This window comes from Paramormyrops kingsleyae, chromosome 8 (assembly GCF_048594095.1).
Source record: "Paramormyrops kingsleyae isolate MSU_618 chromosome 8, PKINGS_0.4, whole genome shotgun sequence".
Taxonomy (NCBI): Eukaryota; Metazoa; Chordata; class Actinopteri; order Osteoglossiformes; family Mormyridae; genus Paramormyrops; species Paramormyrops kingsleyae.
In genome coordinates, this window is record NC_132804.1 from 21,364,485 (window position 1) to 21,501,124 (window position 136,640).

General features: G+C 40.5%; 3 protein-coding genes and 1 long non-coding RNA gene across 5 annotated transcripts; 3 read left to right on the top strand and 1 right to left on the bottom strand.

The window, feature by feature from the left end:
• Positions 1-8,954: 8,954 nt before the first annotated feature.
• LOC111835218 (uncharacterized) lies at positions 8,955-22,853 on the top strand. The gene is made up of 4 exons (XR_002836190.2): positions 8,955-9,011; positions 16,834-16,922; positions 22,492-22,652; positions 22,733-22,853. It is a non-coding gene; the product is annotated as an uncharacterized lncRNA (long non-coding RNA).
• A 1,570-nt stretch (positions 22,854-24,423) lies between these two features.
• Positions 24,424-87,005, top strand: raly (RALY heterogeneous nuclear ribonucleoprotein). Of its 2 annotated transcripts, XM_072715459.1 has the most exons (10): positions 24,424-24,528; positions 35,738-35,821; positions 76,319-76,603; positions 80,137-80,206; positions 80,356-80,403; positions 81,601-81,758; positions 82,018-82,134; positions 83,094-83,236; positions 83,379-83,427; positions 85,775-87,005. In XM_072715459.1, the coding sequence occupies exons 3-9, from the start codon at positions 76,348-76,350 to the stop codon at positions 83,418-83,420; spliced, it is 834 nt and encodes a 277-aa protein (XP_072571560.1). In that variant the 5' UTR covers positions 24,424-24,528; positions 35,738-35,821; positions 76,319-76,347; the 3' UTR covers positions 83,421-83,427; positions 85,775-87,005. The 2 variants fall into 2 exon arrangements, with proteins under 2 accessions (XP_072571560.1, XP_023651273.1); XM_023795505.2 differs by lacking the exon at positions 83,379-83,427 and having other exon boundaries at positions 85,771-87,005.
• Positions 87,006-97,057: 10,052 nt separating this feature from the next.
• Positions 97,058-108,066, bottom strand: eif2s2 (eukaryotic translation initiation factor 2, subunit 2 beta). The gene is made up of 9 exons (XM_023795491.2): positions 107,924-108,066; positions 102,212-102,392; positions 101,925-102,019; positions 101,559-101,694; positions 99,187-99,287; positions 98,874-99,022; positions 98,723-98,779; positions 98,436-98,521; positions 97,058-98,126 (listed from the first exon to the last, which is right to left on the bottom strand). The coding sequence occupies exons 1-9, from the start codon at positions 107,936-107,938 to the stop codon at positions 97,951-97,953; spliced, it is 996 nt and encodes a 331-aa protein (XP_023651259.1). The 5' UTR covers positions 107,939-108,066; the 3' UTR covers positions 97,058-97,950.
• An 8,425-nt stretch (positions 108,067-116,491) lies between these two features.
• asip1 (agouti signaling protein 1) lies at positions 116,492-125,093 on the top strand. Its single transcript, XM_023795291.2, has 5 exons — positions 116,492-116,745; positions 116,893-117,043; positions 120,116-120,308; positions 121,547-121,593; positions 123,123-125,093. Exons 3-5 carry the CDS (start codon positions 120,146-120,148, stop codon positions 123,288-123,290), a joined length of 378 nt encoding a protein of 125 aa, XP_023651059.1. The 5' UTR covers positions 116,492-116,745; positions 116,893-117,043; positions 120,116-120,145; the 3' UTR covers positions 123,291-125,093.
• Positions 125,094-136,640: the final 11,547 nt, after the last annotated feature.

Below are 136,640 nucleotides of genomic sequence, written 5' to 3' on the forward strand. Positions count from 1 at the left end.
TGTCGCTGCGTTGCAAAATATAGCTTTCCTGTGAGATCGGTGACAGTTTGTTGTCAGGAAACACAAAATGAGCATTTTTAAATGCCATGGGAAAATATGCTTTGTGTTTCATATTCTGTTTCTCCAAATTCCCCTCCCACGTGTCACATCGGAACGTACACGTCTCCTTCCCGCATGCCTCACTCTCATCCCTCCCTCCACATCTCCATCTGTTTCTCTTTCCTCCAAGAAAACCTTTTGCCCTCATCCATGTGTTTATTTATTTAAAGACAATCGATTTGCCGTGTCAACAATGGCAATAATGATACATTTCTCATTATCGACCCCGATAGCCTCAGCTGCAGTAACCTTGCACGCCACATAAGAAATTACAATATATTTTTATATGTGCGAAAGGCATATATACGTTTTATTTTTCTTTTCATATTGTCGGTGTGAAGCAGGGTGATAACTGTATCCCCGGTTCTCATGAAAGGCCGACATCCTTCAGCTTTTCTGTAAATTGGACCAGGATGTCATTTCAGTTTAATAATATGAAGGCAAGAGAGCTTTCATGTGATTTCAGTCGCATTTTTATTTATGATATTCTGATTCACTCAGGTTGCATTTCACGTATTACTATATGGGTAATGATGCAGTTAGTAGTGGTGTTAAAAAAAAGGTCTTCAATCTTCATTAATGAGAGTGGCACGCCTTATCTTTAATGAATGAATAAGACCTAATGAATACATTCATATTATTCTTTTATTGCACCAGAGGATTGTGTTCTACGCACTGTCCTGATCCCGGTAAAATCCTGTAATCCTCATCTTCCTCTCTCCGACCATCACAGGGGAGACTTCCCCGCTAATGAAGATGAAGGAGAAATCAAACTCGCCAACACAGATTCCTCCATCAGAATTTAGTTCACGGTGTTTGCTGTGCACCAGAGAGACTCCACGGAATAATTTTTTGGGAAGCGATCTGGCTGTCCAGGGTAGCGTTCTGGTTATGCACACATTTAGATTCAAGCTGGGCAGTATCATAAGGACCTTGGCAGGAGAACCGGGTCAACTGTTCCACTGCAGTCCTGCTCGGTTTTATTCTGAGCCAGGGCTGTGTTCTCCAGCAATGTGCAGCGATGCCGCGACACATGTTAGCGCGGCCATAATTGTCCCAGTCTGGCACCTCAAGTAGCTGAAGAAGCTGGCGTCAGAATTCGCAGCCTAAGCAGGAGGCCAGTGCTGGATCCGAGAACAGACCCCCGGTGCATTGTGGGTAATACAAATATTTTCCTCTATTTCACAGAGTCAGTAGCCTGCTGAGACAGGACCTCAAGTGTAGCCAATAATATTCTTGTGCCACTTTCAAGGAGTCAGTGTACATACAAATTATAAATCAAATTAAAAAGAACCCTGTGTATAAATAACTGTTCCAATTTTTCCAAAACTACACATTTTACTGATGTTGTACTATGTTTTATTTTCTTCAACAGAAACTTCTTTATATGCACTATTTGACCAAAAGCATGTGGACAGGGATTGACATAACCGGTACGCATGTACGCATTCACTTTTAAAAGCGATACGTGCGGCAAACGATTGTTGTAACAGCGTGAATGCGTACGTATTATATGTGCATTTGCGCCGATATGACAAGAAATTATCAAACATTTTAACCTTTATATGCTAATTCGTACTTCATTTGCGGTATAAAGGTTAAAATGCACGGTAATTTCCTGTCATACATAAAATGCGTACGTAGTCGCGCTGTTACAACAATCGATTGCTGCACGTATCGCTTTTAAAGGTGAATGCGTACATGCGTACTGGTTATGTCAATCCCTGCATGTGGACACCCTTATTCATGGGCGTATATTTCGGGCTGGATGGGGAGGGTTGTAGCCCACCCCCCCTCCCCAATAAATCAAAACCAGCTAATACAACCCCCCCCTAATAATCATATTTCCCCCATAATGGGTGGAGACCTCAACCCCCTCAATGTTCCAGCCAAAGTTACGTCCTTATTAATTACACAATAGCCAACATTTTGGTTTTTGTTCCCTGCAAAGTACTATGCAACTTCATTGGTTTTTCCTCCCCTTGTTATGGCAGGACATGACAAAGGAGGGAAAAGAGGGATGATCCACAGAGCGGCTAACAACATTATTTATTAACAAAACAGAACATAAAAGGGGGGAACCACAAAATAAACGGTCCATGATAGGTCAAGAACAAAACAGAAAAAATAAGAACTAACTAAAAATAACCACAAAGTAACACAACTAGGGAACAGAACAAAATTGGTAGCAGGGCTGGGAAACAAACACATTTAGTTTGGTTTGCTCTTGATTGTTGAAGTGAGTGGTATCACCACCGTGAGATCGAAATAGAGCTCTCTGAGGCCTTCAGAAAGAAGATTGTAGATGCATATGAGTCTGGGAATGGATATAAAAAGATCTCAAGAAAGTTTGGAATCAGCCATTCCACTGTCCGGAAAATAATGTACAAGTGGAGAACATTTAAAACAATTGCCAACAAAACCAGGTCAGGCCGTCCTAGCAAGTTCACAAGAACAGACTGCAAAATGCTGAGAAGTCTCCAAAAATGCTAAAATGTCATCACGGGACATACAGGAAGCTCTTGAAACAGTTGATATCATGGTACATGCATCTACCATCAGAAGGAGATGTCACACGTTAGGTTTACATGGGAGCTGTACAAGGAGGAAAAAAAAAATCAGGCCAGACTAAAGTTTGCCAGAGACCATCTAGACAAAGACCGGGACTTTTGGAACAATGTGCATTGGACAGATCAATCTAAAATTGAATTATTTGGACACAGTAACAGAGGACAAGTTTGGCGTAAACCAAAGACAAATTTTGAGCAAAAGAACCTCATAACAGCTGTGAAGCTTGGGGGTGGAAATGTCATGGTTTGGGGCTGCTTTGCTGCAGCAGAACCTGGCCGGCTTTCCATCACAGGATCCACCATGAAGGGGAGAAATACTAGCCATTAGGGCACAGGGTGTCCTAACTTTTTCCTCAGTAGGAATTGGCATTTTAGTTAATTTGTTTTGTTAAATAAGTGAATTTGTTTCTTGTTTTTTTGCATAGTTGATGCAGTTGCATCACCTTTATCTACAAATATAATTTGAAACAAGATTTAATATTGATATGTTGATATTTCTTAATAAAGTACAAAATATTTAATGGGTGTTCTAATTTTTTCACACGACTGTATATTTCACATAAATAGAAGTATAGAAAGGTAGGAAAATCGAATCAAGCAAAATAGTTTTTTCAAGCATCTCCTAGCATACATATCCTCAGGCTTGACTTGTTGACCCAAAATACCCAGAACTGCATCCTTAACAGTGGACTGCTGACCACAAAAATATGCTAAAGCATACACATTTCTGTGGGATCGCAGGCAGTTCATTTTTCAGTCAAGCAGAAACGAGCTAATTGGATGTATTTAAAAAGGGCACAGCGCTTTCAAGTTAACAAACGCATCCCACAATACAAAGACAAACAACACATTCAGATCTGCCAAGACAACAAATGCATAGGGTCCTTTTATTTACATAACATCCTCCCTTCCAACATTAGAATTTTTCAAAGCAGCTGCCCTTAGAGATGCCTGAGTTTATTAATGTGAGATCAAAGAAAAGACTAATTAAGGAGATTCAAATGACGTTCAGAAACTGCGCCACTTCAGTTACAGTTATCCAAACCATTAAATGGTGCACACAAATGAATAATTATCCGCAGTAATTAAGCTAAGCAAAGATGGCAGAAGCTTTTAATTGTGTGACTCAAGTGTCTTTAGTGTAAATCTGGCTCTAATGTCTGGGGGAAAATAAATAAATAAATAAAACAAGTGGAAGAAATGGTGTCAACATTGTCCACAGTGTCTGTGTGTTTCGATTATGTTTATATTACATTGTGGGGAACATTTGGTTCCCCACAATGTAATAAAAACCTGTTTTGACGTTGTGGGAATCATTTTTCAGGTCCCCACAAAGATCTTTGAATGCAATCAAAAACCTAGAAATATTATAAGTCTCATGTTTTGCTTGGTTACTTATTGGGCAAGGCTAGGGCTTGGTCATCATGATGGGATGAGAGTTTTCCCCGCAGAAATGAATGGAGAGTCCCCACAAAGATATAATTACAAACCTGTGTGTGTGTGTGTGTGTGTGTGTGTGTGGGGGGGGGGGGGGGGGGGGGTATGCATATATTACTTTGTGGGGACCAAATGTCCCCACAAAAGATTTTTCTGACATCACTGTTGCACTGAGCTGTTATTTTTGCATTTGCGTTACCTTTAATGAGTCTTGCAATTCACCAATGACCTCTGTTGTTAACCAGGTGTGTTTAGTCATATCAGGCCCCTGGCTGGATGTTTTTAATTATTGTACCATTCTCTGTAAAGACGAGGAAGGTGGTTGTTTCTGAGATGTTGGCACCACATCTGGCAAAACCAGAGTGGCTATTCAGGAGAATGAAGAGGGCTGCTGGTGGGGCACCCTGGTTGTGGGGAAATTATTTTATGATTCAACAGGCAGAAATACAAATTTTATTGTCTTCTGGGAAAATTATTGTTGGGAACATTCCCAGGGCTGAGACTCTGAGCCCTAATGTCTGGCACCAACAACCACACATGTTAAAATCACTTAGATCACACGTCACAGCCTGTGACAGACTGTTAAAGTCACCTGTGAAAGGAATTTCACTAAATCATAACCCATTTCTCAAGGTGATTTGCTTTGTTAATACGGCACAAAAAAAGTTTTAAAAATGTGCATTTTGAAGTAAGGCATTGACAGCTTCAAAACCTGCTTTTGTTCCTTTAAAACCTTTGTTGCCATTAATAATTCAAGAGCAAATAAGCCCAAAATGGTGAACGCAGTGTGACCTCATTCAGAGATTTATACATGCAAAGTGTGAAGTGAGTTGCCGGTCCCCCAAACTGTTATGGAAATTTAAATATGTACTAGGAACTTGTCTGAAAGTGCGAATCATGTCTACAGCACCGGTTTCAGAGGTCGCTCACGCATGGCAAATTACTTTTATTTACTGTTTATCCTGACAGCGGACTCGTGCTATTAACACTAAAGAAGGCCTTGATCATGGCTGCATACATAGCGAAGTCTAGCACCCATAAAGCAGAGAGGAGAGCACTTTCACCGTGATTACAGGTAAAGCCCTTTGATTTACACTCTCTTAGTCATTTTACGAGCAGGGCCGCTTCCATCACACGGCACAGTAACAGCTGCGTAATTGCGCCGGATGCATGTCCTGCCACGGCACTGTGCTTAATTATAATCCTGTCCTTGTCACTTTCCTGAGTTTCAAACCGAAACAACCTTGGCGTGGAGGCAGTCTGAAGGATTCTGCACTTATATATTCATTTCTCTTATTATTTTAAATAAGGTTACTGAACATAAAAATACAGGTTCTCATGGAAATGTTCCAAGGCTGAGGTTTTAAATTTTTCTTTACCGATGATGACCTCAGCAGGTTGAAGCAGGGTAGAGGCGAATTTTGTTGTGGGAGAATCCTACAATCTCCCCTGGTGGTGGAGGTAGAGTTTCAGCAGATGTGTGATTGTGTTAGAGAGAGAGAGAGAGAGGGAGAGAGAGAGAGAGAGTGTGTGTGTGCCCTGTAAAAGTCTGGTGTGTCATCCAGGTTGGACCCTGCTTTACATCCCATCCATTACCAGTTAATCCAGCCCCAAATGAATATCTGGTCATTGACTGGTTGATTGGTGGATTGATTGCCTGTTGGAGGCACGTTGGGTTTATAATCAGCCTGGCTGTAATTGCATCGCCATTCTCACCTTTTCAGCATTTCGTCAAACGCATGGGCACCCTGAGCTGAGCACTCTTCTCTCACCAAGGACCTGCTGGCTCGCTCGTAAATGCATCAGCAGTGTGCTAGTGTACTGTCTCCATCTTTCAGCTTCTCTACACATTTAATTTCTCTTTCCTTTCTTTAAGGGATAATTCAAGGTATAGCGTAGCTCGGCAGTTCCTAACAGTAAACAAATCAATAAAAGTAAAACAAGGCTGTGTAGTCATATTAACACATTTATGTAACTTAGTTGGGCAGGTTTGAAGTAGAACTGTGACCACCCCCCTTCCCTCTACAATAATGACATGAAGCCCCATGGGAAAGAAGGCGAGACATTTTTAAAAAAGCATGAAGAAGTTGACGTTTGAAAGTGTCGATGTTGAGACGAAGCCTTGATCCAGGAGGACAGTTAAGGATCCACCTTGCAGAAATGACCTCAGCACAGGACCCTCAGCAGCTGGCAATCAAAGGCTCGCCTTTAAAACAGAAAGCTGATAAAGTTGGTAGGAACATCAAGCATCTGTTCTGCCACAAGGGAGTCCTCAAGGGCTAAAGCCGCTATCAGAACACTGCTTATAAAATTAAATAAATCTTGGGGTTATGGATTCATGGCTGCTGTCAGGGAGCCATTTCACTGATAAAAAGCCAATGGGAAACTTCCTCATTGCTCTGGTTCATTAAAAATCCAAGACGTTTAGATGACGTGAATGAGGGCCTCTTTGTAGACTGGCAGAGAGCATAGTCATGTGTAATGCAAAAAAACAGAAGAATTTTTCAGCCGGGGCAGTAGATGTATAGGTGTCTGCTGGAGGAATCGTTGATCCTTGATCCTCCATCTGGATGTCATTAATAGGAAAACAGGTAGGTCTGGATGCATGATGCTGTTAGCAGCTCATACAAGGTCAAGAAGGTCTGTGAGTCCTTAAAGGCTTTATTAAATTGGTTCTGAGAGCTTTCCATGGACCACTCCGGGAGAATAAAAAAAAATCTCTCGGAATTTTCATTGGTTCTTTTCCAATTGGTTTTCTTTGAGTTTTTCTTTCATCACGTAACAGTTGGCGATGCAAGCAATTGCAAGGAAAGCAGAGACAAAATATTTCACCTATTGACACCTTATCTTAATACAAATTGTTCAATTCGAAAATTAACTCACTTGGTTCCTGGTTTCACTATTGTAATGACCTTTTTTTGCAAAATAATAAATAGATTCACTGCCAGGCAAAGTAGTTCAAGTAAAAAAACCTCTTCTGTTTTCCAGTGACAAAGTCAAGCCTCATCAATGTAGGCCTGATAGATCGATAAAGCTTTGTAAAGAGGAGGAGCACTCACAGTGTCAACTGATGCTCAGACAAGATTGGAACTACATCTTCAGCACACAGACAACAGACAAGCTAATTTTGACTAATTAATAAAACATTAGTATCGACACGTGATTCGTAACCGTTTCCCAATGCATTTGTACTCCCACTTAATTGCCTGCTGACGTGAAAATACAAAGTCACGCCAATCGTTGGCAGAAAAAGACTCTTCAGAGTAGATTGGTAAACCTGGCTGATCCGGGGCAGCCCCTCAGCCGCAATGTCACGCAGACGTGTGCACGTGTGTGTGTGTGTGTGTTTCATTTTTTTTTCTGAAGCTGCAGGTACCAGGTGCAGATGAATCACACACTTTTTTGAAAATGCCGTGAACCTTCAGGGCTGGAGCCGCAAAGCCGCTCATGACATCGGCACAGATGTGCAGTAATGTGACAGCCAGGGACCGTGGAGGTGATATACGACATGACTCGCTGCACACAACCCCCACCCCCCATCCCCAGCAGTTGTGTGAGGATCGTTCTTCATGAACTTGAGGTGAGGGAGACACTCTTGAAGAAAAGGTGAGCACAGCAGGCATCTCCAATTACAGACACCAAGTCTTTTGCATGGAGTAATTTAAAAGCCATAACGATGAGAAATCACCAATTAAACTGAGGTGGGGAGAAGAGGTGGGCACTCTCTCCATCAGCTGCCTCGTTTAAGGGGGGTGCCGCCATCCCCTCCATTGCGCAGGTCCACTACGAAGCTCTTAGCTGTGGTTTGAACACGAGCCGGTCTAATCTGCTCATTACCGGGCCGATGCAAATGCGTTTTGGCAGGAGGCATTCGCCGGCTGCGGGGTGACGTCTCACAGATGCTAATTAAGGGCCACTTAGCGGCTCCTGCTGTCTGTCTGCTTCAATCTGGTTTCGGTTTGTTGTGCGTTTGAGGCCCGGGATGGGAGGGCAGCGGGGGCAAGGGGGGGGGGGGCTGCGTGTCCCGCTGTTACCTGCCGAAATACAAAGCCAAGAGACAAGAAGCACAAGCAAAGAAAAAACAAAAAAAAACATCAAAAAGAGAGATTAAAAACACCTGACGACATCATAATGCATTTGCCAGTATCAGAACAATGGCACAGGCTTATGTTAGATTGACAAGGACTGATGCATTATCCTGGGGTGCGCGGTGGTGATGATAGTCATTTTTTATAATTGCACCATAATGTATTTACAAGCACTACCATACCATCCAGTCTCATGCCCCCCTGCCCCCTGAGACGGACTCCAGATCGCCGGCACCATTATAGGGAATGGCCATCGAAGATGCCGCCGCAAATGCATTTGCAATCTTGTCGCATTTATTATTGTGCTCAACCGAGATTTCGGAAATTGAAGTATGTTCAAAGCTCATCCGGACACAGATTTGTGTAACAGGATTATAATAATCTCTGAAGATACAAACACTACACCGAGGCAGAATGTTTCCTTCAAGAAGTTTGCATGGGAAACATATTTACCCATCATAAAATTAAAGAACCAAATCTTTAAATGCACAAGATTATTATTTTTCAAAAGGCATGCCGGACAGTAGAATAGGCTAATAATTCTTCTTCTCGGAAAATGCAAATGACCCCAAGAGTCTGCGTGAGGTGCTGAGAGGTGGGCTGGACATAGAGCCTTGGGTTTATTGTGATTTTGATGCCTTATCACTAGCAGTCCTGTGTAGCCCTGAGCTGCCACTTAATGACATTCAGCTGGCTCTTGTTAGACTGAGTACTGCAGAGCTCATATAAATAAGCCAGCAGGGCTAATGAAGAGTGAGCAGGGGTGAGCTGCAAGGACGAAGCCTACTGAGCGAGCTGTGTGTTTGCTCTGCTGGAGGCACGTACATCATGTGGTGTGGAAGTACATAATGTGTATAAGCTTTTAAAGATTTCCAGATAGTTATAGATCTTTACCATCTATTTTAAAATACTTATCCGATTTTAATTTGAAGGTAATTTTACCTGTCACAATTTCTGACAGTGAATCCTATTAATGATTTTAAAATGTAGACTTTATAGATGAGAATGTATAGATTAAGTACGTTTGATACCAGTGACCCTTAACTGACATTCAAAAACTATTGGTAATTGCTGTCCCTTTGCAAATTGGTAGTAAATGTTGTTGAAGTGGTCACCAATTAAGTTGTAGATGCGTGTCACTTAGTCACGAATTGCTTGTCATAGATTGGTTCTTAGTATAAAAAAATTCTATTGGCTACTTGTCAGTTTGGTATCTGTTTCAGTTATGGTCGCATGATTTTCTTAAAGAGATTTATGTTTTGTTTACAGTGATTAAACCCTTTCAGTTAAGAGAACCCTTTAAGCTCTAGTACTTCTCCGAAGCCTGTCAAAGTACCTGCTACAGACTTGGTGGAGCTCCGTCCCACAATTTGAGCACATCCTAAAATGTGTTCTGAGCTCTGAGCTGGGAAAACATAAAGTATATCACCAGTCATGATGCACTCATTAATATAATATTCCGTCAACAATCCATTAATTTGCATTTGTTATGATCTGATGGTTCAAGAGTGCCAGCTAACAAAGGAGGGGAACGTGAACCTGGAGCACGATAGGTGACTGTCAAATTGGGGCGATGGCAGCAGAAGTGCTATTCAGAGCACGCAGATATCGTTATTTTACGTTAAATGAAAAGCAAAGTCATTTAGATGACTTTTACGATGCTGTTAGAAGCTCTCCACCTGACAAATTTCAGCTGTCTTCCTAATGAACCCAGTCTTGTTACAAGCAGTACCTGTATCTTGATATTTATGAATTATTTCTAATTGTTTGTTTGATTGGGTAAACATTGTCTTTGAATTGATGACTTGTGTTATTATCTTTTTTTGTAATAGATTGATAGGGTAGATTTTAAGTGGGTGGGGCTTCAGTTTAATAAGTCCCTGTTGCGCCTCAGGGCACAGAGAGTTGAGTTATGGCTGAATTCGCAAGGATGGACTGTAATGCTGAGAGCTGTTTATAGTCATTTGGTATTTTTGTTTGACGGTTTGCTTATTATTGGTTTAATGTGTCTTTCTCCAGATTTTCTCCACCGCTCTAAGAAATCACTACACACTTGGCAAATAGGATCACAGGTCCTTCACTCCCAGTCCCCACTACATCCAAACTCCCATCAGTGTTTGCTGGGGTTTTTTTCCTCACTGGGTTTAATAACAGTAGCTATGGAGATAATAACCTTATTGTACCAACCTTGAAAGTGATTTTTCGCCCCTGCAAGAAATATATTTCTGAATGTACGACAAGCACATCTGCCCAGTTACTTTGTCACGCCAGTGTTTGTTTGATAGCTTGAAATGAGCTTTTTAATGCTTTTAAATGGCTTGCATTCTTCTGTCTGCCCTGAACTGCAAATTATAAAGTGATATATTCTTTATTTGCCTTTTGCACAAGTATATTAGAATGCTTCTCTTTGCCGGCCCCATCTTGCTCTCCATAACTTGGGGTGGGGGGGGGTCATAGCACAGAGTCAGTCAATGTGTGGCACCCCTGAAGCTGGGGGTTAAGGGCCTTGCTCAAAGGCTCACAGTCATGTGAATGTTCTTTCAAGGCCGAGGCTGAAACTGGTAGTCTTCTAAGCATAGGCACAGAGAGTTAGCCCACTGAGCCACTCACCACCTCCAGTTGCTTCTAATGAACTGTTACTGGTCTTTAGTTTTTACTACTGCTGTTATTAGATTGGTTCCTTATTACATGTGAGACGCTGTTATGTAAAGCCGGGGCACAGAGCGAGGGAAGCAGGGACAGGACTCCAAGTGTCGGGCAAATACGGGGTTTAATCAAAGGCAGGACACGATCAGAAGACAACTACACCACAAATAACGTCAATGACCGGACTGGGGAAACATACTCTAACGCGGACTTAAATACACAGGACTAATTATCAACAACGAGAAACAGCTGGTAACAAGGGAATTCCACACAAGGTGGCGAGGGGGCATGGCACACAGGAGGATCAGACGAGCATGGCATGACGGACGCGGGGCCTCCGTCCTCTCGGGAGGGTACCATGCATGAGAGTTTGGTGACTGAAATTGTCAATACTGTTTGCCTTCACCTGTTGCTAGTGGTGTGTTTCACCTTTAGGCCTTGCACTAGATGAAATCCGTTCCATCCCTTCTCTCTGCTTTCTTACCCTCTGAAATGGTACTTTTATTCCCCTTAATTGTAGCTTAATTGCTTAATTGTCAAATGGGTCCCCAGACAAACACGCCGTTAATTGCCACATCCCCTTGACGCTTGGCTCTGTTTGCCAACCGGCCCAAAGACACTAATGTAGTGCTACTCCGTCTAACTGTGTCTTTCGAATGTGATGTATGTTCTCTTAGAATCACATGACTGTGCCTATTGATTCCCTTGTGTGGCGTAATCTGTTGATTGCCTTGGACAGCCTGTTTTTGTCTCTGAATCTGATAGGCCATCGTCCGGCGACTTTCTTTCAGCCGGTATTGGTGAGGCGCCTCAGGGCCGAAGTAGGTTCTGGAAGCTGGTCTTCTGTCATGGAGTTGAGTTCATTAGTTCTTCAGTCAGCCGAGCTTCCACAGAAGACGGGGGCCTGACGGGTCCCTCTGATCATAAAGCAGCCCCCCCCCCCCACTGCACAATGGCAGCTTCTAAGCCTGCCCCAATCCTACCCAGTATGTAGGGCTTTATGCAAGGGCTCTCAGGAAGGCTGCGGCGCGAGAGAGAGAATGAAAAATAACCAGCTTTACGGGGCTTAAGCGCCCACTGCACGACAGCTGGAGAAGCCGGTGCGTCTGCCAGAGCAGTGCAGGGGAGACGCGGTAACACGTATTGCAGTGGTTTCCCACTTTTTTTTTTTATACAAGGGAATTTAATGATTCGCTCGTTGCTCCTTTGTGCCTGCACCGGCCTGGAACTGGCCAGTTCCCCCAATGGAATGAGGAGGAACCGCTGGGTGTGAGCGGGTTGGAACGTAGGCATCACACTGGGCAAAGTAACACGTGCAGATCCCTCAGCTTTGCATCAGATCTCCGCCGCCAGACCGCTGTCAGTGATGAAAGAACATTTAGCACAACGAAGTGGCTCAATGTGATATTTCATCAAAAGCTGTCGCTTACTCACTAGTTTACAATGCAGGTTTACAAACCTGCTAAAAAGCCTTTTCTTTTCATAGCTTAATTTGCTTCAGAGTACAATTCCCATTAAATACAAGTGTGAGTGTATGTGTGTGTGTGTGGAGGAGGGGGGGGGGGCAGCAGGAAACAGATATCAGTTCATATCTTTTAACTCCTGAACTCATGAAAGTGGAGTGAATATCACCAATAGCCATGGTCACCTGATTCTTCCTCCAGTGACACACATGATCCCTTTCCCACAGTTACCAGTAATTAACTTTTTTCTTTATTCTAAAATACAGAAGTTTTGTTATGTCACTATTGTAACAAAATCTGCAAATTCGATAAATCAGCACTATTATTATTACCTGTTATTTTTTCACTCAAGCTGTTGACAATTCAATGGATTTTTCCATCGTAGCTCAGAACTGAGTGGCATTGTTATATATTTATTTTCCCCCTGACTGACTGCATGCTTTGCAAAAATGAAACACGAAGCGTAAAAAAAAAAAACGTTTCCTTGCCTGAGGTTCACCTGCCTATTCCCCTCAAAGTGATCACACGCCGCCTTGCTAATGACACAGAACAGGGCTCAGGTGGATTAACAGGCATGTTGTGTTTTAAACCTGGCGTTTCATTTGATGTACTCAGTTCCCACAAGGCAAAAACAGGGACCGAACTGTAATGAAACCTGTCATTTACTGCATAGAGGAAGTCGCTTAAGTTTCTCAGGCACCCTGCTTTTTGTTCACACTGCAGACCCACTGAGAATTTTACATTTAAATCACATGCTGAGCTTTATTTATCCAGGATGATTTTTTTTTCTACTCTGGGTGCCATTTTTAAAAATTCCAGGGCATTTATCTTTTATAATAATTGAAATGGGCTGTGACTAAGGCTCAGACCTCATTGTGATGAACCATTCTTATGCATCCATACTTCTACCCGCTTATTCAGTACAGGGTCAGAGTGATCCTAGAGTACATGGAGGCACAGGGAAGAACTCCCACACTATGTGCAATTTAGACACACCGAATCACCACAGGAACCAGGAGTACCTGGAGGAAACCCATACAAATATCAGTAGAATAAGCAAATAGAGAATCATGCTTGGGATTTGAGCCCACAACCCCAGATGAACGACGTCGCAATGCTAAATAATGAGCCACAACAACCATCATGAAAGTTATTCAAAACTTATTTATGTAAACTTATTATTATATAAACTTATTAAACTTACTATTCCTTTATCAAATTCCTAAAATTGAGCAAATGAGAAGTGTACGGCTGACAAAAGACGGCCAGTTGGATAAATAATAACAGACAGCAGACTCTCATTTGAAGAATGACAATTTCTCGTTTTTCATGTCTTTCGATAGCTGGTGCACGTAATGTCAGCTTCCTCCTCATTCTTTTTCCCGACAGCAGCTGATAAATTACACCTTTTACAATACGCAATCGACTAGGCAAAGCTGATATTGTCTTCTGCCCTTAGGAATAAAGTACCTTTACAAGCCAGGATCAAACAACCCCTTCATTAAAAAAAAAAATGGATTGGTCCAACTTGAGTGCATTTTAACAAGTTCATATGATCAAGGGTATCTGCACTCAATTGCTCCCACAAGAGCAGCTGTATTTGACCAAACCCACCATTTAATTATCCACAATAGATAAAAGATGGACAGGATCAATCATGAGGGGTGGTCCCAAGGTGAAAGAGAACGCAATCACAGAATCGCAGTAAATAAGCCCGACCTGTCATTCTCAATCACTGTAATTGGCCGACAGAAGTGAGAATGGTGAATTATGGTGGAATTATGAGGAATTAGCAGCTGCAAGTATAACCTTGATTTTAATTTAGAGATAAACAAAATAGCAGAACCTATTCCCTCATCCATCATGAATGATGTAAAACTTTATTGTTTGACATTGTATGGGCCATAGTGGCCTTGGGGTATTCGTACCTTTGATGCCTTTAGCAGAGGCATCTGGGTCTCATATTCAGCTGTTGCCAGAGAGGATGCTTTGCTGACATCACGCGTGGCTGGCAACACTGTAATACAAGGACCTCCAGATGTGGCTTTATCTACAACTCCTGCTATTTCCTATTACGACAATAATGCTCAGATAATCAGAAATAATTTAAAGGAAAGATAGGCTGGGATCATTGCAGTCAATGCATGCAACTCTGGAGGAGACTGTGATTCATCTCCACTTCAGTCACGTACATTAGCATTGCGTTGCGTCAGGTAGTAAGATATTTCCTTGTCTACTTCCACTACTTGTGGTAATGAGCTCGATAACTGGAATCTTGGTTTTAATCTGTTTTTGTGAAGACAGTGATTGCAGACTCCCCCAAAGCCCGTGTTATTAGCTCTTCTAATTTGTAAACACAGCTTGACAATTGACAATTATACCTGCATCTAGATTCTTCAGTTGATATTCATAAGAATGCATAATAGCTTATTAAAGTTTTCATTGTAAAAATTTTGTCTGTGAATTGTAAAATGTAAGTCAAATGGACACCTGATGACTCATGCTTTGTCTTTGAAGTGAAGAGCATTGAGATGGATTACCCATGATGCAATGTGGCGTCACTGCAGATCGTTGTACGGCATATTTCCGATGGTTGCCTCTTGCCTGCTGTGCTTGTTCCTTGCTACATACAACTTGCTGTCTTTTATTTGACAATTAGTGTAGCTTGTGCAGATCAATAGAACACACAACTCTGCAGTGTCTGAGTAATGCCCATAAGTCAACCAGGGGGCTGAGACAATTACACTGTCAGTTTGCCTCAGTAAGCAAGCCTGAATCTGTGAGAGAGGTGAATCTATCCGGCAATATGTTAACTGTGGGGTATTCCTCCGAATTGTGACATTCCAATGAGTTGTTTGGTTTCATTATATTATGAATTGTTTGGTTTTAAGTAAATTATATGATTAGGAGAAGCATGGTGGCTCTGTGGGAAGTACTTAAGCCTCACACATCCAGAGTGTCTGTATTGGAGGAATTACTTCCTATGGCTCTGCCTATGTTTGTATATGTAGGTTTCCACGGCGATTAGGCAAAGTGCAGTCTCTGGATCGCCCACAGTCTGTCTCTGGTATTGGTCTGGCATCCTGTGCAGGGTGTCCCCTGCCTTGTACCTCGTGCTTCCCAGGATAGTCTCTAGACTCCCTGTGACCCTGTAGTGACTGAATAAGCGCGGATGGTGGATGCCTGTGTTCCTGTGTCTTTTCTGGTTGGTTAATCACAGCTGATACAGTTCAAGTGACATATTGTTGCCATCATCCACCCCACTATAAATACCCTTTCTTGACATCAAGGATTTCTGGAGAAATGAGGATTAGAAACTAGGGCCACAAAACAGGGGGGGGGGGGGGGGGGACTTCTGTGCTGTTTGGAAAAAGGTAATCATGTCAACAACAGAATCATGAAACATGCAGTGCGGGGGTTGGTGTCCAGATCAGAAAATTTCATGGAGCACATGAATTAACAAAAACACCAGCTGCCACGGTGTGACATGAGCTCCCTCACATCGTAAGGTTATTTAAAAAGGAAGTTAATCAAATATTCTCATGTAAAAGACAGAACCAGTTAAACTCTCCATATCTTCACTATGTTCTTGCCTGAGTAAGACAAAAACTGTAAGGTACCTATGAAGGCATCTTCAACAGGAACAAACTCACCAAAGCTACCTTGAAATTTTTAGTGGATGTTCAAAAATGTTGCATTGGGAGTATTTTGAGGGGTCAAGGAGGGACAATTGCTTATGACAAATGAAGAGTCTGACACGACGCCTGCTCTCATGATGAGGCCTCACAGAGAGAGCCAGCCTCCGAACCCTGGGCCTGCCTGTGAGCTCACACGTCGACAGGGCAGCAGCAGGAGCGGGGCCATGTTTTATTACATCTCAAAGCTAATTTTAAGCACGGTTACTTGTTTGTTTTCCCCCATATTAAATGACACTGTTTCCCAGCATGTCTCACCCTGGGCAGACAGAACAACCCAGAGCCTTTTCTGGCTTAATTAAATTTTTAACGAGAGTGACATTAACCTGTTGGTCTTTGGCAATACTCCTCTGTCCTCACTTGCCGTGCAGGGTACAAGGTCAGTGGGGGGGGTAGAAGCACCCTGAAAAATAAATGTGGCAAGGAGGCATGCAATAATAATAAACAAAGCTTGGGGGGTGGCACTGGGACAGTGCCAGTGGGAAAAATGCTGACCTGGATGGTAAAACTATTCACAACATTTCAAGCAAAGTGGGGGCCGATTAATGCAGGCAGCACAGCTTCTTGAAGCGATGACGCTTCCCACTGTGGAACATTCTGGAACTCATGCTGCCTGTACTATATGGATTATCATGGTTGAGATTTACATCTGACTGGTGTGGAAGTTATAAGAAATGATGTTTAAACCAGTGAGAGGTTCAGCTTCATTATTAATCGATACTGCAGTTGCTAGGGAGCACTTTCCAGCAAAGTCATCAAGCATCTCCAAAAAAGAGAAGCGTTCTCTGTCTCTTATATGCACTTACAACAAAAGGCTTTTTTCTGCTCTCTCCAGGTGGGTGCATCTCCAGGATCCTCCCTGGTTGTTTTGCCTAGTTTCTATTGGCTAGTTACAAAACACCCGGACACTCCTCCCCTGAGAAGGTAACATTTCGAGTTTCTCATGACCTTGCTGTTGTTTCAGATTAGGCTAAGGCAACTCCTTTACACAAAAACAAGTTAACATAAAATGTACATTTCATATTACAATTCACAGACTACAAGAAACTCATTAGTAGCAGAATACATTTCTTTCAGCCACCTTTGACAGGATTCACACAATGTACACATTTCTGATATCCTTCACTGCTGTTACTTTTAATTAAAGCATATATACATATACATTCTTTACTCCCACAATAGGAGTAATTCTCATAAACCTGAATGTAATGGACCACGAAAAAGGCAAAGTATCTCACAAAGCAAGACCTGGTCTGTGATGCAAAATCGTTATTTGTACGCTGAAGCCAATGGCAATGAATCAACATCCGACTATCATTCCAGGTCTTCTCTCAGTACTCATACGTTTGAACCATAATAGCAAAAAAGCTTTTTAGTTTATTCATCTTCCACTTGGAGGGGCACAGCGTGGTGGTGCAGCGACTGGCACGTTTGCATGTCCTCTCCATGTCGCCCCCAAAGTCCTGGTGTGCGTGTTCTGCGATTGTGGCTGTGATGGGTTATTCCCTGCCTTGTACAGTATCTGTGGTTTCAGGGATAGGCGCAGGAAACCAGCAATCCCACATAGGACAAGTGGGTATAGAGAATGGATGGATGGATGGATGGATGGATGGACCTTCCACCTGCCTAAGGATATGCCTGGAGGCTATTCTGAGCACAGGACAGGGGATACTTTGGACTGAATGCCAGTCCATTGCAATTGGTAACCCTGTAAAATACCAGTTTTTGGACTGTGGCAGTAAACTAGCACAACTTGGGGAAAGTATATATACCCCTTATACAAATGCATTAGTACACACACACACACACATATGCGTGCAGGAAACCGGTCCCCATAAGGGAAAAAAAATGGATATTTATCATGTTATGGGGACATTATGTCCCCATAAGGATAGGTAAACCCGCTCGCACATACACACACACACACACACTCACCTTTTTCTGGGCAGGGGTGTCAGAAGCATTTTGAATGTGGGGGGGGGACACACACATTGACATTAAACTAACATTTTATGTTAAATGTGTGGGGCTCCAAACGAAAAATTATGAAATGTGGCGGGGACATGTCCCCCTCAGATTTAATGGCGGCGATGCCCATGTTTCTGGGGACCGAACATTCATTTCTATGGGCAAAACCCTAATCCCAGCAATGACAACCTTAACCCCCACCCAGCCCTAACCTTAATTAACCATAAGTAACCAAACAAAATGCAAGAGTTTTGGCATTTTTAGTTTTATGATTTGCTGTCATAGATTTTTTATAAAATTGAGTTAAAAAAACAGGTGTTTATCACATTGTGGGGACCAAACGCGCAAACACACACACACACACACACACGATGTATATATTGTAAAATTGCAAAGGAAAGTTTAATTTTCTTGTACTTTTCTCTTGGTTGGTTTAAATTACATCTGATCCAACCTCTTCTTAAAAAACTGTTTAAATGCTTTATTTTACCTTTTTTAGTGACGTATATATATATTTTACGCACCGACATATTTGAGAATTTGATGAGTGTTATTTTGTATGCTTCAGTTATTTTTTTATTTTTTTATTTTTTGCTTTCACTCGTTCCGTTCTTTACAAAAGCCTCCTTTATTTTACGGTTCATCTGTGGGACGAGGCAGACAGTCTGATTGTAATGACACAGCGGAACAACAAGTATGATTTCTTAAATGCCCGAGGAAAATTCGAGGCAAATCTGTATCCGGCTTGCGCACAGAATCAGAAGCGCTTATTGCGGTCATTACGTGCATGACAGCTTTGCTATTCCGCAATGTGTCATTGCTTATTCGTGAAATTACGCATCCATTGACTTTAATTAAATATTACGAAAGAGCCGTCTGCGCTAATTAAAACATTATATGGAGTGTGCAGTTTGAGGAGATAAACACTAATGGAGATCAGTGGCAGGAAGGCAGTCTGCTTTTTACCGTAGCAGTGTAATGTGCAGAGACATGAGAAAACCGCGCACGCTATCGTTACCGATCCTGACGGGTCGAGTGAACATTTAAATATGATCACGGCAAAACTGGATCTATTTATAAGGCCGTTAACACGGGGAACTAGTTTCTCATTAAAGACTCTCTGAGACAATCGGTTATGAGGATAGGACAGTCGTGAGGTACCAGGGTTGCCAACTCTCACGCATCTGGCGTGACGCTCATGCTTTTAGACTCTCGCTCACGCAAAAGATTTTACGGCAAATCTGTATTATTCCATTATAAACCTAAAATTGGCTACATCAGAAGCTGAGGTAGTTTGCAAGCCCTACAGACTATTTCCAAGGTGATAAAACCGTTACATGCATGTAAATGTGTGTGCATGTGTGTAGACTTTTCTCGAATTGAAAATCTCATACCTGCCAGCTGCATGACCAAAGTTGGCAACACTGGATTACCTGTGCAAATCCATATATGTGTATGGTTTTTTCAGTTCTAGTAAAAATTCATGAGGGTGCTAATGCATCGATGGACATCAGAGCCCTGTCTTCATCCACGATTACCGGTGTGAAGGATTATTCCTCACAGCAATGAAGCACTTCTCTAATCGTCTAATTGTGTCGTCAATGTTAGGCTTGTAAGAGGTTCTAACTTTCACGAGACGTTTCCAGCGTCTTGCAGAGGCAGTAGCCTATAATCAGTTGCACTTCTCTTAGATAAATGCAGGTCTCCAGATGAAAGGCTTGACATCTCTCATGTGCTGTCTGTGTACCTGTTTTTAAAGCAAATTATTTTTTTTGTATATAAAGTCAGCAATTTTTATATAAATTTGACAGTTTTAGTTTTGTGTGCTTCATAAGCAGAGAAATTGCACATGGCTTTTAAATATGTCAAGCAAACAAGAAAATGTTTGCCTTGTCCTCTCTTTAGCAAGTACTAATTCCTTTCAGAGAGCTGCCTTTCTAACATATTTTTTCTGTTTGACAATGTTTACTGAAAAAATATCATTTAACAGGCATCACTATGATCATTCCTAAAGTAAAGTAAAAGTATGTTTTAACTGATGGGACGTGGCTGACAGACCAACAGATGCAGGAGCTCTGTGGCTCTTGTGGGACTGTGCAGTGTGAAACAATGACTCGATGTGCATTCATATCGATTGGCTCTCATCAGCCTCGCTGTTTGCCTCCAATTCCACAAACATGCACTTGACTTTTTGATACCCAGCAGAGGGAGGAAAAAAAGAGAGATGAATTGATGAGAAATATAAATATATATCAGCAGGTACATAAGATAAACATGAGACATAACGAGTTGTCCCAGGTGACCCATGTACCCAAAGTGGTATAACAGTGCTCTGTTGGCTTTCTGAGACACATAATATATCCCGTAATATGTCTTCAAACCCATGCCTACTCTCAAAATCGTATCTCACAAGACTAGCGACTCCTCTCCAGCTCCACCCCTGGATTTAACACAAACCGTTTTTCACGGTTGTCAGGGCAGTCTTGATGCACAATAGCACAGGAGTGTGTCTTCGTGTGATAATTTTCCCAGCTCTCAGTTGCTTTGCAGGGTAGTCGTGTTCATTGACTGGGTAGGTGTTGTAGCCTGTAATAAGGTGCTAATTAAATTGTGTTCTGTAGCACCTGGGGAATTCTGCCCCAGCAGGGCGACTGATGCTTTTGAATTCTGTTGCGCTCTTTGCAGAGGATGGGTAATTCAATACCTCTGTTCTGGCTTTTGTTTAATGGCATCAGTCAGAGGTGTGATTGAGGTCTATATTTGGCAAATAAGTCATCTTGCTGCCTGTTCTGGTGCATATGAGATAACGTGACATAACCATTATAGAATACATATTTAAACAAAGTTTACAGCCATCTGTTTTCCAAAAACGCTTATCTGCATACTTTGCAGAAAACCTGGAGTCAATCCCAGGAATCACACATCACAAGACAGGGGACACACTGGACAGGATGCCAGTCCTGTTCAAAAATATGACAGCTCCAAAGTCAAAAGACCCTACTTTAATAATGCAACATGCAGTGGATACTGCATATTGCCGTTCAAGGTCACAGTTTCTGCATTCTCCTTCTCGACTGCGTGTTTAAATGATATCCACATTTGAATGACATCAATCAACAACTGAAGACTAGCTATTTAATGAACAGCTGCATAAAAACAAAACGTGTCACTTAACAGGCCCTGATTGATATTGACAGTGTTAATTTGTTATAGTGTCTACGGTTTGTATATGATTAATGTGAGCAGATGGGTGCTGTTATATTGATTTCACCCTCTGCTTTATTGACCACTTAACAATCATATTGTTTAACGCCAGCAAAATGAGACCGGGGATTGAGTCTTGTAACCTGTGGGGAGAAACTTTGTTCTTTGTGTTTGGGAGAGAGAGACCATTGAAAAAGAAATGAATCTTTCTTGGGGTTCTTCAAACACCTATTGCATGAACCCATACTTTGGTATGATTTTGAAAAGCACCTGTGTTTGTCAGCCAGTGAAGTGCTTTGGTCTCTTTTGTGTTTAAGTCCACTTGTTGAAAACCCAGTAAGCCCAGTTCCACACTGGGCCTTTCTTGGTGGCTTTGCCACCACTTCTTGCTTCTCCAGGCAATGAAGAGGTTTTTTGGTAATTGACTAGCATCTCCTTGGCCTTCATAGAATATCAACTCAAGCACGGTGAAACTACACTTGACACGCTCATCTGGCAAGGATGTCTATAGCCTCGCTGAGTGAGATCTTAGGGTGTGAGATCACTATTATTGAGGATCTACATCTGTCATGTGCTTGAAGGACACGATCTTTCAACTGCATCTTAAATCTACAAACCATGTTTCTAACTCTACTGAGATTCTGATGCATATTTATCTTCTCTTAGATCTTGTCTCACATTACATGCATCTCTGTCTACCACCTTCAAAATGTATTTCCCTTGCAAACTCCTGCTTCCAGACTTGAAATAACTTAACAAATTGAATGATCCCTTCAATTTGAAACCCCAATATGATGTTATCTATCTAATCAAGGAAGCATGTATAACAGTGCTATAACAGTGGTAATGTCTTTATTCATTATATTTTTATAATTAATAATCCATTAATCTTCCAGCCTCTTATCAAGTCAATTTAGTTATATTTCATTATCCATCCATCCATCCAACCATCTTGTAACAGCATATCTTGGTCATGGTTCGGGGGGGGGGGCAGAAGCCTATCTGAGGCAGTATGGGGTACAAACCAAGGGTACGCCACAGACAGGATGTCAATTTATTTAATTATATTTAAAATGAGTACGGGAATACTAAGACAACCTTATGGCTTCTTATTATGTGAAATACTATTTTGTAGTTCTTCTAAATAGTGATTAAGGCCACTTCCAAATGTTCTGTGTACATTTTTTACATAACTTTGTTGTAGGCAATAAGCATATAAATTGAGCATGGCACCCAAACAGAAAAGCACAGTAGATTGTACTTTAAATTGGTTACTTTTTGAGGGCATTCAGTCCACATGTTGTTTTTTTTTTCCCCACAGGCTGGCTGCCATTCGTAAAAAGCAGCACATCAACTCCACCACTAGCCAGTAAATGATCCTTCCTGTTGTTCCAGCGCCAAGGAGACATTCAGTCCTAACAGGCAGTCCACAGGTGGTTGATTAAAATGAAAACTGCACTTTTTGTCTGGTCCCACATTACGGTAAATAAATGTGTGATTGCAGGTCTTGTTTTGAATGAGGATTTCAAGTTGATAGTGGGGGATGTCTTTCTGTACCACAGAGCCGTCATGCCGATGTTTCCCACATGGATTAGAAGCTTCAGATGACAAAGTCCTGCAAACCAACCTCATTTCCTCCATCGTTTTTTGTACCTTTAATTAAATTTCATCTCACTTCTTGAGCTTAATTCCCTATAAAGTAATTCTGACCCTATTTCATTTTCAGATAGTTCCTCTACATAGCAATTTTAAGTGCATAATCTCTTTTCCTTTCCTGCAATTCTGTTTTAATAGGATATCTTTTTTTTAGGTGCTCTGAAATCAGCAGGATTCAGTAATCTGTAAGTCAGTGGGAAGTCTGCATAATGTAACTGACTTTCTTTACTTAAAAGCATTGCAGATTAGTTTAGTGAATCTGGCCTTTGGTTTGAAAACCAAAGTGTGGATACTGTCAGGACACCATCAAACCACAGACATTCTACATTACATTATGCTTGATATCAAACAGTTATGATTGAGTGGACTGTCAACTCTGAACATGTCCTGGTTTAAACCGGAGCTACGTTTTATTTTTACAAATGACAGAGTCCAATAAACAAAAAGTAAAATATATTAAAGCTTTGAAGTCGTATCAAAAAAACCTTTTAATCAACCTCATATAATATTTTGAGCAACTGTAATGCCCAAAACAGATATTTTACTGAAAGTGGTATATTTTGATGTACTGTTTGATAAATATTTACCATTTTATTAGTTTGTAAATGGCAGGCATCGTGAAACTGCTAAAACTGTTAATGACTCATCAAACACCATCCCCTCCCTCAGATGCCTTAATGTTACATTTATATTGCACTTTACAGAACCAATGGGGAGCCGCTGTGTAGCCCCCACCTGGATGGTGCAATGGCAGCCATTCTGCACCCATATGCTCACCACACAGTAGCTAAGGTGGTGAAGGGGCTGGAGAGAATTGACCAATTACATATAGGGGATTATTAGTAGGCTTGATTTGATAGGGCCACAGTGAGCAGTTTTAGCCAGGACATCAGGGTACCCCCCCCCCTTACTCTTTCAAAGGATACCCAGGGATCTTTTATGACCGCAGAGCAGACAGGACCCATTTTACATCTCATCCAAAGGGCAGCATCATTTTTTATAGCACAGTGCACTCACTGCACTGGGATCCACACAGACCACAGGATGGGCTAATATGTTGGCCACACCAACCCAGCTTTCCTAGCTGGTCTCCCATCCAAGAACTGGACAGGCCCAAACATGCTTAGCTTCAGATAGATTATTTAGTTTGAACTGCTGGGGGTAATTTACAGGAAGCTTTGTATTAACGGTAAGATTTCTATACAATACACGTCTAAACACCGAAAAAATATTTTAAAGTGACAATACAAGGAAACTAACGAATGAACTTACAAAGCACACAAAAGATGTAAGGTACTCTTTCACACAATTCACACGTTCACCAGCTTGCATTTCTTTTTCACTCAGGTATTGCAAACATAATTTACCCTAGGCGTGTAATCTCTGATAAAGCCTCTGTTAACCCCACAAAAATGCATATGGGTTATGAATTTTCTTACAGGATTCCGATCAGACAATCACCCCAATTACCAGCCTTCTTATACTACGGGGCCTGAACTTGTTCATCCAGAGAAAAGAGCGTAAATTCCTGAAAGGTTCCCCCCGACTCTTGGTAGAATGGTTTGCTCCACGCTCATAGTGGGCTTGTGCGTATCAGCCGAGTCAGTCTGACTTCTGCATCGCTGGAGCGTCTGTGTTCTGCTCGTTATACTCCTATCTTATTGGTCTTTCAGCATTTTTATTTTCTCTGAAATTTTGCTTGGTGAGTAATTTTCCTCTTCCTATAATTTTCTTCTTTGTCTTTTTCTTCTTTTTGTTTTTATTTTGAATTAGTTTTTGCATTAATTGTCTCACTACTCATACGTAACTACGAACATTTATATTTTTTCTTTTAAGAAAATGACTTTTTGGTTCTTAGCGGCGGTGTTTGTATTTGAGTTACGCCGATGTCCGTTTTTATTTGCTGCTGGGTGTTTGCCAAGACCATCAGGACCCAAAACTATCAGTGTTTTGGGAAGTACAGTAATAAGCTATCGCGTTTTCAATTTATAAGTGATGTTTTTCATATCTTAATTGCATACGTCTGCGGATATATGTCTTTCCATTACCTAACTGTATTTCTTTTTCTCTTGATGGGTGGTATTCATTATGTACCATTATATCGCCAATGACATTATTAATCTCGTCTGCATTTCTTTGGATCAGTGTTATTGAATATTTTAATTTTTTAATTGCTGGGACGAGTTAAACGTGCCTTGAAAACTTGACAGTAAGAGTAAGGCTGATTCGCCGAGGGTTACGCCTGTGTTGCCTTCTCCTTAGGTCTGCAGGACATTTCATCTCAACATTTAAATCAATAAATGGCAGAAAGACAAATAGGTAGCTTGACAGCCCGTACGATGACAGTCAAGTTGGCGTCCTGGATTGCAGACTTGCGCTTCACAAGACTCTGTACTGTGTGCAACGTCAACATCAAAGCTCAACCCGATAGTTTTATTTTATTATTATAGCGTTTATTTACGCAAGTAGTTATTGTTATAGTAACCTTATGCGTTTTTGCTGCTTGGTATATTATTTGTGGGCTGCTAGATAGCTTTGTTTCCTTCTTTTTTATTGTACAAAATAAATTGGACTTCTGGATTGTAAACTTGAGTTTTATTAACCTGTCCAATTTTTATGCTTATTTGTGGTGGGAAGTTAATTTCTTTTATATTCTGTTATTTCTGTGCCTCGGTCCCGTGTCTGAAGTTATATGAGTTGAAAATGACGTGCGGGTAATTAAAAATCCAGTCTTGCGATCTTTTTTTGTGTGCGTGTGTTCAAAATAATTTGGGAGTTTAAATAACGGTACCACGCCCCCTGCACAAACAAGCTAAACACCCCCACACACACACACACACACACACACACACACACACGTACGTCATCATTATTTCTCAGCTGTACTTTCATCCAGCATCAGAAAAATATGATTATTCAAAGAAAGCAACAAACGAAAAAGAAACATTGACCATACGTGTCAGCTGCTATTGCAATTATAATAATTAGTTTGGTCTTTTTACTTTGCAGCTTATTGCTCTCTTGATCATAATAACGTGCATAACTAATGTGTTTGATTGCAAATGGGGCATAAGCCAAAATCCAATCAGTATCTTGGGTGAGTCCAACTAGCGATGGATCATTATCAGAAATGGACCGCCCAGTGAACCATAACATCGGTCGCTGCATCTTCCTGATGCTCCCTAAAACGTGTCATATCTATGAAATGTATGAATTACACGTTTGTACGTCGCTGAGAACTACGCCCCCTACAGGAATACTGCGGTCAGGACGTATACTACCAAAATTAAGTCAGTAAGCCGCACACGCATATTTCAGTGCTAGGAAAACGTGTGCACGTCTGACATAAATGCACTATAAAAACACTGCCGAAGTATCACATAACATAATGATAAGTCAAAAAATAATTGGATTGAATCCTAGCTGTACACATAGCACTGAAAAAATACAGCCAGAAAGATGGCTTACAGTTTAAAGTAAATGACAGTAGATAATTTAATACAATACAAACAGTACTTTGAAAGTCGAAAAAATGTAGACCAATTATAATAATGCCTAAATACAGACCTTTTATTTTTTAAAAATCAAAGCGTAGTGTATCCGATGCAGAGGAGACTCGAATATGCACGCTTATGCAGAAGGGACTCTTGTACATTAAAATGATTTATTCCTCAGTGTAATTTATAACTCGTGTTTTTTTAATACGTGGGAAAGAGCCTGTGAAGTTTAGTTCCATAGTCAGTATCTGTAGCAAAAGGTTAACTAGGCCTATATCGTTTCCTAACGAAACACAAAACAAATTTAATAATTAACGATTAGCGTCATGAGCTGACTATATATGTTTCAGGTCTTTGGGATGGTTCATAAACCATGAAATCGAATGAAAACGGTTGCAGACTGAAAACTTAATATCATTAGTTCGGCTGTATTGTAGCCGCTAGACAACGATTCACAGACCTGAAATGGAAAGACCATTGTCAGAAACGACTGCCTTTCTTCATGGTTGACAACACAAACCATCTACTTCAGTTACGCAATGATGTATGAAAAATGAAGCAACGTGTTTCTATAAAAAGAAGGACATGCAAAACAAACTGAATTTTTACTAGTTGGTAGATTAGACATTGAATGGAAATGCTGTTTCTGTATGTCAATTTTAACCTGAACTAGAATATGAAAACAAGTGACTCAGTAATCATTGATTCTGATTCAGTCTTAGATTCAAGGCAGACTTGACTTTTGCGCTGAAAACTACAATACTTGCATATAGTAATCAAAGCACCAGTAAGTAGTTTGCGAACTATTGAAATGAAAAAGAGCACTTTCAAAATTTGAGTGCCATCAACAAGTCTCAAATAATCAAGTAATCAAATAATTAAAAACAGCAGAAATATTATTTTTTTTTCTAATTAAAGTATTAAAATTAGTTATGTTAAGAAAATAGAAGAGAAGCAAATCATGGAAACACGTACATAACCTCAGAATGTGAGATGTCTTTAAAAGTGGTTGTGATGAAATTATGGACATTTTCATACAGGACCGGAACTGAACTTGCTTCCATTAAAATATTATGGAGGTAGCAATAAAAACAGTCTGAATTCTTTGCATCTGAAAAAGATGACAGCTGCATTAAGAGCTTAAAGCTTGCTAATGGCATTGCTATCCCTTGAGCTTGTCTTTCGGAAACTTCCTTGCCACTAAGAGGAATAGCTCATTAGCGGGTGATGTTTACCCACAGCCACCTCGATGGTCGCCGTCTTGCTCTTGTCTGACTTGCAGCCTCGCTCCCCATGCCGGCGAGCCTTTGCTCGCTAACTGGATGCTTTCTGCTTTCAGGTTTGCTTGGGCGGGGAGATGTGTTGTGCATTTACCCAGATCAGGTTGACAGGTAACATGAATGTGAAGTTGTTAAATGTGGCACCAGCTTTAAGAGAATTTACAATGCGTCAGGAGTCGGAGTAGTACTAAGGGGTGGCTTGTGGCCCTGTGGGTTAGGATTTTGTGCCCATTATCTGAAGGTTGCTGTTTCAAATCCCGTGGCTAGCCGAGTGAAACCGTTGTTGAGCAAAGCCCTGAACCCCAGTGGCTCCAGGGAGGTTCCTGATGCTGTGCTCAATTCCTAAATTATATGTTGCTTTGGACAAAAGCATCTGTTGAAAAAAAATTGTGATATGTAAAACATTTACTGAGCAGAGTCATAAAGTGTGATTGCATAAGCATGTTCTGTGAGTAATTTTCAGCCAAGATATTGCCTCAATACTTAATTGATACATAACTTGATACATAAGGAACTGATACATTGATACATAAGGAACTGGTTTGTCTGCGGCATGTTTGGTTTAAATTAAAAATTCTGTAAATGAGGATCCCAGTCCTAAATAAACATGTTCATAATTCTTGGTACACACACCCAAACGGGACCTGTTAACACTGTGGTAATTCAATATCAGCAGTCCCCTTTTAAGAAAGCTTATGGATTTTTACTCTGTTTCCATTGCTCGTGGGAGTTTTACTTACACAAAAATGTCCTGAGGGCAGAAGGAAAAATTATGGGTTCAGAGAGATAACCAGATTGTCGAGGAGTGGGTATCGAGGAGGCAGGATCAAGACATCTGATTGGATGGTCCTGCCTCCTCTAGTTGCTTGGACCCACCTCCTCTACAGTCTGATTGGCTATGTCTCTGAACCAATCATTTGTCCTTCTGCCCTCAGAACATTTTTGTGCAAGTAAAACTCCCATAAGTGTTTCGATTCCATTTTTTCGTCTTATACAAGGTTAGAGTCTTTGGCTTTTGAATGTGTGCTCCTTTACTTTTGATTCTTCAGAAGTTTTAATCTGTTCTGCATAAAAAGAACAGTCAGTATGGTCTGCAATGAACTGACATCCCATCCAAGGTGTTCTCCTGCTTTGTGCCCTGTGCCCCCGGTGTCACACCCTGCTCATCCAATTCTCCTGTGTGCCACGCCCCCCTCGTTAACCTCGTGTGGATTCTCCGTGTTTACCAGCTGTTTCGAGTTGTTTTCATTAGTTCAGTCTATTTAAGTCAACGTCAGAGTATGTTTCCATAGTCCTGTCATTGTATTGTTGTAATGGTCTTCCCTCGTATCCCTCTCCGTTTGCCTATTAAAGACCCTTATTCCCCGATGCTTCTTCTCCCACTCCTGCTTCCCTGTTCCCCATTCACTTGGACCCTGTGCTGGTATGGAAGATGGAAGAATGGGAAACAGCAACTATTTAATCTGGAAAAAGACAAATAATAGATAAACTTGTTTAATTACCAAAAGAATCCTTGCTTGGTGAATAGAATGGGAGCTGTTTTTAGATATTAACTACCTCTGTAAGTATAAAAAAACAACATGAGCATGCTAGTTAATTAGTTAGCTAGCAGTTGGTATTCATTTGAAAGTCGAAATAAAAGCAATGTAAATAGCATTTTTTGGTTTTTGATTACTTGATGCTTACTTTTTAACAATTTAAGGGTAATAGTGTCCTCAAAACCGTGCACCAATGAAGACACAGTTGTGACACATTTAACTTTGTAGCTGTCTTAGAGATATGCTTGTGTGCAGCTATGCTCTCCTTTCTGGTGGGTTGTGGAAAAGCTGATGCATAGAAATTCAGGAAGAGCTGGACAGTAACACTGGGAAGTTCATCTCACATAAAGTGACAGAAAGCAGACCAAAGCAACTTGGTCCCTCTATCCCTCTAGCTCGGAACTGCGGGGGGTGGAGGTGGTAGTATGGAAATAATACAGAACATAAGCACCTACCCTCGGTTACACGTTGTACAGCTAGCTCCTGACAAATATATATAAAAAATTGTATTGCCTTGCAATTCAAGTTCTTGGAATACAAGTAAATGATGTAAGATTCCTGCGCAAAATTTATTGTGACCTCCAGTTGAAATCAAAAAATGTATAGTGTATACATAGTGTACAGTGTATAACCCCAGTTTGCCCCAAAGAAATTACACATCATAAGAGCAAGGCTTCCTCACCATGTTGTGCTCCTCTGCGGCTTTTACATCACTATCTGTTGTTTTAAACCAAGATTTGGATTTTTAAAAAGAAACATTTTTTGATTTCAACTCTTTGTAGTTTGTAGGTAAATCTGTCCTTGATCAGGATGTTTACATAATCATGCTTAGGCTTTTGCACAGTCTAGTGGCTGCAGGCTAGTGTATTGTGGGGGTGTAATTAGACCCCAGTAAGAAAGAGGTCATATCAGATTCTTGGATCATTAGGTTGTTTCAGATAAATTTTTGTCAATGTCAGCTACTATGTTGTTACTCTTTGAAGTCTAACACATAAAGGACAGCTTTCCTTTTGCTGAGCAGATCTGAGAAAAACTTTTCTTATTACAGAGATGTTTCTTTGCATGTTTTCATGTAGGTATAAAAAGCCCATTCAGGTGGAAATTGTTTACAATGCTTAGAAATGAAATTTCTCAGGTAGCACTTTGGATTTCATTTCCCCTTTGTGGGTGCACAATATATGCAAACTGCATATAAATCATCACCTTCATGGCGTTTCTCTGGTGAAGGTCTCGGTGACAGTGCGCCAAGTAGGTCAGACCAGACCTCTTCTTCCAAGGCCATGGACAGTAGCTCATTCTGGTGGATCCCCAGATTTTCCTAAGTCACTCTATGATGTAGAATACCTCCAGTATGTTCTAGGTCTGCCCTGGGGCCTCCATGCAGTGCAAAGTTCTCAGAAGGGCTTCCATGGAGCCAAACAGGTGGCATCCTTATCATAAAATGCCCATCCACTTCCGATCCTCCTCTCGATCTGAAGGAAGAGTGACTCTGTTTCGAGGTCCCTGCGGATCTCCGAATTCCTCACACTGTCACAGAGACTGAGCCACGCAACCCTACAAAGAAACCTCATTTCAGCTGCATGTACTCGCACCGCATCTAAATGTATTTTTTTATTTTATTTAATTTTTATCATTCTTTTGTTTGGGATGTGATGATTCTACGTGACCCTGATTCACCTGAAGGTGGTGCAGACCCATCAACCGGGCGGTGTATGCAATGCTTGCATTCATCTTGGGCTCTGTCGCATATAATGAACATGCATACTTTTTTGGACGTCGCTTAAGGTTAATTCGAAATGTATTTTATTTTCGCTCAGCAAGGTGATAAAGCCATAGAAAAGAAAATGCAAATGGTACATCTGTTCTAGACGGTGTCTGCTGCTACTCCGGTGCACTGGTCTGAAGGAAAGCAAAAGAATGCTGTTTAGAGCCCTGAAAGGGGTTTTTTTTTTCTAAGCTGAGACAGCAGGTGACATAGTGGTTAAAGTTATGGGTTGGCAGTCTAGATTAGGTCTCTGCACCTGTGATTGGAAGGTCATCATTTCATATCCTATAGCTGGCAGGATGACTGTGTCCCTGTTGGGCCCTTGAGCAAGGCCCCTAACCCTGAAAACACATGCCTCGTACATGTTTCTAATATCTGTCCCTTCTAGGTTTTCCCTCGTGGGTTTTCTCATGTTGTCATTTTGGCTGGTGCAACAGCTTGGATCTGCGTGTGCACATGCAGGTTTAATAAAGATGTCATTGTACCCGCTCAGTATGGCTGTGTATCTGGATCAGCTGGAGCACTTAGTGTTGCTTCTCCAGAGGGAATCGAAAAGCTGAACTGAAATCAATTCCCTGACCCCTTTGAAGAAGGTGATTCAGAGGAAAATGGCATCTATAAAGTACCAGTGATAAATGCAGTTGCAGATAATATGTGAAATAGTACTGTTCATAGACGATGGGGGCGGGAGGGGGGGCAGTAGTCCTTATCAGGTGGTCCAGTTGCTGGAGGAATTGTTCAGTAGGAATAATGACATACATGACATCAGTGTAATGGATCATGGCAAGACACACATATACATGCAAGGAAAGTGTCCTCTTAAGAGATGTTTATATCAGTATTACCATTTTAGAGAAGTAAATGTTGCTTCATGTTGAACTTAAAAAGAAAACAATGCTTTATTTGTATCTCAGTCTTTTTCTGTAAGTTTCTGGTTTGTCTCTGTACAGGGTCAAAGGCTGTCCATGCATGTCTGCTTTGATCGCAGCATGTGTTCATTAGCTAATGATGTTATGCTTTATTCCAGGTAGGCTACCCCCAACTGCTGCATAAATTATCTGTAAAGGTCAGGAAGACAAAAGGCAAAATAAATAATATTTATAACTGAATTTTTGAAATGTAAATGTGGTTTAATGGCACTGGAGTTCAGGATAAAATGACGGGCACTGCTTTTTAGTTTTGACACTTTTCACAGGATTTACACTCGTTCAGGCACTCTGCCTGTGCCTTGCCAGCACATTTATTTGTTTTCTGCTCCGCTGCCTTTGTGACGAGTCGCTCTCCTCTGAAGAAGGTTATCCGTTTCACGCAGTCATTCAAACACTTGGCAAGTCACGCTAATACGCAGTGTAGCACTGCGAATCCCAATGAATAACGCAATCTGAGTAACTGATAACGGAAGCCGGGGGCGCGCGAATCGGCTGCACGTGAGTCAGGTGAATTTGAGAGCTTTCTGGCGGAGGTTGTGATGCTGAGGTAATAATACGGGTTTCTGATTTTTAGGTGAGAGGTGTCAACAAAGTCGAATTGGTTGTACAGTATGTTTAGGCCCATGCTGTTTTTTTAAAAACGTCCTTATTTAGAACTTGTTCTGCTTTGTAGTAGCCTGTTGTCCACTATTTAGGCACCTGAGGTAGTGTGACTCGCGGCAGGATATGTCTCGGACTTCAAGTGAAATTGGATAAAACGCCTCAGCACGCAAGAGCAGTGGGAGAACAAAGAGCCGCCCGGCACTGAAGTCCTAATCCTAGAAAACCGCGACACTCAAACCATGATCTCCGAATCGCCGTGAATGCAGTTTGGAGCTGCCGGTTTTTAAACATTAAAACGATATAATAACGCTTTAATTATATGACGACGGGAGACTGGAGTAAAACGAACATGGGATTTAGATTTGAATTCATAAGTATTTCTGGGAAGCAAGGCATACAGTGATCTTATGAGCAACTGCTGTACTCCATGCCTGCTACAGTAGAAAGTCAATTCATATACAGTAGTTATCATTTTAAATACAAGTATGAAAAGTATGTACGGATCCCTAAAGAATCAGTGTGTTCCACAAGGGGTCTGATAATAATATAAAACTAGGCTATGTTTTGCAGTGAATTTTTCCTACATTGAAATGTTAATTAGAGAAAGATTGCATTCTGATCTTAAATGGTTGAGGCAAAACCTTTTTAGCTCCGGCGGCTCAGCACTCAGCGTGCGATGGTAACGTGGCGTCCCAGCGGTGCGCTTCGCGTGTGACGCGTGAGTGCCATGCAACTGGCTGGCATCGCATCCAGGACTAAAGCCGCTTTCAGGGTCTGGCTTTGTGTCCCCCCAAGTCCAACAGGGTAAACATTTGCGGAAAATGAATGCACGCTAGTTTTTGCAGCTGTGGCCATTCAGTTTTATTTATCCACACGCTTACCATTTCGTTCCTAATTGTGCTAACCCACAATACCCGAGACTAGAGCCAGGAGGCCCTCTCTGCCATGAATCATTTGCATAATTTGACCACCTTTAATTTTTGCTAATTTATGTTTCTCCCTTGATTTCTGACTGGTAAGAGTAAGGCCCCTGGGGGCCACCCAAAGCCCCACCCCCTAGAGGTTTTCTGTCCTGTACTTACATTGCACATCCATGCATGTGTGTGAACCACAGTTAATTGGTTTCCAACCAGCCCATAAATTTTTTGTTAAATTTCGACTAAACACACTGGGATCACTGTATTGGGAATAATATTACGCACAAATACTACTAAACTGAGTAGGAATATGAGTAATTCTTTCTGCAGGTTGCTGTCATCTTTGACGGCCCTTGGGTACACTTCATGTCACAGTGTGTCAGCGATCAGACGTCTCAGCTCGGCAGGTCCCTGGAACCACAGTCTGTCCGTTGGCAGCCTGGCTTTGCGACTGTTTAGCTGATGTTGAGCAGCGGAGACACGGGGGCGACCTCGCGCGGAAGGAATTGGGTGCCCCCCCCCCCACATGCACACCCGTCACACGTCTCACAGAGCTTTCCGGAAAGGGTCTGACGACATGAGCACAGTGTCTGCACACTCTCCTGTCAGTCTGATTGAAAATCAACAGCAGGAGGGTGGGGGGCGACATGAGGCAGTGGGGGGGGGGGGGGGGGGCTCCCTGTCTAACCTTATATTTTGGCACTCAGTCAAGGTGCTTTGATGTTATTCGAAACATGCCTATCGCCCCTGCCAACAGCGTGTTCAAATGCCAGGCAAAATGTCAGCTGTGTTGCACGCGAACACATAGCCACACTATGTAATCAATTGACATTATACTTGGTGTCCTCACTGGCTTTGCGCAGCTGTTTGCCTAACACCAAAAAAAGGACTCGGTGTTCAAACGATTCAAATGAAGCCAGTGTCATTCGCGCAATCATTGTTTTTATTGTGACTTCGTCTGGGAAGGTGTTACCTGTAGCACATAGTGTTGCGTCCTATCAGCCTTGTGGAAGCTAGTGGCTTGCATTGACGTCTGACTGCATACCTTTCACAGCGCTTCTCGGCACCTCTAAACAGCTCCAGGTGCTGACGCTCACTCCCTCACGCTTAGTAGTACTCACTTCTGTAGTCGTAACACTTGCCGCAAGGACGACTTCCTTAAATCTTCCATTGGAAACTGCTGCAAAAATTTACCAGTTTAAGTCAATGTGTATAACGTGCTAATCCAACTCTGCAGTAATCACACAACAGCCTCTGTAAAAATTGGCACATAATACCCTGCTTACATCTTTATTTTACAGTTTGCACTGCATTGGTATTTACAACTGAGATGAATTTTGCAAATAAGCGTGTGATAAATCGATATAAGTATAAAAGTTATAATCTGCATGTGTGTTGTTATGCTGAATGCTAAATCTAGAGAGGATCTTATAGGCATTCTGATTGGATGAAACGCCAGACCATTTTATGTGGCCATCCAGTCTTTTCTTGGGAGCGCAGGGGTGTGAGTGTGATGAATTATTCAGGCCTTTGTGAAGAAGACTGGCCTTTGATCCTTTGATCGTCTGTATTCCCTGGCTGAGACTGACACCAGATCTCTCTCATGTTACCCCTGCACAGCCTCCTCTGGGAGGCAGTATTTTTCAAGTTCCTGTGAGCACTTTGCACCTTTAAGGGGGGTGGGTACACTGATAACACGGGCTGCCTGTCAGATAGGCTCGGACCTCAGAACTGCAGTGGAGTTCTAGGGGGGGTTATCCTGACCTGCTCTATGGGCATGTTTGGATTCTGCTGAGTTACCTGTTCCAGCGCTACACACAGGAATGAACATGTTCTGGAGAAAGAATGTTTGCAGTGGAACTGTATTTAAGCTTTCTGTTACTTTTATTAGAGTAACTACTGTATTGAGGAAAGAAGCCTTGAAACCCATTTTGGGTGGTATTATTGGATGTTATTCAGCCACTGGTTTAGACCAGTTGTGTTTGGGTTTACCAGGCACTGACTGATGGGGTGTGATGACCTCATCCACTGGGTTTTCTCTCATCACTTAAACTAACTGGTCCCTGCCTGTATACTGCACATACATCGCAAGGAACAAAGTCTCTATTCCTAAAGGATTTTATGCTGTGGTGGTGGTTGTATGTTATACTTTAATACTGTATAAACGTACCAAAGATATGCTTTTATTATGAAAGGTGTTTTTTTGACAGTCATGAAAATGAATTGTGAAGTGTGAAATATTGCACTCGCAGAGTCAGCTGAGCACCGTAAATTTGAATTTGTTACGTCTTAGGGAACAATGCAGTTCCGATGATATTCCGGTTTAGAGCCCCAGTCTTTTCAGTGGAAGAGTCAATAAGCTTGTTTTGTTTTGAACTGCAGGATCCTGTTTACGCTCCAGGCTGGGAGCGCTGGGACCAGGAAGCCCTTTACTGTGCACTCTCCCTCCCACGTCACAATAGAAAGGTACGTCTGAAAGCTTCCTCCTGTAGGTGGAATGGAACCACAGGCAAGTCCCTTGGCGCACGTGTGGTGTCTATCTGCCCTCTAGAATAACGTGGACCTACACAGAATGAGAGACACTGATGATCAGTCATGTGATGATTAGTCATGTGACTAAAAATGAGAAAAAAAAAGGATTGATATGAAACTTGTTGGTTTTTCACTTGCCATCACAGAAACAGGTACTGGCCTGGAGAGATAGGCTGAGCCTGGAGGAGTTGTTAGACGATTTACATACAGTGGCATCAATGAGCATCATAAAAATAAAGCTGGTAATTCAGTAAGAAAGTAATTCAGGGGTCTGTTACAAAACTACATTTTGCTTATAGTACTATTACGTTTTTCTAAATGATGGTCTATTTTGGGTACTAGAATGTAAAGAGATACATATTAAGAATATTAGCTATACCACAAATGTGGTGAGATGTACCTTGGCGCATTACCAACCGTATAGCGTTCCGGGAAGGCCAGCGCCGCCTTTGTAGAAAGCCACATTAGCCACAATGTGGCTAATTACCTGGGTCTGCTGACCTTGTTGCCACATACACTAACAATTCACATTATTGACATATTTACAGCCATGTGCTGTATCACACAATCTTATTTTATTCCAATGAGGAGGCAGGTGATGTAACACTTATGGATTCGTAACTTCACTGTTTACGGTTCTGCTTGCATGCTGTTAGATTTGGTCCTTAACCAGAATCTTTCTTGTATACAGATGTATAAATGGGTGTAAAATGCCAGGCAAAAGCATCAACTCAGCAGCTTAATGTACATTAATGGTGTGGATGCGGGACCAGCGTACCATCAGGCTCACAATCAGTAGTAACTTACAGAGCAAGGAGGTGGTATGGGGGGGGGGTGGTCTTACTATCTTGAGGAGGAATTGGAGAGCTGTTAAAATATATCCTTTTCTAAAAGCACCACAGTCGCATTTGTTCGTTTGCGTAATCTCACACGTCTTTGCCCTAAAACACCTATATATTTACAAAGGGATTGCGATTTGTCACAGCGTCTTATTTTATTTTATTAAAGTCCTTCGACTTAAATGCTTAGAAGGGATTCTAGATAATGTGTGCTATCCCCGAAAGTGGCTCTACTAATACGTAAGATTTTATTCTATCACTGTCCTCTTTTCATTCAATCTCTGATCATCAGCTTCTAAAATGAACAACAAATTCAATTAGTGGGCCTAAATATAATGGTTACTTTAGCTGACCTTGTTGACAAGGTAATTCTTATTTTTATTGATGCACTAAGTAAACCGCTTCTCTTGCATAAACATGTATTTTTACTGAAAGTGAAGGGAAGGGATGGTTTTGTTGTCTCCATTTAATACTTTACAGCCATACTTAATAACTCATACCTTGTGCCTTGGGGATTAAATTAGTGTTTTCAGCTCTGACCTCTAAGGAAATGTAATCTTGTAAGCTGGATGTCTGTTTTACCCTCTCTTTTATTGTTATGTAATTAATGTATGTCTGCAGTTAAACATTGATGCACCTTCTGATCAAAACATGCACATCTTAAATATTGAGTCTTTAAAACAGAGAATATGGAAAAAAAATCTCTGTGACATGAAATGATCCTGTCATTGACTAGTGCTGTCAAATCTGTGATGTATTTGAAAATACCTGATTCATCTTTTAGAGTGAAAGAATGATTTTTTTTTTTGGATCTTAGATTAAGGAAACTATGAAGTTCGGTCTCTTTTTTTTGTCTGGAATTGACAAGTGATATATACTTATATGTACTTTGACAAGTCAAGTCATCTTCGGTGAATCTTGCCTACCTGAAGACCTACTGTATCAGAAACGGTCTTTTATCGCAGCTTCTGCCATTCCGTTGTTGCATCCTGTTACTGTCCTGCATGGGCGACAGCTGCTGATGGTGATAGCGGGATTGTTATCGCGCCGATACCTTTCATGTTTTGACGAAAGGTTATGTGCAGTGAGCGAGCCCCACAGCCACTGGCAGACTCCTCGCTAAGAGGCCCACTGCAGGCTTTGACTCTCGCTTTGGCTCTGCCACCCTGCCACGCTGCCACTGGAATATTAACTTCTCCGGGGCTGGGATTGATTTAGGAAGACTATCCTCTATCCGCAGCCATACACTGCTAGCTCAGCGAAAGTGTTTATTTATTGTAACGCGTGGGGAGGAAGTATATCCCCCCTCCAACCAACCTCATGCATTTACAACAGCCAGAACGCAGCATTGCAGCAGGGAGATCCCTTGAATGCTGTGCCCATTCTGCGCACTGCTCCATTACTGACATACTAATTAGAACAGCAATTATTGCTGCTATTTTTATAGCACTGTCTGAACTGGGTGGCTGTTTTCCCCCTTGGCCCGTCCATCGGTTGACAGTGAGACACATCACTTGTGTTGAGCGTGAGACACATCATTACATGGGACTCTATCCAGTTCTCGCACGTGGCGTGAGACTTGCCATCGCAGGCCTTTTCCTGCTCTTCGCACTTGACGTTTTCTCTTTCTTGCCGATTTCCGAATCACGGTTATCAGATTCTTCAGAGCAGTTCGGGTAAAACTATGGACATCAGCAAGACAAGCTGTCCAGTTTTACCCTGACCATCCTGCAGCATCTTGTGCATGTGTTTAATCATCACACAGGAGACTAGGGTGCGTGAATTATGGATGCCCCGAGGTAAAATTTTTATGAAAACATTATTCATGCATTAAAATTTGTCAAACATCTCCGCTACATCAGACAGCAGCTCTCCTGAGTTATTATCCAGATTCTGATTAGAATGGCATGCTTGAGGATTAATTTATTTGACTCAATGAACGTTTGTGTGGGGGATGAAGATGTGTCACGTGCAAGCAAAGCAATTAATCGTTGTTTCGGGAAAATTATTTAAAATTCACCCCTTTGGCAATTTCCCCAGCATTGGCATCCCTTTAATGTTGTGCACGCTGGGATTCTGCAAGCTTTTATTGCATGAAAACGGAAAGGTTCCGTCAAGCCGAAATGCAGCATTTCACCCAGATTGTTTCTTTCTCGATACCTCCTTAATACCCTCAGATTAAGCTACTTTTACCAAAAGGGCATTAAGTATATCTGAGGGGCAATTGCAAAGACAGCGTTTACATAGTAATTCTGGACCATGCTCTGTGTCATTTACCGGAATGTGCCACCCTACTGCAGAGAGTAAGACACGTGGTATTTTGGTGAGCAGGAAGCATAGATGGATAATAGGGCGAGGATGAGAGCTGTGATGTGGTGACACCTAAAGGCAGCTTAACGGTACCAGTGCTCTACGTCTGCGAGAACTTCAACCTCAAACTGCAGCAGTCGTGCTATTTGATTTCTACACGTTGTGAGTGAATACTGAATTCACAAACTGCGGTTTTTAATCAGGCACTGGGCTAATTAGGTTTACACGTGCTTCTTTTTAAATGCATTTCATTAAGGTGTTATATTGGAGATTTAAAGATTTTCAAAAGCCTCTTTTATATACTCAAATTTACTTAAAAGTATAGTTTAGTCATAAATATGCAAGAGACTACAGTATTACGTTAAAAAAAAAACATTCGTCCTATGACCCTGACCAGGATTACTGGATGGATGGATGAATGGATGGATGGATGGACGGATGGTGAGACAGATGAATGGATGGATGGAAAATTAAGCTGCTTAATTAATTTCATACACTGACTGGATGTATTAATGCTTATCCCAATATTTTAATTTTTAGACAACTGCCAGGCCTAGTACCAATAAAACAGTGAAAGTTAATACATACGTCTCATCCATCCATCCATCCATCCATCCATCCATCCAACTTCTCTATAACTTACTGCTGTTAGTCTGCAGTGACGCCTCTGTGAAGACACACAGGGCTCAAGGTAGCCGGTGCCTGGACAGGATGCCACAAGTCGTGGTTTTGGGCTGTGGGAGGGGCCTTATGCTGCAGAGTGACGGCCTGGGGTGGCACCCTAACCAACTGCCACATGATCTCCTTCTATTCTCCCCCCTCTGAAGAAGGAAATCAAGGGTAATGCATGACCTGCTTCTGGTCACCCCCACCTTGTGCTATTCATGGTACAAGGGGTATAACAGCAAGACAATACTGACATTACTTTTAAATCCAGTTTAATGTCAGTACAAGTAATATCTTTAATCATGTTTTTATTTGGATTTCTAGGTTGGAAAATACTTGTCATTTTTAGTCTTAATTGAGTTGCATGAGAAGGAGATTAAAGTGAAAGCTTTCAACAAAGGAGAATGCACTTCTCTTCTGGTCTCATTTTAAGTTTTATTTGCCTTATTTTTACTGTATATTGCAGTTTTTGTATCTCAGGCTCTCTGTTATTAATTTCACCATTAAGGTGGTTTTGAAAATCAAGAGCTTTCCGGAGAAACAAAGAAAGGGTTATTTTATCCTGGATACATGTCACTGTATTTGATGGACAGGAGCTGTGGTAGCCGGTCAGGTTCTGCGTTCTGCCCGATTTGCATGTACTTGCTGTCTGGCTTTAATGTTCCCGCGCTGCGTTTCTTCTCTCAGGCTATGGCTCTGAATTAATGAAGAGTCCACTGCCGATTTAATGTGATCCTCGATAAAAAAGGCGGAAAAAAATCAAGCGCCGCTGCCTTCCGCGAGGGCAGCTTGAAATCCACATTTTCCCGTTCCCTCCCTATCCTGCCTCCTGCCCACTTTCTAATCTCCCGCTGACGCTCCATCCCCTATCCTTCCCGCCCCACTCCATTCCCGATTCTGGGCGCGAGATTAATACGGACGGGATGTCTCGGGGCTGCCCTTTGCCCAGCTTCCTAGCAGCGGTGGGAGCGGATTCGCAAGAAGGAGCCACGGGGTGTTGGGGGGGGGGGGGGGCTCGAGACCCCGTTCGTGTCTGGTTGCAGCCTTTTCGGAACGGCGGGATGTGAAATGGAAACGTCTGAGGAAATGAGGTCTCTCTCTCTCTGACTGGTCTCTCACTGGCACTTCTCTTATCACTGCTAAGTAACTCTATCCTCCCTCACCCCCAAAAAAATGTGTACCCATCCATCTTCTGTAATTTCTTTTCTCCAGTACAGGATCACGGTGAGTCTGGAGCTCGTCCCAGGGAAGGCAGGGTACAAGGCAGGGGACACCCAGGCTGGGAAGGCAGTCTGACACAGGGCACACACACTGTGCCCCCCCCCCCGGCAACAGACACGCACATATGCACACATACCAACACTGTGCAGCCCCCCCCCCCCCCCACACACACACACACACACAGCTCAGTGCAAAAGTGAACCGAAACCCAGGTTATAAACGGCCACAGTGTTATCACGACAAATTTGTGTGTGTGTGTGTGTGTGTGTGTGTGTGTATAATATTCTTTAAAAGCAGAATATTGTGATATTGTGTTGTCTAATTTAGCGCCTGCATGAAAAGCAGAAAGCTGCTCTCACAGTTTCCCAGCTTGTCCCCGCTTTGGCTGTATGGTGCAGCACCTTCTCGTAGCAGAAGCTTCCCTTTGAAGTTTCTGCCAGCTGCCCTTGACCTGCCCGACTGCATCTCGGTTCCGCTGAACGTCGGCATGCCTGTTTCAAGTTGAACAGCCCGTTGCTGCCCATGAATCAAGCAGGAAGTTTTGCTGAATGTGTCCACTGAGCTGCACGTTAATGAAGAACAAAAGGCTAATCTGATCACTGGCTCTCTACATGAAGTATGTCATTGTGATGATTCAGGATTTCCCTCCAAAGTGTATCAGAGACTATATTCAATACAAATACGACAGATCTTCCAATCCCATATCAAAATCATAATTGATTAGCCACTAATTAAGAGGGAGAGAATTAATTGAACTCTAACCCAGTCCAGGATAAGCTTTTGGAAGATAGATGGAAATAATTTGAGTAACTTACTATTCACATTAACACTGAATTAATTAAGTAGTGAGATTTTACAGTTGGCAGAGGTTTCTCAAGGACTGGGGTTAAAACACTGTATTTTAAGGCTTTGTAATGCCTGTGTGAAATAATGCTAAACCAGCATCACAAATTTAATTCGCAAATGTCCTAAAAGCAACAATGTAAACCAATAGCACACATAAGAGTTGATATGATCCAATGTCAATGTCTCACTAGCATGGACAGCCATCTGGTCATCTGTACCAGTGGTAAGCTAGCATAGAAAAGGTAAAGGGTACAGATTAGCCAGTGTAGAAATGTTAATACATACAGATTGGCACAGTAAAGGTACCAAGGATGAATATTCATATAAATATGAGCTAAGGCAGGTGTGTAGGCTGGGGGTGGATGAGGAGCTGCTGTCCGTGGTGCTAATCGCCATCCTGGCAGGATGGATGCAGGACGTCACACGGCTACCTGAAATCATCCTTGTGGGAGTCGTTTGTCTCTTCTGGGTTCAGCTTTCATTTAGAAGTTATTTCTCAGTGGCCTTGCTCTTGATTTTGTTTTTTTTTTTCTTTTTTAATTCATTCTCACTGACAAGGAAGCAACTTCTTCCCCCAGCTGACATGAGTATGGAGTCAGCGAGATTCCAGAAGCCCTTTCAGCTGCCAGAAAAGCCCAAGTGGCATTATGAAAGTGCTGTTTAACACGATCACGCAGGTTTCTATCAGGCTGCTATAACACTTAAAGGTCCAAAGGCTTTGGCTGCTTCCCTCTACAGCCATGCTGTAATTGTTACCCGTTCTCCTTTCTCTCAACAGTCCTTCTTTTCCGGTCTTTCTTATCTGATGTGATTTCTAGCTTTTTAAGATCATTGACAGCTGTGGGCTGTATCTCCACCGTAAGTGGATGCGGGCGGCCGACATGATGGTGTTGCAGTCAGTACAGATTGTAGAGCCTGAAGAGGCAAATCCCAATGTTATAATAAGGTTCCTTTGCTCATAGCCAACCTTTCAGATGCAGGACGTTTATTTGCATTTCACTCATCAGATTTTTATGGTTGTTACTCCACATCGGCTTTCACAAGCATTACTTTGATGGTGACGCTAACATGATTGTATCAAATTAAATGCTTCTTTTAGCTTTCACATTAAACACAGTCACAAGTTTGTCAGGTGTCTGCGAGGGGGGTGAACAGGGCTCAAAGGGAATCTTCTGGCATGTCCAGCCTTTCTGTTCTAGTTCTGGGACCTTTGAATTGGCTCACACTGGACTGTTTTATGGTACAGCTGGTGCTTCCAATCTGATATCTGACCCTTGGAGCTGCCAATCAGAACTGTAGACCCTATTTTTAGTTGAGTTTTTTTATTGTCTTGGATGGCTCCACATACTCTGCTGTTTCTGTGGTTAAGATGGGCTTCAGCATACATGGCTCAGCCTCAGCTTAGTGACACCCCCAGCCACAGCGGTGCACAACATCTGTCATCTCCCTTGCCATGGACAGTCCTTCTACCATATTCATATCTTTGCTTTTATGGTACTGTCAAAATGTCCTGCTTAATTATGGCTGCAGTCAAGGCACCAGGGAGTGATATAACTGCTCACATGACTCACAGTAGGTCGGGTTCATCCTCTGGCAGGTATCAGTAATACATAGTACTGATTATTGCAGTACTTATCCAGTAGAGGGTTGTCAGATTAAGGTTAGGATTATCCTATTCCCTTAAGCAAGCTGTTACTTCCAGTTACCTCTATGTCCCCTATAGCCCATGTGTCTATTCAAGATAAATATCACCTAATGGCCTACCCCTAACCCTTCTCCAGCGTTGTGTTTATGGAGCGTGCATCGACACACTCCTGTTGGATAGATGTTCCTGTGTATACCACCTACATCTATGTACTGGATAAGCCGCTGGAATTGATATATCAGATCAGGTAGATATATCATATATATGAGTGAATGACATGGTTTAGCACAGCCATTATAGCTTATTACAGTATATACAACAATTTCAATTGTCATGGAATATTTTTGATTTGTTTTTTTCTGGTGGTGGGGTTAAGTTGCAGTTGCTTTTCTGGCTCGTTTTCAAGACGGTAATTCAATACTAACAATTGTCACAACTTTTTTTTTTATTATTACAGTGTTAATTACTATCCCTAAACAAACCGACAATGACTTAATTTCTGCTTGCTGCTCTGTTCTGACAAATACTAATGCAAGACATTATCACAAACAAACAAAAAATATATTTTGTGCTGGTCATTTTTTTTTGTTAAAGATTCAAGATGTTTTATTGGGCACGTGCAAGAAATACATCGGAATGTTTTTTCAGTTACACCCAGTTAAAAAAACAAGTAACGGTACACAACGAAATAAATAACATACATGCAACAGTGCACTGAAAACAAATAACAATTAAACATCACAGTTCACATCACCCTTCAACCGGGCACATGTGAAAGGGCCGTTGAACAGAATCATAACGTTAGTGCTTCATAATGGGGTGGTGGGTTCTGTGTTTGAAACTCCTCAATGGCATTGTTAATCTGGGTCAGTGTGGGAGGGGAAAACGATGCGTTAATGTGGTGTATCTGACCGCATACCATCCCTTAGGCTGATGGTAAATTTCAAGGTGGGTCAGTGTTTCCTGTGGAGTAGTGTTTTCCAATCCGGTCCTCGGGAATCCAGTCCACATGACCGGGAGGTGGGAGGGAGCAAAGACAGGGACTGACTGTGGGTCCCCAAGGACCAGATTGGGAAACATTGCTGTGGAGTATAGATTGCTAGTGAGTAATATGAATTACTGATATGTGATGTATGATTCTGCCTTAAGTATAAAACACATGCCCTTCAAACTGTATTCTGCAGCAGTACAAAGTGTTCACCAAAGTACAGATCCTGGGTTATTGGGTTTTTGCCTTTAAGTATGGTCTGGTAAACAACCTTGAAGTAATATTGTGTAATCTTCAGAGAGACATCCTGTGATGGTCAAAAGGCTTTTGTAAGAGTATGTGCATTTATTTATATAGCAAAACATTGATTAAAAGCACACACACACAAAATGAAAATGTAAGACTACTTTCTAAACAAAAGGATCACCAAACAATGTCATTCCAACAATGTCTCAGTCTTTGCAAGCTTAAGTTGCATGGCACTTAACCAGTGAGACAGGCCACTTTGAAAGGAATTCATAATTAGGTAGCAATTGCTGTGTGTTAATGACATATTAATACATATATTTCTATCATTTACTCAGTAAATTAATAATTACAATGAAAAATGAGACCCTAAGGCACAATCAAATAAACAAGTAAAAATATTAAAACCTAATTGGGCACCATTTGCACACAACTGTTCACAAGAGAGAGTTTTATGTGGTGAAGGCCATTATAGAATTCCCAGTAAACGTCTTGGTTTGTATGGCTTGGCATTTTTTGGTGCAGTGTAACATCAGGCTTTCATGTCTATCATTGATGAAACATTCACAGCTCTAACTGAGTACTTTAACAACACATGGCAAGCTGCATGTCCTGTTTTGCATGCCCTGTACACTACAGAGGTACTGTAGCTACCAATCAGTGTAAAGACTTTGGATTTCACAGCACGGTAGATGTAGTTTGGCTCCACTCAAACACTGTCCTTCCGGGGGGGGGGGGGGGGGGGGCAAAAACCCCGCAAAAATGATCTAAGTTGGCTTTTCCTTGAAAGCTTTTTTTCACTTTGAGTTTGATGTTGATTGTGAATGAAAGAGGAGAGAGGCTTTTTCCCTGCTTTGCGATTTACGCTGCAGTCCAGCACTGGATGATGGAAAGTGTGCGTGGCACCAGATTGGACTTTTACAGCTTAACTGTGTGAAATGCCAGCTACAACCCAGTCATGGGAACAGCCTCAAACTAGCATCAGAAGTTTAAAAGTGCAGTTTTTTTGTCCTTTTTGGTAACTCGGAAACTTATTTATAGCAAGTCAGGCTTGTTATTGTTTCAGACTGACCCAAATTTCATTACGATTAAAAAGAGGCCTGTTACTTTGATGTACTTCAGTCTTTAATTCCCCTAACAAAATGTGTTTATTTCAGACAGCAAAGGTTTTTTTTAGACATCTCCCTCTGCAAATGGACAAGTGCATAACCCTTCTTTGTTTAGATAAGCTCCTGCGATCTCTTTCCGACAAGTAACTCAAGAAAACCTCCTACTCCAGTCCATTGAGGACAATAACATTTAATTCCATTTCAGGTCATCCTCAATAGCTATTTGAACAGCTTTGATTCTGGGGACAACAATATTTTCATGCTGCAGTGATTACTGAACACAAGCACAGGAGATATTTGATGCTTTGTAGATAGAAAAATTACCATTAACTTGAACAACCTTCCTAAATAAAAAACATTGCTTTTCTTTTGTTGCAAAAACAAAAGGAATGATGTAACATGAAAGACCCAAACAAAATTTTTATTATTTCTCTTTTATTTTGGCTAAGGATGTCTTCTAGGCAAATGGTAATTGCATTGATCTTAATTTACAAATGATACTAATGAAGGACTTTACAGCAGTATCACTTCAGACTGACTGCTCATTGTGCTCTGATCAGGCTGAAATAACCAGTGGTCAAGTACCCCATAAAAAGAAACAAAATCTGCATCAAGCTTCTATTTTCCCAGGGTTTCTCTAGGGTTGTGAGTTCAAATCCCACCTCCACCCTGTAAGTGTGCGATTTTAATGATCCTTCTGTGTTGTGTAGGGTTCCTCTGAATACTCTGGTGTCCTTCTACTGTCCAAAAAAACGTATCTCTTTCTTGTCCATTGTGTGTGAGAGTCTCCAATGCGACAGCATCCTGTTCATATGTTCCCCTATATTATGCTCTGGGATTCTGGGATTCTGGACTCATTACAACCTTATACAGGACAAGTGGTTATGGAGGATGGATGATGGATGTTAAGGCATCTAGCAGGTCGTGAAACCCCCACCACAGTGACAGGACAGAGCCTGGAAATCCACAGGTCGTAGAGCTGTGGGTGGGGTGTACAATTGGTTGTTCAGTCTTGATTGGCTCCCAGCGTGGATTTTTATTGGTGCTGGTTAAGCCTTCTTTAAACTATTTATCAAGCAGTAGGCTATTGCAAAACTATAAAATGTGCTCTTTTAACTCTTTTCTTCTGGAACTTTTGCTAATTGTTATAGCTCAATCAAGATGAACTCAGTTCATTCTGTATTTATGTGGACAGTCACTTCAGTTCATTTCTCTGGTCTTTTTTCCAGTACTGCTGTATCCAGTCGATTTATGGTTCCCGATTCTTGCCTTAGTCTTGGCATTTAGGTTTTTGTCTTTTCTCACTGTCTCTGGCCTTCCCGGCCTACTGTTTACTGTACCCATCCCTGACCTTGAATTCGGCCAGCCTCACGTTTTTCCGCTTTCTGATCTGCATTCTCAGTTCCTCTCCCTGTGCTCCGTCATCTCAATGTTTTTCTCAGGATGTGAGAGTCTCCATGCTTGGATCCAGCCCTTGCCCCTCTTGTGTGGCTCCATCTCTGTCTTCCATGCCAGTGGGAAAAGATGCTAAAGCAGAGAGGCATCCATTGGAGCCCCCCCCCCCCCCCGAAGGAAAAACAGCTGCTCTTCCTTTTGGCAAAGTGCATTTTCTCAACCCTTCATGGAGACCTTTACATTTTTATTAGTGTTGAAATAGTAAATCTTTTGTTTGGTGTACTGAATTATTAAATAATATATGTATTGTGTGCATTTGTAGGCATGTATGTGTTGTGGTTAAAACTCTTGTGAAAACTTGTGTTTTCAGTTAAAACTTTATTCAGACATCTCGCTTTCACATTTCAATTAACATCTCTGATCAGTGTATTTTCTGTTCATTATACCAACCACTCGACAGCTGCCCTTGTTTACATTTCTTTTATTTAGTCCCGGCTCAGAAATTTTATGGTTTCTGTCTGTGTCCATATGTCTTATTTACCAGGTGCCTGCAGTTTATTTGTGTCTGCGAAATTTATTAGCTCTAAACAACGAGAAGAGACGGTTTTGATCTGAATTCGACATGGCTGCTGGTCAAGTCATGCTTGCGCTCGCTAATAGTTCAATTACGTGCACTACCCTGAGCGTACTCTGTGCAGTCCTTCACTCTTGGCTTAATTATTGTCGCTAATGATATTTCCCCGGGCCTTTGCCAGATGCCTACCGTATCCACTTTGCTGCAGGATATAATTGACATTGCTTAACAAACACATTTAGCACTGGACGTCCAGCCGTCAATCTTAAATGCCATTTCGTCTGACAAATAAATCCTGGGTATGGTATTTTAGGTTTTTAATGGACCTAAATTTGCATGCAGTGGTAATTCATTTTCAATTGCATTCATCCGGAATAAAAACAAATGAATTGTTACTTTACTTGCACAAGTAAACAGGATTTTGTTTATATTTTCAGTCATTGTGTCTTGCTCTCCTTTAAGACGCAGGTGAGGGTAAAGCTTGGGGTGTGAGCACGATGTCAGGCCATTCAGCCAGCAACGCTGGGGAACTTTTCAGGAGTGGCCTTGCTCAAGGGCCTAATGGTGATGTGACGATTCTGCTGATCACAGGTTTAAAACTGGCCAACCGTCCAATCACAGGCACAGAGGCCTAACTCACTGATCCACGCACAGCCTCTTACCGCACTCTCAGAAAGTCTGGACTGGAGGTATGATTAGTCTCTCTCTTTTGCCACATTCTTCATAAATGAACATCTTCTCTCAGGAACCAGCATCATCACCTGATCACCAGTCCTGATATGTGGCTGCGTGGCCTGGTTTCTCTCATCCCAGTGTTTTTTTTTTGTTTTTTCAAAAAAACAATCACCACATTTGACATTATTTCTAGTGCATTTTGGAAGGCCTCTAAATTATAAGATGCCTGAAAGACCATTGGGAAACTGTTTTGGGATGGGAGTTTGTTGACCTACAGTGGAACAAAGTGGAGTTGCACCATACCTCCCACACAAAAAAACATTAATTTTGGCTTTTGCACAGAGCAGAGAGTGGACAGAGCTTCGGCAGAAACAGGTGGGTTTAGAGGACTTCAAAACCACCTTCCTTTCTGCAGCGTGTGTTTGGTTTCTTGGGAGAGGTCACTGTCATTCCCAGCTCCCATAATCCATCGTTTATTCTGAATCACAAAAGGGAGGCAGTATTGAATTTTACACTGGCAGAGCTTCTCTTCAGAGGGAACTGAAGCCACACATTTCAACCTGAAGCTCGCCCACTACAGGCTCCCTTTGATGAATCACGTATAGCACAAGCCGAAACTGGATGTTTTTCTTCCTGAAGTGAAAGATGTGCGTGCAGGGGATTGGAGCAGGAGAGAGTCTGCGATTCAGTGAAGCACCCTCTCAAATGGTCTTGCGTAGACAAGTGTGCATAGAAATAAGGCGCTCAGGGAGTAAAGATGTTGTAGGAGAAGAATCCTGTTTTTTCTCTTGTTGATAGAAGATTCTTCAGTGGGGTAAAGATGCAACTTTGAGGTCAATAGTGGCCAAGTATTTATGTTGTTAAGCTTGTCAGTTTAAAAATGGGGGGTATTGTGGCTTAGCTTGTGGCTTAGCTGCAACCTCTGGCCAGGATTTGTGTGTTTACAGTGTGCATGGTCCTCCTTCGTATATGTGGGTTGGCCCTGGAGACTCTGGCTTCCTCCCACAGTCCTGAAGTGTGCAATCAAGTAAATTGGTGTCTCTAAACTTATCTTGCCTATAGCATGTGATCGTGTTGGTGGTACAGTGGCTTGGTGGGTAGCACTGTTGTCTCAGATGTCCAAGCTTGGGGTGTAAAATTGGACCTCATCCCTGACTCTGTTATATGCATGATCTCCTCATGTTGTGTGAGGTTCTTCCAGGTACCGTAGTTGTCCGCCAAAGTCCTGAGACATGCATTTGGAGCATTTGGTGTTTCTTAATTGCCCATTCATTACGACTGTGTTTGTATGAGTACATGTGTGTGTGTGTGTCCAGTCATGGACTGGCATCCCATGCAGGGTTTGCCCCAGATCCTTGGGATCCAGGCTCGCTGTGATCTCGCATAAGATGTTGCTGTAGATATTTGGCTGGGAGATGCCCATACATGTATGTCATGTTGTTCAGAAGCATCCTCCCCATGAATTAAAGAAAATAAGTAATAAGGAAAGATACGTGTGGCGAAACAAGAGATCTATGAAAAGCAAGGAAATGCTGCACGGCAGTGGGATAAAGGCAGCCGACAGGGTGACAGAGTTGCTGAAAAGAAGCGAGACTTTGCTCTCTCAACCAAGTCCTGCGTCTGACAGGAAAAAACAGTGATGTGGAAAATTGCAGAGATTGCAGGTGTGGATAGAAAGTCCTGCAGAACTGTGTAAGAGTCAGTTAGAATACGTACTTACTTTAATGAAAAACCATCACATAATTGAATCTGTAGCAGCAAGAAGGAAACACTGGAAATAGGGTTATTTTTTAAAGAGTTTAACCCCTTAGGCATGCATGTGTTGCATACAGAATGGCATCATTAAATAGGAATATATCTGCAATTTTTCGCGTCAGACTCTCCTGCTACAGTGATGTTTGTAAAACACATAAATGTGCTATTTTTTGTCTGTATCTGAAAATTTCCTCTGTAGTCAAAACTGAGACAAAGCTGTGAAAGAAGCATTAAAACAAAGATCCTGCGACTCTGGGGGCTTTGCAGTTCCCCATAATCCATACTTAATTCTCCAGTACTTAACAAAAAATATCATGTGAAGGTTCAAGGAGACAGTTAATACTCAGGTCTTTCTAAGGGAGGGATGATTGGTACTTTGATACGGAGGTTGTGGTACTCGAGTCTCAAATCCACATCTGAAGGGACTTGCCATACTTATGCACATTTACTGCGTCTTTACTCGGACTTGAACACTCATGACCCAAAAACCTTCTCGAGTTCATAATATATGTCTGCTGCCTATATGCAGCTGTAGGCCACACCCCCAATTTCTAAAACTGCATTTAATGTTTTTCTCCATTGTATGGGACCCACAAAGTTAACTGGTGTCTGTCAAGTCAGCAGTTATTCGTTTCACATACATAAATCATAAGGTGTTTCTGTGCAAGACATCCAGTAGAAAGAACCACACTGCTGAGTGAAAGTATTGCAAATCATCGATTACTGAGGTGGTTGACAGGACTTTCAATTTCTACCAATTAGAAAGGAAGCATGAAGGCAAGCATGTAATGTGAGTGAATTCAGTTTGTCAAGAGGCAATGACTGGCCAAGCTTCCAGCCAAAATTTGCTTTACGTAGTAAACTAGAGATAGATATCTGGCTAGTAATAATTATTGTTGTATTTTGTTAATCCCCATGTTGCAAATTATCTCTTTTACATTGTCCACCTTCATCTCCAGAGAGACACGGGTGAGAATGAAGTTTGGGATCCGATCACAGGGTCAGTCAGTATTCAGTACTCCTGGAGTAGTCATGTTTAAAGCTCTTACTCAAGGGCCTAATGGTGATTGTGCTTGACATACCAAGAGTGGGGATCAAAGTAGCAATTCTTCTTAAAACCCATCATGCACATTTAAGCCATAAAATGCTCACAGCACTTGTGTTTCTCAAAAACAATACGTCATTGTTGTAGTGTGGAGACTTCCAATCATCATACTGTAGGTATCATGCATAATGTGTTAGATAATAGACCTGCCCGTACCCCGAGCCACGTCGCAAAGAGAGACAAGTTACAGCGCGGTACCGTCTCACTTCGGTTTTCCGCTTCAGAAGGGTCGGCTCGGTAAAGGCATTGCTGGGTTTGGTCAGCAACAGTGATGAGAAACCAGAGAGACGCTTATTTGCTGTTCACATGCCATATGTTATGATTTACTATGTGCAATTATTATTAATATCATTATTATTATTTTATTGTGGTCATTTCTGCTAGCACGTTTGTGAGTATTGCCGTGTTACGTAATGACATGAAATGCTAGTGGAATTGACTTTAGCTCGCATTTACATTATGAATCCATTCCATTCAGCTGTTCTGTGGAACTTTAAGTAGGAGGTTCGTGGTACACAGGGTGAACACACAAACTCCACACACAAAGTGGCGATGTGCAGCGCCAGCGCTACCCACTGTGCCATCCTGATAGGAGTGATGTGCAATGTTAATGTCAACGTGCAGTTATCACCTCACAAAGACCGCGATAGTCTGCTGGGTTCAAACCATCAATGAATTGTGCTAAAAAAAAATTATTCAATCATAAGAAATGAAACTCTGTAAACTTTGAAATTCTTATGATGGTTCTTTTTCAACATTTACATCTACTAAAAGAACTGAAAAGACATTTGTCTTCCTCAGTGCGGAGATGATATTGAGCAAAAGCAAGTAATTTGTCGGTGCTGCTTTGTGTCTGTTGACACAATTCAAGGCTACACCACCAACTTTTTTGACAGACACTGTTGGTAGATAATTTCTATTTGGTTATATAGTAAAATTTCAACTACTAGATATAGCAAAAACTCAATATCGCAAACAAAACTTTTTCAAATATTGCAAGCGACAAGGCTAACCTTCATTTTAGCAGCAATTATTTTGACATACAGGAATTGTAACTAAATTAACCAAAACAATTTAAGTCTGATGACAAAGACAGGCTAGATATGCTACTCTCAGGGGCTAAATGGAATATATCTATGGATAACCTCACATTATTGCGTGAGTCCGTCAAAAGTGGATGTCTTCTTTTAAGATGTATTTGCATTGCAGTGGTGCTGTGGTGATGTTTAAATTCTGCTTTGCAATACTGACATTTCATTCAGTTTTAATGTGAAGTGCTTCCACACAAATAATGCTTTCACTCTTTATTTAAACCTCATTCGCTATGCACTGTCTTCCTTCCTCCATATCGCCAAGTAATCAAGAAGGAAAATTGTGATCAATACTTTTTTATGAATTGAGTGATCGAGTTTAATGAAGTCATTGTGGCCGCTCTCACTTTACCTTTATTTACAATGTTTGCATTTTTAAGAAAATTGTAAAACATTTAATAAAAAGTTTGTTAAATGAAATGAAATGTTGTATTTATGCACATTCTTTGTTTCCAGAACCAATTTTAAATGTGTTCAGCAAAATACAGTCATGTTACAATGAATTTAATTACTTTTACCTCTGTGTTTGACAAATAGTTTATTTCTTTATTGGGGTCAGGGAACAGGCTCCTCCATGCACCTGTAATCGATTATTAATTGTTTAGGGTATAAAGCAGTCTTTTTTTTCTACAAGAATACATCAAGAGGGGCTGGAAGCTATTTCCTTGCTCTTGTCATCGGCTTATTCTTCTTGGTTTGTTCTGTGTCAGAGCCAATATGGCCGTGTATGTTTGCTCTACTTGCCCGGCCTGTTGCAGCCCATCAGTGCTAATGAATTTCCCCCTTCCATCGTCCGGTCCCCATGTCACAGCAGACACAAATCTGACACAGGACCCATTAAAGACTGCCATCATTCTGCCACCGGACATGCGGCAGTAACCTTTCATGGGCTGGGTCCTGTGAGACCTCATGGCCCCAGAGAGGAGTTTAGTTTCCTTGTCCCTGATGCTATAATGAAAATATAAGAGTCTGTGAGAGTCCAGACTGCTGGAGATAGATCTTTTTACATCTGCAGAGAGATGGGGGTTTAAACTTTAATGGCATCATTTTAACTGAGATGGAAGCTGGCCTCTGACCATAAAACTGAAGGATACATAGCATTTAAAATGTATGTGATATTTTGGTGGATCAAGGAGAACTCTTTCTAGACTAGAAACATTTTTTTTTTACTTAGCTAGTCTGTTTCTGCAAACAGATTGTTTATTCAGTCGGACATATTTTTACCAAAGCAGTTCAGGTTAAGTGTTGTGTTCAAGAGTATAACAACCGGACCCCAGGCGATTTGAGCTGGAAAGCTTGACGCTGTTAGCCTGTATCCTTAACAGCTCCGGCAGTTACTCCTTGTCCACCTGCCTCTGAGTCAGGATGCAGTGTCTTTATCCCCTTTCAGGCATTAAATTTCCACTGATCCAGTGCATCCATTAGATAATGATACGATCTTTGTTAGCTGACAAATTCACGGAGGTCCTGCGGCATTCAGGGAGAAAAAATGGCACCAGAGACCAAAAATCAGCAAAGAGAACCCAAAGAATGACGCACAGTGGGTGTCTCATAGCACATTCCACTGCGGTGCCTCTCATCGGTCATGTGATGAGTGCTGACTAGCAAGCGACATGCTATTTATACGCCATCCACACTCAGGCCTTCACCTCAGATCCATCCCTGAGCTGACAGCACGCTGGCGGGGTTTGATGTCACAGGACACAGAGTGAGACTCCGCCGTCTCACAAGCACATCTCACCCATTAGGGCTCTTGGGTTCAGCGTTTCGAGAGAGCAGATGCTGTAAGTGTGATGTGCTTTGTGGTGGACTGCTGACGCTTTGGGTCTTCCCAAGCATAACAGAGTTAGTATTTTCAAACAAGGCACTTCAATCAACGTGTCAGATAGACATTAATTTGTTTTTTTCTCCATTATTATTATTGATTAGTACATTTTCATTGTTAATGTCATTTTTTCCCAATCAGGGACATAAGAGAAGGATGGACTTGGTGAACTGGGGCAGTGTTGTGTGACTGTAATTTGAAAGCCTGTAGACTGGATCTGGCAGGTGGACTGAAGTCAAGCATCCCCCTCTCTGTTTCTGTAGCGTGTGCCAGGCAGGCATTCTGACGTTGGACAGAGTTTGGGCACTGCCTGTTTCTGATGTCATAGACAAAGTTCTATACTGAACGCATCGTCACAGCCTGTTTTCCTTCATCAGTGGTTGTTTGTACAGTAATATTGGTTTATGAGCTTCGGTTTAAGTATGCAGTGACTAAGAAGCTTGATTTGTGCCCGGGGGGCAGTGGGTGGAAACCTGAAAACGCCTGAAATGATCTTAATTAATTCTTCGCCATTGCCGGTTTATCTCTAAAGGGCATCCGTTCCCCATGCAAACTCTGGCCAGCTTCCCCTCGCAAACAGGGCAAGCGCAGGACTCCGGAAAACGAGCGAGTTGTGTGTGGGATCGGGTCCTTTAAGGGCTGCTGGAATAACAGATTGCAGGGCGGAAGAGGGGTGAACTTGACCTTCCAAAGGAGGCTGTAAACAACACCCACCCCCCCCCCCCCCAACCCACTGGTGTTGTGCAGTGGGTGTGAAAATGTGCCGCACATGAGGTGAATATCAGACTAATTGTCGTATATCATATATTTGCTTGCGTCTGTCCGGTGAGTCCACCTGGCTCTCACTCTTACCCCTGTTCAGTCACGCTTTGCCAGTGGAGAACCGGCTATGGGTGGTGTGGTTGGAAGGCATATAGCAAAAGCTCGCCATGCGCATTTTTGGCAGCTGCCAGGACCAGAGTGCTGGTTCCACCCCGATGAGCCGCTAGTCGGAGTACAGCGTTTAGTCTGGAGACGCCACCATAACAGGCGAGGGGCTCGTCTGCTGTCCTGCCCTCTGGGGCCTTTCTCAAGAAGCAGCAGCTGTGTCGACTTTCAGAGAACGGACCTTGAATAGGCGGCCTCCTAACATGCCATTCTACACACACACAAACATAACCTTGCATAAACACTCGCACACAAACATATATATTTCGGAATCTAGTGGCTTCTTTTGGTAAGATGCACAAACACATGCATGTGTATAAATGTTCTCTGAAGGCCTCGGATGTCCCGGTGATGCGGGAGTTTCTGGAGCTTGTCCTCTTGGTGGCCTCAGCTTCTGCCCTGACTGTGACATATGTTTGGGGAAGGGGGGAAGGTGGGGAGAAGGTCAGCAGCATAGAACAAAGCCACCTCCCCCCTTGAGAAACCCTATTGGGTGGGGGGTGCGATGGTAGCTGCTACGTGGTCAGATTCCCTTGTTCTAATTCGTATTTACCCCTGATAATTGAACTGCGTGGAAATTTAAGTGGACAAATGCATCCATTGGCTGTCATTTTTTGAGCCTGTTTGTGCGTTGGGTTTGGCTTTCCCCTTCCTTGTGGTCCACAAAGATTAAAAAATAATTTAGATTGATTACCCACCCACCCACAGGAGCAGGAAGGGGGGCTGGGCGTGAGCCCCCCAGGGCACATCCAGCGACTTCCCCTGAGAATCAATGCAAGGTTGAGTCACTTGTGAATGTAAATTCATTTTGCGCCTAACCAGTTGTCCACCCAACTAAATGTCCTTGTCAAACAGGTTATAAAAAGTGTCAAAAACTTCACACAAAATATAATGTATTTTTAGCAGCCACACAAGGTTAAACTACATTTCAACGCATTATAACAAAACAGCATTAATCCAACAGGCATTCATATTCAACCCCTGTGGTTAAGGGTCATTTCATGACTTTCACTGTAGAAGTTGAATTAACCTTTATCGGAAAAAGGAGAAACTTTCAGGATGCTGAATTTGTGCTATCTTATTAATGTTCTGTAATCAGATTTTCCTTCATTCACATCCAATGTTCATTCGTCCATAATGATATTAAATTGGTTATGAGCCTGAAGGGCTGAAGTGATTGCCCCAGAGGTGACAATTATTAACAATATTTAAATTTTTAATTCGGTCGAAACAAAACGGGCAGTGGAAGAGACGCACTGTGGCAAAGATTAAATATACTTTACGGCAGATAAATTAATTTCAATAAATTTTCTTAATGCTGCAATCTGACATCCCAGTATTAAATCTTTGGCAGTGCTTAATGGAATAAGCACACTGTGTTAGTCTGCTGCTTTCATTCTAAGAAACCCACTTATACAGCTGGAAGCATAATGGTTCAATAGCACAGCTGGAACTGGGAGTTCGGACACTTCAGGCTAACCTCAGGTCCAACATCTTAACCAGAAAGCTACCAATGTCAACTGATATGCCCTATGGACTTGTTTAAAGAGATTTTCTGGTATGTGCATCATTGTAGCTGCATCTTGCATTCCTGGTTTTAGCTGTTACATTTTTTTATAGCATGAAAACCCATTGTATTAATTACACCCCTGATTCACATAGTGCTTCAGAAACTCCGAATTCTATATCTTGTTTTAAAAATAAATGATTAGTGATTTGGGAATTTACATTTCGATTCCAGCTGTCTTGGAGACTGGGTAAACGTATGTAATGGGTAGATAGAATCGCTTGGCTTCCCTGTTTGACAATGCTTAGGATGGACCGTGGCACCTGAATTCTGCACCAAGTTAGCATACAGATGACTAGATTAGACTGAACTACTCTGCAAGTGTCAGTCCACTAAATCATTTTATTCTGCTCTTTCTGTAGGTCTTTCACTGCCTCTTTTGCTTGTCTGCTGTGACCGCTTGCTACCTTATTTTCCTTTTGCATATGTAACCGGTTTACACAGGGAGCTCGTAGATTATACAGAGTTCCGGTCCCTGTGTAGAGTCATAGACCACTTGTGCGGTAATGCTGCTCTGCATGGGAGTTGTATTTCTTCGTTTCATACGATGTTACCTTATTACAGCCCTTTTTTCTGTTTTTCTATAGATATAGTCCCTTGGATTCCAGCCACCCCTAGTTTTTGCATCAACTTCTTAGAATGAAATTTTAACAAATATACTTTCAAAGTCCAATTAAATTATATAACGAGTGTCCTCATTGACAGCTGTCTGTGTGCCATGCACTGACTTTGGAATCTAATTATCCATTCTGTCCATCAGAAAATGCTGACCGTCCAGTAAAACTCAAATTGATAAGGATCCCGCTGATTTACCTTTTCATCTAATTTAATCAGGGCTAATATGTTTATAAGTGACAGGATTGGCTCAAATTTATTGGAAGTGATTGTATTGCAATTTTATTCATGAGAATCACCCACTTATTTGCAAATTATGGCATGTGATGATACACAGAATGGAAACCAACACCACTCGGTTGCAATTTATGCTTTTTGTTTTTCTGTCACCAGCGCATAGGCAAGGCAACATAGTATCATCACTGATTCAGCATCATTGCATGTATGATGACGTTTGCATCTGTGGTTGTTTTCATTGAAATTTAATTAAGGGTCTTTGTCAATCAAATTTGATTTCTTTGGCATCTTTTTAACACGGAAAAAGTCACAAAATGCTTGACTTGAAATTTAATCAACCACAGTTTCTCATGCATAACAGGAAAGACTGTAACTGTAAGAAAACATTAAATTCAATTGATTCTGACATATAAATGTAGAAATTTCTCAAAATCAGTATTGCTATGTATCATCAGTCTTTACAGATAAGAGCTCCCTCCAGTCTTCTCCGTATCCGATCACACCATATGGTACCGTGTAGAACTGCTCCACGTTACCGGGGCAACATTTAACGAGGACGGGGGGTAAAGAGGGCACAGGAGAGCGATAACAGACTGGAATATTCATGTGCCTGATTCTAAGACCTTTAGCAGAAGAGTGTAACTGATTACAGCCCCAGCAGCAGCCGGGGGTCATCGAGCCAGGAGATCAAGAGAGCACGGCCATGTTGAGAAGCAACTCCAAGTTAATTAGGAGCACAGGGCTGTGTCTGTGTTACTAAAAAACCCATAATGTCACATAGCTTTAGTTCACTACCTAATTTATCAGCCAAAGGGCTGTGATAAGTAGGAAACCATTTAATCTGGATGGAAAAGACAAGTTCAGCCTGCTGTCCCCTAATTACAGGGCTTAGAAGCAGGTGGCTTTGCCACTATTTTACTATTAGCAGCACAAGGAGCAATAAGACTTATGACTGGAATGCACCGTGACATGTCCCTCATGCAGCCACAGCCTGGCTGCCCAAGCAGAGGTTCCAACAATGAGTTTCCATCCAGCTTCTGGTTTCTATATGGTTTGCAGGCCCAGGGGATGTTAGACCGCCAGTTAGCCTTGGCCCCCCCAGAGATGTACTATTTATACTGAACCGAGGAGTAGCTTTTTCTCTCCCGCCCTGCTTGTTTTGGCTCTTTCCGCACTGACTTTTAACATTTAATAACATTAACTGCTGTTATCTGTCCACAACGCTGTTCTGGCCAGGGGGAGTCGCTCTTAATTAATTAGTCTTGATTAGCTTTTGGCTGAATGTATTTTCGCATTTTAAGTTAAACCGAACATGGCATGAACTTGGTGTTGTTACGGCAAATTTTTATTAGAACATCTTTGAAAACAAAGAGAAATCACTGAAATCTCAATTTATAGTGAAATAGTCTATATGAATTTGACTTGCTTTGATAGTTTAGGAGCTAATCAAATAATAATAAATCCTCTATTATAAAAAAGAACAGTTTTTTTATCATAAAGAAGGAAAGATATTTACTTTTCTTTGTATCAGTATATGTATCCCTCAACAAACTTTAATTAAAAAACTAACTCTCCCAGTGTTGACTTTAATCACGCAAAGGCTAATTAATTAAAGTCCAAATTAATTAAAGACTAATTAATTAAAAATTCACAGTAAATGAAATGTAGCATACCCTCTGGTCCACTTAGCCTATAATTGTTTATATACAATAGTTGATATCAGTCCCTCCATCTTCAAGCCCCTAATCCTGGTCATGTTCAAAGGGGGTCGGTACCCTATGCAGGGAAAACTGGGGACAAGGCTGGAGTAACACCACAGGGTGCCAGTTTGTTTAATTATAGTCACAATGAATATGGAAATACTAAGAATCCCTGGATGGTTACGCCACTCCATCACAGGTTATATACATATACACATACACAAAACCATACACTATGGGCAATTTATACACAGCAGTTAACCTAACTGCACATCTTTGGAGTGTGGGAGGACACCCACACAACTCAGGGGGAACAAGCAAACTCCAGGATTTTAAGGCCCAGCCCTGGAGATGTGAACCGCTGTGCCGCCCACGACAGCTGATGTGCGGTATAGAATTGGCTCTGTTATGCTTTTACAGAAATGAAAAATTAATTGAATAATGTTCTCAGTCTTGTGCTGTTGTATTTATTTATTAATTTTTTATTTATTTACAGGCCTTGGTTTTAATGTTTTATTTAGAAATAAATTTCTAACCATCATAAATAATGTAATCTGTTATGAAAATGGACGAGGAATTCACCTGTGGCGAGGAGTGTAAAGCAGGCAAATCGGACACATAGTGACCACATGTACTTAGCTGATATGTGGTTTACTCTGCCTGCTGGATAACTGCCTCACTCTTTCTCCATCTATATGTATGTATACACACACAATTACAAGACAGTAGTAACACAATAACAGTACTATTTATAAAGAAATGCTTTAGCTGACATGAAAAAAAAAATTATCTTGGCACAAAATTGCCAGTATTGATCGTGGCATAAAATTGCCAATAAAATCTCTCTCCAGCAGAGAGGCAAGACAGGAAGAGCTGTAAATCCATTTATAAATGATGGACAGTGACGCAATGGGCAGATGTTAACGTCGGGGGGTGGGGGGCAAAGTGTCATTTATTTTGGAGAAAGTGGGAAGAATTGTCTTGAATAATAAATAAGCGAATGGGAAGATGTGACAGTTTCCTTAGCTGTCAGTCTCAGGGTGACAGGACCAGCCACACTTTGACCAGTTTCCACAAAGGCATGCAGTGGAGGACACACCGTCTCTCTTGCCTTGTTCATCTTTTTCTGACGGCATACCGAATTGACCATTGTCTCAGAAGTTCACGCCGAAGTTGACGGAAAACTCCGTTCCCGCAGTCCGTGTCCGTTACCGTTGGCCTTCTCATGGAAGACGGCTTCATTCGAAGGCTGGATCCGGGCCTGACGCCAGCCGACGGGTCACAGAAGTGTCCCGCTGTAGCGTAGCGGCTGCTGAACTGTGACTCATAAAGATGCAGGTTTATCACAAGGAAGTGCATTCTGGGAGGATGAAAGCTGGTGGCCATCTGCATTCAGTCCTGTCATCTGAGTTCAGTTCAGTTTATACTTCCCATTCCAGCCAAATGCCTCCAGGCAGCAACACGACATCTAACAATTACATTCATTGTTCACAGAGTCTGGCTTTGTATGACCCATCCACCTTTTCTTGTTCCATCACAACCCATCCACTTCAAGCATTATATTAACCCAGATCCTATTTACATATCTCATAAAGCATTTTACATATGTAAAGTCAACTTATTTAATTATATATATTACAAAAGAGTTTAGCACCAGGTTCCTGAAGAAAAATTACTTCCTTGATTTGGTTATAATATGGCACGACATATTTAGAAGTATTAATAGGTGTCGTGAACATTAACCTCTATTCTTTTTAAAATACCATTATGTTTTTAACTCTTTTTTTTTTTTGATAATTAGAACATATATTTTATATATTAAAAAGACCTGAAACTTCCAGTCTTAAATTACCCACTGACCATACTGAATACAAATGTTTCAGGCAACTTCTGGGTCATTTTACTTTTTCTTCAAGGACATTTAAAATGAGTCATTGAAATAAAAAATGAAAAAGTTCATACATGCAGAGCTGATAAAAAAAAAAAAGTGAAGACCGTCAAGGCCAAAGCTAGTTTGTCATTTTCTGTTAACTAGAATATGGCTTCAGTCCCTTCTAAGCCAATGGCAAAACAGTCACAAGCCATGTAGTCCCTTTGCAGACTTAATTAATGGATCCTGGGTACATGGAGCAGCAAGGGGAGGTCACAAGATCACAGCGATTCATTGGAGATGGACGTCTGAGCCCCCGGGCTGAAACGAACAGTGCTTCCCTGCAGTAATGCAGCTCTGGCAAGGCCTGGTTTGATCTTTGCTATCAAGTCAAGACGTAATCACCATTGACATTTAGTAGGCAGAGTAAGTGTAAAGAAGACCGTTATCGTTAATTCCTTTTGTTTTTCAGAAATGTGTGCAAGAATAAGTAAACAGCAGGACTCGAGCACTGTGCCATGCCAACCGTAGGCCTCATTAAACGATTCTCTCTGTCTGTTTATGCCAATATAATGAAGTTGTTGCTCACTGGTTTCATTTCAGCTTTTTTTTTTTTTTTTTTAATAACAATGCAAATGACTCTTATGACATGAAAACATTAAATGCCTTCAGTATTTATGGTTCAAAACATAGGTTAGAGTGGAAAAAAAGAAGATTATCTTGAACATAATTCTATGAGGTGAACCATCTTAATAATACACAGAAACAACAGTGTAAAAGTACTCAAGAAATGAACTCCTCTGCTGCAGAGTTACTAATTAATAGTGTTTTCTAAGTGCCAAACAATTCAAGCTGTATTTTTAATTAGGAGTTTGAGAGTCAGCTATGAGTGGCAGCTTTCAGCAGCTCCCAGTGCTATAGTACTCTCACCTGACTTGTTTATACAGTACATTGAGAACATTGTTAAGCATGTACTGTAATGAAAAATGTGTTTACCTTGAGTATCCCACAGCTGTTGTACTTTGAAGTCTTATATGCAGTCGAGGGTAGAAAATGTAATGTGTATAAATGAATGCGCAGTGTGACGACCTGTAGAACTCACGTGTAGAGACAGGGCCGGAGATTCGGGAGCTGACTGTAGTCTAGGTTTGGCGTCTCCCTTTGAATGCAAACTCTGTCGATGCTACTCGTTTGCAGGAACGGATAGACAGCCACACATGGGTGGCAGAACCTGTGAAATTGAATTTAAAGGTCTGATTTGAATTTGAAGCGAGCTGGAATAGGTGAGGCTGATGATGCAAGGCTTAGATTTGATTAGCATCAGATAAATTGCCTGCAAGGCAAAGCAATGTCTTTCAATTAAAATGAAATTAGCACCCAGGCCGTCCCTGCAGTGCGATGATCTCAGATACATTACAGCTGTGGAATGTGTACTTGTGCATATGTCAGCCTTAGAGGATGGACAGGGGATGGTAAAATCTAATTAGCAGCCCACCGGATGAATTCTTTTCATGTAGCCTTTATTTCCTCCGTCTTCTTTTTAAGTCCAGCTTTCTTTCCCTGCTCCAGGACTCAGTAAATAATAATAAAAAAAAGAAGCAACCCTAAGAAGGTTATAGTGTTTAGTTACTTTGTTAATGAATCTTTTAAATTTCAGATCCCTCAAATTATTTCAGTCTGTTACCACGGCAACATAAAGAAGTATGACATCATCCTAATTGTGTTTTGGGGTCAAGGCCGCCATAGGGGGGCTTCTCCTTGGTCCTGTAAATTCAAATGAAATTTACAGCTGATTCTAGTTATGAAATCAAACACATTAGTCAAAGTTCACAGAAACACCTGTCCATAATGTCTGTAAATTCTATAATGCTGGACACCAGATTTCTCTGGTCCTCCTACCTATCTGTAAAATTGATCTTTGGCTTGTTAGAGGACAGTTTTCATATATGTTTTACAGACTTGTGTAGCAGCTGAACTTGTAAAAGTGATGTTAATTTTTGCTGATATTTAGTGGGTGATATGCTAAATTTATAAGAACATTTTTTTTTCCTAAAAAGAGTGCAATTTTGACATTATACCCTTGTAGCATTTGTAAATGTTTTTCATATGGTAATGTAAACTTTAGATTTGCATTGGTCGAGTGACTCTTCATGACTTTGATTGGGATTAGTGTCTTAAAGGTGGACAGGTGACTGTGTCAGTGAGGCTATTGCTTCCAGTTAGTTGTCTTATTAGCTGAGCTATGAAAGCTTTACGTAGACATGTGGCTACATATTAGTTTTTGTGAAATATAAGAATTATACTGTGATATTCAATTATTAGTTTATTTAATGGTGTGAACTCGTCCATGAAATTTAAAATGGTTAAAGCACTTAGATGCTCTAGTGCCAACATCCCTAATGAAATAAATATGGATAATTACCTCTTCTAACACCCTTAAAACACCCATGAAAAGTCTTAAGTGAGATTTTAACTATGAAGACCTAAGTTAATTAAAATTATGTACTGATATAAAATGCAAAACAGATTTTGTGGGCAGCCAGAAGCCCAGGCTGCCGTGAAGTTGACTGTAAACTGGAAACCAGTCTGCTGGTCGGAGGATGCTGGGGCAAGGGAGCCGTCCCTCGATGTCCTTTCTTTATTGTGCGCTGTCTAAAGAGCCACTAACACTGACTGATTGCCTCCAGTGTGTGCAGTTTATGTGGCATGCATTTTCTGTTACAGTAGGCTAATTACTTGTTTATTATGTATTAATTCTAAGTCAATAAACAAAGCACACACACGTAGCATATATGCCCGTGTTAACAAGGTATTCCATCTGCTTATATATCTTAATGGACTGAGAAGGAGAGAAGCCGTTTACAGCTAGGGTTCATTACCTGGTGTGCGCTTCATTGCAGTTCAGCTCAAGCGTGCCCTTTTCATACCCTCCATTATACTTATCATAAGCCCAGTTATTCAGCCCCCCCACCACCACCCTCCCCAAGATAAGCGGTTTGAAGATTGATGGATGGATATACCCTGTTAGCATAATCTGGCTAATGCACACTTGGTAGTGCATGTTATGTTTTCAGCAGTGGTGTAGTGTACACTTTTAATTATGCATGCTCATGTAGTGTACACTTTTAATTATGCATGCTCATGTAGTGTACATTGAGGAGTTTACATCCAACTAAATTTGGGTGGAAATTCTGGACACGTGTCATTTGCTGGTTAATTGCAATTCTTTAATGCCTTAATTCTGCTGGTTTAGTCTTTTCTCATTTGAATAGCAAATTTACGTAACTTGCTCAAGTCCACAGGATACGTGGACAGGATAACTGCATAAGTAAATACCATTTCTGTGGACAGTTTTGGGAATTAAACAAAAGTGTTTTGTTGGAGTACATGAGGACTTAGTGAGTTTTGGTTACTAAAAATGTGGACTGCCTGGAAGGGACCTATGAGGGAGCAAGAAAGTGGAGCGTCTGGGCGGTGGTGGATTAGGGGCCCCTAGGCTGCACTTTCCATAGGCCCCCCTTCTGCCCCCACTCCCCAAAACAATACAGCAATTAACTATAAAACTATTAAATATGAATAACTATAAAATGTTTTCTACATAGTCAAAGAGAATGTGATGCTGTATCTAATGAGAGCAACCACATCAAAAGAACAACAAACTGGCAAGCTTACAGTTTCACATCAGTCATATGCAGCAACCAGAAAGAGTGCAACAGAGAACTCATTGAATAAACAACAGCAGTAACCTTAAAACATTTCACTTTGATCCAGTGCGTATCAACAGCATCTACAATATGCACTCAAGACACATCTTCCAAAGACCATAGATAACTTTACAGAGAGTGGCAAATTCCAAAATCATATAAAACAAGTTCTTACCGTTAGAATGTTTTCCTGGGTACATTTTTAATAAAGACCAACTACATGAAACAGAAGCAGATTACGCGTACAGACTACCCAACAGTATAAAACGAGCGCCAAAAAAGAAACACAATTTAGGATTGGTCTCCACATTGAATTTCAACCAGTCACCAACTTGAAAACAAATAAATGACAAATAAAGAATAATAATAATAATAATAATAATAATAATAATAATAATAAACAATAGCCGAGGCACCTAGGCTGCGGACTAGGCAAGTCTGCCCATTAATCTGTCATTAATCTGCCCCTGTGTCTGGGGGTTGAGAAACACTCGAGTGCAGTGTGATTCAGGATATCAGGAAATCATGCATAAAATAAGTTGATAGTAATTCAAAACTTTGACCAATGATAATAAAATGCCTGTACAAAGGATGGTGCTCAAAGTAGTTATCATAATATGTTGAATTACAACAGGGTTCAAAAATATTGAATGGATGGATGATGGATAGATTAGATTAGATTAGATTAGATTAGATTAGATTAGATTAGATTAGACTTTATTAATCCCACAATGGGGAAATTCTTTGAGAAAACAGCAGCAATAATGAAAAAGACAGTACAAAAAAGGACAGGATCCATAGGATCAGCAAAAAATAACAATACAGATAATAAAAACAATAGAAAACAATTTCTAAAACTGTATAAATATATAAGTAAAAATGTAAGAAAAAAAAAGAAACATATACACAATGCTAGGTATATGGATGAACAGCTGCTGAAATATATATATTTATATATATATATACACACATACATAGATAGATGGATGGATACATTTTCATGTAATATTTTAGTGCACATATGAAATATACTGTCACCAAAAAAGTTAAGCACTGAGAAGTAATGGTGCGATTTGCATGTAATTGGTCCATGTGCAGACCAGCAATGCAATGTTGTGGAGAGACATACCAGTGTTACATCATGGTGTGGGGAGCCATAGGGTATGACATCATGGTGTGGGGAGCCATAGGGTATGACATCATGGTGTGGGGAGCCATAGGGTATGACATCATGGTGTGGGGATCCATAGGGTATGACTTCAGGTCATCTCAGGTAGTGATTCGGGACCCTGACGGCACAGCGCTAAGTCAGTGACATCCTGCATCCGCATGGCTTACCCCTCCTGAGACAGCACCCTGGTGTCTTTCAACAAGACAACGCCGGTCCACACAAAGCACATGTATCTGTGGAATGCCGCCGTCATGCTGAGGTCCTCCTGTGACCAGCCAGGTCCCCCGATCTTTCCCAAATCAAACATGTGTGGGATCAACTTGGACGTCGACTCAGTTCCAGTGCCAATCTGCAGGATCTCGAGGGCCAGTTACAGCAACTGTGGGCCAACTTGCCGCAGGAGAGGATACAACAGCTGTACGACTCCCTTCCGCACCGTATCATCACATGTATCCAGGCCCGGCGGGGGGGGGGGGGGCTGCCACACCCTACTGACATGGGACCAGCACAGTTTTTTTGTCTATTCTTTCTTCAGTTAAGCGATGATCAGCTTTTCCCACACTGCAAGTGACCAAAAAAGCGACTGCATGTGACAGAACAATGACTGTGAATTTACTTTGGTCACTGTAGGTCCACTAACGTTCGGAAGAATGAAAAATGACAGGAAGGTAAACCATCCCCGGCTCCCTTCAGCAGATCTCGTGTGTCAGCCGTGAGAGTTCGAAATCCAGCCAAGGATAATGAACCACTTCTTTTCCGTGCCAAAGAGAGGCAGATGCAGGCGGGCGGTGGGGCTTCGTGGGGGGGGGGTCGCTGGTGCTTGCAAAGCATGCGTGGGCCACGCTGGCTGCCACTTTGCAAGGGTGGGTGGCTGCAGGAGCAAATTGGCCTCCAGAGAGCTCTTCTCTTTAAATTGGAATTGACAGCAGGTGACACTCGCAAGCTCATTAAATTTCCCCTGACAGAAGCGCCTCCCATAGTATCTCGCTCTTTCTTGGGGAGGGATTAAACTCCCCGTCTATCTTTACTCGCCACTGCTCATGTCGGACTCATACCTCAGGACCTTACTGACCGAGCGATCCGCAGCCCGTTCGGCTCCCCCCGTCTTTAGCGCAATCTGCTATTCATTTAACGTCAGTTTATGCTCATTTAATGACACTTTAAACCTGTAAATCACCGAGCTCGTTAGCTCAGTCGTCTCGCGGAAGGGGTCACGGACTCTGCAGAAGTCGGAAGAGTCCCTCACACCTCGCTGACTTTGGGCTTTTATCATGCCGCGCAAATCGCTTCGGGTTGCGAGGCTGTGCATGGGCCAGCCGCAACACAACTCTTTCCCCCACCCTCCTGGGAAAACCTGGCACCTCTGGCACGCGCCTTCCGGTGGGGGTCAGCAGTTTATGAGGGGGGGGGGGGTGCCGGATGGAGAGACCTAATGAACAAAGTATTGATTTCCCATAAAAGAGGTTTAATCAAACTCCCCTGACACATCCAGAGGGACAGAGCCAGGCCGCAGGACCAAATTAGACTTCATACACCATCTATTTTTCAGCTGTGGGGATGAATGGACCTGCCCCCACAGATAGATGAAAGCTTCTGTACCTCATTCATCATTGGAGAACAAGCAAAGGAAGGCGACATGATTGAGGGGGGTGCTGAAATACCGACTCCTAACCAATAGTTGGCATGAGTCAGGATGTGGCCCCTCCTTCCGGTCGCTGGCTGATACATGTTCTCCAAAATGGCGAACGCCAGTAAAACTTGTCATAGAGACAAACTAATCAGAAAACCCCGGGTCACTCTTAGCATTCAGTGCTAATGCAAGCTAGAGGCACATTTTTCCATGTAAGGTAATTAAGAATGCTAGCTATTTAGGCGCTTTTAACTGCTTTTGAGATGTTGTTCTACCACGATGACCTCTGGCTCCCGCGGATGCTGGGAAATCAAGGGTCTTGTTAAGCCATTAGGAGCTGCATGCTGACAACTGGGTTGTAAATGTAATGTAATGAATGTAATGAATTACAATTACAATTACTAGGTGAATGAATTACAATTACTAGCTGCATTATGTCAGCTCCACTGACATAATGCAGCGTTCTGCACCTTCTCCACCGCTGTATGATAAAGCAAATTGCACAATAACATTCGCTGTCAAGCATATTTACGATCATGGTGGTTTCCCATGACAAACATGCAGCAGGCTGTCGGATTTAGCAGTGTTATTTCAGCGCAGCTAATAGGGTTACCAAGAGACTCGTTGGCTCAGAATCTGGCTGCCTCACGATAGGCAGGGCACCATGCTTCACGGTGAAAAGGCGTGTTTATAAGCCTTTGTGTTTTATCACTTGTGTAAGGTCAAGGTCCCGGCTGCTCAGAATAAATAAGTGGGTAAAGCAGCCAAGAATACTTTTACTTTTTCAAGAACACTTCCATGTCATTAGGCCCCGTGATGGACTGGAATCCCATCCTGGGCATCTCATGCATATATTCTGGGATAGGATCAGCTGTGCTCGACGTGGTTTTGGGTGAAAGTGGTTTTAGGTGGATGGATGGACGGATGGGTTTGACAAGCATATCACAAGTCTTTCACCACAGTTTGTCATTCCAGTAAAAGGCTGTGTGTGTGGTTATGGAAACTGCCTGGAAACAGGGTACATGGGGGATTGACCTTTAGCAGAAGAATAGGGGGGGCTATGTTAATCAATCACTTATGGTAAATTTAAATGGATTGCATTTATATAGCGCTTTTCTACTCTTACGAGCACTCAAAGCGCTTTACAGTTTATGTCTCACATTCACCCATCCACACACACATCCACATACAATTTACCTGTGACTTACTGACCTCTGGATTTGTGCCTGGTTAAAAAAAAAAGGACAGCACTTTCTTTTTTCCATCTCTAAGCAAAAATTAAATTCTTTTGTGTTACAATTTAGGAATGAGGATAAACAGAATTTTTGTAAGACAAAATAGTTCATGCATTCCCAAGAGTTATGCAGGCACTGCAGCCTCTGCTATATTTTACTAACTCATCCAGACAAGGAAGGTGTGAGCTAAACTCCCATAATGCCAGGGAGCAAAGCCATGATAATGCAAAGGGTACGACATGGGCAAGAAATACAGGCAACTGCCAGAATTTTAAAAATATGTGAAAGAATGAGTAAGTGAAGTCTATTTCAGGCAGGTACACAAGGGGGGGGGGTGAGAGCTGTTTCATGTTTAGTGGGGGCTTGATTTGGATCGACTTTGGATAGACCCAAATTTGCTGATATAGTTAATAGCTCGAAGGTTGGCTTGGATGTCTGTGGAGAAGGTATCATCAGCTAGGTGCAGGTGTGCATGAAGGCAAATACTCTTCAACTGTAATGTCCATTCATAGAATCAGTCAGGCTGTGAGTAGACAGACTGCTCTACAGTCAGTGCATAAATATTGTCATATTTGTATTAGTAAATAAAATAAAGGGATTTTTTGTAGAGAAATGGCTTCCTTTGCCCTCAGTTGAGTGTCAGACATTTCCAGCAGCCCAGCACATCATTAAGAAGTTGGTATTTTCTAGATTTAGGCGGTCACCTGTTTTTTTGTCTTTCTAACATAATCTTGTAAAATTACTAAACACACTCTAGAAATTAGACATTAGACATTCATTGGGCAGATTTACTATGTCGCTAGGGAATGTTCTGCACCACACTAGGACAAATCATATTGTTACAAACCAGTCACTCGCCCGTCCATCTGTTCTTCCTTTTTGACTTGTCCAGTCAGGGTTGTGGTGATCTGCAGTGTCCTCCTGCCAATAGGGGCCAAAGGGCAGGGCAGTGCACAGATTACACACCAGCATGCATGTTACTTTTCTCCCCAAACATATCTTTAAAATAACCTAGACAGACTCAAGTAATGATCGAGGGCATGCACTATGGTCTGCAGGTGAATAGGACATACCCAAGTCTTCTTTTAAAAAAGGAAACAAAATTGGTGCATTACACACATGCTTTTAAATCTTTGCATGAATGAATGAATGAAGATAACATGTATATATGAGGAGTGGCTGTGCTTGAAGAAGCATGTTTTGCATCGCTAAGGATAATTTTGTGCACCATTGCCTGCACTTTTTTGTAAGCTTGTATTATCCAGCATTAGATTCACAGTCACTTTTCTTGTTAAGGTTAAAAGCATTGTGGCTCCCCGTCATTTTGGGCAATAAAACACTCATTTGCAGCTCACTGCCCCACTGCACTTAGTCATCTGCTAGCATATTTTCCCCAAAAATGCAAAACTATGGATAATGGTCCTGTTTATTATTTTGTTATCGCCATATAATGAGCAGTTTCATTTAATTCCGGGCTCCTTCTCTGGCAAGTTCTATTTTTATATGCGTGAAGCACAAAAAAGGTTCAAAAATAAAGAAGGGCCAAAAAAATCTTTCGGAAATAAAGTGAGCTTCTGTTTTCTGGAAAAAGTAAAGCCATATATCATAAATTAGTGGGTCTATGAACACTTTGAAAGCTTCAAGGAATTCCATTCCAAGAACACCTGCCAGTATTTCGATGCATTTGCACCTCCAGATGGTTTTATATAAGTCATAAAGCTTTATTTATTGACGGCTCATTATTTTGAAATGACAACAGAACACAAGCTGAAGCCCTGATTGAACCAAATTCACTTGTATTATTTGACCCCCAAACCGACAAGGTTTGTGTTTCTCTTCGCATTTTCCCTTTCTGTGCACATGCGCACGCTTACACTCGTGCACGTGTCTGCCAGTCCCATCCTCCTGCCGACTCCCCGCAGATGCCTGACGGTGATGTTCTTCTGCAGATTAAATACAGTGGGCTGGCTGCTGATTGGGGAGATCTGGCACCGTGGAAGCTGGATAAAGACAGATAACCGGAGGAGAGCCTGGAAATGGTTGGAGAGGATAGAACTCAAGCAGACTACCATCCTTTGCACTTCAAATGAACTCTGCCTTCACTGTAGTGAGAGGGGGAGAGAGAGAGAGAGAGAGAGAGCGGCTGGTGCTTAGTGGCCACCTTAATGGGAATTTAAGGAAGCCAGTCTGCTCCTTGAGCGACAATAAACAGCAGCATTTTTGATAAAGTCTTAAAAATCAGTGTGCGTAAGATCAAAATGAAGACTGATGATCCAAAGTTAACTCAATAGTTGATTTTCCTAAAACAACTAATTTTACCTATAGAATTTTACAAATGTATTTTTCACAAATATATAAAAGAGGTCTTAATGCCTATTTCGAATGTCACAAGTCTTTTAGTTGTCGTTCAGGAAAAGTAACAGAATAGACAGAATTGACATGCATACCTGTATTCTTCTAAGTTGAGATGTTCTTAGACATGTATTTTTGGCACGATTCGCTTGTATCCTTTCGTTTGACCTGAGGGATGCCACGTACTGAGGTGCGAGCCGACTCCACATGTGGGACCAGATGTGTGAGGTGCTGCGGTGTAGCAAACCCAGAGGACTCCTGGTGGAGCTCTGAGTCAGCAAAGAGCGAGAGCTAAACAGGCCGTAATTCCCAGGAACAGAGAAGAAAAAAAACAATCTGTGGCTAAGTTCCAAGGCTCTCCATGATGGACAGTGACCTTCAAAGTATTCCTGCTGTCATCACGTCCTGCTGATGTCATCACGTCCTGCTAATGACAGTGCAAATAACACCACAGAGATGACTAATAAGCACCATGCTCACATCTGACAAGGCAGTATGGCGTGCTGCCATTGGTTGTTCAACCTCCCCATTGGGGAGGAATAAAAACGACCTCATCATCACATGGTCAGTCAGCTTACGGCTACCTCAGGGGCCATGTAAACATCCTTTGAACATTTTTAGGGCTTGACTCAGGTGGAAGTCATAGATTAAAGCACACATTTGTCACAAGGTTACAGATCTGCATCCCATACATCTGATATTTAAAAATTCTTGCAAAATACATTCAAATCTTGAGTTGTTAGAGCTAAATGTGTTCCTGTATGCTATACCTACAGTAGCTGTGGCTCTTATGACTGTCCATATATCTGCATGCTGGTATTGATATATCTGTGCTTCTGCACCTCATGTCTGACTCTTTCTATCTGCTTATAACAGTCCTAAACTATCCCTTTCCAGTCCTATGCTGAGAAAGAAGGCACTTCATACAGCCCCATACATGACAGCAACTCATCCATCTGATGACTGACACGGATACAGAGAAACAAGTCAGGTAGAAGTGGAATGGGGAAGCAAATTGAAAAAAAAAAAAAATCAGAATGGAGGAAATTAGGAAGAAATAGTGAGAGAACAATTCGCTCTCCTGCATTTTGCAAGCATCGGAAAATAAAGTCTGGGCAATCAATGGCTTCCCTGTGGCATCCTTGCGATGCATCATCTTCCACACCCCACGCAGTTAGCTAGACCCAATATTTTCTGTGCTTAAATATGGATATAACAGTTATCTAGTGACACAACACAGCTGCCGCAGCTGGGAACATAAGTACTTTATCCATATCTACACACAAAATGGCTTTCTGTAATCCTTCGCCGTCTCTCACCAATTTAAAAAAACAACACAGCAGCAGGCAATGTCAATGAAGTGTGTGTGTGTGTGTGTGTGTGTGGGGGGGGGGGTGTAATTGAGATCTACTTCATTGACATTCGTTTCCAACAGGACGGCTCGTGTAATCCTGTCCTTTGTCTTTCCTCACGCTCTTGTTCCCGTGATTCAATTCTGCTGGCAAACTCAGTAAGCAGCCGGCGTCTGAAGCCATCTACCGTACATCTGTCAACGGCCAGGGCTGACTCGCGTGTTCATCCGTGTGCGTGTGAGCGCATGCGTGTCAGGACAGTGTTAGATATGCAGTTAGGGTGTGCCGGGTCCATGTCACCTATGCTGTTACCTGAAATGGAGTCATTTCACAAAAGGGCTTAGACAGGATTATAATAATAACTTACACTCATACATGAAAGCTGTATTAATGCAGAAATACGGCCTTATGTTTGGTTATAGAGAGATACAGATGTGCAGGTAGATATAAAAATAAGAGACAGAGATGGCAGCCACCTCAAAATCTCAGATGTCTGTACTTATAAAATCATCAGACTTCTATGTTTCTTCGTATTCAGTTAAAAGTTTTCATTTTAGACATAAGAATATGTTTGTGTCACTCCATGATTAATATGTATGGGCTGTGTGCTTTACTGCTTAAATAATTGCATTTCTTTTTGCAATTTAGCATATTATGTGCTGAGATAACCTGTTCTTAGAGTGTGGTGTCCCTTTTGTTTCCATGGATGGTTAAATCACTGACACTCACTGAGAGTGTCATTGTGTATCCAGCTGTCTCTGAAATAGCTGTCATCATTCATGCTGGAATTGTTAAGATACATGTGCTTCACTGTCTGCTGTGGTGGTTTTGGGCAGGTCTGGGGTGGGAGTGTCAGAGGGCGACACCGAGAGATCAGATTCAGCAAATTCAAATGCAGAGGGATGGCTTCTCTTCTCCTGAAGAAGTGGCAGTGTATGGCTCTGCATGCAGGACACTGTGTCAGTGATCGAAAGGCTCACTGTGGTCTCTGACGCTGCTGTTGATGACATGCAGGTCACTGTGCCAGTGATCGGAAGGCTCACTGTGCTCTCTGACGCTGCTGTTGATGACATGCAGGTCACTGTGCCAGTGATCGGAAGGCTCACTGTGCTCTCTGACGCTGCTGGTGATGACATGCAGGACACTGTGCCAGTGATCGGAAGGCTCACTGTGCTCTCTGACGCTGCTGGTGATGACATGCAGGACACTGTGCCAGTGATGGGAAGGCTCACTGTGCTCTCTGAAGCTGCTATTCATGACATGCAGGACACTGTGCCATTGATCGGAAGGCTCACTGTGCTCTCTGACGCTGCTGTTGATGACATGAAAGGAGCAGGGAATAAAAAAACACAGGAAATTATGGCAGATAATGATTGGAGAACCGTGGGGGAGGTTGAGCCGATTTAGACTGAGCCTCCGATTTTATTTAAGGCCCCAGGACTCTGGTTTGGAAATTCCAGCCGACCGTTTGGCTCCTTCTGGCTCATCGCTCGGCTTTTGCTCCAAGCCCAGGCGCTGCCACCTCCAGAAAGGAGGTGAACGGGGTATCAAGGCACTTCAATGTGCGTGAGCATGCAGGACGGGCCGTGAGGGTCATGCATCTGACAATGGTCGTCCTAGTTTTTGGGGTGAGGGTGTGTATTGGGTAGGGGATGGGACTTTGGGGATAACTGCATCCTGACTTATTTTCACAGCATCACAGGCTGTTTTTACACCCAGTCATCTTACTGATTATCAGAAATAAGCTGAAATTACTAATCTGCAGGATAGTAAGGGTCTTATAATTGAAAACGACATTGACATAGTAAATGAGTTCAATGATAGTTTTGCACGGGTATTCACTGTCGAGGACACTAGTAACTTACCAGTTCTTATTACTAATTCAACATCGTCTATAACTAATATATATATAACTGAAGCTGATGTTTTGCAAAGCCTAGCTAAGCTCAAAATAAATAAATCACAGGGCCCTGATGGCATCTTACCTATAGTGTTAAAAGAGATGAGGGATATTATTTGCCGACCCTTAACATTACTGTTTCAAAAATCCTTATCTGAAGGTGTGGTACCTTCTGATTGGAAGCATGCCAACATAACGCCCATTTTCAAAAAAGGGGATAGAAGTAATTTGTCAAACTATAGGCCAATCAGTCTAACTTGTATAACTGGTAAAGTTATGGAGGCTATAATCAAAGAGAAAATGGTAGATTACCTGGACTCAAATAACATTTTGAGGGATAGCCAGCATGGATTTAGGAGAGGTAGATCCTGTTTAACAAATCTGTTGGAGTTTTTTGAGGAAGCTACTCAGGAAGTTGATGATAAGAAGGCCTATGATGTCATCTATTTAGATTTCCAAAAGGCTTTTGATGTTGTTCCCCACAAGAGGCTCTCACTTAAACTCAAAGCGACAGGTATTTTAGGAACTGTAGCGACTTGGATTGATAACTGGTTAACGGATAGGAAGCAGCGAGTAGTTATAAGAGGCTCGATGTCACAGTGGGCCTGCGTTCATAGTGGGGTACCGCAGGGTTCAATTTTAGGACCACTTTTGTTCCTAATTTACATAAATGATATAGACACCAATATATACAGTAAACTGGTGAAATTTGCAGATGACACCAAGGTGGGTGGTGTAGCAGATACTGAACTAGCGGCTCAGCAGCTACAGCGGGATCTTAATTTAATTAGTGACTGGGCTGACACCTGGCAGATGAAATTTAACATAGACAAATGTAAGGTACTCCATGTAGGGAGCAGAAATATAAAGTACAGGTATTTTATGGGACCTACTGAAATAAAGGTAGCTGATTATGAGAAAGACCTTGGTGTGTATGTTGATGCTTCCATGTCTCATTCTCGCCAGTGTGGGGAAGCAATAAAAAAGGCCAATAGGATGTTGGGGTACATCTCCAGGTGTGTGGAGTTTAAGTCAAGGGAGGTAATGCTAAGATTATACAATTCCTTGGTGAGACCTCACCTAGAATATTGTGTACAGGTTTGGTCACCTTATCTTAAAAAGGACATAGCGGCCTTAGAAAAGGTGCAGCGTAGGGCCACAAGAATGATTCCTGGTCTTAGAGGAATGTCATACGAGGAAAGGTTATTTGAGCTAAATCTGTTCAGCCTCAAGCAAAGGAGACTGAGGGGGGACATGATCCAGGTCTATAAGATTCTAACAGGTTTGGATGCTGTTCAACCGAATAGTTACTTCAGCATTAGTTCAAATACAAGAACTCGTGGCCATAGGTGGAAATTAGCGGGAGAACATTTCAAACTGGATTTAAGGAAGCACTTCTTTACACAGCGTGTAGTCAGAGTATGGAATAGTCTTCCTGATAACGTAGTGCAAGCTGAATCCTTGGGTTCCTTTAAATCAGAGCTAGATAAGATTTTAACAACTCTGAGCTATTAGTTAAGTTCTCCCCAAGCGAGCTCGATGGGCCGAATGGCCTCCTCTCGTTTGTATAGTTCTTATGTTCTTATGTTCTTATGACTCGTAGCCAGTTAACTTAATTAGTTGTGAGATACTCAACCAGATGTTTTGCTTTAGGAATACACAACTTTTCCAGTCTCTTGTTACCCCTGTTCCAAATTTTTGAAACGTGTTGCTGGCATCAAATTCAAATCGAGCATATATCTGTCAAAAAAACAATAACATTTCACAGTTTCAGCATTTGATATGTTGTCTTTGTTCTATTTTCAAATAAATACTGGTTTATATGATTTGTAAATTTGTACATTTTACACAGCATCCTAACTTCTCCATCTTCCTTTATAGAGTTTTTTTTTGTTTTAATAAACGAGAAGATGTCCCTAAAAGTCCAGACCAGCAACATCACCAACAAGAATGATCCCAAGTCCATCAACTCGCGTGTCTTCATTGGGAACCTCAACACGGCCGTGGTGAAGAAGTCAGACGTGGAATCCATCTTCTCCAAGTACGGCCGGGTGCTGGGCTGCTCCGTCCACAAGGGCTACGCCTTCGTCCAGTATGCCAGCGAGAGGCACGCCCGGGGTGCTGTGATTGGAGAGAACGGCCGTGTCCTTGCGGGACAAACATTAGGTACAACCTGGCATCTTCTCCCTGTGGCATTTCTACCCAATCTGGAATGTTTCTGTCTATCTTGCTCTCAAAGATAAACATGATTTTTTTTACTAGCCAATTAGTGATGATTTCAATTTTTTAAATCCTAAATTACTTACATAGCCATTTTACATGTATAATAAGCTGAAGAAAAAATTTAAAGACAGCACCAAATTCTACCACACAATCTCTGACTGTGTTGCTGGCATAATGTCACTGAAGTGTAAATCAAGCTTAACATTGTTATTTACAGGGTTACTGTATCATATCCTAAGAGTAGCGAGTGGTGGCAGGAAAATGTATTAATAATAACTGTGTCGGGCAGTTGAAATTAAGTTTTAAAATCTTGAGAAAACGGACAGAGTAATATGCTCAGTTCGCCCTGTGCTTTGAGCTCGTCTTCTCACGTACACTGAAAGAATCCCATTCGCTGCTCATCTCTCGACTTTCTTTCACCGCCCCGTCAGCCAAACCCCCACCCCACTCTTCCGCCATGTGCACCTTTTTCACGTTTTTCAACAGGCTTTCAGGCTAGCTCAATTTTCTCTTTTCTTTGTTGAGAGAGCTGGATCTCACGATTTGCCAGTTTTCAATGCACGCTTAAACTGCATGTTCAAAAGAACCAGGCCACTAATATGACTAAAGTACTAGAAAAATGATAAAGGTCCCATGGTCATACATCCCTTCACCTGCTGCAGGCCACCTGCCGTGAAAGTCAGCTGAAGGAATTGCAATTTCAAATGTATTTATTTTTGTTCAATGGCATTAATATTCAAACCAAAGTGATTAATCAACAATATTACACAGTGTCATTTCTATATGGTATAATAGTAATTGTAAAGAAAATGCACAGGTTTAGTGGCTGAAAGCTGTCTCTCTCTGCGATTAAAAGACGGCTTTGCGGATGCTATGTCCAATCATGGCTGTAATGCTGAAATATGACCGGGGCCCATGGAAGCCGAATGGAATACTGCAAAATTCCTCAAGCCTGAGGAACCTTTTTTTTTCCCTGTAATCTACTTTCGGTCAAATTCACCAGTGTTGAATAAAACCAAGCCATACCTAGTCTGACATTTTGGGTCGTTGGATTTATGTCAAATTTCCACATCTTCACTTTCGGATAATCCGCAAACGATTTGAATAAATTAAGTATGATGAGATGGTTCCGGTTACCGTGAGACTCCTCAATTATCCTTGTGCCCACCTTAAGCCATTTCATCCCAAAGTCCAGTTTTTCCTTTGGTACAGGTAGCAGGCAAAGGCCGAGGGGGTCGATGTGTGATGTACTACAAGGTCGGTGTGACCAGGATCAGAAAAAAATCAGGACAATTCTTCCAAATTGCCTTTACCTGTGCTTTTTGCTCCAGAGTCAACTGGGGCCCACAGGGGAATAGAGCAGGATTAATTGTTTGGGGAAGGTCTAGACTTGACTTCAAAGGGTCCTCTTAAAGAAACAGCAGCACCGTTTTCATACAGTGCTCATATCAGTGCAACACATGGTTGAGTAAACAGAAACTGCTATTGAATGTGTACCAGCTGTCTGTTACTTAATACAATGTAACAAAAGTAATAACAGTTATGCCTGATTTCATATAGTGTTCTTAAATGAACAGCAGCTGTGCCACTTTACACAGTTATAATAACTGAGTAACAGCTATGTGTGATTTTATAGAGTACTCTTAATAGTGTAATACAAGACCGATATATAATGCCTTTAACAGTCGTCAATGACTTTATACAGTGATCTTCAAGGAATAACAGCTGTGCATGATCAAATGCAGCATTCCTCAAAGTGCAGTGTTCAAATGCAGTGTTCCTCAAAGTGCAGTGTTCAAATGCAGTGTTCCTCAAAGGTGTGCTGCTGTGTCACTGTACACAGTTCTTGTTTTCTGCCACAGGTGTCAAACTGAAGACTCAATACTAGTGGTGATAAAGGCTCTAATCCAGAATACAAGAAGATTTTAGAACATGGACACATGCTATACATAGTTTTTTTTTTCAATTTACTAAAGTAGTGTAATATTTGGCACCATTATCAGAGTCACTATGCTAAAAGAAATATGACAGCTTGTCAAGGGGAACTGAGAACTAGCTAAATAAATGAATTGTTGTTGGAACCAAAGAAACTGCAATCTGTTTTTAACTGACACAAAACCTGGCATAAATGCTAATGAAAGAGTCACATCAGCCAAACCATACAAGTTTGATAGCGAGTTTGTGAGGATGTGCTTGCTGAAAGCTGCAGAAATCAGGCGCTCTGAAGAGCACTGGGCTTTGGCAGCATAAATCTGATGAGGAATGTGATTACAGGCAGAATTTCCAGTTTCTCGTGTTTTCCTTTGTTTTCTTCATTCAAGAGCTCTTGGTTAATTATTGTATTGTGGTCAATCTGTTGCAATCAGAAATATTCAATCCCATACAATATTGTTGTTTTATAAAGCTTTCTGGAAGTTTTTATGGCTCAAAGTGGAGTTGAAACATAATTATGCCTTTGGGAACTCTATAATGATCCTTCATTTGCTTCAGCTGTGATGCATATATAAACCCCACCCATGAAGGTATTCAAGGTGAGCTGCAATCAAGGGAAAGACAATGGAACTTCTGCAAAAGGATGGATTCCCAGAAATATCAGGCCATTTCAAGGAGAAATGTGATGCCTTCTGTTGACAAATTGCACCTTGGTGATCACTGGAGTTTCCAGCAAGACAACGATCCCAAGCACACCACCAAATCAACCAAAGCTTAGTTGAGAAAAAGATCCAGGAACATCATGGAGTGGCCTTGTCAGTCGCCAGATATTGTTGGGATTTAAAGAAGGCAGTTGCAGCACGGAGGCCATCAAACACCACTAAGCTAGAGGCTTTTGCGCGTGAAGAATGGGCAAAGATCCCGATTGAGAGGCGTAAGAAGCTTGTCAGCACTTACCGAAAACGTTTGTTAGATGTTATGACGTTATAAAAGCTAAAGGATGTTCCACAAAGTACTGAAGCTGGGGGTTGAATATGGCACATGCACATGTGGTGTTTTTCATCTGATCTTCAAAGTTAAGTCAACCTCTGTCAAATTAACCCAGATATGTATCAGTGTTTTGTTTAATGATTTTTTTTGTCATTTATTGTCATTATCTTTCATCTACATTACTGTCATGTCTTTTGAGGTGAAGGGGTTGAATTTGTCTGATTGCAACTGTATAAACTTTGGGATGGCTTTGATTAGAGGCAAGTGTATATGGGGGGGGGGGGGGGGGGTAAGTGGGATATCCCCATCCCCCCTCCCCCCACTGAAATTATGAAAAAGGTGTTAATCGTTATTAGCCTGCCACTATACATAGAGCCCCACTTTGGGTCCAAAGTGACCCAATAACTGAAGAGTTTGACATGCATTTATATACAATACTGTGCTGTTTAATAATTTCTTAGTGAGCATTGTGCTGGGTGCCCTGTATCTAAGACCCACTTTCATGACAAGTATTACTCTAATGCTGAAAAGTTTCTCTCCATATCTGTCCCCAGACATCAACATGGCAGGAGAGCCCAAACCAAATCGGCCCAAAGGTTTGAAGAGATCTGCTGCCCTCTACAGGTGTTCAGAATCCCTGAATATTTTTTTTCTTTCCTTTGGGCCTTTGGCCCAAAATTTAACGGCAGCATTTTATCCAATTTTCAAGTACTACTTGTATTTCCCACTGTGCTAACTACTGTGTTATTGCATTCTTTTTTCTCCCTTTGCAGTGGCTATGATTTTGACTATGACTACTACAGAGATGACTTTTATGACAGGTGCGTAAAAAACTATAACTTTTTTTTTTTTTTTTTTTAAATAATAATTAGATCCATATTTGTAGAATGTGAATTAACGGCCGTGTATGTAATTTGCTGCATTAACATAATTTTCCATGGGGGGGCACCACAGTACTGTACCTGTTTCTTTGTCCTTGCTCCTTTTGGGGCTTGTTTCTTAATGGCAAGTGGCTCTGTTTACAAGAGCTTGCATGCATGGTCAGAAAACAGCATTTTTTTTGTCAGGTGGCGCCTCCCATTGGGCTCCCAATGCATTGCATTGGCTTGTGTGGGTCCCTGCCCTCTCTCTCTCTCTCTCTCTCTCTCTCGCCCTCTCTCTGCTGGACGCCTGTACTTGCAGATGTTTCGACATCATATCCATATGACTAACACGTGTAAAGCAGTTGGAGATCTGCCTGTGATGTCTGGCCCTCCCAGACTTTCTGCCGCCCCTCCTCCCCCTCTGACACGTATCAATATATTACACGGATGATACCCAATAATTTAAGCCCTGTTTTTGCTTTCAAGTGGTATCAAAGGGTTCCTGAAGAGTAGGCAGCTGGGGAGGGGGCCGGTGCGGCCCCATGAGGGGGTACACGCCAGGGCAGATGGTCTCATCCACCTCATCAGCTCCTGCCCGCCAACCCCTGCCTGTCAACCTCGCCAATCCGCCCGATCAATCAAACCATCAGCACACTCAGAGCTTTGAGCGAGTCGTCGACAGGCACTGTGCCGCGCGTGTTGATCGCAGGGAATTAAAAATCAGGAAAACTGATTCGCCAGACTGGGAGGAAAAAAATAATCATCATTGCTGTTTGAAGAAACAGTGATGGAACTGAATATGAAGTAAAAATGATTTTGTTTAGATGGTGGGAGGTCAAGTTCTTTATATGTTAATTCTTTTAAACTTCACTGTGAGAACCAAGAAAATATTAATGGTTTTTTTTTTTTTTTTTTTTTTTTAAAGAATTAGTAATTTATTTTTATTTCTGTGTTTCTCTCCCACAGGAAGAATTTATAAAACATATACAATACTTAATTTGAAGTTTGTTTAATCTGCTTGGTGGAATTCAGCAATTATCAGAGTAATTAAAAACAAAGTATGTTGATTTCAATAGCTGCGTGGTGCTTTGATCTGAGATGTTGAGACCAGAATACTGGCACTAACATCAGTCTGATGCTTATGAATTCCCAAAGGCTGTTCGACTACCGAGGCAGAGTGTCACCCATCCCCCGCGTGGTGCCAGTGAAGCGCCCCCGTCTGGCCGTGCCTCTGGTGCGCAGGGTGAAGTCGCTGCCCTCTAAACTGCTGACGCGCTCCTCTGTCGTTCCCACCAGCTCCGTCAGGCAGAAGGGTGAGTAAACTGCTTTCCCCTTTCACACATAATCTTTCTCATGCTGGAAATTTTACTGCAACACAAGAAACCAGTTTTCTCCTGTAAACTGGCTTTGAAGCACGTGTGTTTCATTTAAGTGCTATGGTGACTTTTTTTCTAATAAAATAATTCATGCTTTTAGCTTTTCGAGTAATGTTATACCTTATAAAAATTTTCATTCCACCGCACTGAATGAACTTCATTGCCATTCCTTCCTGTCGATGCTGGGCCGTTTTAGCTATGAAATCCAGCGAACTGCAGGCGATCAAATCAGAGCTCACCCAGATAAAGTCCAACATCGATGCCCTCTTGGGCCACCTGGAGCAGATCACCGAAGACAAGCAGGGCACCACAGGTGAGAAGCCCCCCCCACTATAGTCCTTATCCATGCCTGGTCCTCAGTATTTTAAGACATATATCTCTATTTGTTTTCATCCTGGTGATTCAGACGTCAGATTGTTCCTCTGATCCTTTCATCGGCAAAAGGGATTATTTATGTCGGAACACAGAAAAATGACCCACCAGCGGTGGTGCAATAGTGAGGCTGTTCCGGACATTTGCGCCCTGCAGAACCTGCATGTCATGCATGTGTGCAGAATGAGATAGTCCAGCAGGTGGCAGGACCACACAGGCAAACAGTCGTGCTAGCCTGCTTCACCAATCCCCTCATGCCGGCCAAGCAGACGCTGCATAAACAACATCCTGGAAGGTCCTTTGCTGTTTATTTTTCTGTAACGCGAGGTGGACTCAGCTCATCTGATTAACTAGCCTGATCCACAGATTTAGAAATATTATCGGCACGAATATGTCCCACGTCGGCAGTAATAAAAATGGGAGACTCAAGTCAGAAATGTTGTTCCTGCCATCTGAAACCATGTTTTCACCATTCTTACAGCCTGATTGCTAAATCTAAGCTAGGATTTTACTCTCAGAAACATGAACCGCGGAGCAAATATTGACAGTCCGCAAAAGCAGGACAGATGTGTTGTGCATATAAAGGCTTATGCTACATTCGGGCAATTTGTCTTTGCATTCCTGGGTCCTACAGTTTAATATTTTTATGCTTGGGGGGAAAAAAAAAAGTCTGTCTCTCCATCTATCCATCCATCCACCCACTGCTTGACCAAACAATGGGATGCCCTGCCCCAATAAGTATACATAATCCGTGTCAGCAAAGAATGAATTTGAGTGCTAAAATTGTGCTTATTGTTGGGGGAAATAAACATAAACGGTGGCTACTATGGTCATATCACCCCTCCCCCTTAATTTGTGTGACATTAATCTGCTGAGCAGTCCCACCCTCTCTCCACCTAGAGCTCCAGAGGGCTGAAGAGAGCAAGAGCGAGCTGTCGCAGGACGATTCGGGCTCAGACACGGAGGAGCTGACGGAGGAGGCCCACAGGAGCGAGGGGGAGGATGAGGGGGACGGTACACAGGATGAAGAAGAGGAAGACATGGTGAGCTGGAGAATGGGAGCGAGGACCTTGAAGGGAGGGCTGACAAACGACAGCATTTGTATGCATTTTGGCTTTTTTGCTGTGGCCACACATGCTGCTACTTTTATTTAAAGACATGACGTCCGTCGTGTTTGTTTTGCAGGAAAACTGCCACTTATCAGAAATGGAGTCTATCCTGCAATAAAAGGCAAGTCTGAAATGATGAAAAAACCCATCTTACTGGAGCCCGCCCCCACCACCCCCACCCTCCAATGACTGCACATGTCACATACATATTTGCCTGCTTGGCATCCTGTCTGGGACACGGCCTTGCCTGCCATGCATCCCATTGGCTGCCGGCATAGGCACCCTTTCCACACAGACCCTTAAGGGTGGAATGTGGTTTGTCAGAATGTGTGACTGACAGCAAATATCAACCAATCAGATGCTTTGAGACTTGGTTGATGCTGCTGTGGTCTGTGGTCTTCTCAGTACACACCTTTGTGTTAAAACTCTACATAACACCAGCCATCAATATATTAAGAGAATATAATAGATCTTTATGGTCATTGGTTTGAAAACAACAAAAGATCAGGTTAACTTTAGCACCTTGCTCTGGGACAGTACATCAACTGAGATTTATGTTAAATAAACATGTTTTAATAGAAAAACATTGTTACTCTTGTTCTAAGTCTCGATTTCTTTTATTTAGTGATAAAATGTAGCCCAGCCTTCTTCCAGGAACCTAGGCACAGTGTGCACATTGCATAATCCATCCATCCAGCCATCTTCTAAGCAGTTATCCTGGTTAGGCTCAAGGGGATGGGATCTGAGAGCCCGAACTAGGCAGCACAAGCCCAACCTTCCGTAGTGTTTAAATATCCTATGTTTTTTATTAAACGTCAGCATTATTTGACCATTAATAGCTTAACTAATAGTTATGGGAGAAGTGAGTCTTCAAAATACTGTTTTTTTTTTTTTTTAACCCACTACCTCCTGGCTTCTGATTTGATGAAAGCCATGTTTGGAAGATAATCCAACCCATAATGGGTTTTGCGGACTGATTTTGATAATCATTAAATGGGCTAAAAGTGAGGAGCAAAAAAAGTCTGCATTTTTCCATTTATCACGGAGCCCAAAGTATTAAAGATCAGTCAATGCAAAAATGTTAAAGAACATTTTTTTTTTAAGAGCGGTGTGGTATAGCTAGCACAATATTACGAAATCTCTCCAAATGCCCCAGTGGTGTCTTTCATTGAGTGTCTGCATAAAGCAGGATAGGTTGCTTCTGTTCGGCACAATGTGGCAAATGGCTTCACCCACATGGACAGAGTTACAAAAACATAGCCTATTATTATTATCATTATTATTATTCTTAATAATCCAGATTCAAGGTGAAGAGGCTTTGCTTCCTCAGATGTTAATGCCTACTCAGCTGCACCTCAGATATTGCAGGAGACTTCAAAAGGTAGACGGGCAGTCCGAGTCCGATTCCCGTGTGATCCCCGGCGCGTCCGGCACAGACCGGCTGCTTTGCACGACTTCGTCCTGTCGCATCATAGATCGTGTTAACTCTGGCTTAAGCCGCCCCTCCCCAAATAAGCCTGAGCTCAGAGCGTCGGGGAGCTGAGCAGCAGTCACAGATGTCTTCAAATTTATTGGATTCGTCATACAGCCTAAAACTTCATGTATCATACAGTAAGTCTGTTTTGATTGGATGGGCACTTTATCTCTCCCCAACCTTATTTATGCTAGTTGTGTTCCAAGCAGATGTGTGGTTTGTATATACAGAAGGAATCAGTTTCAGAAAATTGTTTAATTAGAATGCAATTAGTAATTAGCTGGTTTATAAGAAAGCATAGATACTTCCATAACCATAAACCACATGTAGCGTGAATAATTAATTAATTAAATTTAGACTAATCTAGAATCAGAAATTAACCTGATTTTATATGTAATGTTGGCTCATTTTTTGGTCATGCTTTTGTATTCTGTTATTTTGGCTATTGTCTCTGTCTTTTTTTTTTCCTCCTCCCTCCTTTTATGGCACTACTTGTTTTGTTGTTTTGCAATCAAGTATATATGTAATTATGAGCTTGAATTTATGCAAATGATACAGAGCCTTTTGAAGTGCCCCAGAAACATGGCCCAAAGAGAATCTTTCGCATTCCTCGACCATATCTAAGTGATTACCCACAATACAGTCAATAAGCAGAATGTTTATTTTTGACTTTACAAAATAATTCAACAATTATGTTGCGTAATTGATTCAGCATGACTCACAGTGTCAGACCGAACGTTTTTTAGTTGTATTGGAGATCTGTATTGGAATCTGGCATAGAATGCTCTGAATATCAAATAATTTATTATACTATTTTGGTATACGAGCTGTAATATATCTTGATTTATGTTTGGTCATAGCTGGACTTTGTTCCCCTTTGTTGTCTTGGATGTGAAGGGGAAAATATTTCATGAGAGCTGTTGAGCTTTAAAAGCAATTGAGAAAAATAAAAACACATGTGAGGACTAATGCCGCTCTTCCTTTTCTTGTACAGTCAGCGGGACGCTGGAAAAGGCCGCCAACTGGAGACTGTTTTAGTACTGCAGTAATGACAACAAGACAGCAACACCAGGGGTGCCGCCTACCTTCAGACCTGGCCTGCCAGGAGACGGACGGCTGACCGCCGAGTGGGGGGGGAGCGGCCCTGGGAGCTGGATAAGATTAAACGTTACTCTCCCACCGTGCCACTGACTGACTAAATACAAGCGATAACAGCAGATCACAGTCTCCTCCAAACATGGGCTAATTCTTTTCCAAAACAGATGAAAAAGAAAAGGTTTGACACCCAAAACATACTTTTAACAAAACGTTTCTAAAATCTAATAAACAAAAGGATGGACATTTTATATTGATACTGGATCTTGAAGAGACGACCATACCTTCAGTTCAACCTCTCCACTCTGATTTTTGTGTTTTATCAGTGTGTTTTTTTTTTTTTGATTCATTTTTACATGTTGACTTTAAACAGGCACAAATTTTATTTTTAAAGTGTATATTCAAGACTACAAAAGATCTGAACAGATGTAAATAAATAAATTGAACTTGTTCAAGTGCAAGCAAACTGTACAATCACTTGTTTGTTTTGTGTTACTGTGTATTTGCTTGTTTGTTTGTTTTGTGAGCTGGCATTTGCAAGCCAGTGTGATTCTGCAAAGTTTTCTACACTTCCTGAATTTCTTGAACAGCATTCAAAGTCTTTCACCTCTTTCTTCAGACATGAAAAGAACACGGTTGTTTTTGGTCCAAGCATCAGAATCACAAGGCCAGTTTTTTGTTTGCTTACAGAACAGTTTTGCCAGGCATAGATTAACGCTGGTGCGCAGCTTGCTGTATAAGGGCCATTACAGTGGGTGATGCAACTGTATATTGTGCTAGTCACTTGAACTTTACCCTCTAGCTGCATTTTGAGTGAGAATCAGACAAAAGTGCTACACATTCCCACTAAGGGACACACACAAGCGCAGACCTTCACATATATAAATGCATTTTTCTGCGGCTCTCTGCAGACTCAGAAGACCCCCTTTAACACGTCTTCTCCTAAAAAATGGATTTGAACAAACAGAATAAGTGTTGCTCCTCTTCCTTGGGAAACACAATAGCTAATTATCTTTCAGTTTATAATTGACACGATTTGCTTGCCGCGATGCATTTGCATTTTTTGTGGTCATCCGCACCTCATTTGCATGATCTAAATCTTGCATGGTTTTGTTTCTAGGTAAAATAATTTGAATCTGGTATACCCAACATGTGTTTTCCTTTTGTTACTAGTTCTGGGGTGGGGGGGCAGGGGGGCCGAATTCCTCAATTTTACTACATGGATTTCAGTCCCTCCAGAGCTATGCAGTGGAACAGTCAAGGTATGTCTTACAAACTGGGGCTGCAGGTGGGTCAGTATTTGCAAGTCCGGCTGCACTGCTGGTAGTTCTCTCCCTCTGTCTCTGAAGCACAGCCAAAGTCTCCCACCAAGCACATTAGCAAATGCACCAGTAAATCTAGGGATTTCATTTCTGTTTGCTTCTTGTTGTGTTTAAAGAAAACGAGTGAGGCATAAAATAGAGGATCAGATGAAATTGATCAAGCTCAAGGAAATTCCTGGGATAAAGGTTCTTTTTTTGCAACAATGATATTTGAAAACATCTCAGTTGTATTCCTTGATGACTTTGTAATAAGTATATTTGACTTCCTGAAGGTGGTTTTATGCAACTCAGCAACATGAAATATTTACTCATTTGCTCTTTATCAAGAAATTTGCAAAGATCTGCTTTGTAACAGGGCACATATGGGCACATGTAACACAGGAGAGAAAATTGGTGTTCACAGTGTAAACTATGTTTGGTACTGATACATTTTATTAATCATAATCCTGTTTTGAATTTAGAAAGTTTCTGGCAGTACTTTGACATGGTAAAAAAACTTCACCCTGTACTTCACTTTTGCCGAATCGTGTTAGCTGTCTGAGTCGTCCCCTTATAATACTCTGGAAAGACCCACGTCTGTTTGTCCTGTAAATTCCACAGTTATCAGAGCTTAAATTTCATTTCAAAATAAATTACTACAACAGTGACAATGACATCTGCAATTAAAAAATACACATTAAATGTTTGGTGCCCATATGTCCTGTGATTAATTAAACCTTTTTTACAGTTCATAACTTTGAGTTGATTTTATCTTCACTTATACAGAGTTTAGCAACTAGTAACTCATTTTATTATTTCCCAGCAAAGAACATAAAATGTGAATAAAAGTCCGTATGTAATTTTAAAAACCAAGCTGAATTAAACACAAAAACAACTAATCCTATTACTCAAACTGCATTGCAAAATATTTCTGATTTAGTCCATCGTTTAGTGTGAAAAGTAATGTCACAAGGAATTCTGACATAAGCAAATACCTTACATTACCTCTATGGATCAGCTATCCGAAAATGTAATGAATGTACACCAAATATGTTAAGGCCATTCAGATCTAAAAGTTCAAGTAATCAGTGGTAGATGTTCCTCAGTCTGGTATATGGTCACACACAGATCTCATTAGATATCCCTTTCTGAAAAATTTCAACAAGCAATTCATAACCAGTCCTGACATCAACAAAATTGGTTGGATCCCATACAGTCTGCCTTTACAGCGAGTCTGTCCAAACATGTGTCTCTCAGTGTCTGCAAGTCCAGCAACCATCTCCCAAAAAAAGTTCTCCTTAATGGTCAGCATGGCCTGTCTGACTTATGTCTGACCTTCTGCCTAAGGTCACTGAGTTAACCAGTACTGGTGAAATACTCATGCCTGGTAACCAGCCAGTTTGCATGTCGATGCTCATTAATCAAAGATCCCACATGCTTCTAGCTTTTGAAATGCCACCACTTTTCTTGACTCAACTGGTGCTGCTTCATTTGCTTCTAAGGTCTGGTCAAGTCAGGTTGGAGAACGTGCACTGGTACAGAGCAGTGCTGCACCCACCACACGACAAAATACCTTGGGGTCCCAGTTGGCGACACCCCCAAGCCCCTCCAGTACCACCCTCCAGAAATGGCCATCTATCTGCCGCAGCCAGGTGTTATGTGGGTATCCTCTTGGCCTGATCTAGCTGCTTGGGTACTCAGCAATGAGGACCCAGTCCAACACCCAGTCCATGCAAGCATTGAGCAGAGTAAGAGCAAGAACACACCCCTGACGAAACCCAGAATCAACTGAGAAGAACGCAGAGGTTCTGCCTCCAACTTGCACAGCAGTCACAGTATTGGTGTACTTGGCAGGCATGAAGTCCAGAACTTCAGGGGGATCCCACAATGTCTCAGGATGTCGCACAGGGCAGCTTGATCAACTGAGTCGAATGGATTGACAAAGGCTGCATAGAAACACTGCCGATATTTGTGTTTGCAGTCAATGAGAGCCCTCAGTGTCAGGATGCAGTCAATGGTAGATTTCTTAGGCGTAAAAACAGACTGCTGGTAGGGAAGCAAGTGATCATGGATCTGGTTGAGGATGAACATAGCAAGAAAATTACCTGTCACTGAGAGCAGTGTTATCCCCCTGTAGATGCCTCAATCCATGTGATCACCATTTCCTTTTCAAATAGGGACATCATTCCTGTTTTCCAGTCAGTTGGGATGATGCCTGTATCCCAAGTGGAAGCAAAAATTGCTTGCAAAGCCATGAAGACAACCTTACCACCAGCATGGAGAAGTTCACCCCAGATACCACAGATCCCTGTGGCCTTCCCTATCCCAGTTGGTTCACCTCCCATGCAATCTCAGTGACACTGGGTGGTTCACAGATAATCAGAAGATCAGCCTCAAGAACTGTGGACCCAGTGATGTCCAGCTTTCTACCTTTAAACAACTGCTCAAAGTAGCCGAGTCAGCAAGTGTCATTCATAAGGACCATTCCATCACCCGTCCTGACTGAGACTCTCTAAGGAACAGATTCGGATGTGCATAATGCTTTGATTCTGCTCTAAACTGGATGGGGGTCGCTAGAATACAGATGGCGAGTCACCTGCTCAGAGATTCCTCTAACAAATGCCTCCTTATCTTCCCTTAGAGCCCTCACAACCATCCTTCTCATATTCCTGGTACATACCAGTTGCCATAAAGCTGTGCACTGTGACTCCTCTCGATAATATCTAGGGTGCCTTGCGAGCTGGGAACACCAGCAACACCAAGCCTCTGCAACCTTCAGGGTCTTGTCACAGAATGTCTCCCACGTCACAATGTGGGAGATCACCAGTCACACCCAAGTCTGCATGAAAATTTATTAGAAACAGCCTGATCTTGGAGTCAGGCCAAGTCCAGCCTCATTCTCCTAGTAAGTGGTAGCCTACTGAACCTAAGCTGAATTTTTAGAGTAGCAACAGGAAGTCTGCCGTCAAAATTCACAAACTGGACACTTCTGTAGATCCTGCAGTTCTATAGGAGCCTCCAGCATCTGCCCACGAGGATATGATCGATCTCCTTTGCCATACCACCAGTATCAGAGTACCAAGTCCAATGATGTGGCTCAGGGCACTGGAACCTTTTGCAAAGTTAAGGAACATGGAGCCAGTTTCCCCACGGTCACCAGATCCATGAGGACCAACACAATCATTATAGCCAACCCTGTCAATATCAGTTGTCACACTGAAGTCACCCATGACCAGAGGAGGGTCACCACGTGGGCACCCATCAACCACCGAGCACAGTTATGAATAAAATGTCTCCCTTATCGAGATATCACTCACTGCAGTCGGAACATCATCGGGTGGAGCCAACCCACCATAGCAACAGCTACTCACTGAGTATGGCAGCCATCAGAGCGACCAGACCAATAATAGGTGTACTGACCAATGGAGATCTAGACATTCCCTGGTCTGCATACCTCAGAGAGTGCTGGCACTGAAATGTAGAGTTTATGAAGCTCCTCCATGGTCATCATGGCAGAGAGACACCCATGCAGTAGATGATGCTCTCTGGCAGTTTGCTTCTAAGGTAACAAAGTACCTTGATGGATATTCAATTTAAATATAAGTACAAGAAAGACACTGAGAGGGTTTTGAAACAGATTCTGGGTGCCTGTACTTCAACAGAGGCTGGTCCATAGAGGTAGTATAGGTAGGAGGCCTACCTCCTCTATTCTTGAGCTTAAATTATGAACCAAGTAACTTTGAGAGTAACTTTGTAACTTTTAAATTTTGAAACAAGTAACTTTTACGTACATTTAAGGTTCCTGAAATAAAAAATTGCTAAGGTGTTTGTATGGGCAATACACTGCGTACTAGATCGTTTTCAACTGGTATTTCTAACAATGGCTACCTATGAACCTGGCTAGAGCAGGTATTGCTAAATGGCTTTCCGGCTTGAACTCGAGTGTGACAGCATTCCCAGCTCCAACTTAAGACCTGCGAGGTTAATGGAACACAACAAAAGTTAAACAGGACTGACCCAGTTGATGTCATCATTAGGGCACAAGCAACTAAGTGAATCCTGAAGCCAATGTCACAATTGAAGTGTTGGCCTATGCTTGACCTCATTGTTTAAATTTAGGGAGGAAACCTTTTAATAAAAATGAATTCTGGTAGAAAGCTGATGATATTGCATTCCATTCCCTAAAACATCGTGAAGCTCTGATGCAGATGACGGTTGGGTTAATATTGCCTAAATTCATGTTCTGTAATGTCTAGGTCAGTGCTTTCACTGGACAATAAAATGTTCTGTTACTCTGCAAAACAAAATATCTCCAGTCATAGGGCTATCCCATGGCTAACGGTAAGCCTGGTGTCTGGAAAAACATGGATTGCTATGATGCTTTTTATATAAATTAGGTCTTTATAATTTATGTTTACACAATACATAATGAAATCGATTGAGAGTTAGCAAACTATGGGCCTTTGTGGGTGATTTCTGCTTAGTGAAGTCACCTTATCTGAATTAAATGCTTCTTTACAAAATGTGTCATTACAGCATGTTTTCAATTCCGTTTGATTTTCGGACCTGAAACTGACCAGGGAACCATGAAAACGGCTGTGTCTTGGTTTGTCTCTCATAGCCAGAAGAAGGTGTGTGAAACATTGAAGAGTGGAGAGATTAGTTACAGCACTCTAAGGATTCGCAAAGACCCAAGTAAGGGCATATTACATCCTCAGCAGGATCAACATCAATTTGTCAGAGTCTCGTAGCATTTGAGGATACTTTTTAATTCCTGGTAATATGGAAGGAATTAATGAAATGCAGGAAAGTATTTTATAGATATTTTTTCTATTTGCTCAGATATGAAGACAAGTTTGGGCAAAGATTTCAGTAAGTTGTCTTGGAAACTCTAATGGGACCCATAACCCATCCAAGAATGACGACGCACACATGATATCTCAGAGGCCAAAGAAGCTGAGAAAATCATCCCTCACTTGAGAACACGGATACTCTGGGCCAGAAAGCTGCTGTCGGAACCCATAATAAATAATTGCGATGAAGAGACAAGTAAACATTTTAGGGAAATTAAAGTGAAACTGACACTGAAAGTCATATTAAAACTTGTGCTTCCACGTTTCACAACTTTCAGATGCACATTTCTCCCATATTTTTTTTTTCAATCGATAAAAACAATCTTTCAGCATCTGTAATCGATTGAGCCTTTTATGGTACGAGGATGATTTACAATGACAGCTTTGTGTCAACATGTTTTCATACGCAAACAAAAAACAATGCGAACAGCATGAAGGCTACTTGCTTGTTATCCTTTCATCAAATCTCTAAAATGGACACCAGTAAGCCAATTAATGACATTGTATTTGTTTATCAGAAATGTATAACCCTATATCTTCATATTTTATAGGTCACATGATGATTGTAATTTCATTAAAATACTATGTATTATGTAACTGAATCACCTGACTACAAAAGACTCAAGATGGTCTTTTATACAACCCGTGAAGATAATCGTAATGGTTATATACTTATCTGCCCAGCCTCTTTTAGCAAATGTCATACATTAAATATCTGTCTGAATGTCACTAGAAGTTTAGTTTAGAGTGACACATAGTGGAGAGAGCTAAATATCACCCTTAGATTTAGTCAGACATGAACTCTGTGGTCTAAGTCATAACTCCATCAAAGTATTTTGAAATCCTGGTGAGTCTTCACATTAGCGCACTTCTTTCAAAATGTTCAAGATGTTTTTTGCATTTAAATTATGCCTTTTCCTCTGGCGGCTAACAAGTAAGGCAAGTGCTACCTAGAGGATGTATGAAGGGATCATAAGGAAAACACATCCGCTCTATTTTCTGTCATCATAACAAGACATTGAGGTATTCATTTATATACATTTACTGTTCAGAAAACATCTGAATGTACCTGTGAAGAGAGCCATCCCACATTTAAAACTTTTAAGAAATTCATGGCACTGAACATGTAAAATACACAAAGAGTATTATCTTTACACAAGGAGCAGCAACATGTCATTTAGCACAAGGCCAATAAATCTAAAATCACAAAGGAATAGGCAAAGCAAAGTAAAATTCACCAAAAAGTACAATATCAGAAATATATATACAAAAATATGTGTATGCCTACAGTGTTTGGAACACTGAAAGATCACATTTATAAAAAAGGACCAAACTTGATCACTAAACAATAATTTATAAGGAAACACAATTTATGGCAGAAAGACGGTTGCTCTCATCTACGTTCAACTGTGAAAGTCTGTGCGTGCAACACAGCCACAGTAATGTAAAATATAAAATAAAACAGGGCACTTCTAATGTAATTTATTGACACAGGTCAGTCCCAAACGATGCTCTTGTTGTCAAAAATCCAGATATGGTCCTTGAAATAAAACAGCAATGGGTGTAGGACTTAAGCTAACAAAGCTGGTGCCATCGAATGGAGAATTTTTTTTTGAAGTCATATCGGAAACACATGGTATTATATAGCTATCTTCTAGCAATACAATTTTAGTCCAGACACTTAAGTCATGGCATGAAATTGTTAGAGAGGTAGGCCTATTTTGTTTATTTGCTTTTTCAAAAAAGTAGCAATTCTGAACACAGTAAATTTTAATCACATATAGCACTGGTAAAGTATTACCCCAAAAATCAGGTCACCAAAGACCTTGTAATACTTACGCAGAAGTAATACGCAAAACAATGTCTTATGACCATTCATTTGGTGGCGTGAAAAAACACAGAGCAATGCGTTTAATCTCATCCACATTGGATCATTTGTGAGATCGCAGCAGGTAGTCCTCACCTCCAGTATCATCAACATGCAGTTCAAGAGAATCTGCTTTTACGTAGCTACATGAGAAATGAGCATTTGTGTTCCATGGTCCGAAGATTACACTCAGTTTTGACGGCTGGTTTAACTCAGTATGACCAGCCAAGTAATTAATGTGAAGGGAAGAGGGCAACAGGTCACACACAGAGGGATTCAAAACTTTGTAAAATTCCCTACTTTCATCAACAGTAATTTTAAGATAAAATTTAGAGCATTAACATATGGCAATTTTCACCTCAAATTCAGTACCATATAAAGATGATGCTTTGACTTTTGACTTGATTCTTATTATTCACAGTTATATTTTGACCATGTGGCACAGAAATATCACAGTAACACCAAACTAATGGTGTAAGAGGGATGTAAAAGTGTGGCGTAACTTTACACTGTAACATGCAATGTTTTGGAAATGTTCCCTTTCATATACTGCTGCTCTGAAGGCAAAAAAATCCTCTCATGAAGTGTTTATTATTATTGTTATTATTATCATTATTTTTATATTATTGTCATTTTTATTTATTCATTTAATGACAATAAACTTGGAATTTAATAATTACGTTTTGCGATTAAAAAAAAATTGCAAATGCTTTGGCACTTTTACTTATGCACTGATGCAGTATTCATACACTGTACTGAGAGACTGGTTTAGAAGTAAATGTCACCCGCATTCATTATAAAAGCACATGACTTTGTGTCTTAATTTTAAGTCGTGATAAATGCAACAAGCTTCAGGAGGTGCAGAAAATGAACCCATTCATTACAAACTGTGGGTTTCTTGAAGTAAGCTTGGAGAGAACAGCACGCACTGTAACCCTTCCTGACAACACACACAATCAATCTTCCCAAAAAGCATCTAGACCTGCTATGGAATCCTCTTTTTAATGTATCACACATGACATAATTAAAACATGTTGCAAATGTTCCAGTAAATACACAAAAAAATTATCAAGAGCAGATTAACACTGCAAACCATTTTAGAAATTCTGAACTTAGTGCCCTTTTTCAGCTGAACGGGGACATTCAAAAGTCTTGAGTTCCAAATTTAAAGAAAGGGATAAAACGGTTCAGTTTCCAGAGGTCCAGGCAGAGAGAGGGAGGGCCATTACTCATGCAGTTGTCACGTCAGCCATTGCACAGAGTGATGTTACACAGAAGCTCATGCTTGAGCACAGTGAGACTCTGGCCCCATTTTCCATGGCCTTTGGAGGTGCTCCTGGTTTATCATGAGCGAGGCCTCGCACGTCTACAGCAACTTAAAGTGAAAATCCTCTGTGCCACACCAGGTTCTAATCAGCCTGCCAAACTCCTCAACACCCCCACACACACCTATGCACATGGGAGTCCTGTATCCGAGCAGATAAATTGAGTCTCCCATATGCAGCAGCGGCAAACTTTTGCCAACATCCAAAAGTTTCATAATGTCAACAAACCAAACAGCACCTGGATCAGCTTTACACCTCATGATACTCTTAGTTGTTTGGTTTTCATTACCCTCCCGTTCAGCAGCTTCTGATTGTGAAGGTGATTAATAAAAAGAAGCTGCAGTGAAAAATCTGTTCACTTTTACTATTCCTGTCAACATGTATCTCTTACAGAAATGGAATGGCTTCCAAGTTTACCAAATTACTGAATCTTCACATTTTACTCATTTAGCACATACCTTTATCCAGAGGCCTACGTTTTTGTTTTTTTTTTTGGAAAGCAAGATTGGACAGTAACTGGGGTTAAGGCTCTTTCTCAAGGGCCCAACAGTGTCAGAGACTGGCCATGGGACCATATTACAATGACCTTTAGGCTATGGGTACAGAGTCCTTACACAGGAAGCCTCATGCTGGCTCTCAAATGATAACTGTCAGAAACAGTCACTGTTAGTGAACATTACATTTAGGACTTACTATTGACCATGTAATTTTTATCAGCCAGTGTAGCAGCACAGATTAAGCTACACCAGTGTAAAACATAAATAGAACTGTCTCATCATAGAATACAATTATATATGGGGGCAGCTTGTGGCTCACTTGGCTAAGCCTGTGCTTGTGATTGGAATATTGCTGGTTTGAGCCCAGCCTTGGCAGAACAGTCACTGTGGACCCCTGAGCAAGGCCATTAACCCCAGCTCCACGGTGCCACTACAGATGGCTGTCCTTCACCGCCAAGCTTGCTCTTACCTACATATGTGTCTGTGTATCATGGAGAGTAAGATGGGGCAGTATAAGAGAATTTCCCCACGGCCTCAATAAAGTACTATCATCTCATCACAAAATACATGATTCGCTTAAACTACATTATGTAAATGATTCTGCACTTATTTTTTGATGTCTTTAGTAAGACTACAGACGCTCTCCTGCTTACGAACGAGTTACGTTCTGAACAGCCGTTTGTAACTTGAAATGTTATTCATTTGAAGTAGTTATTCAACATCATTTTAAGGGTATACGCAAGTACAAAGAACTAGGATGCTGAGTGTACACAAGCTACGCTGTTGCGCGGCGGGAGTAGCAGCCAGAATTCGTAAGCTAGGCGGAATTGGCGAGCAGAAAAAAAAATTATGTTGCAGACAGGAAACGAGAGCCCAACGGATACAATTTGGACTTAGTCCTCTTTGTTCATATGTCTGAAAGTTCGTAAGTAGAGGAGAGTCTGTATATATTAGACAGATGACTAACATTGGGTTGTATAACTGTTTTGGTCAATGAATCCTAAAGTAAATATGGATAAAAATGGGTTACATGCTAGCTGTAATTTCCGAGAATACAAATCAGGTGTTAAACAGGTTTGTGGACAGATACTGCAAACACTGGCACCGTATTTGTTAGGCCTTCATAGCAGTTGTTGCCTAAAGCATCACAGAAATCAGATACAGATCGTAACATAACCACTACTACAATGTTAAGTGGTATGAAGAGGCATTAAAAAAGTGTGACGAAATGAGGATTCACCCTTCATGTACCCACATTCCAAAGGACTTACGTGGGTAGAAATAACTGCAGAATACTCAACAGAAAGCAATAACAGATCAAATTTAAACGTGCACATTTAAAATGAATTCAAGCCTTGTTTATTGTATACCACACATTCCTCACAGTGACAAAACCCAGTGTATTTTACATGTGGTGATCAATCGACTTGAATTCCCTGATCAGCTCGGCTTCAGAGACATGTGTTGGAAATCGAGGTGTTCAGCCAGGCATGCTTTATGAAGTGGGGGAATCCGATGCTAGATCAGCATGTTAGCCTGGTTCAGCCAACTTTAAATTACTAAAAACGATTCCGTTGATGATGCCTTGACACTGTTTATGACCTACGATTGTTCATGACTGGCAGAGCACATGTAGTATGCAATTACAAAACAAATACGTTCAAGTTTCAGAGTAATGATTTCAACCAGGGGGGAAAAAAAAAAAAAAAAAAAAAAAAAAAAAAAAAAAAAAACAGTCCACACCATCTCTACTTCAGAGGACTGTTTGATGGACTTTAATTCAATGGGATCATCATCTATAAATTCAAGACTGATATTAGCTATACGGCCTTTATCACAGATACGAGCACTTGATGTTGCTCTCGTTAATTATCAACCAAGTTGAAAACTAAGTATTAAATACTGCTCTCAGATATTAACACTGCACTAAAACAGGCTCCTTCAGAATAAAAGGAAACTTCAAAGTTACTTTAATTCACTTTTCTGAAATGGATATTGAGAATTGAGTGTTTAAGAGGCAAAAAAAAAAAAAAAAAAGAGCAAAACGGAACATCCAAATTGTAAAAATCTAAAACAATCCCAGTGTGTCTGGAATTGTGATTTTTTTTTTTTTATCAATGTGACTAACCTGTACTCACGTTAGGAAATGGAGCAATTACAAAAAGCACCCTCACTTAACAAAACTGTCCAGTCAGCACCTCCGGCAGGTCCTTAGCAGCTCCACTGCGCAGTGGGCTCAGTTGGCCTTGGCACGGAGCTGCGCCCTCTTGCCCGTTACAGCCTGGAAGCCGGTCTTGATGCTCGCCACGGAACAGCGAGAATGACAGGTCTCGCACTGCAGGAAGTAGAGCCGCGTGTCCTTCTGAAGGATGGTGTCCGGGGAGCGGCAGGTGTGACAGGTCACATATTCCTCTGCGAGAGACACACACACACACACACAGATAAGATACTTTACATCCCAGATTTCCCAGAAGACCACAGACTTAATACAGATGCGACCTGATACAAAATGTGTTATAATGACAGGGTTCAAGCGTATATTTTAATTATATAAATCGCATCTGAATTCAATAAAAAAATGATAAACAGTATGAAACTTGTATATATACCCCTTCTTCCAGATCTATAGTGGCAAATGATAAAGATAAAACCATATTATGATTTGTTGCTAACAAAGGTTAGGCCAGGGTACACAAAACACGGACATAACATCAAACTTACTAATATATCTTCGTAAGACATTTTCTATCTGTTTCTGCTGAAACCTTCCTTTTATAACTAGCTGGTTGTTTCCATCTATTGAGCCGCTGTCCAAAGAAAAAAAACAGCAACAATTAATGAGACAAAACTCAGCATGTCCAACACATCTGTGTTTTTACTCAGCTGTAAAAAAGCTGAAAATTTTCCCATACGTGTCATATTTGGAAGCTGTGGCCAAAAAGAAGGAGGTAAGAGAAGCAGTAAATCAAACCGGTAACAAACAGGCTGTGGAATGTTTAAGATCTTACCTCGTCCCAAGTTCGGCCAATAAGAAGGCCAAGAGATGTTTTGGCTGACGGTGCAAGCTAACAAAACAAATGAAACAAATTAGGAGAAGACAGGCGTGCGGGACCAGAGCGGCAACCCTCTCAATGCAGAAGGAAAAGCAGTGGCACTCACAGTTTGCAGATGTCAGTGAAGTTGACAAAAGACGTTTTCTTGGTGCCCACCCGGACCACCTGGGGGGGCTTCATGACAAACTTCCTCTTCTCCCCGGCCACCATGTCAGGGTTCTTTTCGCGCATGATGTTGAAGACTCGGGTCAGCAACTGTATACCAGATGTCACATGATCAACTCAGAGCTACTCCTGTCACTCCACAAAAGTGGCCACTGAGCGGAAGTGCTGTAAAAGCCACTGCTTCCTCGGGGCCATTTCACCCCACAGAAATGCCACTCAGATCATTATGCCCAAGAAGATGCCTGGAATGGTACCTCGTCATACGTGTAGTCTCGCTCTGTCCCAGCCCATGCCGGCCCCGTCTGCGCAACAAATGTGATGCCGTCATTGATTCTGCTGTCATCGTCCTCCTGGGCTGCAATTGGGAAGATTTCAATTTGTTTTACTTCATAGCTTACAATCCATCAAAATACATTCTGAGCACTTGTATCAAGCTAATTTCCACCCCCCAAAACAGATTAATTCCTTCTGATTCACAATGCTATAGCTTTTAATGCCTGAAAATTTTGGGGAAAATAAGACTCTGGACCCACACTGGGATGAATTATTACTTGCCATCAATCACTGTTTTGTTTCGGCTGGTCAGTTAGTTATGAGTTCCTACTGTGTTAAAATGGTTGGTGAAGGGCAGCACACAGTAAACCTTCATTCAACACTTCTCCTTTCATCAATAATAACCATAAACAATCTATTACTGTGTATAGATTTGTCCAAATAAAATACTCTGAGGTGGGTGTAGTTGTTAGAAATAGGGATGGGTTAGCATTGTCAAGTATTTGAGAACATGTAGAAAACTGAGGGGGAGATTATAAAAAATCTAAGAAATTAGCTATCACTAATAAGTTTGCAGTTTATTCATTCTGAATCTACATCCTCAGTTTCTGCACAAGCTTTGTCTGTGCTCTTTAAACCAATCCAGAGAGAAGATATCGAGCCAAAGCAAGTGTCGGCTCTGCTTTGCGTGTGAACGTTTAGGTTGTCATGGCTGCCATTAAAAATGCCCTTGAAATTCACACGCTGTGAAATTTGCTCTGAATAAACTTTAAATAAGAGTGAATCGTCAATGTGCCAGTAGAGACTTCTGGCAACCAGAACTACTGAATTCCCTTTCCCAGTACATAGAGAATGTATTTGTTTATTTTGGGTACATTTTCAACTCCTTTTCTGTTTTATAAATGTCATAATATTTTTCGCAAAGATTTCAAATATCACAATTTAAATCTTTCCAATATCATTCAGCCCTAGTTCCAAGACTACTTTTATCGTTTTGTCATCCTTTTCCAGCAAAGAGTTATGTCTCTTTTTTATGGAAATAAATTAATGGAATAGCCTACAAGCCAGAGAAGTACTATTAGAATTGTATTTTAAAAAATAATTGCCATTTGCTCTAACTGCCTAAGGCACAAGATATTTAATATTATTGTATGCTATTACACTTGAGCTATCTCAGTTCAATTTCAATTTCAAATGAATTAATTCAAGATACTTTTTAATGTTTTGTATAATTCTTTGGCTGTTGGGTAATATCTCATTTTGTATGGAAAGAAAATATTTTAGGGCTGCAACTAACAACAATTTTTCTATGGATTGATCGACTATTTTACTGAATCTATAATCTGTATAAATTTGGTTAGCGGAGCACCACACGCTGCTGTTTTGGTAAATAATGGATGCACTAAGTACTGAAGTCGTGGTGAAGAAAGGGAAAGCTGAGCACCTGCAACATCTTTTAAAACAGGAGATACTGTGGTTAAATTAGGTAAAATGATGTTGATGGGGTGGCAGTACTATTTGCTGATTAATGGCCGGCAGGTTTATTAGGTAAATACAGTTTTCATTTTTTATTTCAATTAATGATTTCTTTCATTAGTTCCTGTTTTCCTTTCAGTTTTAATTTACGATAATGACACTGGTCCCAACAAGCCCAACACTTACCGTCACACACACTGGTAATGAGATATTTAAAAAGCTCTGTATTAATGATAATTTAATAAACATGAATAGATAACACTTTTGGTGGGGTACTGCCTATTTTGGTGGTCCAGCATCCAGAATACAGCTCCTGTGTGTTCTCTTCAGGTGCTCGTGTGCAGTGCTAGCGCCACATGCTAGGCCACTGAAACTTTGCACAGCGCAAAACCACCATCTGTTTTTTAATGATAATTTGAACTACTCCCATAATTAAGCCTACGTAGTGATATTAAAGGAAAACATTTGTTACAATGAACTGAAGCATTTTAGAAATCAGCAAGGTAATTTCATTAAAATGATGCGTCGATTTAAAATATTGATGTCGACTGATTGTGGTAGCCCTAAAATATTTTGAGTATTACTCAATACAAGTTTCTTTGTTTCTGTGATTGGGGCTAGGGCAGGGTTAATTGAATACTTGAAACAATGACTGGCAAAATTTGACTAGTACTTCTCGCCAAAATACCCATCTCAAGTTAGGACTATGGACGCGTACCTCAGTGGTTGTGCATTTAAGTCCCAGAAGGGGGTACATGTAAAGTATTGGAACTGCCCTAGTAAAATACCCAGCTGTAAAAATAGTATTTCACTGGAAGTATTTCATTATCAAGTCGACTATGTAAAACTAAGGTATACCTCATTCTTCCATCCCTACCTTCATCGTTGTCTTGAGCCTCGCCCTCATCCATGAAATCTACCTTGGTCGACTTCTTCTTCCTGGTCAATAGCAGTCCAGGTACAATCTCATCATCATCCACTGGCTCTGGCTGCTCTGCCTCGATCTTCATCTCCTGTAAAGACATTCCCTTCACATTCAGCCAGTCCACAGCAGCAAGCTGCCCACATAATCGGTTATCTGTTCATGGATGTAGTCATTCAGTAAGACAAGAACATGTTATGGATCTTAGTTAAATGATCAGCTTAAAAGGGTCCTTAAATACTGTAGAATTCGGTGTGCAATAACACTGCATTCAGAATGGAAAGAGATACAGTGATTACAGCTTGATTAACCTGCACTGACCTTCATTCCATCTTCTAGATCATTAAACTTCTTTATCTTCTTTTTCTTCTTTTTCAGATTAAAGAAGTTCAAGTCATCAAGATTGTCTGAGGGCTCTTCAGGGAGAATTATAATTGAAGGGGAAAAAAAATTAGACTATAAGTATTACCATTTGACACACATATATAGCCACAAATTCCACAGTAGAAGTAGCAGTCTACCTGTCATACATGAACTGCATTGTGACACAACATCATTAAACCCAAACCTAAATAACTAGCCCCTTGTCTGGTTTCTGTTGCTCCTACCTTTCTTCTTGGCCTCATCCTCCTCGTGGTCCATTTCCCGCTCCTCCCCACCCTCTGTGTCAGCCTCCTTGGGCTCTAAGGGCTGGGTGTCCTCACTGGGGGCTTCTGTCCCCTCCTCCTCCAGCATGAAGGGCTTCTTTTTCTTCTTCTTCTTCCTGGTCATGGTGGGGTCAAAAATCATCTGCAAAAAGGGAAAACAGAAAGCTAATTCAGAGATCGCAAACACTATCAAAAATAAGTCTGAGAAGGCAAAGACAAACATTTAAAAAAGGTCATATTAATGACAAAAGAATTTAATTTTAAATAAAAAGGTAATTTCACCCTCAGTCTAACTACCTAAAATTGTTACATTGTTTCATTAAAGTTTATCATTTGCTATTATTAAATGAGATCCAAAATGCACGTAACACCTAGATGACCGATGACAACCAATGCACCAATGTTAGACAATCTATACTCTTGTTACACGAAGTGAGTCCTGATGGGTATCCAGAAACAAATCCTATGACGCTACATTCAGTCCAAACACAAGAAAATAGAACAGAACAGATCAGTAATACTTTATTAATCCCTGTGGGCAAATTCCATGACACCCAAAGACACATATGCAGGTGAGATCAAGCTTGGGGGTCCCAGCACAGGGTCAGCCAGCGTTCAGCACCCCTGGGGCTGGGGGTTAAGGGCCTTGCCCATGGTAATGAGACTATTCTGCCGAGGCTCAAACCGGCGGCCTTCCAATCACAGTCACACGCCAAGCCACACCAAAAATAGGAAGCCAATTTGTGTGTAGGGCAACAAAGCCCCTCTCATGACTACAGGGCTGTGGGTGGGGGGGGGGGGGGGGAATAAAAATCAGGATAGCAGCTCAGTCCCCCAAGCATAGGGCTGGACAATAATTCGATATCAATATATATCGCGATATAATTTTTTTCGATAACGGTGATACGATTTTTAAACACATTTCCGATATTTCGATATACATTTGAATATTATATATATTCACCGGCTTTTAAAAATGTATCACAAGTGCTAAACAGCGCGTATTCAAATCGCATTCGCATGGTAATTTGCTGAACAACGCAGCTGTGAAACGTGATCCAGGTAAAACTTTTTTAGACAGCATAAATAATATTGAAGCATTTGTTTTCAAGCAGACTGTTAAAAGCAAAAGCAACAAAGCATTTTAGACTTTGTAAAGAAACCATAGTAACCACGTGTATGATACTTTTCAGAGCTGCGTCAGAGGGAAATGACTCGTGAATTTAATTTTGACACTGGTTAGCTTTTTGTGAAAACGAACTACAGTACACCCCGCAGGTTTTTTGTGATTTTGTGAGCGATCTTTGTGTTTTCAATGTTGGAGAATATAATTAAAGGTTTGTATCAAGAAACGACGGTGGTTTTTATTGTATACTGGTAAATCTCTGCTGTTAGTTGGTGGTATGCCTTTTGTTAGCCAACATGTATGTCGGGGCCGGCTCTACGCTGGGGCAACGCCCCCTTAAGCAAACGTCCTGCCCCCTTAAATCAAACTTTTAGAAGTTGAGGAAGAAAATAATAATTACCCACAAACTGAATATGGACAAGATTTACTACAGTAGCTGAAAAATCCACTGAAAAAGGCACAAACGAGATGATAAGTTTCACTTCTTGTTCGCTCTTTCCCTCCGCGTTCTGTTTGTGCGCGGGCTCACGCAGCACTCGGCAGATCCCCCACTCACCCTCCCCCCAGCTAAACATCCAATCACTGTTAGTATGCAAATGAGCCAGTTTCTCAGTAGGCAGGGCAAAGCGAAATGAGCTGCGTGATTGCGGAAGGTTTGGAGGAAACAGCAATCTCTGGCCCAATCCCAAACCGGTCCCTACACACTCCGCCTCACGACTCCGCCTTCGTTTGCGCGTTCCCGAGACCCGTCGCCATGTTGAAGTGTGTCTCAAAGCAGCATGGGCTAAGGGGGAGTGGTCGATTATGCCCTCCTTTAGCGAGTCGGCAACGATGGTGGCTCGCGCGATTTCACTACCACTTCCATATCCCATAATTCCTAGCGCACAGGAAACAGAACAGCGCGATAATTTAATAATTGGATTCTAACAGCACAGTGAAATACACATAGAAAGTCTATGTTACATATTATAATTCATCGCTGCAGAAAAAAAAATAGGAAAGCAGTTATTTATAGCTGGTCAGTACAGATAGATTTTATCGTGATCCGATTACGAGAGATTTTGTGTACTTTTCAAACTAGAAACCACGCGAAGAAACATTCGTACGCAAACTCGATCAACATCACACCAGCAATAACAATTTATGTTTCATATTTGCCTGTTTTTTCCTCTACATATCTGGATCTGGTATTTGGTACAGAAGTAATGCGTAATGTTTTATGCGTGTAAACTAGCTATGGTAGAAATTGTACAATCGTCAATATGACACATGTACATACTTAAAATTGCTCAGTGCAATAAGACGACGTAGCCGTCGTCTTCTCACATTAGATAAACTGTGCTTTTTTAAAATAACTGATATGTCATTAAAGAAAATACAATACAGCTTCTTGATGGATCCATTTCGTCAAATCACTACGTAATGCATTTCCTCTTTCCGGTAAAGAAGACTGTAAAAAGGCGCTGCGAGGGCAAGTCTGTCTCAGATCTTTCTTGTGACAATTTCCTTCAGTTTAAGTGTATAGGGCGTGTTGTGAGAGTGACTCGGCGGGAGTGTGACTCGAAATGAAGGCGGAGTGTCGAGGGTATAGTTTGGGATTGGGCCCTTCTCGTCAAAATCATAGTGACTAGTGAGATCATGGTTCGAATTATTTTTGTCTATTTGGGGGGGTCTTGATCGGGGGGTACTGTACCCCCCAGTACCCCCCGATCAAGACCCCCCCCAAATAGACAAAAATAGCAGTTTGGGGGGGGGGGGTATTAACATTTTTCTTGTTGTTTTTTTTTTTTTTTAAAGAAAGAACCTCACCTTATTTTATGTAAAACGATTTTAGACACCCCTAGTGTGGATCGTACCATTTGAACTAGAAGCAGCTTAGCCGGTCGGTTACGTCATTCATTCTCATTGAGCGACTTGTTCGTTGTGATTTCAAGATTCTTTATTCGTCACGTACATAGTTATAACAAGTACAACATGTAGTGAAATGAACCCTGACCGATCCTATTTTTCAGTTTTATATTTCAAGACTCGGTGAATTGATTTTTTCTTTTTCATAACTTAGCCTACCCTTTTTAGTTTTGGTAATATTGGCAATAGTGAAAAGTGTTTTGTTGGGTTCAAATATGTTTGATATAGGCCATCCAATTAAGGTAAATGTCTTGTTTTTAATCTGATGAGGAATATTTTATTTTATTTTTTGTTTTACTTTTCAGTTTTCCCCCTGAGGGATTGCCACCTTACTGTGGTCAGGGGCTTTGCGTGCCTCAGTGACCCTAAGAGCTACACCAGCAGAAGCTTAGCCTTCAGGTGGGACACCCAAGTTGGACAGGTCTTAGGGCAGAGGCCTGACAAAGTGCAATCCAATTACATGACAAAAACAGTTATCCAGAGCACCACCCCACCCCTTTCCCGCCTTTGTCGCCACCATGTGCCCCCTTCACATTTCTGTCTGCCCCCTCATATATGCATGTCTAGAACCGGCCCTGATGTATGTACATATTTATAGCATGCCGATCGCGTCAAACAAATCACGGCAATGCCAAAAACCCGTGCATGTACATTCTCAGTTATTAACGCACATAAATACATTTCAAGCACATACTAATATATTGCTGCCATATTGGTTTTCGGTTATCTCGATCATCGGTTATCTCGACGCTTTTTGGCAACCCCCTAGGCCGGCGACATAACCGGGTTCGACTGTATATGAATAATCAGCCTGTTCTAGTTTAAATGGAAATATATTATTGTTAATAAGCTGAGTCTGAGAGTTTTATTTATTTGATAGTTTATTTCACATTTCTTGTTTGTAAAGGCTAAATACAAAAAAAAAGTGAACCTTTTTTTTTTGTACTGTTTTTATTTAAAAAAAAATATATATAATTTTAATAGGAGGAGCCTGGAGGTATTATAGACTTTGCAAATTCAGTTTGCAGACAACCATTGTGCGTGTCCTCGGCAGTTTTTTCCTGAGGCTTTTTAATATTGTCCATATCGATATCGGAATTATATCGTATCGACCAAAATTAAGAAATATATCGTGATATAAATTTTTGCCATATCGTCCAGGCCTACCCAAGCATTTACTTTATTCCAATAAAAACCACAGCCCATATTGTGAAAAGAAGCAGGTGACTGACTGAACTGTATGTGCCAGAAAATAGCGTGTAGCCTAATTTCCTTATAGCCGGTAACATTCAGAAAAACAAAAAAGAAAATTACACTGGCAACCGTCCATGTAAACAAAACTGCAGAAAACTGTGTCTGCTCTTTTGTTTTGTAAAAAGAAATAACATAAATATAAAAGAATAAACAGATGGAAAATAATCAATTTTGTATCAAGCATAATGATAGATTAGTCACTCTGCTGATGCAATTGTCATAATGATATGGCAATTCTCATCAAATTTGCCCTCAAGCATGTGATTCATGGCAGTATTGACAGTATTAATAAACACACTCATAGAATATTTATATAAAGAAGAAAAATGAGTCTAAATTGGTGACCAAGGCCTAGTTGAGCTATAGGTGGATATTAAGATCCTCAGAGATGCCGGGCAGCGTGATCTGGTCTGAAATACACATGGTTGTGTCCATGTGTCACTTTAACACATATCAGTCCAACAGCAAACCATAGTGGACTCCCATGGAGCACACTGTCCCCACACATTCGGCATGACAAACACTGCTGCTCAAGACGTCCTCTGATACAATAATTTCTCCCCTGTTCTTCTTCCAAGACCAAAAAGTTCCATATGCTCTCAGTGGGTGGCTCACAAACTACAATGACAGTGGGCGTCATGTTTGACAGCTCTCTTAAGTCACTAGAAAGAAAACCCATGAGGCAATTCTTAGTTTACTGTAGTGGGGTTCCACGCCCAATGAAGATTGTTGAGGGAAAACGGTTTCAGATTCATCTTGAACTACTTCACATTTAGCCACACTTAAGACACCGCTTCCTAGCTGCATACACCGTCAAAGTACTTGCTAACTGTATTTTGAAAAACGTGCATGGTTAGGACCAGAAGCAAATTCACATAAGAAACAAATGTCCTCTATTTCCACTGCGCCCAGCTTTCCACATAAAAAAGGTAAAAAAAAAATACAGAAGCATTTAACATACAAAAATTATATATATTTCCACTTAAATTGTATAGTTTGTCGATACGCTTAAGTTAATAGTAAAGCAAGTACAATGACGGCTGTACTAGCAGGAAACGACACATTTTATCGTAGGACCAGCGGTTACCTTCAGTTACACAGCTAATGGGTGCTAACAGCAAACGTAAGACAAAACCGGTGATTGTTTATGTTAATAACAACCATACGGTGTGACACATAGGGATTGTGGATCTGATATATATATTTTAAACTAAATAAAGTCAGCCTGGTGAGTGAGCCTTCAGGTAAAACGGCAGTGGAAGCACAACCTGCGACTAACGTGAGGGTGGTGCGTTAACATTCGGCTAAACTTCTGAACCGCGGATTTCCCCTTTCTTTCCCTTCTTTCTCTCTCCCTCTAACGTATTAAATCAAATAAGCATTACCTCGTCTCCCGACATTTTTGCCTGGATGCAGCGGACGTTTCTTGCGCGTTAACTTTCAGCCGCGTTGATGCCCCTCTTTCTTCGCTTGCCGTTCGAGTCTCTTGCATCAGCTACAAGGAAAGCCTGTATTGCGCAGGCGTGAGAGTGACTATTCCTGATGGTCTATGTAGTTTTTTGCGGTATTTATAGCACATGTACGAAATATTTCATACTAAATATTACTGCACTAAATACTGCAGTGGGTGGTATGTTTATAAACACAGCCATATCCCATCATAAACAGATCGCCATTAGACGCTCTAGTGATATGTCTAAATAAGGATGTGGCTAGATCCATTATCTGTTGGTTTGAACCAGCCACATAGGTGACATCAAACGATCGGAGTTATATTCTATCGCACTGAGAACAAGAGGCGTCTTTCAGCATGTTACAAGGTCGTTTAAATATATTATGTTAAGAAGTGAAATGAACAAAAATATTAAATGCTTTTTGTTCTTGAATACTTACGGCTTTCAGGTCCAAGACCACATAAAAGGGAAACTGCTACATTTTGTAATAAGATGTTTTACCATTTTTTTATGGTTCCCATGGCATGGACCCATATGGTGTATAGAGGAGATATCAGGCTCCTCTGTCTGAACTCTAAGCATGTTCTGTCTGAACATTATTATCTCACCGTAAAATGCCTCCACCCTTCAACCCCTTTGACTGCCATTAATCTGCTGAAAATTGCAGCTAGATTCAAAATTCTGAGATGCACAGCCTCCATGAGATTCTTTCCAGTCCTTTATATTCAGCTGCTGTGGTCTGGTCACCTTTGCTGTCCTATAGGACTGTTTCTTAACCCTGGTTCTGTCTTCACAGCGATGTGTGAAGATTTTCCAAATAACCTACATTCCAACCAGTTTTCATGGACAAACTTGCTGGTGAACCTGGACTCTGTCCCAGGCAGCATAGAAGAACAGGCAGAAGTATGGCCTGCATGAGACGCCAGGGCAATGCAGGGTTCACACACGCACATGCACACACACACACACACACACACACACACACACACACACGATGTAGGGTATACATATCCTTATGGGGGCCGCTCATTCATTTCAATGGGAAAAATGCTAACGCTAACTATGACAACCTTAACCCCTACCCAGCCCTAACCATAACCATAAGTAACCAAACAAAATACAAGAGTTTTTGCATTTTTAGTTTTTTCATAGCAGTCACCGATTTTTATAAAATAGAGTTAGGAAACCAGGAAACCGGTGCCCTTAAGGGGAAAAAAATAGATATTTATCACGTTATGGGGACATTATGTCCCCATAAGAATAGGTAAACCTGCTCACACACACACACACACACACACACTACTGGTAATTTAGAGGCACCAATTAGCCTAAATTATTGTATTTGGACACCATAGTGAGAACATTCAAACTCCAGACAAAGACAATGAAGGCAGCACTGAAATCTCCAGACATAAAAATGTGTGGCAACAGTCCTGCACATTCAAACACTGCACTAGGTTCACAGTTCAGTCATTTTGAATCATTATGATATATCCTGAGTGACAATGGTTCTAACTGTGTATCAGTGCCTGTGGTGAGTTTAGTGAGGAATATCTTCTGAAACCATAATTGTTTCCACCCAGACGCAAAGCGAGAATTTCTGCAGTATGTTAAATGATCCATGATTACCATCCCTGTGCCCTCCCCATAATATATGATCCATGATTACCATCCCTGTGCCCTCCCCATAATATATGACACAGAGCATAACATAGTCATGTCTGCGAAATTCTAAATTGTTAAAAAAGAAAAAAATGGCTAAAAATGTCAGTATTAATTTGTGTAAAAGGCATGTGTGGGGAAAAAAACTTTTACGTTGATAACTAATACAGTTTTATAAATTATTTATGACATACATGATGTTGGACAAAATTTGACTTTTTTCATTGTCGACTTTTCCAAAAATCCAAAATGCAGTGCGACTTTTATTATAATAATATAAACACAATTAAACGAAGGCAAAACATCCGTTTTCTATTAATTTTCTTTCATTCCTCAGCCCCACCCCACAACTGCATGCCTCTGCTGAGGAAACAATTTTCTAAGAAAATTGAGGTGACCATCCTTAGATTGTAATGGCTAACAGCTGCTAAGATGCTAAGTCTGCTCTCCTCAGAGGGTTGTAGTTTTTTTCTTTAACTGCCATCTTAATATGTAGTTTTCAAAGCCTCTTATATCATGCCTGAAAGAACATAATACTACTTCAAGTATGTTAGCAGAAAATTTTATGTGAGTGCAGGCATAAGACACTTTTGATTCTTGCTAATTATGGAAATATATACTGATTTAAAATCCACAATAACGGGTTTATGGATTTTATAACTGTTTTCAGAGATATATGAAATAATTAATTTGAGGAGGTTCATTTTATAAGCCCTTAACATGCCCTCATCTATTGATGTAATATGTTTTGACTTACATCATTAGTTACCTTTTATTATTGTAATATTAATAGGGATCAGGGATGATGGAGGGGCATGGATAGCCTGGAGGATTTAGGGGGCCCTCACTTTACTGGGGCATTGAAATCTACTGACATGAGTTAATTGTTTTGGGTAATTTCGAGACTTTTGCAGCTAAACCTTAGTGTTGGGCTATATGCATGAACTGATTTGAGAAACAAAAGCTCTTGAGAGAATCGTCAGAATGTTAAATATGTTTCATGAAATATGCCAAAGCAATAGAGAAGAACCGTAACTTATGTCTCAAAAGCAAATAATTCCACCATTGAATTAGTCAGTGCCACCAAAACAAAAAGAACAATCTGTATCATTTTAATGATGAGAGTCAAAATATTTATATTGTCAGTATGTCAGTGTTAGTCTGTTCCTGAGCTCCATAATGCTGAATGATAGTCAGATCCAACTTTCTCATTGCTGCTGATTGATCATTTTTCTTAAGCAAACTGATACTTATTCATGTCAAAGACACCAGTTTCAACACTGCAAGGCTCTACATTGCAGTATGTAAAGTTCACTGGCAAGAGAAACACTCGCATGTACATGTAACATCTTCAGATCTCAGGACACAGTAGAATAGCAAAAAAAATTCACACAGCACTTCAAAAAGACAACAAAATCATGTACTGCGGGAACCAAAAACACAACAACAGTGTCACTGCAATTTATGAAGTTTATTTTACAATCATTTTGAAAGTTTGATTAACTATATTGCATGTGGTGACTAACATAATGATCACAAACATATATAGTTTTATGTGTAAAATGATTATAATGGGAAACTACATAATCTATTTTGACCAACTGAAAGAAACTGAATATTGTGTAACAATTTTACAAAATAACAATTGTACAAAATCATTTGCATGTAGTAAAATATTTGGAAATTTGTGTGAAGCAATGAGAAATTATGTTCTGCTGTGCAGAAGTGACATTATGGTGTGGGGATTACACTTGTTGTTTTGCAAATGTTAATTGTGATCTGAGAAATGTACCAAAGCAATCGAGAAAAACTATAATTATTTTTGGTAAGTTGCAGGCTTTTGCAGCTAACTACAGTGTTGTGCTATATGCAGTGACTGTTTTTGCTCTTATAGTCTTGAGAATGTTAAGTATGTTTCGTGAAATGTGCCAAAGCAATTGAGACTGTTAAAGAAGAAACTGTAAAATACTAAACAAAACTGTCTAAACCATCTGAAAACTGCACATCACATCATCAAGTTGCAAAATGCATAATAAATATGTTTCACCAAAAGTATAAATTCACGGGAATGTGCTGAAGAGCTCAGCCTAAGAATGAAAACAATTTCACCAAGAAATGTAGAAAAAATACACAGGAGACCACACAATGTAAACATATCTTTATTTTAAAACATCTTTAAAAATTATTTAAAAATTACAGTTGATGAGTTTTACTTCCTCCTTTTTATTCTTTGCAACACATTTTTGGGATAATCTTTTAGAAAGATTTAGATGTATCCTGTGGTAATGGCATACACCTGGCTGCCAGGAAAAAATGTTTCTCCAGTATATACATTGCCTTGGAGGAAGGCAGCTAAATTCCTTTTTTTGCCTATGCTCACGTTGAGTGCCAAGGCCTGGAAGACGACCTTAATAAGAAAAAATCTAAAAATGTGCCCGTAAATGTCACTTGTATTCATCTCAGCTATTCACAGTGGGAGAGAGGTAAACAGACCTTTTGTCTCTGACAGTTTTACAAGGTAAGGCAGTCGTTACTTAAACTAGCAATTATTTTTCTCTTCTCTTTTTGTGGCTTTTCCTGTCATCGTTCAATGGCAAGTGTGCGAAAAAATCCTGAAATAAAAGAGTAATCTTTCGTCTGTGCTGATTTTTCCCCCCTTTTCTAATTGCAGATCTCATAGCAAATCTTTACCATATGTTAAAGAAAGGTTACTTTCAGTAAGGTGAAAGATGTTTAGTCTCTTTGCTCTTCTGTTCCTTTTAAGAAATCTTAAGTTGGCCAGTAGCAGAAAAGCAACTTTTTTATGTTACTTGAAACAGAAAATATCTGTTTACAGGATGCTCCACAAATTTCAGAACAATTTGTTTCGTTATGGAAACCAAGAAAAAAAAAATCCGAATCCTTTTTTCCTGGCAGAAACACTGATTTTGCAAATCGTGATTTCAATCGTTAAAATCCAAAAATGGAATGTAGAGATAAAATGCTTTAAATGTATAAATACACACATTTCAAAATATGATCCTTTTTGTTATTTTGGAATTTATACAATTTGTATGCCCAAAGAACTGTCAGTTTCTAATGATTACAAAATGGATAAATTTGATTTTCCATTAACCTTCTATTCCAGAATTGCTATAAGTAAAGTAGTTAGAAAGTTACTATCAAAGTAATTAAATGTTCTTTTGCCATGGTTTTAGCATGAATTTTCTAGTTACTGTCATTTTCACACTGTTTTTTTTTCCAAACCAAGCACAGCTGAACTAAGATAATTTGTCGCAATTTTGTTCATAACTCAGTTTTGATAAAATATTTTGAATACATATTTTTAATGTGAGTAAAACTCATTGGAAAAAGTAATGTACTTTGTGATATAGCTTTTCAGTCTCAATCAAATCTTAGGTTGTTTTTAAATGTATGGTATTTTTTTCGCCTATATGTTGAGGCAAAAAGTTGTTTTTTACCTACTGAAAGTGGTTGGGGCTTTACGTGTTTTTATCTTATTTTTTATTAACTGTTTAGTAGCATGCTTTTTAGACCTAAACATATGTAGCAATTTACAATAAAGATAATTTAAATATGTATTGCATACCCTTATTAAATGAGGCATAATTTCCTAATCTTGATATCAGCTATTCAAGTATATATTGATAACCATGCAGTAAATGCAGAGCATAATAAACTAGTTAAACTCTATAAAAAATTCTCAATATGTTTCTTAATATTTATAGGTCTTTTCTAACCCTGAATGTTGTCCCACATCTTAATATACGGACAAGCCTTTTGCTTGAATAGGCAATTTGGTAAATATACAAAGTACATACTTTGTGGAATTTTACAGTATCTTGTTTAATTTAAATTACCGTGTGAAGCCTCTAGCTTCAACTGACAATGCAATATGGATTCTCTGATAATATTTTGGGACATTAAAAGAAATATGTAATTAAGCATTTACATTTCTGTAATGTATGCATGAAATTGGAATGATAACAAAAATATATTTGTTTCAAATTTGTTTCCAAAACAACATACAGTTCAGTACCTGTTTATGTATCAAAGCTAATGTGCCTTACTACTGTGAGTATTATGGTTATTTGTGTCCTATGAAGACTTTATTATGTTATTATTTAGTGTTAATTTTTGGGAAAGGCATTACAGGCATGTTTGAATGTGTTTTCAGTGGCGCCCTCTAGGAAAAATATGCTAGCATTGTTCGTTAGCTAAATATCAGGTTCTTGTGGAATATTGCAGCGTCCTAAAATGCAAACATGATTTCCACTTGTAATGTGTTTTTATTGCTAACTGTCACATGCATAATTATTAGTATTTTAATAACATTAACATGAATTTAAAATCTGCACATCTAGGGGTGATATGAATTTTTATGATTTATAAATAAAGTTTGTATAGGATGATGGTGACTTTAATCATGTATAAGTCAGACTGAGGGCTACAGCAATTTTTCATGAAGTTTCACTTTCAGCTGCTATGTTTTTCTATCCCTGTTTCCTATTTCCCCTTTACCCTTTCAGTTTCGCATAAAACTGTTTCTGTTTCACTGACAGTGACCTTGGCACGTAAGGTGTAGCATGTCTGAGGTCTGAGGCATTGGTTCCCTTGGCATGATGCGCTTTCTTGCCTAAGCCTAAAATGTCTGCTTTGACGTTCGATGGCTTTTGATCACCACTAATGGTGCCTGTTTCCTGACCGGAAGGGCATTGCTGTTCGGTGTGCTTGACACCTCTCCATATAATCACTAGCAGCCCTGGTATTTCACACAACTATTAGTTGACATTTTCCCCCCAGATAAACAATACAGCAAAAAAAAAACCTCACCAATACTGGTAATTAACTGGCTATACGAGGGCTTGTCTTTCCGTACTAAGCAGTCCTTTAGAATGAAAACTAAACCCACTTCTTAATCAAATCAAACAGACAATTGCTTATCATTTGTTCATGGGCTTATGTGCGTGTTTAATCTAGCCCTCAAGACTAATTCGTTAATTATTATCCATGATAAATATCAAATTGAGGTTTTATTATTTTAAATGTATGTTAAATTATTGATAAAGAAAAATTACTGTCTCTTGGGATCAACAATATTTGATTTAGGCTGTTTGGTGATTCACTAAAAATGACGTAATATGTTTATTCCCTAGCATAAAGCACCCAAAAAAGGATACATACAAGGACTAAAGCAGGAGAAGAAAAACATGTTATTAGTTTTTCATTTGTAAACATCTGAGATAAAAATTAAGAACAAAAAATTCCAGCCATAAAATTGACAAATGAGCAAAAGTCAGAGATATCTGTGTTGAAAACGTGAAAATGGAAATGCTTAGGAGATGGGGGTTAAACTACAGGCATATCCTGCAGCTCAAATCCAATAAGCCAAACTTATTACAGAAAGGCAGGCAGACTGGCACTCATAGGCCAACTTATTCATAACATATTTCATGACTAATTGCTTGCCTGTTATCTTTTACCTGAGTATTCACTCTCATGGAAGGACTGTTATTCCACTGAAATTCGAGATTTGAATGGACATACAGCTGTCATCATTCAAATAATATATAATACATTTAATATTAAATAAAATATATTCCATATTCCTTTTGATTATTAATTTAAATTTAAAATGGGTCATTGTCTCATATGTAAGTATGCTACAAAGTAACATAATTCATTTGTATCACATAGTTACAGTACCTAAAACCCACCAAATAGTAAATCACTTATAGCCGTAACATAACAAGGATTCCTATCTTGCAGCCAAAAGACTAATTTAATTGCATCGCCAAAAATCAAATGAATGCTACCAACAACTAAAAAAATTGTATTAAATACGTAAAACATTCATTTTTGTGATGGAATTTTATTACAGTCGTAGTATAATACTAGCATGTGCCATAATGAGAAACAAATACATTTCTGACAGTTATTCCGGAACAGGCTTCAGGTGGTGCGGTCAGATGTTGGTCAAGCAGCCTTGACTGCTGTCCATTAAGCCCAAAAATGAGGACCTTATGCTGTGGTTCGGCGGCACTGGACGTGATTATGGAGAACATATATTTAAAAAAAAAAACCAGAGTGTTCAGTCTACGAACAGAGCCCCATTTTTTCCTTTCATTTCTTGCCTATGCACCGCATATCTGCATAAATAGCTGCATAAATCAATAATTTCAAAATATTAGTAAGCCTAAGTAAAAAAAAAATCATGGATTTAATACTAACCTTCAATAACATAAAAACACATCTTTAAAAAAAGGTTTGTGTTGCTGAATGGTGCAAAAAAATATATAAATGTTTTTCTGTTAATGAAAATCAGAAAAACAGAAAACTAAGTATAATAGTCTCAGCAAAATTTCTCGCAAAGTGTCTCAATGGACTTTATGTTCCAACACTTGTATTAATGTTTCTGATCTGCAGTTGTGTCAAAGCAGTAATATATGCCACATACATAATATCACACCCTAGGCTAGATTTCCAGAGGCAAAGGTCGGTACTTATTTTGGTATTCTGAGCAAGACGTACGATCGTCAAGCCAAAATGCAAAAGATGACTTGTAGAATCTTTTTAGATTATAAACATGAACCGCCTCACATACACTGAGCTAGCAGCACAGAAACCTGGTCACCCCTAAAGCACCAGTGCAATGCTGCCTGCTCAATAACGTGAAAGAGAGATCAGGAATGTGCTCTAAAATGTAGCCCAGTGGTAATGAAAACCATATCCCAAGAAGTGTGTGTGTGTGTATGTGTCTGCGTGCATGTATGACACAGAGAGAGAGAAAGACAGAGAGAGAGAGTGAGAGAGAGAGAGAAGACTTCACCGAAACAAAGGTGGTGCACTGCCTACTGTACACCTCCAGCGTTTGTGCAACAAGCCAAGGAAGCACAGATATGACAGTGCCAGTTAGCTGGAAGGTTAAATTATTTGGACTGGTAAAGACATGCAAGCATTAGAAAAGAGCAAGATCCCTGAGTCTCAGCTGTGGAATCGAGGAACAAGGTGCATTACAGGCTGGGCGATGTCAAGATGGGCCGACTCATTGGTGGAATCTGAGCCAGCATCTATTTTTTTTTGTGATGGAGGTAAAAATAATTCCCAATCTGATAATTCCCCCCCTCCTTTAAAAACTTTGACCTTCTGTACCATCTTGTATTTTTCCCTCCTTATTTTAAAAAACAAAAAGCGTGGATCCGCCCCTGTCTCAATATGCCATCGCTCTTTTTTCCTAGATTCCACCACTGCACGACTTTCATGATATTTCTCTTCATTAACGGATGTGAAAGGACAGACTCAAAACCAAAAGGGAAGAGAGGAGGAAGCTAGAGGGAAAGTACTTGCAGGTTTTTCCGAAGCAACGACCCGGAGAAGGCACTTTTGAAGGTATTAATGATTCCTGGCTAATTTTTTTGTGTCTGCTACCGAGCATAAATGCATGGAGAGATTTGTATTTTTCTGCAATTCCACATGGTGAGCTTGGCTTTTTCGAAAAGCCTCACAGTGCATGCATGCTTCTGTTGTAGCTTTCAGAAGAGATACACGAAGATAAAAATCAAAGCTGGGCTATCAGGCTCAGAATTAGTCTGAAAACTGACTGGAAATATTCAGTATAATTCACAACAGCACTTTGGAGCTCTGAACTAGGATGCTGGGGCCTATATTTACCATTAAGTGTGATAAATATTATGACATTTCCTGCTATTCTATATGGAGTGCTAATAGAGAGCATTCTAAAATGCTCATGTTTTGCCATGCTATATCATAAATTTCTTAAATTAAATATTTCATTATAAAGTAAATAAACACTTCTGGCAGACTGATATTGTGTTTTTGAGTAATTAAAATATTCTTATTAAATTTAAGATGATAGTAACATTCACTTATATATATTTTTGAATATATATGTAATAATTTGGCTTTCCTGCTTGTTTGAATATAATTTCATGTCAAACAATTAGAAAGACATCAAAATATTTTTTTTCTTTCTAAGAATTTCCTAAAATAAATCAGCCACAATATGTCTCATGTGATAAATAGTTGTTCTTCCACAGTTGATAATATGCATGTTTACTGTGCATGATTTATGTTGATAAATATATTGAATTGAAATTCAATTCAAGTTGCATTTCGAGAATATTTCAGGACTTTCTGTACCGTATTTTAATACATTACCATTGGTGATTTTACAAAGCCACTCAATACACAGCACTGGAAACTTGCAAAGCTTTGATCATAGAAAAACTATTCAAAACTATTATGAACTGATATAACATGCACACATAATGATGGTAACAACAGAGAGTATTTCTGAATTATTATGGCACAATGATTACTGCGACAAATATTCGTGTAGGCCTTGGCTTTCGAATGCCCCAGTAATTTGTCTGGATTTAATCTCCTTTTTGTTTTAAAATGAAAATTCAATCTACATAATTCCTAGCCTGTTCATTATTTATAGCATGTTACTTTGTATATTATATAAAACGTGTGTTGAAAGAAGCCTGTCTTATAAAATTTCAGTGTGTATGTTCTTATTCACAAATCTTTAGCTTCACGGATCCAGTGATCAAATTTTATAAGTCAGGCTTCTTTCTGTTGTGTAACTGTGTCTGCAGTATAAGTATTCCAGTCAAATCTCACTGTCCTCACTATACCCTGGCAGACAAATAATAATGTATCAAGAGCTGGTGTACACTGTCAGCATGTTAGTTTTAGATTGCGACAGCAAGTTGTTAGGGAGCAAACAGTGATGTTACATAGTAATCATAGCGACAAACAAACAGAGGCAGTTGCAAAAAACATTGCTTGAAAGAGTTAGCTACAAATGAAACTGGATGCATGTGTTATTGGTTTTTATAGATATATAGAAATAATAGCCTGAATCTGACCTTGTCTAATTAAAAACGTTTTGTATTTTTTCACCAACAAAAATGAGGCATGACAAACTTAAAAAATGCAAATGACCTTATTATGTTGTACTGGCTCAGACATAAAATATATATATATTCTGAATATCAAAGGCACAATTTTACTTTATTTTGATTCCCAAGACAAGAGATAATTGACTTTAATATAAATGGTCTTTTAGAAGGGGGGGGGGGCATCACTGCACTATGAGAACCGTAAAAAATCAGTTTGTCTCAGAGATTTGCCAAAGCCAACTCTCCCCCACTAGTAATTTTGAGAAATCATATTTTTCTAATGCAAAAGCTGGATTTTTATAGAGACTCTCATCTCAACATTGACTCTTTTTTGGGAAAAGAATTTGGGGAACATTAAACGAGATTCATGTCTCTAATGGTTCAAACAGTTTAGCCTGCATGATTAAAAACTTCCAATTCACAAAATTTCCATACAAGCATGCTTCTCAGGAGAGGTTTTTCATAACAAAATATTTAAATCTAATCTAGAAAGTGTGGGCACAAATATAAATACAAAAACTAATGTGCATGAAAAATTACATTATTCCCTTTAAAACTGGAGTGTCATGATATCAGGCTTTATTAAACATAACTCCAACATCTTTTTGATACTAGAAAAAAAATTACTAATCGAGAATTTTTCTGAAACAACCAGACCAATAATTCTCAGTAGCTTGTGTAATTATAATGACATTAAAGCTGTAATTGATTATTTTTACAATTGGCTCAGGTTGAATACATAAATTGGCCAACCAATATTGTTGCATTTTCCAGTGCTGGAATCAAAAGAGTGATTTAACCACAATCGAAATTGAAATGATTTAGTATGTCATTGTGCTTTCTGAACAGTTTAGTAGTTGACTTCATGTCATTTGTAAGATGTTCTTACAGCCTCTGGTTGGAACCAAAATAAAATCTGAATGTACATATAAACTGAATGTACATATAAGGGTTTACACTTAACCTTTTGCTTAGTAATACATGAACTTCAAATAGCAGAGAAGAAGCAACTTCAATGACTGCAATCTACCTGAGCTTCTGTAGACCCTTCCTACTTGGTATTTTAGGAACTCATATATTATGGTTCCAGTCAGACTTGGTCTTAAACATTAGGATTTCTGAAATCTCTGCGGGAGAAACAAAATTTCAAAGATTTCTGCTCCAAGTGACACTTGATATCACAAGACCTATATGCTAGTGCTCCTTTTTTTGAGATTAGTTCAAATTGTGTAATAGCTTGCTGTCATTTCTTCATTTATTTTCTTATAATGTTTATAATGTTTACATTAAAACATAATAATTTAAACACCATATCAATTCTGCTATTTACTCTGAATTTGATACTTTTCTTTAATAAGAAATAACTCATATTGTTAATATAATAATCGTCTGGATACAAAAGATTGAATTACCCAAAAAAGACCTTGACACAAGTGTACTGAACTGTCCTTGAAAATTAACTTATTAAAAATACAAAAAAATTTCAGCAGAGCTGAAGTGGGATTTTGCCAACTGGTGTTATTCATGTTTGCAGATTCCAGCGGCCTGAAGAGCGGACTCTGATATGAGTGCCAAGTGTTTGCTGTTGTCTCTGATTCTCGCCTCTGTCAGTTTCCTCATGCTCTATGCACACATGATCCTCGAAGAAAAGCCTGTCAGCAATGGTTCTTCCTCAGCCAGTCTACAAGAGCAAACGCATTCTGATCCTCCCCCCGTCCTAATCGTAGGTCAGTCTGACTTTTCAGGCATTTATGTCGCCTCCCTGTTTGCCTATCAGATTGCAAAATGCTCACAAAACATTCAGTTGCATGCTGCCCAAAATTGGGTGTCTCATTTCTCTGTTGTTCGGTGTAGCGTTTACACTGTAGACCATCACCACACCATGTTGCTTTCAAATGCTATATGCTTCACGCTTTCCATAACATGCAAGCAGATTGCAACTCTAGCCAAATTATTCACAGGGAACAAACGATAAAAGAAAACTTAATATATAATATTAAACATGATAAACAGCATTATTTATAAGTGATAATCTTTACTTGACAAGACTCAAAGATTATTGTTAACTGTTATACTTAAAGAGAGCAGCACTAGAACTTCATACTTCATAACATAACATTACATTACTTCATAAATGTAACTCTGGCACATATGAAAACAAAGGAAGAGATGGGTGGTTGGAAGGACTGGGGGACAATTCATTCACCAACAACTTGAAATTTCGGTAACGCTTTACATTCAGTGCACCTTCATAATGCATTCATAGAACATTCATAAGCAGCATGCAAGTACACCTTAACATCCTAACTTCCCATAACAGCTTTAATGATAATGAACACTTTATTAATCCCCGTGGGGAAATTGTTTTTACGCCTCCCTCAACTTGCTCTTTTTTTTTTTTTGTAGAGCAAGTTAATATACATTAATAACAAACATTACATGACTATACAATTATAATGTTTGTTATTATTATATAATGTTTGATATTAATGTATATTACACATGTGAAGGGATGTTAGGATGTTAAGGTATACATACATGATGTGTATGAATGTTTTATGAATACTCAATACATTATGAAGGTGCAGTTAATGTAAAGCGTTACTGAAATGTCTTACTTGATAATCTTATGGTGTAGTATCAGCACAACAACACAGCAGATGAGAATGACGCAACAGCATTCGCAAAACAAATATGCCAGCGTTTTTAAACCTGCTGATGAATTTTATCTGCAAGTTACTTTCTTAGAGACTCAAAATAAGAGGAAATGCCTTGGAAGAATTACACTTCAGTGTGCTGCACTTTAACATGTCTAGGTAAACATCTATAAATGTTAGTATAATGTAAATCTAGGTCACAAATGCATCAATGGTACTTACATATGTAAAATTGACAATCAATGATGCAAAATACAGTTTTATACATGTCTCTTTTGTCTTTACTTATCAACATTCTTTGTTTTCAGAATTACCAAAAACAGTAAACAAGAAGCCTGATAAGAAACAGAAAAAGGTACGATACTGAAACATTATTTTGAATAAATGTTTTAGAATTTAAATTCTAAAACCAGATACACAGTTGATAACAGAATGACACCTATGTATAGTCCAAACATTGCTAATCTACAGAAGTTTTAAAACTACAAGTACCATGTTTCATTACTTCTGAATTGTCATAGTTTCGATCCCATAGTTTCAACAATATTAAACCGTAATAATAACAACAACAATTATTGTTATATTACTGTTGCTTTTTATTTACTGTTTACACTCGATCTAATCGATCTGGTTAGAATACACTGAAACAAATTTAACAAATATAATTATTAACTTGTCTTCGTAAAGAAATGTATTAAGGAAAAACTATATTTTGAATTTAAAAACGTGCAAACTACGGAGCCCCCGAAGTCCCATAGAGTGATTTTTTTTCTCTTGTGCCCACAAGATAGTTACAGTCCGAATGAATGGTCGCGACAGAGGTGATGCGACATTAACAATACTTTTTTTTCAGTCGTTATCGGTAATCATAATAATAATACACTATGATAAACAGGTACAGTAAATACATCATTACTGACACCTGTTTATTGTATTTATTGAACCTGTTTATACCTATTTTACTATGATTACCGATAGTGAAAGAAAAAACTATTGTTCATAGCGCTTCACCTCATGGCGGCCATTCACGCGACCATTCACACGGACCGTGTAACTCACTCTTTAATGCCAAAGTAGTGCGCAGAAGCGTTGCATTTACTCCTTCGAGTAATATTAATTGCAAGGCTACTGTATCTTATTATATTGTACCCTGATGCCAGCAATGTTTTTTTTAGGAGAACGATTCGATTAAACAAGCTAGTAACATCAAACACACAGCAATTCGTCTATCTAATTATGTCAATAAAATCATTTTTGAGAAATCAGTAAACGCTTGAAAATTGCAAATGCAGCTTAACCTAGAACTCTAGCAAACGTAGTACGGCAGCTAACCTGTTCCTTACAAATATTGTAATTGTAAGGAATTACAATACGTAACTTGTGCGCACAAGTTACGTAACTTGCGCACAAGTTACGTATCTTGTGCGCACAAGATAAAAAAAAATCACTCTATGGGACTTCGGGGACTCCGTACAAAACGATATAAAAATACATTTTACGTTATTTAATAAAGCAATCTCGATGAAAATAAAATAACTATCAGCTTATTTACTTTGACCAATTCTTTTTGAAATTCGTTCAAAGTCGTTTTTTTATTTCAATCGACAATTATACATGATACAGATATTAAACGTCAGAGTATGTATTAAATATTTACACATACAGAATGAATTACTATACATACAGGAAAAGTTCCACTGCAGGTAAACCGCGAGAATTCTCCCCGTAATAATTTGCTTCGTGTAATGCTTATTTAATCAACTGGACTGCCTTCGAGAACTTATGGTTCAGTTTACGGGCTACGTGTAACTTAAGATGATGATGAATATTATTACTACAAAACAATTAAATTTCTAAAGTTTACCTTCCTTGCATCCTCTAAAGAACAAGTTCAGCACCAAAACCAAGCGACCGCCGCCTCCAGCCAACTGCGTCCCTTTGTGGGGAAGCTGCAAGACGCCCAACTCCATGTGCTGCGAGTACTGCGCCTTCTGCCAGTGCCGCCTCTTTAAGACCGTGTGTTACTGCCGTATTGGCAACCCGAGGTGCTGAGTACCTGCGCCCGGAGGGCATCCCTATCCGGAAAAAGGCCATTCTAATGGTATTATTTCTGGGGGAAAATGACGAGGACTCGGACGTAGATGTCACCGGCCGTTGTCTTGTAATAGCTATGTTATTTTTCTAAAAGTATAAGCACACTTAGGCATATTTAGTATGTTTTAAATTGCAGTTAAAATATTTAATGCAATTTATGAAAAAAACCGATACAGTACGGTAATGGACAACTATCTTATGAGACACAAGTATTTACCCTGATAGAAATGTTATTTATGTAGCCGCGACTACAAACGCAAGTACCGACACCCCTTCACATTCGCAAGGGTTAGGGGCGGAAGAATCCCGCGAATGTGAAAATTATAGCGAATAATACTTCGACCCATTATTAAATATGCAAAATGAACAGCACTGAAAAGTTTAAAGGTTACTGTGAGAAACACTGATATTCCATGGTCACAGAGACAGCTAAGTCAGGGGGGCTGGTGGCTGAAACTGAGATGCCCGACGTTCCCAGGCAAAGATCCGTAGCTCCCACAGCCTCTTTCTTTTAATATTTTTTTTTTATATAAAAATAACTTAAAATTAAAGATATAGTACCACTTGCACCAGTAAATATAAAATGCTACTAATTTTCGTAGGCTAGGCCTATATTGTATTGTCTATATGTGATAAACTTTTTAGTATTGTTTAGGCCTGTATATCTTTGGCTTAAACGTTGTCTGCGAGTTTCTCCAGAAATATTCCGGTTAAGTTGTTCACGGCCAACTTGCGAATAACCGAAACCGCAACTGTCTGCAGTGAAGTAGCCTAAATGGGGAGAGGATTCAAAATGGAAAAGCTGAACCCGGCATTCTGCGCTAATTTATTTACTCTGAACTTAAGTTGTGGAATATTGATATCTTTTGCCTGTGATTATAAGATAAAAACTACATAATTACGTATCTTTAATACAATTTTCTCCTTATTAATTAGGCCTAGTCTTTTTTCCAAGCCGGATTCCTAAAACCATTCCTGATGATTTGTTTACTTGTGTGTTTTCCTCAGTCACGTTTTCCAAAAACGTTTACAAATTAGATTTAATTAAAAGTATATTTTAATGGGCCCGTGAGTTAGACAGTTTAAATAGTATTACAGCATTACAAGGGAATAACTTTATGGCTGAAAGATGAAGTGCATAGTAGTGTTTTTGCAGGAGGGGGATGACTGTTTTTAACTGTTTTGTACTTTGTGTTTGGATCGTTATATTTGACCAGGCTGACAAATACAGGGAGTCGGGCCGCAAGCAGGGTTGCAGGAAAGCCGTGCGTAAACACGCGGTACTTTAACTAATGGACTGCTATCACATTGCCGTTTGCATTTGGCTTATTGAGTTTGGTTACCTTTCCTGAAATGGAATATTTTGCACATTTAAAGTTGCGTTTTGCTATAAATGTATGTTTTTATTGCATAGCAGGGGCAACACTTGTATAAATGTGTTTAGATGCTGACAATGCTACATAAAAGCGACTATTTTAATATAATGTGTAATTACACAACAGTTAGTTATATTGTTAGCATAAAACACGTTTGGCTAATCACTTTTTTCTAATTTTTACCATATGCTTAATGAAGAGGGACTGCTAATAATCAAATTTTGCACTAATTCAAATAAATCAGCTAATATATTTGCAGCTTATTTTAAATAGAAAATATAGGTCAGCAGTTTGTATTTTGATATAACACTTAATAGGTTTATAAAGATGTTTGCCATGTGTGTGCCTGTGTAAATGTGTGTGAAATAAATGTTTTAAGACTGGTTTACTGTCCATGTGCAGTGCAGTCCAGATACACAGGTTTACAATTTGGTATTTAAAAAATAAAACCAACAATCCAGGCATCAAAAAATCAGTGACAATAATAATAATCGTTATTTATATGGCACTTTTCATATATGGAATGCAGTTCAAAGTACATCACATATGAGATTAAAATAAAACCAAAGACAGAAGCAAGAAAGCACAGCTGCATTTTGACAGACAGATCATTGGAAAATACTACTACTCACAGCAGGTCCTATCCACAAGCACAGCATGTTCCTGCTGTTTGACTGATTGAAGAAGCAGTCACTGTAGCCAACTGCTTTACTTCCCATCTTTCACTGGCCATCGTGCGCGTTTACATGTGTGTGCCGCAGTACCTAACCCAAACCACATCCTGTCAAGCCACATAACTATTCAACAGTAAAACTGTATTCAATTATCAAGTGCTAATTCATTTGGTAAGTAGCTAGTTAACCATAATAATTTTATTTTTAGGGTCCTGGATAATTCCAGCCTCCATTGCTTTTACAACAGAGTTCATTTGTTGCTAAAAATAAACAACTTTGTTGAGTTCCAAAAACTAGGTAAATGTATGTAAGTACATGTATAAAAATATATATATATAGCTGTAATCAGTAATGGTTTTTTTATCAGACAGAAACACATAAAGAATTTCATGTCTGTGTCCTCAAGATGGTGATATATAATTCTGTTACTTGGCTGATGATCCAAAGCAGCATTTACTATAGAGCTAGATGTTTACAAGAACCTAAGATCTTAACGCCTGTATCCAAGTGTACAACAGACTTAACATAAACAGGTTAGAATAAAAGTATTTATTAAGAACATAAGAAATTTACAAACGAGAGGAGGCCATTCGGCCCATCAAGCTCGTTTGGGGAGAACTTAACTAATAGCTCAGAGTTGTTAAAATCTTATCTAGCTCTGATTTAAAGGAACCCAGGGTTTTAGCTTCCACTACACTAGCAGGAAGACTATTCCATACTCTGACTACACGCTGTGTAAAGAAGTGCTTCCTCAAATTTGTTTTAAAATGTTCTCCCGCTAATTTCCACTTATGGCCACGAGTTCTAGTATTTAGACTAATATTGAAATAGTCATTTGGCTGAACAGCATCCAGACCCGTTAGAATCTTATAGACCTGAATCATATCCCCCCTTAGTCTCCTTTGCTCAAGGCTAAACATTTTATACAAAGAGTCAGATGATATACGTGCAAGATCATTTTAACAGAATTTATACATTTATTACATAGATTGGATAATGCATTGTAACGTCACTAAAGCTGTTTCTTACCTCTGGCCTCCTCTAATAGTACAATTCACCTTAACTGTATAGCGCCTTTCAAGTACACACTGCCATGGTGATTTATTCATTATACTAGGGTCTTTCCTTAGTTTATATTGGCAGTATAGATTCACAATGATATTCAAATTTATCCAGCTACATCCTGCTTCCAGCTCATTATTTCTCAGAGCCATGTTACACAGCATGCTGACATTGCATAATAATAATAATAATACATTTTATTTATATAGCACTTTTACAAGAACTCAAAGACGCCTTACAGAGAAAGTACACAGAAAACAGATTACACATTATGCATATGGAAGGTTAAATGCCTTAGCAAAAAGAGAGGTTTTTAGCTTGGTTTTAAAATCTAAAACAGAGGTCGACAAACGGATGGCAGTAGGTAGTGAGTTCCAAAGGCGGGGAGCGAAACGGGAGAATGCACGGTCACCATAGCTATGTAATTTGGAAGGGGGGATGAGGAGAGAGCCAGTAGAGGAAGATCTAAGACTGCGGGGAGGCTGGTAGGGTAGAAGCAAATCAGTAAGATATGGGGGACCTTGATTATTAAGAGCTTTAAATGTCAGAAGCAGCATTTTGAAATGAATGCGCTCTTTTATGGGGAGCCAGTGCAGGCTCTGCAGAACGGGTGTGATGTGCTGATGGGAACGAGTGTGAGTAAGGAGGCGGGCAGCAGAGTTCTGAACTATCTGAAGTTTATGGAGAGATTTAGCAGAGATCCCAGCGAGTAGTGAGTTGCAGTAGTCAAGACGGCTAGAGATTAAAGGCATGAATGAGGAACTCGGCAGCAGAGTTTGAAAGGTATGGCCTGATATGGGTGATGTTACGCAGGTGAAAGAAAGCTGTTTTTACTATGGCACGTAGGTGTGCGTCAAATGAGAGGGTTGGATCAAAGGTGACACCAAGATTTCAGACCAGAGGAGATGGAGAGATGGTAGTGTGGTCCAATTTGAGGGTTATTGGGCTGATTTTGTCAAGTGTGGATTTTGTCCCAAAGACAATTAGTTCAGTCTTATCGCTATTAAGTTTTTAAAAAAATTATGCCTCATCTATGATCTGATTTCAGAGAGGCAGGTTTCTATATATGCAAGTGGAAGGGTGTTTATGGAGCTGGAGCTAACATAGATCTGGGTGTCGTCGACGTAAAGATGAAAATTTAGATTAAAGCGGCGAATGATCTGGCCTAGAGGGTGAATGTAAATGATGAAGAGCAGTGGCCCCAGGACAGAGCCCTGGGGAACGCCACGTGTGACAGCTGATATGTCTGATGTCTGACCGGATAGGGTAATAAAATGTTTTCTGTGAGATAGGAAATTAACCAGTTAAGCGCTGCCCCACAGATTGCCCCCTAGATTGTGGAGTCTCTGGATAAGAATGGCGTGTGAAACTGTATCAAAGGCTGCGCTTAAATCGAGCAAAAGAAGGAGGCTTATGGCACCAGTATCAGTTGCAACTAGTAGATCATTTAAAACTTTAACTAAAGCGGTTTCTGTGCTGTGGAATTGGCAAAAACCAGACTGAAGTGGTTCAAGGAAACTATTGTTTTGCAAGAAGGAAAGGAGCTGAGAGTAAACTAAACGTTCTACTGTTTTAGAAAAGAAAGGAAGAGTAGAGATCGGGCGATACAGTAGTTAGCAAGGTTAGATGGGTCAAGGCCGGGCTTTTTAAGGTGACGGCTGCTACTTACAGAGATGATGTAATGAACCTCAGACACACTGACAGATGAAAAGTTAGTCAGAGAACTAGTTAGAGCTGGGACACTAGGAGGAGAAAAGAAGACTGGATTAGCATCTGAGTGGTTTCTGTCCAGAGAAGCATAAATATCAGAAATTTTGGTATCAAAAAATTGAAGGAAGGCATTGCAGCTTTCCGTAGTGGGTTTAAATGTTATGGCCAGGGGGCTTGAATAATCTTCTGACAGTAGAGAACAGGATGTGAGAGTTCTTATTATTGTTTATGACACTAGAATAGTAAACAGATTTAGCATTTTGTAAGGCATCCTTGTAACAGGCCATATGTTCTTTGTATGCTTCAGCATGGACAGAAAGGTCAGTTTTCTTGAGTAGTTGCTCAAGTCGCCAGCCTTTCTGTTTCATACAACGAAGCTCAGGGGTATACCATGGAGCAGGGTTAGTAAAGGAGACCAGTTTGGTTTTCAAGGGGGCAACAAGATCTAATGAGTCAGATAGGATTGTGTTTAAAGTGGAGACAATATCATCAGGGGAGGAAGGGATACATTTCGTTGATAGTCAACATTGTTTTCTATTATCAGTTCATGGAGTAGAGATGACTTAGTGGAAACAGAGGGAACATTCAAAAGTGCACAGTTTACAAGTTGTGGTTTGAATGAAGTCTGGGGTAGAGTACGGAGATAGTTAAAATTAACAGCACGCTGGGTACAGGTAGTTGGTCGACGCCGAGTTGTCCAGAACGTACAGATGTTGGTATTGTCATAGTGGAGAAAAGTTCTATAGCGCCTCAAGCCACAATGAATATAACGACACCGGCGTGAAATGCCTGCTCGGCAAGCAGCGGAGGCAGCTTCTCTAGGGAGTCAGTGGTCATTATTAAGACGTTTGAAGTCTGCGGCGGAGTACTTGTAAAATCGTGGAGCAACTCGGAGAAGTGCAGTTGGTAGGGGGATTAAGGGAGATTAAGTAATGGCAGGTCTTGTGGGGTGTTCCCCTTAAGCAGTGGTCATTACTTACTAAAGAGGGTCCAAGGAAGGCAAACCGGTGAACCAGCAATGGGGACATGGGCACTCAAGGTTCAGTGATGCGCATGGGGAGTGAAAGCACAAATTACTGAAACAGTTCATGCTGGCTATGATAGAAAGGCGTCAGAACACAGTGCACCACATCTGCATAGCCAAGCCCAAGCTGACCCGTATCTACCAATGAAATCACCTACAATGGGCACATGAGCATCAGAACTGGACCATAGAGTAATAGAGGAAAGTGCTCTGGTCTGATGATTCACATTTTCTGTTACATCATGTGGACGGCAGAGTGCGTCTGTGTCATTTACCTGGGGATGAGGTGGCACCAGGATGCACTGTGGGAAGAAGGCAAACCAGCAGAGGCAGTGTGATGCCCTGGGCAATGTTCTACTGGGAAACCTTGGGTCCAAGCATTCATGTGGATGTTGCTCTGACATGTAGCACCTTCCTAAACATTGCTACAGACCAAGCCCATCCCGTCACAGCAACAGTATTCCCCGACGGCATTGGCTTCTTTTAGCCAGATGTGCCCTGCCACACTGCAAAAAATGTTCAGAAATGGTTTGAGGAACATGAAAAAGAGTTCAAGGCATTGACTAAACCTCCAAATTCCCCAGATCTCAATCCTATCCAGCATCTGTGGGATGTGCTGAACAAACAAGTCTGAGCCCCCACCTTGCAACTTGCAGGACTTAAAGGATCTGCTGCTAATGTCTAGGTGTCAGATACCACAGGACACCTTCAGAGGTCTTGTGGAGTCCATGCCTTGATGTGTCAGAGGTAGCAACACAAGGTGGTTTTAATTTAATGATTGATTGGTGTATGTGAAAAACATAATAGTTCTTTGTTTGTTCCTAGCGCTCAGTTTAACAAAGGCATTACTTTTCTAAGAAATATAATAAACGACATGCATGGCAACAACCTCTATATTCACTCAAGATAAATTTATATCAGCCCCACAATACACAAAAACGTTAAATAAGTTTCATTACAAGCATCGCGCAACATTACAAGCAGAAAAACCGCCACACCAAAAAGGAGCACCGTGCATTGGTCTCCATCGCAGAAACAGAATATATTGTTACATCTCAGCCCCTGTTTCCCCGCAAACAGAATGCATTGTAAAGACACAGATCAAAGCGGGGTATGACCCAGTGTGCAAGGGGACCGTAATGAGCTGGTTGTAAACATTGGCCAGGGTTCTACAGCACTGGCTATAAAAGTGGGTTAACAAAAACAACACAATGCTGAAAGATACTTTTGGTGCCAGATGCACCAGCTGTTTCACATTTGCGGAGAAAATCTTAAATAGGTAGATGATGTGATTAGGTGTCTCCTGAGACACTTTACTGGTGTGGCTAATAGATTCTGCACCTCATCTGGCATCATTTCCATTCTGCTTGTTGCTGAAGTCCATCCCCCCCAAAGACCCAGGTACAATCTCTGAGCACTTCTGCTATTACATCCAGCATGCTTATATTCTGATTTTATAACGTCCACTTGCACATTTTCCAGTGTCCTGTTCTGCAGAGACATTTACCATTTCACATACCTGATCCTGAAATGATGCTTTACTTACCGTTTGCTTCTTTTCACATTTTGGGTATGTGACTATTCTCCTAAGGATGGGATTCAAACAGGCAACCTTCCGATCACAGACACGGAGGCCTAACCCACACCATCCCAGGCTATTAACAGCCTTTGCATATCCCTGATCCTGTTCAAGGAAGACAAAGTTTATAGATATTAGAATCTAATGAAGAACAGTTGCTTTATCAGTGTGTGAAACGAGAGGGTTTAGAAAGAGGGCAACGCATGTGACCAAATGTCAGTGCAATTGAATTGCAAACTACCTGTTTTGATTTCTATATCTGATTTCTATATTATTATACAGTAGGTTTACAAAATACTTCAGATAGGAACACAGCTTTGCAGAAAGCCTTAAAGTACATATAGCCTGACACATATATTAACTACGGCCATGAAGAGCTTAAGTTTTAAGTGTATTTTTTACATCCATCTCACAATTTTTTAACTCTAGCACAATTTTCTTATCTATTACAGGGTCACACCAAGGGTGACTGAAGCTTACCCCAAACAGTAGATGTCAGTCCAGTGCAAGAGTTTTCAGTTAGCTTGAAATGCATTTCTGTTGTACTGGAAGGGATGTCATTCTGGGATATTCTTCCTTGAGTACTAAGAAATATTTTGCAAAGTGGACACATATTTGGACACATAATTACCTGACAAAATTGATTCATACAATAGTTTATATTTGAATGCCAGCCAAAACATGGTGTGCTTTATTTTGTTTAAAGATTTTGGTTGTGTAATAGTGTGGCATGTCAGCTGGGGGGGGGGCATCAAAAACCTAGTTTAAATTAATAAACAAATTGCAATATTGCATTACTTCCAACTGGCGGTCTGGATGTGTTTAGAATATTTTAGGACTTTCTTACATGAGGTTTGGCTCAAGTTCAAATGACAGAAAAGATTAATTAATTAAGATTAACTCTCTGCACCAACCAACAAGTAACCAACATGGTTATACACTCAACAGCCCCCAGAAGTTCTTGAAGATCTTGGGGGAACCTTTGCACACCGGCTTTCATGCTTAGTTTTTCAGAAGGAACTTAGTTTAATGTACAATAACATCTTCATCTGAACGATTTGGATGTTTAACAAAGACTTCTCATTCATTCATAAAATGATTAAAACGATGACAAGTGACTTAAGTAATTACATTGCTCAATTCAATATCCCTGGCCAATTACACAACTGATTAATTACTTTGAAATATTCTTACCCTTACAGAAAGTATGAAGATGCAAAGTTGCCAAATTAGGGTTCCACATATTAGATAAAAGATACTTTATTGATCCCAGGCAGGGAATTCTTTTGAACTTTTTAACTACAAAAAAGGTGATGAAGTTCTTCTGGTGGTACAATTAGCCCTTAGCAGAGGGAACATTGCTCATTATTTCTTAACAGGCCCACAAAACCTCATTAAGATGTCACACAACATCCTGCAGAAATACCCCCAAATGTCCCCAAGGACCAGGTTAGGGAAAGTGCTCTGCAGGCTAAAGTATAGCCCCTACCTAACATTTAATTGTTAAGCATCCATTGCTGCTCTTACCAAGCCAGACCCTCAATAAACATTTGTTTTCACTCTCTGTGGTTCACAAGGGTTGAGCTGCACCTTAAACTGACCTTTGTTTGTCTTCTGCTCTGGTGCAGTAGTTAGGGGAAAAGTTCCAGAGCAGCAAGGAAGGACTCGCACACAGAGAAACACTGAAGAATTCAGAAAAGGATTTTAAACTTTTCTATTGGTTACGTTGCTGGGCTGTCTGTGTAGACAATAAAAGAATGTAAAAAGTGCATAGAGTGCAAAAGTGCAAAGATCTCAGTCCATGTTGTTCGTCCTTCAGTGTACAAGAAGCAATACAAGACAGGCCACCCAACATATAGCTTACTATACAGTGCACCCAATCAGTGAGCTATGACATAACTGAACACCCCTGCAATTACCAACAGATCAAGTCATTAAAAACACATTAGAATAATAGAATTGTAGCGCACCAATGCATAGTCATGCACACACTGATATAGATACTTATAAGGGTTAGCTTTTACATTGGGGATGGAATACACCAGTATAAAAAGACAATAAGACTCACAGAAAACAGGCCATGCCTAATTCTTCATTTAAACCACTAGTGTGTAGTGTTTCGAGGTAAAAGATTTCAGCATTCACACTGGGGTTAAATTTAGAATTGGGAATCATCCTGCCAATTCCAGAAGGTAAACATTAGAGCTGCATGCTACGTTGTTTTTTATTATTATTATTTTGTACTTTTTTGGTCACAAAGCTGGTAAATGTATTGACCTTTTTGCAGTTAGATCATGCAGTACAATTTTGGTAAAGAAAGAAACCCACCGCATCGTCCAAACATCTCTAGCAGATGGAGCTTTTATGTGTGTCTGCACGTATCAGAATATCCTGAACATTGCTCTAGAAAAGGAGAAAAGTGGAAGAGCGTTGAAGATCTCCTTAGAGACATAATCAATAGATAAATGCTGCAGTGTTTTTTTCCATAACATTGCATGTCTCACGCCCAAGTGGTGAACAGTGTTATGGTCCCGTCTAGGGGAAGGGCTGTAACCGAATGAAGATATGAACAAGATATTGGAACAAGATGGGTAGTGATTATGAAAGGTTATTAAAAGGGCAACAATGTATAGTGGATACAGTACCCCAGGTACAGATATGGAGGACCCAATTTATTACAAAAAGGTTGTAAGGAGTTAATATAAAACTTGTTATAAGCAATACATGACCTTACATATCAAATCTTGTTTTAAACAACACATAAAATTACATGATATGTTGTTTTAATCAATACATGAAATTACACTATTATTCAAAGTTACTTGATAAGTAGTTGAATCAATATATGAAATTTCATTATGAGGGTGCCATTTTAAGTTCAAACATTTAGGGTTTCATAATTCACAAGGTGGGTTATATTATTAGACAGATGTGGCTTTTTTTCTCAGAAATACACATACTTACTCCAAATACACTTTTAGAATAGCTACCTAATGTACAATTTAATGTATGGCTTGTTTAAAGCAATACATGAAATTACATTTTCCTTGTTTGAGATAATTGTTGTAAGGGTTGACATTTAATGACACCTGACAGGCGTCAAACAGAATACACCATCTGTCTTTAAAATACACAGCTCTGGGGGATAGGCTGACAACCTCATGCTCTGAGCACAATGGGTTTTGCTATTTTTTCTTTTATCACCATGGTATCATCCCTCTTTTTTTAATTCAGTGAGCAATTCCAATCTTTCTTTCTCCAGACTCTCTTCAGTCTAACCTGCTGGGTATGGTGGCAGGTAATTCACCTCTGTTTTCTTTGCTGGCTTCCTGTAATCAGGGCTCTTGTCTTTCACTGCATTACATGTGAACTCAGGACAGCCAAACTTGCCGAGTCACCTTCTTTAATTGGCCATCTTGTCCTTAAGGCTCATCTGCCAGGAATAATCCCTGCTGAAGGAACCTGGTTCTTTCAGACACAGGTACTTCCAAATAAGTGCCTCACAGAAAATTTGCAACGCTGAAGGATATGCTGTATAAGCAGAAATAGCCTGAGTCAGATTTTCAGTTATATCTCATTTTATATTCTTGATAGTCAAAAGAGTGCCATCTCTTCTGAAGGCCTCTACTGCCTTTTCAAGCACCATTTGTACTTTTGGGGAGAAACATGGGATTGTAGAATCTTGAGGCCATTTGAGGCCAACTCCTTGGAGAAAGAATAAGTGTGTCTTGAGAAGAAGTGGAAAGTGCATCATCTGTCTGGGATGTAGATAAGCCTACCCCACTGTAACCTGATGAACTATGTGTGGATGAAGTGGTAGATGCTTCATCTTCAAACTGCAATGTGTTAGCACTAGGGACAACATCAGGTTCAGTACAGAATGTCAGCCCTACAGGAGATGGGAGCACAAATTTGACTGTGTGTTAAATTTGGTCGGTAGAAGGGTAAAGTAGCCCTGAAAATCAGAATCCGTACACTGGAGGCTGAACTACTCAGCTGTAACAAATGCTTCCTTTACAGCTTGTTTCAATTCACTTTTTGGGATTCTTAAGGAAAGGATTAGCTTTCTGACTTCTTGGTCAATAAGTGCTCTTAATGCAGAAGGTTCTATGTTTTCATCGACCTCCTAGGCCTGAGATAAGAAAACTCATAAAGTACTTCATGAAAGTTGTTTTTACTTAAAATAATAGCTTATGAAATCTTTTATTACCTAATATATGCAATATTTGTAACGCTTCAGAGTAACCAAACACTGTTCAGCAAGACAATATGGTGCCAAAGGTTAGGAATCACTAAGTGCCTGGTGCTCAACAAGAAAAACACACCCAGAGGACTCAAGGTGATATGACCTCAAATGCTTATTGTAATAGGCATTGACAATGACAATGAGACATTTGCCCAAAATGACCATCTGACTAATCTCAACAAAGTCAGGTAGACCACCAGTACATCCATAATGCAGTTTCATGCTGGTTTTGTATGTTGTTCCACAATAAGATACAGCATTAGATAACTGCATCCTTGTTTGGTTTGATGATACTTTTCTAACGGCCTCCTGTACCTTTGCATGTATCAATTCCACAGGCATACTGTATACCTTACTAACACACACCAAGGGTGTCATAATGCTTGCATGGGAATGGTAAGCCATCATCATCTGATGCCTTGTAGCAAGTGAGAGCAAAACATTTTTGAAGATGGTAGTATGGCTCACTACACGTTTGGAAAAAACTATGTTTGCTTCAAAGTGCATGGTCCACAATCCAACAAGTGGTCCAAAGGCTTCAGTCATTCATTTGGAAGGAATCTATGATGATGTTCAGATATCTTTGAGTCAAGATAAGTGATGCTTCCTACTGTGAGGACAGGTGACACGACCAGTTCAGTGAGTTCAGGTCATAAGAATTCAAGGTCATGAGAATGTGTCATTGAAAGGTATCATTGACCCCATAAGGAGTGGCAAAATCTGATTAGCTCCCAGTTCTCATGTGCATTTCCTCCAACACTTCACTGAGTGGCAAACTTTTGTGGCGCTTGATTGAGGGCTGTTGGTTTTGTCAATCCATTTGTAGGGGAAATGTTCAACTGAATCATTCTCAACTGAATTTACTTAAAGAGATGTATTTTATCTTGATACAAACTTAGAGGTGCAGTGCTACTGTAGCTCTACTGGAACTGTATTTTCAAATAAATCATAAGCTACATCTGGAGGTTGACCAGTGGCAAAGAGAAAGTCTGTCAGTTTTTCTGTCAGCGGACAAGACTTTTTGACACCAAAATGATGGGTAAGTGTATGATATCCCTTTATAGTCTCAACATGCTTGGCATATGCGTCTTTTCTCCTTTGTGGAAAAGCTCCTGATCTTACTTCTTCCTGCTGGAATTTACTACGGCATCCTAAACAAACTCCTACCGACGTAATTCCCAATAAAACTTTCAACTAAACCAAGCTGGTCCACTAAAACAAAAACTAAAACAAAAAGCACAGTCCCACTGATGTTTTTCCAGCACTAGCAATAAAAACCACTTCCTGCTCCAAGACACAAATATCTTTTAAAAGTGGTTTCAAAACTGTTTCATACCCAAACCTTACATCATCACCTTTGCTAAGAACAAACAAATGTACTGATGTCAGAGAAGACTGCATGTTAGGAGGCATATTGGCCAAAACCCAATTTAATGCTGATATTTTGTGTTTTTTTTCTTAGATCAGGGGTTTCCAGCTCCGGTCCTGGAGAGCTACTGTCCAGTAGGTTTTCTATCCTACCTGGTGCCTGATGACCTGCACCTCTTCTCAGGTAAATATCTCAGGACCACGTGTGGCTCATCAGAATCCAGGTGGGATAGAAAACCTACTGGAAGTAGTTCTCCAGGACCAGAGCT

Excerpts from the sequence above, each read along its gene's own strand:
- eif2s2 (XM_023795491.2), bottom strand. Across the intron at positions 102,020-102,211 it reads GGATGAGGCCAAGAAGAAAG|AGCCCTCAGACAATCTTGAT; the intron begins GTAGGAGCAACA and ends TTCTCCCTGAAG. Across the intron at positions 98,522-98,722 it reads TTGGCCGAACTTGGGACGAG|CGGCTCAATAGATGGAAACA; the intron begins GTAAGATCTTAA and ends TTCTTTGGACAG.
- asip1 (XM_023795291.2), top strand. The coding sequence starts at position 120,146 with ATGAGTGCCAAGTGTTTGCTGTTGTCTCTGATTCTCGCCTCTGTCAGT. Across the intron at positions 120,309-121,546 it reads TCCCCCCGTCCTAATCGTAG|AATTACCAAAAACAGTAAAC; the intron begins GTCAGTCTGACT and ends CTTTGTTTTCAG. Across the intron at positions 121,594-123,122 it reads CTGATAAGAAACAGAAAAAG|AACAAGTTCAGCACCAAAAC; the intron begins GTACGATACTGA and ends CATCCTCTAAAG.
- raly (XM_023795505.2), top strand. The coding sequence starts at position 76,348 with ATGTCCCTAAAAGTCCAGACCAGCAACATCACCAACAAGAATGATCCC. Across the intron at positions 82,135-83,093 it reads AGACAAGCAGGGCACCACAG|AGCTCCAGAGGGCTGAAGAG; the intron begins GTGAGAAGCCCC and ends CTCTCCACCTAG. Across the intron at positions 83,237-85,770 it reads ATGAAGAAGAGGAAGACATG|TCAGCGGGACGCTGGAAAAG; the intron begins GTGAGCTGGAGA and ends TTTCTTGTACAG.